The sequence below is a fragment of the Alosa sapidissima genome, chromosome 22 (genome assembly GCF_018492685.1).
Source record: "Alosa sapidissima isolate fAloSap1 chromosome 22, fAloSap1.pri, whole genome shotgun sequence".
NCBI lineage: Eukaryota > Metazoa > Chordata > Actinopteri > Clupeiformes > Clupeidae > Alosa > Alosa sapidissima.
In genome coordinates, this window is record NC_055978.1 from 25,555,133 (window position 1) to 25,681,765 (window position 126,633).

Consider the following 126,633-nt stretch of genomic DNA (forward strand, 5'->3'; position numbering starts at 1 on the left):
GGAGCGGCATGTAATCACATTTATCTTAAATCACTGAATGTGTATGCTAGAGTTAAGAGCAAAATCAAATATCCCCACAGAATGCATATGATTCTACATTAGTTTAATCATAAATACAACCTCAGTATACAGAATAGAAAAAGAATGTCCTTGGCATCCTGATGGAAAAGCTGAATGACAAATAAGAATGGGTGTAATCAACAAAGTGAAATGCCACAGGCACCTCTTGTATAGACATTTTATATGCTAATTTGGTAGCTTCTCAGAAATCTGAAACATATCCTCAGAGTGCATTTGGACATTAATGTAATTAATATGATAATGCTTATATTGCTAACAGATTTGTATGCTGACAAATTCCTCTTATCAGTAATAAAGAGGTCTTCCATTTGGAAACCTACTTGGTTGGAACAGTTAATCTTTTCATTTGACTAATTGGACACTTGACATTACAATAAGAGGGGCTCAAAGATCAGCTCCTGACATCAGATTAGAAATGCATGAAACGAGTCCAATAACAGGCAGGATAATAAGGACTAAAACATCAGTTAGTCAAGAAAATGTACATGTACAACCCCAAAACAGAAAAAGTTGGGACGTTGTGTAAAATGTGAATAAAAACAAAATGTAATGATCTGCAAATTTCTTAAACTCATATTTAGTTGCAAAAAGGACACAGACACCATATAAAATGTTGAAAATGACAAATTTGACTATTTCATGGAAAATATGTTAATTTTGAATTTGATATCAGCAACAGGTTTCAAAAATAAGTTGGGACGGGGGTAACAAAATGCTGGAAAAGTTGCGTAATGACAAAGAAAACAAATGGAGGAATATTTCACAACTAATTAGGGTAACTGGCAACACGATTGGGTATGAAAAAAAGCATCCCAGAGAGGCAGGGTCTCTCAGAAGTAAAGATGTAGGGGTATTCATCACTCTGTATAAACCTGTGTGCACAAATGATGAAACAATGTAATTTTAATTCTTCTCAAGATGAAATTGGAGAGTTAATCATCTACAGTACATACTATTATTAAAACATTCAGTGAATCCAGAGAAATATTTGCAAACAAGGGAAGAAGCTGAAACAAATTGGATGGCCGTGGTCTTTTGAACCTCAGATGGTACTGCATCAATACCAGACCTATTTCCAGACCGGTCATTGTATGGGCTCAGGAAAACCTCTTATAACCATTTTCTATTTGCACAGTTTGATACTCAACTCAAAAACCAGCAGCCATGTTGTAAATTGTATTAAGACATGATACAGGAAATACCACTAAATTCTCTGGGCCTAAGCTTGTTTAAAATGGACTGAGGTAACATGGAAAAAGGTCCCGTGGTAACACCAATCAAAATTTGCCATTCTTTTTGGAAATCATGGACTCATCTGGGCTAAAGAGGAGAGGGCCTATCCAAGTATCCAACCTATCCTTGTTTTAGTGCTCAGTTCAAAACCCAACATCTATGACTGTGTGGCATCTTGCACATTTGGCAAAGCACAATCAATTCTGAATGATGTATACAGGTTTTGAGCAACATATACACTGCCATCCAGGCAATGTCTTTTCCAGGGACGACCTTGAATATTTCAGGAAAACAATGGCAAAATGAATTCTGCAAACAGTATTTCTCCATACATGTGTAGGTGCTAAAACGGCCCATATGCAATCCAGATTTGTCAAATTAGGTGGATAATGGAATGAAAAACATGACTAAGAATACCCCATACTGTTGAGCAACTGAAATATATTGGGCAGGAATGTGTCAGGATTGTGCAGGAGGACCCAAGTGCAAGAAACATAACATAACATAACATAACATAACATAACATAACATAACATAACATAACATAACATAACATAACATAACATAACATAACATAACATAACATAACATACATACATACATACATACAGGACAAACAGCGAGACGATCCGACAAGGAACAGAGAAACAGGAGGGTAGAAATACACATACCAATTAACAGAAAGACAGAGGACTGGACGAAACCAACGAGACACTAACAGGGAACAGGTGAGGAGGCAGAAATGGAGGGAAAACAAACAAGACAGGAAGCACAGACCAAATAAGGAGATGGGGCGGAGACAAAGACAGATGACAGGCAGGTAACACTAAGCACATGGGGAACAGGCAAAAACAAACACAGGACAATACACAAAATGGCCACCAGTGTGGCACAAACTCCAACAGTCCGGGCCAGATCCTGACCGAATGGGACAACATTTAATTCTCAAAACTCTAGTAAATGGTCTCCTCAGTTCCTAAACATTTACAGAACTTTGTTAAATGAAGAGGTGAAGCAGCACAGTGGTACAGTAAACATGCTCTTGTCCCAACATTTTTTGAAACATGCTGCTGCCATCAAATTCAAAATTAACATATATTTTCCATGAAATAGTCCAAATTTTAATTTTCAACATTGTTGTCTATGTCCTTTTTGCTGCTAAATATGGGTTTACGAGACTTGTATATTAGCACATTCTGTTTTCTGTTTTGGGGTTGTATAATCTATACATATACATCTATAATGTTTATTCTATATATATATATATATATTACAGTATATATTATTATATATATAATAATTAACACATTTTAACACTATCAAAACTACATTAATATTTGTGTGTTTTCTGTTTTATCACTGATATTTGTGTGTTGAGCTAAGATAACACTTTTATGTACATCATAGGTGTGTAGGGTGACCAGACGTCCCGAAAAATTCGGGACAGTCCCGATATCCAAGCAGTTGTCCCGAATCCCGAATCCTGCCCTAATTGTCCCGAAAATTATACTCAATCAGAATACTGAGTAGTTATTTTCTGATAAACATTAAAAACTGTCCGTAGAGAGGTTGAGTCGACTGCATGCAGCCCCCGACGGCAACTAAGTGTCTGGATGCAGCCCCGGCTACTTTTCTTGTTTGACGTTCTATAATTAGGCGCGAATATGCACTGATTTTAGCTCGTTTCCATTCATTCCTTGACACGGCTGATGTACCGGAACCCCAACACGCCGCTAAAAAGCAAAAGCGTCTATGCAGGTACCGGGAGGAGTGGGTGGTGGGGTACCCGTGGATTGACAAAGCCTTAAGCGACGAGATGAAAGCATTCTGCAAAGTGTGTAGAAGAGAGTTTGGTGTTTCTCACAGAGGGGAGGCGTCATGTGTGCAAAAAAAAATACGTTCGGCCTAATGTCCGATGTAGTTTTAAAAAAGCGTCCCGAATTTTAGCCAATCTCATCTGGTCACCCTATAGGTGTGTGACCCAGTTCGGAAACAAGTAAATATAATTTCTTTCAGCATGACAGGATCTAGAAGAACATCCTGAATTGCATCCATTATTTCTGACACATTATTCAGACACTAGGGAAATAACTACCACCCACTCAGAAGAGATGGTCCAAAATGCAGGCCATTGTCGTGTGACCTGGTTCTTGTGAATTTCATGAATGAGTCTCCACTGTTTTTGGGACAAATGCCGGAAGCGACAGATGAACAGCAAACAGCTTTTCCCCACATGTTTTTCTTTGGAAGTGAGGTGGATGAGTCAGCTCTCTGCTGGAGGTGGAGGTCTCATAGACGAGTCCTGCACACTATGAGTACAATGTACAGACGAGTCCTGCATATTATGTACACTGTAGATGGTCTGTTGCCAAAAACTCTAAAATACAGTAACATTTGGAGAATTATAGAATCAATCAGACCTGTGGCAGCAGCACAGTTCGATTGCAACAGATGGACCAAGATGACTTATTGGCAAAGGCAGGTAAAATCACCTTTTATTATGATGTTATAATGTTTGTAGTTTGCTTTTGTGATCACCTGTAAGACGTCACTCGTCAGGACCAATGAGGGAACTGGGAGTGGTCGAAGGAAATCGTGAAGCTGTCCGCGCGCTGTTGGAAATAACAATTGATTATAGAACCCCTGTTAACCTAATGATTCTGACCCCGCTAGATATGGAGAAGTTTCGGTCAACGTAATATTACTATCCATAGTAGGCCGATGTGGGCCTACCCACAATGCTGTTACAAGAATGCCTTCTAGCTATTTAATTAGACGCATCTTCCCCAAGAATAGTGTGCGAGGCCCTCCTCGGCCGATTAATTCGGGAGGCGCCTTCACTTGAGTAATGATCCTAGTGTGAAAGTCGGTCAGAGGCTATAGTGCTGGCCTGGACCACTATATGCTCATCTGGACAGAACACCTTACCGAAGCTACAGAGGGTTCAGGGTGTGCTAAGGTTAGCTGTCTAATTCCAGACTACTAATAAAATCAGTGACCCACCACAGTACAATACGATGGCCAGTTCTCCTGGTAGCATGCCTACACTTTCACTGATTTAGCCCCCACGGCCCTGGAGACTAATCCTAGCCGTTCCTCCTGGCCCATCTTCAACTTGAGGGATATCTAAAGAAACTCTAGAAAACTATGCGGGTCAAAGCATAACAATTTATTTGTCAGACACAAGCTATTCATCCAATACATTATAGAAGGTACATCTAAATGAATAATGTGAAAGTCACGAAAACAGGTTAAAGGAACATTTAGGAAACCATATGAAGCAATCAGAGAATGAACATACCAGCTCAGAGGATGATGACTACACACCTTAGTGGTGCGGGAGATTCTGACTACAGAATGGCTCCTAGAATGCTCTGTGAACCTCACTTAAATACGGTAGGCTACCTAGTTTGTGGTTGGTTACATTGATTTGGGATCACATGGTTGGAGGTCATCTGATTTGAGAGTACTTTGATGAGACTTGAGACCATTGTTGTAGTGAGAGTGAATCAATCAAGACATGACAAGGTATACATTTGATTACATTTCCTGTCCCTATAGTTAACTGCTCCTGTGGACATGTGACAGTAGGCCCACAATAGGCCCACACTTAGTAGTTGATCAAGAGTCAATATATGACTGAAAAGATTATCATCAGCCTGGTAATTAGGATCCTTACAAACTTATGATCAGTTTAACTCTGCTACACTACTGCACTTTCATGTCATCATATGAAGTGGTCTAATGACAAAGGTAACACAAATTGCGGGCATTAATTCAGTCGCAATTTGTGTCTCAGACATGTTAATGGTCAAACCATGTAATGGTTGTCCGCTGTAATTGGTCTATTTCAGCATCAATAGCAGAGGATGAGGTGGGTGCTGGGATGTGTTGTTGAGAGTGATGGCCTTATGGGTCAAACTGTTCGGCTGTCTGGTGCTCCTGAGCTTGATGGAGCAGAACCTGTGGTTGGATGGAAGTTTTTTGACTGTTCATTTCTACAGATATTAAAAAGCAATCTGATTCAACAGAGTGTGACTCAGAAGATTTGTTGTTGGAACAATATGTTGTGACATTATGATTAGCATTTCACAGTGTAAAAGCATTAAGCCTTTCCTGACATAAATTGCGACTTACAAAAATCTCTGTCAATGTGTGCCTCTGGGCCTGTAGTTACCCTACTTCCATATTCTGGCCTCGTTGTGAGGATCCAGTGAATAATGTCTGTCTACTCATCTTTTGTCATTTCCTTCTTCAGACAACAATTGCATTCTCCATTAGGTCTGTGAATCTGCCAGCAGTTGGAGATCTGCAGAGAGAGAGAGACGGGATATTTTCTGTCCTCATTAGCTCAGAGACACAAATGAGCCTCCTGGAGAGGCCTGCCAAAGACTCTCTGCAGGCACTGGCAAAACTTCATGTCAGTGAGCTCGCACAAAAATAGATCTCAATTAGAGGGTATAATGGCATGCATTTATAACAAAGGTTTTTTTAAAAATAGTTTTTTACATATTTTCTGTGCTAAAGGAACAGGGGTTTAATGCCATCTTGGAGGGGAAGTATGGGGATAATTTAACACTGTATGTATAAGGAACCAAACTTAGAATCTGAGAAACGAAACCTAGAATCTGTAACCAAGAAATCAAACTCTCTAAACAAGAGCACTGTCATCTATGTTAAAAAGAAACTGTTTAGCAAATATCAAATGTGTAAAGTTCTATTACATTTATGCCATGTAATATTTATGTTTTTCCCCCAAAAGATTTAAAAGGCATCAACAGCTAGCAACATGAGACACAGTGACCTGGATACAAATAAATGTAATATTTTGGTCAGACGGAGGATTTTCTGTACATCATCACACTTAGTGTCTCTTTTGATGTGCCCATCTAAAGCCCATGTCTGTGGCATCCTGACGAGACTTGGCTGTCCTCTGTGTTCTCGGCCACAGATTGCCCTTGCCCACCAGATGTTGGCAGTGGAAGCCAGAGTCCTGTCTCACACTGAGCTGCTGAGAGCCGTTTGATTGGATACCTAAAATATCATTTAGTGACCTTAATTATTATAACCTGGGGAATGGGCACATCATGAGATTTTCATGTCAGTATCACATCAATAGCTCAATAACTCAACCATTCAACCAATTTTATATTTTTTCTAATACTACTCAAGCCTATGCTGAGGTTTGGCTTGTTATGATAACTGCAATGCGTGCATATAGTGTGCATGCATTACTGAAAGTACAACACAAAGTTACCTCCACAGTTGCTGACTGAGAATAAACAGCCATTAATGTGTACAGGCACTGCTTCACCCAAGGCCATTTAATTCATTTCAAATCAATTCAAAACCCTTATTTATCCCCCAGGTGGCAAGTCCCTCATGCAGTCATTACAGCGCAGACGCCGGCCAGAGGGCAACCATTCAAAACTCTATGTAGGACATGGTCGTGGTTTAGCTTTTATTGTGTGATGACCTGTACAGAAGACATAAAGCCCATAAATTAGCTTACACTAGAGAATGTGCAGAACGAGCACCTGGCTGTGTATGCAAGTGTGTGTGCAAATGTGTCTGTCAGTGTTGGTAAACTCTCAGCAGCATCACCACTCTCAGTAGTTGATGCAGCCACTGTACTGTACAGCTAAAGGTTAATTAGTTTCCCACCCTAATATGTCACACTGGCACACAGGAGCCGCACTTCAACATTTTATGTCTACCCTTCCTGTGTCCATTGTCTCTGAGCTGAAAGGGATATCATGTTGTTTACTTTGTGTGCACTGTGTACTTTTGCAGATCCCATGTGAATTCCTCCGAGGTTAAAATTAGTTGCATCTGTCTCCTCTGGAATGACACTACAAGACTGTTGGGCAATATGCCCATAGGTGTGACAAGTATCCTCAATTTGAAGACATTGTCATAATCCCCACTTAGGTTGCTGGAGAAAAAAGATATTAAAAAGTATTCACAATCTCTGCAGGATGCTTCTCAGACTCCTGAAGGAAAAAGTGCTTCATAACAGAACTGGGCGTGCTTCCATTCCAATAGCTCTCCCAATATTGGCTGTATGGGTCCCCTGTGGGCTCTGCTGCTTGTGTTTGTGCTCACCTCCTGTCCTTCATTTCTATGGTGTGTTTGTCGTCCCACTGAGAAATTCATTCACTTACGATTCACCTTGCTGCAAAGCAGGTGGTCTATGGTCTAAGATCTATGGTACCAGCAGTGTGGGGTCTATTTCAATCAATCCACAAGTCTCATGTCTCAAGTAAACGGCTTTCTGTTTGAATAACTGTCCGGGAGGGGTCGCAAAGGTCAAGTGTGCTGCATCACAGAGACACTGCTCAATGGTCACTTTGGGAGATTTGCAATAGATCAGATCGGCACTGGCAATCCAGCCACAATTTTAGTCAGACAAGAGGAATATACACGACGTAGGAACACTGAGGAAAGAGTCGTGAGATAAGGTCCCAGTGGTTTGGAGGCCATTGAGACTAAGACAAAAGCCTGACAGAGTCAAAGACTGGATAGACGTGTAGAGACCGGCACAAAAAAGATGTGAATCTCCATTGTGGGAGAGGAGAAGAAAAAAGGGAAAGAGAACTGACAAGGAAGAGAGACACTGGGCAAATCGATTTCTCGGTCTGTAACAGCAGGATGGTGCATCATGCCTTATGTAACTGGCCTGTCACGAGCATGCAGCACAGCAGGAATAAACATGCCGCAACAACAGCCACTCTGATATCGACAGTGACAGGGGTCGTGTTGGGGGGGTGGTGGTGACATGGAAACGCAGACAAAATGTCACACCAAGAATCTCTTTATGGCCTTCTTGCCCCCACCTGATGTCTGTGTAAAAGACCAGAAGCAGAAAAACAAAGCAACAACAACAACTCAAAACTGCAGGGATTATAAGGGTTAGAGTCCCCATATGTCCTTGTCCCAGATAAGATGTACTGTACCAGCACATAACATAATACTACTGCAGTGTCTTGAGCTAAAAACCAGCCCACATTCTTTCTGCTGAATAAGGTTTTTGAAGGTTCATCACTGACCCTTTCCAACAATCATGATACCTGGGCTATGCATTTGAGACTGAAGAGTTTGCTCTTAGCAATGACTAGACACAATATGATGAAATGCCTTCATCGGGGACAAAAGAATAATATGTTCCCCAAAAAACAATTACCCCTTATCACACCACTGTGGAATACTCTGTTATTATGTTTGGGAAAAGTGGTGTTCAACGGCACAGTGTTTTTCAAGGTCAACCATACAATCATAACAGTCCTCACAACTAGTATTATCATATTGTAAGGTTTGAAGTCCATAATGAAAAGTAGAGAACCTGTTTGAATGTGATTGTGTCTTATTGAATGGATGACTATCAAAGTATACGTAAGCAACTCCAAGACCCTCTCAGCCTTCAAGGAATGCATGCACAGGTGTCCTTTAAGGACAGAAAAATTACCCATAGCCTCTTTTCTGGTACAAATGGGTCTTAAATGTCTTAAAGTACCTACTTTACTCCAGATATATTTAACAAAATATAATAAACAATACATTTCAAATTGTGAGTCTTCAAAATGGCCTTTACATCATGTGTTTGTACAGAAAGACCTTCAGATGGAAAGCATCTCAAATCTCAGAAGAGTCTTGACATGGGATTTGAGGGGTGGACTGTGCCCCAGGCACTCAGGCCACTTAAACCCAACCAGGCGAAAGGGCCCTCCAGGCCACTGACAGCTAATAATTATCCAAGGTGGAGTTTGTGTTTGGGGAGCGATGGGGGCTCCTCTTGCCTGTGCTTACCGGAGAGCTCTATTTAGATGCTGTCATTCTGCTTGATGGAAAACATATACACCTAGTAGGTGACATTTTACATCACCATCATCATCATTTGCCTCATGTGAAGGTCAAGACAGAATGTGATCAGTAAAGCCAAATGTTTATGTAAGAAGGGTATGCATTGCAGATATTGAGCATTTTATATGCAGCAGAATTAAAACAATTTCAGTGCAGCAAAATGACAGCTTGGAATCAGACGAGGCACACATTAAAACTTTCTTTCTCATAGTGTTACACTGTGTGGTATTTTAACCGCCTTTCAAGAGTTGGAGTGGCAATCTGACGGCAACATCTGTGTGGTATTTCAGTCTTCCTTACGCAATTTCTTTTCAAGGCCTTCCTTTTGTGGCCAAAACACACCTAGAGTATTCACTCAGAACACTCCAATAGCTAGAAGCCTATTCAAATCTTAGTAAAGTACACTGATATCAACTGTCTCTGGAACAAATCCACCCACTGAAGAAATACATTCCATTCATTTCAATCAATTGCATTGTCTGATCCCAAATTAAGCTCAATTGTGTCTCCCTTTTTATCCTCTGGATTGGGTGTCTAGTAAATGTACCTAAAGGATTGTAACTAAAACCCACATACTCATGCCCACCATTCACTGCCAAGTGGACTGAGAGACCTGTCAGTGTAATTGCACAGAAACAGCAACCAGCCTGCATACAAACACCCTCTCTTTCTTTTTCATTAACCTTTAGTGCACCCCAAATCCTCCCGACACACCAGGGCGTACAGTAAAGGCAGCGAGTGCCATTTCCCGGCACCCCCCCTGTGATTGGCCGCCTCACCCGTGTCTGGTCGTGGTCGGGTGACAGACACCTCTCCAAATGTCAGGCTAATGAGGGCGTCTGCATGGCATGTGCTGCTCTGTCGTCGAGGGCCGTGATGGAAAACATCCCATAATCGCCCGAGGCTAATGTTGTGTCTCACTTGGCCATGGACTGAACTCTTCAGCAGATGTAGTGATCAGCTGATTTGTGAAAGGGAAAATATAATGTCCAGTCATGTTATAAATTATATAAGTGGAAATGTTGCAGTGGGCTAATCTCCACATGGAGATATCGTATGAATGGATTTGTCATTGTGTCATTTGACATCTGTGAACAGAATAGTCAGTGATTATCTTTCTACATTCACATTCCGAAACAGCAGAGTTGATATTTTGTCAGAATAAATGCTCAAATCAATTACTTCTACAAAACTCTTATACAACTTCATATGAAAAGCTAATTGTGGGGGATTAGCACAGTTCTTTCTCCATCTCTCCATCTCCAACCATTTCCCCATGTAAATTTCCTAATCTCTTAACTGTTGATTTAGCCACATTGTTGTCAGCGCACAGCCCCATGGAAAAATCCCATTTTGATTGAGTTCAGAGGTTAATCGCACAATCAGTCCACACATGTGACTGTCTGGAAATCCATTCCAGTCATCCAGATTTACATGAACATGTCAGTGTGTATGAAACATGGTAATGGAGAGATAAGAGGTTAATGAGGCACCAGGGAAGCAATGGAGGAGAAATGGTGCTTGATGCGCTGCACAAGTGGAACAACCATTTTTTATTCAGGAATGTGGGCAGAGGAGACACACACACACATATAAATAAACCCACACTACTGCCAACAAATCTTATTTCAAACATCGCTCTCAAGGGAGGTGACGTGAGCAGACAACCACATGCTTTTCAAATGGAACCACCCCAGACACACATTCTTTATTGGATTATGTAAAGGTGTAATCGAATACATTCTGTTTTCACACCAAGCCCACAAAAATAATGAAAAAGTGTTTCAGACAAGAGCATGCTTATATTATAAATGCCTTTGCTCCCTAAAGCAATTATACATGAATATGTATTTCATGTGAGGCTGTATGAAGCCAGCTGTGATCTGTGTGAGTAGTGCAGTAAAGAATAGATTGAGCAGAGTGTTGTTTAGCCATCACCTGGGAAACATTGCCATGCAAGAGATAGGAGACAGACAGCCCCCTCCAGCAATGAATGAAAGGACTCATACATACATACATACATACATACATACATACATACATACATACTGTATATACATACATACAGAGCAATTAGTGCTTACACTGTGGAAGTTCTGTACAAAAGCAACCATTCATGGCCGTGGTTCTTGGAACCTTGCCTTCCTAGTGTGCCATTGTTTGACGATATCTGCTGTAATGCTTCAGTGGATAATACCATCCTCAGTATATTATATGACACTATACAACAGAGATATAGTGTGAAGTGTATTGCTGTATGCAGTATATGGCACTCCAAGGTAAAATCATGGTCTATTCAGGTGCTGCTAAAACAATAAATCGTACTCATACAATTCCACCTCAAACTGCAGTATTCCACCCCTTGTGTTCATACACCACTCAAAATGCAAATACCCAGTGGGTCAGAAATGGCTGGCCATTTCGAGTAGTGGGCAATCATTCTGTAAACACTGAGGAAATTCTGTCATCTCAACAAGTGCCAAAAGTGCCCTCTCGTCCTATCACTGGATGCGCTTGCAAACACTATTTTTCTCGATTGTCCAACAGTGGGCAAGTTTAAATCACATAGCAGGCTTGGCAATGGCAACTTTTCATCAGACTGAAAAACCCTATGTAGCTCGGCAAGTGTAGCATATTGGTTGCTTATAAGACAGTGCAGGGCTTTCCGTTATGGATCTGCCATGTTTAGCATTGCGATCTCCAGTTAGACTCATTCATTCTCACATAGGTTTGCCTCCCCATATGTCTCTGTGCCGACCACATTCATTCTGAAGTCCATGTCCTATGCTTCCCAGCCTGTGGCAGCCCCTGGTCCATCAGCTGCATGCAGTTCAAAGCCTGTTCCCATCCTCCTCTCCACCATGTCTGCTCTGTGTGTGTGTGTGTGGACCTCCTGCCTGACACTCTCCCTCCCAAAAGGTCGTCTCTGCTTCTTATCCTCCCCTGAAGCTGTGGAGAAGTACATCAAAGGCGTCCTTGAGTCCCGTTTCATCTGTCCCGCCACTTTACTGACACATGGCTTTTTGATGAGAAGAAAGACCGAGCAGTCTGACCTTGTATTGATTACCATGGCTCACCCAAAATCCAGCGCCCCTAGTCTAACTGTCTGGGCAAAAACGTACCAAATTTAACTTCTCATTCCTTGTGAATACATTATATTGTCACCAACAGAGTTAATACAACTAATTTGACGGCACATTAAAATATAAATTGAATATGTAGCAGAAATGACATGTCGGTGGTAGTAATTTTGAGACGATTCGACGTTGCATTGTCTGGTCTTGCTTAAACTTCCTCGCGTATATTATTATTAATACCTCAGGGGAATGGACTATGCCCTGATGAAACTAGTTGTAAAAAATAAAATGATTGCAACAGTGATTGAAGTAATGAGGAAGGTAAGATGGGCATTAAGGCAGAAACGCGTTGTCTTCAGTGAATCACAGGGTTCCTCTAGCCCAAAAAGCATGTTGATTCACAGCTGTAAATCCAGCCATTTAAGGTCTCTGTGTTTGAAGGCCAGCTGTGATGGTTGGAGGGGAAAGTGTGACAGTGACAGTGACAGAAGGGAGGTGAAAGGCCTGAATTACTTGTGCAACTTCATAAAATGACAGGAACATCATTATTTTGTTGCCTAGTTTTAAATTATTAACACATTGGGAACCAAAATCATGTCTGATTCAAAGCTCTATCCAGAGAATAATGAGGTTTTTTTTACAGAAATGGGATGAAAAGGCCAAACATTAAAGCTCAGATGAGAGGTTTCATTTATTATTGGCAAACATAAAAACATGTAAAGCAGCCTTTTTGTACTATGTTGACAGAGAAGCAAAAGCAGACCAAATACGGAATGGCTTATTAAGCTCCAATTCATTGTATTTTTAACCTCACAGTCTGCCACTGTTTGGAAGTTAAATAGGTTGGCAGGAAGATGAAAGAAACATTCTTTTCATGCACTGTCAGAATGAGTCAGCTGAGAGGAACATGCACCTGGGTTCTAATAAGCAAAACCAGCCTTTCTGCTTTTTGATATAATTTTGCAATACACATGGGCGTAGATTTGCGTGGGGTCCGAAGGACGTGTCCACACCAATATCAAATAATGACTGAAATGTCCCCACCAATATTCAGGTTGAAACGGGGAAAAAAGCGCCTCCCAAAATACGTCTTTGAGACAGATCTGTTTTTTGATTGGCTTAGCTCCCTGTAGACTATAATGCTGTCGATTAGAAGTTTTTGGCACACTTGGCTGCAAAAATCTTAGCTCTATAACAGGGGTTCTCAAAGTTTTGATTGGTGAGGGCCAATCCAGGAACCCAACGTTGAACTGAGGGCCGCCAAAGGGGCGGGGGTGGGGGGGGGGAGAAAAAACAAACCTGGAAAAAAAATCCCATTTGTAATCATTTTAATGACCAGATTGAATCTCTACAGTTTATATTTATTGCATTAAACACATTTTAAACCTAAACCTGGCAAAACTTGTGAAAATCTTAAGAAAAATTGCAATGCACACACAATCCCTGGCGTTCTCTACCCTCAACAGACAAATTTGGGATATAACAGTTCTGGTTGCAGTCCATTTCAAGTACAAACTTATTTAGAACAAACAGTCTCAGCGTGCCTTGCTTCTTATCAGCATTGGCCTTATTCAGGGCCAATTCCAGCTACCAAAGCACCACAGGAAAACCTGACGGCCACTAAACACCACTAAACGGAGATTTATTCTTTTCAAAGCACACAGTACAGTTGTACAGTTTTACAGATGTTGTCGCGGGCCGCCAGAAATGTTTCCGCGGGCCGCCATTGGCCCCCGGGCCGCACTTTGAGAACCTATGCTCTATAATCTTTGCTTGGCTGTCGATTCGAGGATGTCTGGCATGAAAAGAAAGGTGGAGGACATCAGAAGTTATTTCAAGAAACAAAGTGTAGCCCTAAGTCATAATATTATGCACTAGTTATGAATGCCAGAAAATTCGTTTTTTGGTAGGCTACACATTTAGTTGACAGTGCTATATGTGTATAGCCTATTAAATGGACGTTGGAATCAACCAAATACCAGCTAGTTCAGCTATATTGCGCTAGCAGATTTGTGGTTACTAAGGATAGGACATGAGTTTAACCAGCAATGCAATGTTTGCTAAAATGAATGAAAATGGCACGAGGATGTCAGTGAAAACAAATGCATTTAAATATGGGCTTGACGTGCTGGAGATAGAACATGAATGCAAAACAGATGACAGAAAAAGCAACCCAGCCGCTCCCTTTATCAGACAGCGTTGGTGTGGCAGGGTCACAGCAGCAGGTGAACTTGAATAAGGACATGGTGTTTTTTTAGTGTTAGCTAGTTATAGGCTATAGACCTAGTGAATACTACAGGTCTTCTTCGAGATTTGAGTCGTGCTATGTCACTGCTCATGACATCAATATTTTATTTATAAAGTGACAGAGGAACCCCAGCCAGGTTGTGGCTCAGATAGGGGAGATTCAGGGCTACAGGTACATTTGACATGGTGTTGGTGTTTTGACTCAATGTTTTACTGCATATGCATCAGTAGGTAATGCATCATACAAAGTTAAAGTCAGGCACGCATCATATATTATTATTATTATTTTATTTTTTTGGGGGGGGGGTGGGGTAGTCCCCACCAAAGCTCAGACCAAGCCTACGCCCTTGGCAATACCTTTCTGACTCAGTGAGCAAATCGCCAGACAGCACTGACTTATGGTCATGAAAGAGCAGTGTGTGGCTGTCTGTGTGTGTGTGTGTGTGTGTTTTACGATGTGTTTCTGTATTAACCTTTTTGTTCAGCACCAGAGACAAACAGTCCGTTCGCCCACCTGACGGCAAAGCAGAGGTGTCGCTGGCCAGATGGGACTAATGTGGCGGATAATGGGTGACCAAGGGACAGGAAGAGAGGCTCCGAGGTGTGGATGTGGAGGTTAGGAGGGTATGGTGTGCTCCCCGGAACCTTCTCAACTTCAAACCAGCACATCGGATTCCTGCTATCAGAGGACGAGATGGGGGCTGGTATTGGAAAGTGCTTGGACATCAAGTTCAAGGGTGTGCATGTGTGTGTGTGTGTGTGTGTATCTGTACAACTTTGTCAATGCTTCTAAGTGTGTGTGTGTTTGTGTGTGCGTGTGAGTGTGCATGTGCGTGTGCGTGCGTTTATGTGAATGTGTGTAGGTTTGTGTGCGTGTGGGTGTATGTGTGTGTGCCTGTGAGTGTATGTAGGTTTCTATGTGTGTGTGTGTGTGTGTGCATCAGTGTGTGGGCAGGGAAGCAGCTCCAGCAGTGGCACTGAGGAGTTTCTAAATGGGATGGCAGAGTCTCAGGTGGCCGAGAGGTGGACTATTGAACCGGCTCTGTTTGTGGTGCAAGTCCAGACGCCCGTACCACCCTGCCATCCCAGCACCGCCCCCATGCCCCCTTCCATCCACCCCACATACTACTTTTAAAGAGTGTCCTCTAATAGCCTATTAGAACTCACAGTCCGTGCTGTGCGGCCAGCTCCCTGTAGTGCCACTTTTTTTATGATCACAAAATGCTGTGTTCAGTACAAGTAAAGAAGTCTCTGGTGTTTAGCAGTTAACAAGTCTTCTGGTGTTTATGCTTTTATCCAAGCCAATGCCACCTGGCAATAGTGGTCTCAGGAATCAGTGGGTCATCTATTTGTCAGGCAATAACGTTATCACGGCTCCTCCAGACCCACAGTACTCACAATGCCCATAAGATAACAAGACAAAAAACATAGAAACAGTATAAGCATATATACTTTTGATCCTGTGAGGGAACACCCATTGGTGGGTGTACCCAGTTATGGTCTGTCATATACGTTTCTAAAGTGTGTTGTTATTTAACACAAGGATGGTTGTGTTTTCTTCATATTCAGTCACATTTGAGCAGCACCACAACAGAGGACTCACTAGGCCTCCACAAACCCATCAGGCTGCCTTTCTCCAGTGTCCACTCCCACAACACTGTCAACATCTTATAACCCGATGTGCAAAAAACATCCAGATGACCGTTTTGCATGCGTAGGTTGTGTCCTCATTCTCCACTGACCCATTTAGTCAGTGAATTATGTAGATGAACATAATCCAAATTAAATAAATAAATTGAAAATAAACCTCTCTATTCAAGTTCAGCTTCCACAAGAAGTACCATCCATATTCTTATACCAGGTAAAAGATAAACCAAATAAGACATTGTTTCCCAACCTTGGGGTCGCCTAAAATTCAAATGGGGTCTGCTGAGATATTGGGTATCTTTGACCAGTACATTACATACAAATACATACGTTACATAAACAAATATGAAAACCCTCATGATATCCAAGTTAAAGGAACATGCCACCCAATGTCAGTAGTAATATATGTTCTTACCTTGACTTTCATGAGTTGAGTCCTACCTCTCCCGTGTCGGTATGTGCACTCAAACGCTCTGGTGCGTGGCGCGAATGTGGTAGCATGTTGCTATGCTAGCGGGCTCAGACGTAGCCAGACGTAGAAGTAATCAAATACATCCACGTTTTCCCGACTTAAATACAGTTGCACGAGTAGTTGATAAAAATGTGTACGGTCACACAACATGAAACATGGCGATTTTCCAAGCGAATAAACAGGAGAACTACAATGTGTGGCGCAATACCACTTGGGAGTACTTCGACCTAGCGTAGTAATATTAATTAACACCTAATTGTAGATCCTATCCACCACAGTGTTTAGAATTCATGCTTGATCGACCCCTCAGCCTCCCCCTCCTCTCTGAGCGAGAGAGAGAGGCACACACACTAGAGATGCGCTGATGATGGACGATGGACGATGGACGATAGAGATGGACGATATATTGGCACAAGCTGGCAGAATAGGCAACAGGCCGATGTGCGTTTTATTTGGAGACTGTTTTACGAGACAGAGACTGAGTTTGCTGCTGATATTCTGGGTATAGGCTACAACATAGCCAATGTAGGACTTTAGCCTTTTAATATATTTGCTGCATTGGATCAGTCTTTCTAGAACAGGCAAGAGCTTTCTAGCCTCACGTCAGCAGCGCCGCATCACCCACATTAAACCAATCAGCGGATGGCGGGCGGGTGCAGTTTTTAAAATTGGTCAAAAAACTTTGGTGCGGATGGATGATAAGTTTTGCTATGCAGTTATGGTTGAAACTAGATGTACCGCATAGCGGTACAAAATATGACCGCCGCTCAGTCCTGTACATCCGTTCCGCGAAAATAAATCACACTTCAATTTGTCTCCATATTTTACTCCATCCCCCACTCTTGAAACTTTTGTGTATGCTTGTTTGGCATGCCTGAGTGTGTGTGTGTGGCTGCACAGAAAGTAGCCTACTGGTGCTGAAAAGGTGAATAGATTGTAGAATAGCCAAAGAAGATGTAGCATTGTTATAAAACCTTTAAAATCTCTAAACAATCACAAGTAGGGCAGTTCATCACAGTTCATCCATTGCAACTGGATTGATGAAAGGTCACTTACACCTGTAGGCTACATTGTATTTGGGAAAAGCAAAAGGTATCAGCATAATGTTATTTATTTATTTATAAACAAAAACATATCTGTCAGTTCCATGCCATTGAGCGTGACAGTCACTCATTTCAGTCTTTTGTCACGCTCTCCCGCCACACATTGTTTTTATCACGCAGAAAAACTATTTATATATTTAATATGTTGCGGCAGCGCCCAAAATGTCTCTGGCCGCGCCGCTCTCACTATGGAACCGGCAGGAATCTAGCGCGTCTCCCCTGGAGTTGAGCCTGCCACTTATCAGCCAATCAAAAATAACGAGAGGTGCTACACAATAGCCAATCAGAAAATAACTGTATTGTATATGGGTAAGATTTAACGCAACAACCAATGAAAAACGCGTATCCTGGAATTGTTGAACGTGAATTACTGAACGTGAACCTGTTACCTACTTCTTCCAAGTTTCGTTCATCTTGGAGCTTCGAGCATCAGTTCATGGTTTCAGCACAGAGTAAGTCATCTTTTAATGTTACAACAAATCCACAACTTGTTTGACACAAACAATGACAACGTGACTGCTGCTATAGAGAATGTTTCCCAGATAATTGGCATCAGTTGTTCATGACTGTCTGTAACTTAGCCAACAGTTTCACAGCCTGTTCATTGACAACACTTGCTCAGAACAAGTAGCCTATGCCTAGTCATACTTTCGTTCACACGATGACTGACATATTGTCACATTCTAAACATCTGTCTCTCCAAATAGGCTTAATCATTTTATTAGCACTAAACAAATTAAAGTGTATTGTATAGACTATTGTTATAGGTCACTTTTAAAATCACTTCATATTATATAATTATATCCTGGCCGTGGATGCATTAATCATTGCATCTGTATTCAAAAATGTCGGGTAAAAAACAATTAAGCATCCTCTCATTCAGAGGAAAGCCCCCTGAAAGGTCCAGGTTAGTGGATGCTCAGAGGTGGTGAAAAGGCCCATTATTGAATTGTCAGTGCCATTTGTCAAATCATTTCTTTTGCAGATCTGAGCAATTATAAATTATACTTTTGCCCCATTTTGACTTAGGAGGGCATTGCTCCTACATACTTTAGCCAATAATCAAACGTCTGCTCTCTTTTGGAAAGCTGAGACACTGTTGGAAAACAATTCGAATAAGTGTGATGTACTGTCACAAAGTTACAAAGGCTAGATTATTCTTTTATTTTTCTACTGGATAACAAGCATCTTTGAACTGACCACATTTCAGCCCTCTATAGGTCTCGACTTGATATGACTTAAGTCCTAGCATTAGGTCTTGTCATGCTGTGCAAAAGTAGATCAATATAGAATGACAACATGAGTACTTTAGACTATTATTTGTCAAGGTATGCTCATGCATTTTGTAAAATGCCCTATGAAAACTCCCCATAGGACTTTGGGTTATCCAAAATGCATACTGGCAATCAAATGCTTACTGCATATGAACCCCACATAAGCATAATCTTGGCCTCAAATGAAAGGTAATACTCTGAAGTTTCATGCTTGCATTTGGATTTTAGGCTACTTCAGGTTCTGATATGACTACAGTAAATATGGAATAATTACAAAAAATACAAATCTGCCTGAAATCCTCAAAACTTGAGAGCCCTGTACCCTTATTAGACGTTCTCTGCGGTAAACTACACTCCTTGAAGCGTCCATTGTTTTTCCAACCCACTTTTAACTTCCAACAAAATTACGTCTCACTGCAATGACGCGCCATCTAGTGGACAAACGACTACTTATCGCCAATACTGGAAATGCAGCCATGATGATGATGATGAATATTTATTTTGGCTTTCTTTTAATCCTACTGAATTTGTAATTATGTATCGACCGTTCTAATACCGATAGTATGTGGGTGCCTGTGTGTGTGTGCATGTGTATATGTGTGAACCGCCATCTACAGGCCAATGAGTGTACAGTCACTAAATGTACACATAACCTAATTTTTTTTAGACCCCCTAATGGATGAAATTCTACGAAACTTGGCATATCCCCAGAGAATGCCAGGTCAATCATACACATACAATTTGGTGCAGTTCTGAACATCTTAACTGAAGATAGGGGCGATTAAAGCAGAATAATATTGCATTTTAATTTTTTACCGGGGGGGGGGGGGGGGGTGCAAATCACAAATGAGTGATTATGGGCCAGATTGATGTGGGCCCTTGAGACCAACATACCATAAAAGATTCTTCATCCTCAGTGCCACGGTCCAGGTAGTTATTTAGGAAAAACTGCTTTTTTTGGCCCAGCACGGGGGGGGGGGGGGGGGGGGGGGAGTGGCCCCCGGGGACGAAACGAAAATTTTCCGTAAAAGTCTAGTAGGGCTACATACCCACCAAATTTCATGTGCCCCGGTGGTTCGGTGTCCCGGGTATCGTTGACCATAAATTCAGGAAGTAGATGACGAAAAAAAAAAAAAAAAAAAAAAAACTTTGACAATCCCTATTTGACCGCTGCGGCGGTCATAATAAGAGCAGCAAAATTTGAGTTGAAAATGTGCAATTGTGCATACAGTAGACAGTCAATATAAGATCAACGTTCCAAACAAAGTAGCAAAACAACCAGGCGAGTTAGTCAAACAAACAAAAATATACCGCTCTCAACTGGATGTTACAGCAGAGATGAGATGCGCTCTCTCTCTATGTTGTGAATGATTGGGTCACCAACGGTTTGAGACATCAAATAGGGTCACCTGCCAAAAAAGGCTGGGAACCTCTGCATTAGGAATTGTGGATATAGAATAGTAAGTGCCAATATTCTGCAAAGTGCTACAGTTAAAATAAACTTTCAAATCTTTTCTAAATAATAAAATACTTTATGTATGCCTTCCCATCTGAAATGAGAGTTGTTATAAGTTAAAATTGGAATTTAAATGATGTAGACTCAATTTATTTTTCCGTGGAAAAGATAGTAAAATCATTTTTCTGCCAAACATATCTTTTTGGCTGATTGAAACAGCATTATTGTTTCCCTGGCAGTACACAATCAAACTCTTAAAAAAACTTAAAGTGGATACATTTAAATAATGAGCTTATGAACATGATTTGACACAGGCATAGAAAAGATTGCCAATTACATGTGGAGCACCTACTCAGAAAATCAACCCAGAAAGAAGTCCAAAATAGCATACAACCACTGCATAAGTTCTTGATCCACCCAAGACACCGCTAAGTGAGACCAGGCAACAAATAACATGCAGAAAATACAATCAAGGACAATGTTCCAAGTTGTGTTCTCTCTCTCACTCTCTCTCTCTCTCTCTCTCTCTCTCTCTCTCTCTCTCTCTCTCTCACTGCATTCATTGCATTCATTACAGGCAGCTTGTGCCACCTAACATGGCATGATAACAATCTGTGTGTATGTCTCTATGATGTGTAGGCAGTGTGTGTGCGTGCATGTGTGTGTGTGTGTGTGTGTGTGTGTGTGTGTGTGTGTGTGTGTGAGAGAGAGAGAGAGAGAGAGAGAGAGAGAGAGAGAGAGAGAGAAATAGTGACATACCCCAGTGAGTCACATACACTGTCCCACCTGTGGATCATGCGTCTTGTGCCCAGCATGTGTCGTGTGCGTGTGGCGGCCCTAAGCTGTGAACATAACTATTCCCAGCACATCTTTTACATAACGGCAAAGCTACATGCCCCTGTGGTGGGTACTGGAGACATTACAGCAGGATATTTACAACACTCCAGTGTTGTGTTACTAGGTTACTGCTTTAAAAAGACATACCGGTAACACAGTATCAACATGGCTCAACACAACTATAAAGAGACTAAAAGGATTTCCTTTTTTAATGAATGCCCTTCAAGTGTGTCACAAATGAATGGTTTAATTGTCTGTATAGACATGTGTTTGTGCCAGAAAGAGAAAATGAAAGATTCTTTTCATAACATTTATGTTTAAGAACACTAAACAGTAACAAGACTGGATTGGCTGGCATTGTTATACTTGTCTTTTATTAACTGGGTTCCACCATAAGTCATATTTACCCTCAGGGACACATAGCATTTTATGACAGAGATGTTCTGTCTAGATGTCAGTGTGTCTTTATCAAAGTCATGCTTTTTTAAGATATTGGCTGCCTGTAATAACTTCTTGCCTTGAAGAGATTATTCATTGAAAAGTCTTCTTCATTTAAAAGTCATAACTGAAAATTAAAAAATGTTCTGTGCATATTAATGGTGCATCAGGTTTGAAAAAAAAAAAAATAGTAAGGCAGAGGTAGACGCTCTGACCTTTGGGAACTCACTTCATGCAGGTTTAAGAGGCTTTACATGTGAATTATCATCATCGAAGAGGAACTGTGGTGTAGATTGCCCTTTTCAAGTCAAACAAAACAATGTTGTCACATGTGCTATACTTATTTGTGAATTAAAGTGTCAGTGCATCAGAACAGATTACTGAAATAGATGGCCTGTGTACTCTTTTGAAGGGTAAAACCTTCTCACAGTGTTGAAGTCACTGTTGTCACCTGCACAAAGCACTATGCAACCATGTGAACAGAAAATGTGAATAGAAAACTGTTTGGTGGAACCTTTACAGGTCTACAGCAGGCTGTTCTTTGCATCTGTAAATAATGTTTTATGTCAAGTCATATTCAGAAATACATAGCACCTATTGGAAATGAATTATTATTTTCAGCCTACTGGATCAACTCATGATGCCACATTCTCATTTTAATATATTTGGTGTCATTTAGGGTTATTATTTCCCAGCTATGCAGACAACGTTGTACTGAGGAGCTCTGAAATCTTCAACCAGAGGCAGGTAAAAAATGTAAGTCCTAACAAATCACCTCAACTCTGTCCAAATCAATAAAGCTTTAGTGTTTGTTGTTTGGCTTGGTTTTAAGAGATCACTGGCAAACACTACACCAAATCCTCTCTGTCTGCAGCAGATGAAGACACTCTACCCTTGGTGGGTTTCTCTGGCAACAGAGCACCATTCTGTGTTGCCTCCTGACATGTTTGGAGAGAGACAGTCCTCTGGCCCGTCTGGGCTTATTCTGAGACTGTGGAATCGGAATCTGACAGCATGCCAAATACTGCCAAGGTAACATTATTGTGCCATAAAGCCAGAGTCAGCTTTACACTGGAGTTTCAGTGTTAGAAAGGCCTCCATCTGGATGTGAAAAGCACTATGATCATAGAGCGCTATGTGACTGTGCAATAATACCATTTAAATACATTAAGGGTCTACTTATGTTGTTGATGCAGTCCCCACAACAGACATTCCTTCCATGGGATTATTCACTCTGTTTCAGTACATTCAATTCAAGGGTTTATGTGATGTATTTACCAGTAGGCAAAGAGAATTTAACACGTAATTGCAGGGGCGATAGTTTTCATTCATTTCAACCTCATTCGCACAAGTAATCATTAGTTGTTGATGTCATGAGCTCCGCTTGTTTTAACACATTTTTCTTATGGTTACTAAGAACTAATTTCCGAAGAGCCAAGTCATTAACAAGGTAATATTACATGATTTATTACAAACGGTAGGCTATTGCACAATTGCCATTAAGCAATTTGTGATTCTCCAGGATGGCAGGCAAGTTGCAAGGCTGGTTCTCTGTAGCCAGCTATAGGCAATGGCTGTAGAGGGTGTTCAGTGTTCCCTATTACAATTTTGTTTACCATCCAAATGTCATGACGAGGTGATATGAAGGTAAACACTTGCATAGGATGCCTTTACCGTCTCCACCGACTGCTCTCACATGAGTGTCACTGGGACAGAATATCGAAAAGCGCTAAAGGAGCTGGCCAAGAGGCAAAAGAGTTATGGCAGTTATGGCACGTCAGTGCCTGGTGGTCACCAGCTGATGGATCAGAGGTCCTACAGAGGCATAAGCTCTGGCTCCCGAAAAGTAGAGGCCACATGGTTCACCAAGGTGGAGCAATGCCCAGTAGACTGACCATCAACCTGTGTTGCAAGCTTCTGTTTTGGTTGCAGATGAGCAATACCACATTAGCTATACAGTATACATATGCTGTGATCATGTTATGGACCCTTTCAGGAGAGTTCCATTATCAGCATCATAGTTGGCCCCACAAGACTTCCTTTTTAACATTCCATATGTTATCTTAATGCAGAGGAAGTAGATTGGGGCCCAAATAGAATGTTCAAGCATTGTTTTTGTTTTTATTGTTGAAAGGGTCTATAAACAAGACTGTATATCATAGGATATCTCACTCACACATTAAGTCTTGACTCATGAAGGGGACACATCTGTGCTTTAGAGTTCCCAAACTTCCAGATGAATAGTAATTGTGCTTAAAATAATCTGTTCTGGCCTAGAGAACATTGCTATAATAAATGGGTGATATGATCCTGGGCAGCTGGTCTAATATGGAGTCTAATATAGCGATAATCTCATTTGACAAAAAACACGTCATGTCCCATAACTGCGGCTAAGACAGAATGCGAGCTGATTCATTTTGGCCTCTCTCTTCAGAGCGAATGGGGAATATCGAATCCCTCGTTAATGTAATTTGGAGTTCAGTTAATTAAATATGGCCGACGAGATCTGGCTGAGAAGAAGCACAGTTTATTCTAACATACTTTACTTTTGGGGAATAGCATTTTCTTTCACAGCTTTCCAAGTGTCCATTTAGTTTACCAACAGAGCAATTGAAATACCCAAGACTGAGAGCATTTGGGAAGATTATTTACCTTGCAAGCATTCTTGTCATTTATGAGACAAGAAAGGGATTGCTTAAATGCATGTCAATTGCTTTGTAAGTCCTCTGAAGACTTGTGTTTATGTTATTCTAAAGCATAGGTTCTCAAAGTGCGGCCCGGGGGCCAATGGCGGCTCGCGGAAACATTTCTGGCGGCCCGCGACAACATCTGTAAAACTGTACAACTGTACTGTGTGCTTTGAAAAGAATAAATCTCCGTTTAGTGGTGTTTAGTGGCCGTCAGGTTTTCCTGTGGTGCTTGGTAGCTAGAATTGACCCTGAATAAGGCCTATGCTGATAAGAAGCAAGGCACACTGAGACTGTTTGTTCTAAATAAGTTTGTACTTGAAATGGACTGCAACCAGAACTGTTATATCCCAAATTTGTCTGTTGAGGGTAGAGAACCCCAGGGATTGTGTGTGCATTGCAAAGATTTTCACAAGTTTTGCCAGGTTTAGGTTTAAAATGTGTTTAATGCAATAAATATAAACTGTAGAGATGCAACCTGGTCATTAAAATGATTACAAATGGGATTTAATGCAATAAATATAAACTGTAGAGATTCAACCTGGTCATTTTTTTTTCCAGGTTTGTTTTTTCTCTCCCCCCCCCCCCCCCCCCCCCCCCCCGCCCCTATGGCGGCCCCCAGTTCAACGTTGGGTTCCTGTATTGGCCCTCACCAGTCAAACAAAACTTTGAGAACCCCTGTTCTAAAGTATATTTAGCAACAAGAAGTATGGATATTGCTGGGGGTGAGGGCATGATTCACTGGAAAGCAATTATTAGATTATGAACAAGATCTGCCGCTTTAAAGTGTCAATTTTAGTGGGTGGTCACAGTCCCTCCATATGTTAATGTTGGACCAGCATGGGAATTGAAATTACTGTCTGATTACCACATTCAAGTTATTCAGACATGATCAGTCTCTCATGGCTTTAGGCTCCTCTTTATTCAGCATTGAGAGTTCACAAGTGGGCGCTCACTCGATTTCATCTGATGATGAATTGATTAAGCTACAGATAGAGATGAGTAATCTCACATCAAGGGACTCAATAGAGCATAAGTTACTCTCTAAATTCATTTAGTATGATAATTATAGTAGTAAAATCCAGTTATAGAGGGATATTCAAAATATGCGCAAGAAAATCCTTCCCAAATCTGCCCCAAATGCATTGCAGACGCTTTAAATGCATTGTAAACCATCACAAGAAACACTACAACCAACAGACAACATGAATCACACATTTCAAGCAATTCTGAAGATGTGAGTGTTGAGCAGTGAGTTGACCACATGGACAAAACCATTCCAGAGGGAGGGAGGGGGCAGCTGGGGAGAGAGCTCCGTCAGCACAGGTCAGGTGTGTGGAATCAGAGAAGTGGAGGCTGCAGGAAGGAGTGTGGTGTTGGAGCAGTTTGGTGAGGGAAGAGGGGGCCTCTACGTCTGGTGATGAAGCACCAGTGAAGTAGAGCCAACTATTCATTGGAGCTTTGGTTTCTCCCAGTTTCCCACAATACTTCACAGATCGGCATTCATTTTTCTCACCACAGCGAATTAATAACAATGATTTGATATGTTGAATTAGTTTAGTTATCTCACAAAGCCATTTGCAATATTCATTTCAGTCAGGGCACTTGGCCAATTAATGTTTCAAGTAACTTTGTTAAAATGGTTCATCATAATTATTTTCACGATGTGTTTAATAATCTAATTCTTTCCATGCCAAGAATTCCCCACTTGAACCGAAATGAAATATCTTGACTGCATTTAGCTACAGTTTTACTGCTTGCATTTCATATTGGTGTTTGGTTCTAATCAGGTATTTTATTCATATTAACTGCCAATCAGCATATAATAGTCAAGGGTATATTCTGAGGGCCTGTTGGCCTTATGTAAATTACATTTCACCCTGAGTTTGTATCGGTACTAGAAGTCAACTCTACATTTATATAAAAGAAAAACATGTTCATATCAGACAAATGAGGTCTGCATACCAGGTTTGCATCACAACGCAAGAGTCGCCAACCACTAATGAGCTCCACAAAGGAGGTTCCAGTGTCTCAAAGAATTTGATTTAGACATGTACGCTGAATGGAAGTGCAAGTTAAAGAGGGCAAATATTACAATCAAAAGACCAGACTTGGTGCAAACATGCATTCTTGCAACAGGCAATATCCTTACAATAAAGCAGTGTAGATGCAATCAACTGATCTCAGTCATGGAAGGAAGCATTTAAAATGCATAGTAAATCTAATTGAGGTGTTGTGGAAACCCCAAAATGTGACAGACAGACAGACATATCATTACCTCCATTACATCTACAGTATCAATCTCTCACCTTGCCCTATAGGACACATACTGTATCTGCTCCCTGCTATTGCTATAATCCAGCTTTATATTCCTAACTGCCCACTGCAGTTTTCTATAGGTCAAATTCAACACTCTTTTCCTCAGTGGTTCCTGAGTTGCTCAGTGCTCTCCATTCCTGTGATGTTTTGGGGTCTTACAAGAGGGGTCTAAAGACATATCTGTTCAGCATACACTTAAGTATAAGTGGTCCTTATGAGTTATGGCTTGTATATGATATTGTTTATTTTCATTACGCTATTCATTGACATTGCATTGACATTATTGATTATTATTGCTATTTTCCTTAATGTAGTCAACATTTTAACATTTTGACCAACATTTTAAAACTGTCCACTGTTCATTTTTAACTATTGTATTTTTTTGTCACTTAAGTCACTTTGGACAAAAGCGTCTGCTAAATCATATAACCACAACAAGACATTAATTTACAGTTATGTGGGGGAAATAAAATTGAAACCCTTTGACTAGCTTATCAATTTAAAAGACTGATTCCACCACCAGCTGTCACAATGGCTGCTTCTGTCAAGTCTGAAGTGAAGTTGACATTACAGTACATCTATACCATGGATGTGACATTTAATTGACATGAATAACATGTTGTTCTATGGGGGAGGGGGTTTGGAGGAAGGCTGTAGGTTGCCTTTATGAAAGTGACAAACATATGAATGACATATAGGAAGTTCCTGGGGCCGAATAACATGTTGTTCTATGGGGGAGGGGGTTTGGAGGAAGGCTGTAGGTTGCCTTTATGAAAGTGACAAACATATGAATGACATATAGGAAGTTCCTGGGGCCATTAGAAAAATCGAAGAAGGGCTTTCATAAGTTTCTTACCTATATATTTGAACTTTCTGTTCACCTTCCCTAAAATGTTAAATTGCCTCAAGTGACAAATCACATGACATGACATCAGCAGCCTCATTGCAAATGGCCATTTGTTACCAGAAGTACCCTGCAGCTATTTAAGTATTCTGATCCTCTGCATCCTATTTCCCAGTGATTGCATTACAGTGGTTGGTCAATCAGTGGTAACTGGGCACAATCACCTGTGTGTTCACACCTATAGAGGTATGAATAACAAGTATAGTGAATAGCAGAGGTCCCAGTTCCGCCTACTCTGGGTTTATAGTTAAGCTCTACTGGCAGGCCTATTCTTGGGATTGTTCTACAGGCGCAGTATTATTCAGTCTCCCTCTCAACTACAGCAACAGAATTGATCTGGTTTTAGTCAGGCAAACTTTCCGAGAAATTTGCCTACAAAACTGTTTATTATTGGTCTTCCATCTATATTCATATTCATAAGGTTTGCTATTTATTTTATCATGCAGAGAGATTTTCATTGTACAACTGTTTTCTGACGAATAAGTTTCCATTGGACTTTCCTCTGGTATGACATAAGAGTAATCAACATTTAAATGGGACTTTTTCATCATAAGAGGATTGGACTGTCTTACAACGCAATTTCCGCCCTGCCAGACATAAAAGGTGGGCAGCTTATATGAATATGCAATTTGCATATCTCCTTAGAAAGTAATTAAGTTTGAAAGAGAGTTTAACTCATAGTAAAACATCAATGGAATGTTTCCCATGCAACAGAAGAGCAGTGATAAATCCTCTGAGGATACACAAATGCATTTTTTGCACACCACCTCCTCCGACTAATGTAATGTCAGTCTGCGCTGGCGTTCCATAATAATTCATTCAGTGATGTGAGGTTAATGTTTGTGAGATGAATCTATGATGACAAGGAATGGCAGCCCAGTTGGCTGGTTTTGTGATGTGTTGCTGCAGTGATACCGTGTTTCTTGGGGGCTGAATTCCACATACAGATCCCTGTCTGACTTTCGCTAGCCGTTCGCTAGCTGTCTTCCACAGCTTCGCTTTGCCTGAGACCCATCGTCGATCAGTGACTTCCACATTTCAGGAGCAGCCCTGGATCCTGTTTTGTCTTACCCTGGATAATCACTCCCAATGTGTGGATTCTACTGTTCTAGTGCTGTGTGATTAATGCTCAATTCACAAGCAAGTTATATGTGTACTATGAACTATATAGATGCTGGCCTACAATTAATGAACAGCTGGAAAACAGGATCAAGGGGAGACAATCCAAGACACGCCACAGCCAGACAAGTTGTGTGTGTTGCTTAATCTCCCATCAGCTTAGAAAAAATGTGCCGGGCCGACATGGCTTCAGAGGCTGGATTAGGTAGAAAGCATGTCTCTCCTTTTTTAATGAGGTGAAGTGACCCTACTGTTCTTAAACAAAAAGTTCTCGCTCACAAATGCTGAATGCCAAATCTGCGTATCATCAGGTCGATAAGCTTAAATCCAGCAATTTACCTGGCTGGTGTGCATTTTGCACTGACTGTCTTCATTCACAAAGGTTTGGGGATTTTAGGAAATGTATGAGTCTTCCTACCCAACCTTTCAGACTTGCTTCCCAGCACATTCAGAGAAAGAGACTGACATTGAAGTTCTGCCTGATGTCCTTGAAAGGGTCCTTCTTGAATTACACAGAGTGAGTCGGGAAATTATTTCCAGTCGACTTCTTATCCCTCTCCTTTATAATGGTGGGCTATTTTTCAAAAAAAGCTTTTGTTCAGACAGCTCGCACATGTCCAGTGGTCAGACATGATTTAAGCACTTTCAGCTGGCTGCAGAGGAATCCACTGCAAGGACAAGTACTGGTGCGTGTCTGTATCTCAAGGTGGAGCTGTTCAGGAACCTTACCTTTAAATGAGAACAGATGTCATCAATGGAAGTCATCAGTGTCCAGTCTTTCCAACTTCATTTGTAGGAGCCCCTTAAAATAATAATTGATATTTCACCAACATCTATGTGTACAAGAAGTACAAAGTGAACAGTACAAAGACATATTTTTAAATCATGTTGGTTGTTTACTAGCTGCTACCAGATGGTCAGATGGCTGCAGGACACAGCACACACATTTTTGCACACACAGCTCTGATTGATGAGGCCCTCTCGTGATGTATAGTGCATATGAAGTGCTAGTTTAATGTCCACTTGATGCATACAGACACTGTACAGTATATCCTTCTTTAGCCCTGCTCTTTCCTGCAGAGTCAAGGGGTCCTTCTTACCAAGGAAACTATTTGCAACATGTTTGTCACTTTGACCCCCCCTCCCCTGCTGTCCCCAGTCTCTGCTGAGGCAAAGCCAATCCTGTCACATTTGTGTGTGTGTGTGTGTGTGTGTGTGTCTACATATGTATGCATATATGCAAGGTGTATGCATCAAATTTCCTCCAGTAAAATATAACAAGACTTTTAGAAGACAAACTGGAAGTTTGCCTGGAAATATACACTTTTACTCAGAATCATCTTCTCAAAACAAGAAGAGTTGGCAAAGTGTCAGCCTACCTATTAAAAATAATGTGTTCTGTTTGTGGAGTTCATAAATAATGCCACTTGTATGATTTATCATTGTAAAGCCAGTGCTACCCAAATGCAATAACAGAATTTCTATTTAGAACAATCTAAAGATGACACAACTCCATTCATCTATATCATTAATAATAATCCTTCTGTTTGCCCCTATGCCTTGTAAGATAGAGCTCATGCATTATGACTAGAATATTAACTAACCGCTCCCTGCATAAAATATACCACTGACCCTCTACACTGTAATTTAGAATATATGCAGGATATGTACATGTACGAAGGCCAGTCTGCAAAGCTAACAGCACTGGGCGTCACCCAGAAGAGCAAAGACACATTGATATTATGCTATAAGGGATTAGAAATAGCATGTGGATTTGTGTCTTACATCATTGAGTTTCACAGCACATACTTGGCTCGCCGTGGCCTTAAGGTGTCAGAGGTGAACATATCATTTGCTAATAGCGCAAGGACGGCTGGTGCTGCGGCAACCGTTCAGCAAGGTGACCCAGCGAGGGGCCGCCTGTCCAGGATCCCCCACGCTGGCCTCCTCGCTCAGGTAATTAGCTGTCAGCTTCGTTGCGCAACAGCAGCCGCACACAAACGAGGTAACCCCTCTGCCCAACACACCCCTGGGAAGAACATGATGAAATATTAAATGGCTGTGCCACCCAAAAAAGCCGAGGTAGTCAAACAGAGCGGCTCTGGCTCAGTGAGAGGAGAGAGAGAGAGGAGTCGGCGTTTGAAGGGGCCGTCTCTGTTCTGAGGCCATTTGTTATGCATTTCATGGCTGGGGAGCATAAAGCGGGGATTACTACCTGCTTATCGACTGTGTGACTCGCTATACCTGCTGTGAAATGAAATGAAATGAGATTTTGTTTTTACTGAAGCTGGATGAAAACACAGCTTGATTTGCCTATAGACAAAGAATATGAGAAACGGTAAATATTGTTCCACCATAGGAGAGCATACACAGCCGGAATCCTGGAGTAAAACTTCTCTCCTGGGTTCTGAAGATGGGGTTCTATGCTTTACCCAAAGCAGCTCTTCAAATCGTTCATGTCAGTGTTACAGTAAAGCTGTCCTCTTCTTTCAAAGCTCCCACTGTTTGAATGCTTTTTAAACATGACTCCCATCAGCCGGGAGTCATATAATGTTGCAATCGCATATCCCATTTTTGTTCTTTCTGTTTGCCCACTGGGCAAATACAGTGCATCAGATGGTTGCAGCACATGCCGCTCTCATGCCCCTCCCTGATGTATTGAATGCGCATCTGGTCAGGGCAAGAGCCTCCTCAAGTCATTTGCTCTCGGGTGTTAAATAGAATGGTGTCATACATGGTTCTGTCGACTCTGGGCTCAAATAGAGGACACTAATCTGCCCAGCTGACTAAAGGGACTGTGAGCCTCTCTGTTAATTGTTAATATGTCCTCAGGTATTACATTTGAAGACACTTTGCTAAGTTATATAAAATTGTCCATGTTGCTGAGACATTTTGATGAACAGTGAAAATGGACCTTGTGTCTTTTTCAGTGACAGGAATTTTTCAACCTAGACATTTGATTCTAACAAAATATGATGCATGACGCATAGTCATCAGTAAATTGACGAAAAGACGTTTGCCATTTCTGTAATGTTATTTCGACAAAATCCTTACACGACTTCAGGAGGACCAGTTTAGGTAACTCATTTAATGTTACTGTATGTTGGCTTTGGGTACTTCAGAAAAGGTGTTACAGAAAAACAGAAAAAATGTGTAACAGAAAAAATGAGAGGTCATGTTCAAATTGGATTGCCCTCACAGGTTCTTCACAATTCTTCAGCTGCATGCAAGACAGACAGGGTCAAACTCAACAGTCTATTCTCAGATGATGAGGGGAACCAAGGAGGTGTACGGTGAAGTATATACTGTAAGAATAAACACACACACACACACACACACACACATACACACACACACACACACACACACACACACACACACACACACACACACACACGCAGACTGTCTTTTACATTAAAGGTGACAAGTGTGTGTGTGAGAGAAAGGGAGAGTGAGTGTGTTAGTTTTAATGAATTTATGGCACCACACACACACACACACGCACAGACACACACACACGCACACACACACACACACACAGAGAGAGAGAGAGAGAGAGAGAGAGAGAGAGAGAGAAGAGCACTGGAGGAAGATTGAAGTGTAAAGAAGAGTGGACTTGATGCCATTGCAAGGGCAACTTCAGAGTCAAGAATATCTGCCTTGGCTTGATAATAACAAATGCCTTGCTGAGAGCCAGGGGCTCCAAAGCAGCTTGAATCATATGTGTGGAACGTCCCTCTGTCCCACCACACTGAACAGCCAACTGCTAAAGCAAAGCCTGGATTCCCAGTCATCTTCATGGGGATGGTGGTGATGCAATGGTTCTTACTATAAAGATAATCACATTGTATTTTTATAAATGATGCTGAGTGTGTACCTAATAGTTAACATATTTTTGTCAGTCAGGAAATTCTGACTAAAAAGGCATAGAGAAGTCACCATCCACAAGGCTCACAGTATAGACCTCAGTAAGATGGCACCTGTGCCAAACATCCTGAAAATCCACGGTGAGTGCACAACACCTAGATTACATCATCTTGTGCATTCACTTACAATACTACATAAAGCGGGACCTTTCAAAGAAGGAGCCACAAATGCCATTAGGTCTGAAAGGCTTTTCTTTTACGATTCAGTAATTAGAATGTTGCAGAGGGTCAGACGGCAATATCTCGTTTAAAAAAAAAAGAAAATGTACGGAAAGAGACACTTGGCTTTGGTAGTCCCTGATTTAATGATTAGGTGATTATTGATTTTCAGAGAAAAGAACATACATACGAGATATACATATACGAAAAAACACGTCTCTCACATATTCTCTGTTTTCATAATGTACTAATGCATTCAGTGCACGGTTAGGTGCTAGAGTGCTTGCTAAAGTATTCGGAACCTTTAACAGGTTTAACAATGTTCACTTGCTATGTTATGATTTCACAGAGCACGTCTCATAACACTTCAATCAACAAAACAACTGGCATTTATCAATGAAGATCAATCGAACTTTGGCATTTATAATAAAAGGATTCTTTACATGCAAATATTCACGCATGTACAGGCATAGCGTCTCAAACTCTTGTTCTTTACACCATTTACGACAATTAAAACTTAAACCCACACTGCGCAAAAATGGTGTTTTGACAGATAATGGGATGAAGGGAGAAAATAATATAAGTGCTTTAAAAGTCACAAATCATAGCTTTGGGGAGTGATGCTTTTAAAGTAATTCGCCATAATTTCTTGAAAATTAGAGTAATCTAAAATAAATAAATTGTAAGTGACAATGTGGTCCTCAGGAATGGGAAAAGGATATCTAAGAACTACTGGAGAGAGAACCTTTATGTGTAAATGTTATCTGAATGAAGAATGTTATCTGAGAATGCATGTGTGTGTGAGTGAGTGTGCGTGGGTGCGTGTGTGTGTGAGAGCGTATACATGTGCCTATAAAAACTATTCAAAGGTTACAAGGTAAAAAGTATTTAAAGGTTACATTTAGTAATACTACATTACCCATAACGCAGTGTGGGTTATGTTTTAATTGTCGTAAATGGTGTAAAGAACAAGAGTTTGAGACGCTATGCCTGTACATGCGTGAATATTTGCATGTAAAGAATCCTTGTTTTGAAGCAGTTCAAGTTTGCCCATTTATTTGCAGGCTAGAAATACAGAATACTTATACACATATTACAACCAATTAAAACACTTGTAATAGTAATAGTAATAGTGCACAATACTTGTGTAAAGCACAGCTATTACATGTATAGGCTGGAAAAATCTTCTTGAAATTTGTTATGTGTGCATCTGTTGATGCCAGCAAGCTCTCCTACTTTTATAACAATTAACAGAAATATCAAAATGGCAAAACAAATGTCTACAGCATGTAAAAATGTCAGATTTTCAGTCATCATAGAAGCTACAGCTTGCAGCCATGTTAAAGAGGGGAGAAAGGACCGGATGCCGAAACACTACTGACTTTGTGATTAGTAGGTGGAGGGTGGCGCATCAGGCCAAAACACGACATGACATGACAAAACACAACATCAACATCAGTTGAGGGCTGCAACTTCACTTTTTAAATGACAATATCCTGGCCGGACTACTGTTGTCAGTGATATAAGTATTTGAAATAAACATGATTTCTTAATGTCTATAGTGACATATCAGGGCTATTTTATGATTAATTGAAATACATTTCTTACAGTACATACGGTTCCTTTAAGTCATAGGTTCTCAAAGTGCGGCCCGGGGGCCAATGGCGGCCCGCGGAAACATTTCTGGCGGCCCGCGATAACATCTGATAACATCTAGCCTGGGTGTTCCCATGCTGCCTTGTGCGCGATTTGATTCACGCTGCTAAGGCAGCCTGGAGACCATGGAGCAAAATTTCGCCTGAGATAGGGAACCAATCACAGAACAGGGGGGAAAGCAAGACGATGATGAGCTATGCACAGACGCATTTGATAGACATCCGTGGCACCCAATAAACGGATCTGGGCATTTTTTTCAAATACGAGAAAATGAACGTTTGGTTCCCAGACCACGTCTCATTGAGAAGTGGTGGCGCTAGCCAGGCTAGATAACATCTGTAAAACTGTTAAAACTGTACAACTGTCCTGTGTGCTTTGAAAAGAATGAATCTCCATTTAGTGGTGTTTCGTGGTCGTCAGGTTTTCCTGTGGTGCTTTGGTAGCTGGAATTGGCCCTGAATAAGGCCTATGCTGATAAGAAGCAAGGCACACTGAGACTATTTGTTCTAAATAAGTTTGTACTTGAAATGGACTACAACCAGAACTGTTATATCCCAAATTTGTCTGTTAGAGGGTAGAGAACCCCAGGGATTGTGTGTGTATTGCAAGATTTCCCCAAGTTTTGCCAGGTTTAGCCTCAGTTAAGAATTAAAATGTGTTTAATGCAATAAATATAAACTGTAGAGATGCAACCTGCTCATTAAAATGATTACAAATGGGATTTTTCCAGGTTTTTTTTTTCTTTTTCTCCCCCCGCCCCTTTGGCGGCCCTCAGTTCAATGTTGGGTTCCTGGATTGGCCCTCACCAATCAAAACTTTGAGAACCCCTGCTTTAAGTCATATAGCCTAAAGGCCTATTCACACCAAAGATTTGCGATGAGATGAGCTGCAACATTCTATAAACCAGCAACATGTTGCAACATTCTAAAACCTTGCAACTGCGACTAAACATGGTGAATGTTTTGCAACGGCTTGCAACCACGTGCAACATCTAATTCACACTGCTGCAACTCCTTTCTGCAATGGCTTTGTCTCGTTGCGAATCTTTGGTGTGAATTGGGCCTAAAAAAAGCAATGTTAGTAATAGACTGAATTTAACAGACTTATAACAATAACCATCAACATATACAAACTGTGACACTGTAAGGATAATTAATGAGTTATACAAGGTAAACAGATTAGTCTTGAAGAGCCCAAAACTATCACTAGAATGAAGAGCAGCAGGTAAATCATTCCACCAACAAGGAATCACAAGCAGGTTGGCCAACAAACAATGTATTGCAATCGTCCAGTCTGGGAAAGAACCATAGTCTGGTGTGTGGAATATTGTGTTAGATAGGGTCTGATCTTCCAAATAGGTTAGGATAAACCAACATGATTTTGTGACTGAGGCAACATGCTCAGAGAAATTCAGTCTGCCATCAATTGTGACACCCAAGTTATGTGCCGTTTTAGCAGGGGTCAGTAAAGATGAGCCAAGCTGGATGCTGATCTGTTGGGAAATAGCTGTATTAGCTGGGTATACTGAGATTGATACTCAGATTGAGCTGAAGGTGTTGATCTTTCATCCAGACTGCAATAATAGCATGGTATGCTGAAATCCAAGCAGAAATAGTAGAGTCATCAGGTGGAAAAGACGGGTAAAGATGAGTATCCATAGTAGTGATCCAAATCTGCGGGAGCAAATGATCTCACCTAAGGAAGTGGTGTCCTTGGAGAACAGACAGAGCCCAAGCACTGATCCCTGAGGTACAACTGTGAGGTTGCGACACTTTGATACCTGACCTTGCCAAGAGAATGCAAACCAATAGCTTTCACAGAAATTCCTTGGTCAGCTAATGTAGAGAGACTGTTATGGTTCACTATGTCAAAGGCTGCAGATAATTCAGGTCAAATTAAAACATTTAGCGTCTCATTTTCCATTATGAATGTAGAGCAAGACAGAATAGATGAAGTGTATTGAATAAAACTACACTTTCATTTCAATATTCATGACCAATTTTCATATCAATAAATGGTCACCACAACCAAATGCTTCAATAAGTGAAATCTCTAAAACATCCCCTTGATAGCACTTGAAGTGACATTACTGGTGACTGGAGGACAAAATTAATTAAAAAGTTTCAGCAGGTGTTCTTAGCTCATATTATCTCAAGCCTTTCATGAAGAAAACTTGAATTGACTTCCTGTAGATTGGAACACCATATCAACTCACAAAGCATTCCCAAAGTATGGTTTTAATATTGCATTACATTAGAGAGGTTGCTATGGCCACAAAACCAGACAACACAGATAGACATGGTGTGATATGGTGAGGAAATAATACATTTACATTATGTTTAGAGCATGATTTGTTTTTATAGATTATATAGGTTTTTATTGTTATTTTTTTTTATATATATAGATTTCATTGTCATTCGTTGTGTATCTGGTGCAATACACAATCAATAGCATTAAATATAACAGGCTAGAGAACAGAGGGTGGGAAAGCAGAAAAGGAGAACATCCTTCGAAGCCACAATTTTCTTGTTTCACGCCAGCCTAAAAGCATCCACAGCAGTTCCACAGAAAATCCATAAATCACGGACTAGCAACAACTTTTGGTTGGAGGCTACTAGTCTCCAAACACATCAGTTCCACCAAGGACGTTTGCAGTCTGTTGTGCCTTTGACTGAGTGGCTAAAGGCATAGTGTTGCTACAGAGCAACAAGTACCCCATATATTCAATTACCGACAAGACTGGAGGGGCAAGGAGGCTGTGGCTACGTGCATGCTTCCTTTTAGTCTGTGACATTTTCAGGTGCAGTGATCTAAGGTTATAATCATGTATTTCACTACAAGAATGCCTTTCACTGTGGCGGTGGTAATATGAAATGTAGGTCCTAATGATATGGTGTCAATGAAAGGGTTTATACACATTTCATATATGTAATTTAATTTACATACATTTCATGTAATATGCCTTAAGGATTTGCACCCTCACACACACCTCCTCCACTGAAGTCCAATGGGAATTATAAATGCTTGCATTTGTCACCATCTAGTGTGTAAAAGGGCTACACCCAAACAATGGTCGAAGTTATCAATGTTGCACAGTCATTTTCTGTCAGATACATTTGCTGATTTTGATTTTGTCAGATACATTTGCACATTTTTACATTTTTAAGCCAAACATAACATTTTGTGTTTGCTTGCATTATATTCCCTCACACAAAACATGTTTTAGCAGAACATTCTCCTCACCAGTATTTGTCTTCACGAGTATATAAGGTCAGACATGGAAAATACATAGAAAATCATCTGTATCACATGCACATTATCTAAATACAGTCACCTCTGCACTTTCGCACGCTTTAATTTAATGAAATACAGTAAGGACGGAAAATGTGAACTTTGACCACAACCTAAGGACTAGGTTTAGTTAAAACATTATGGTGTCTGACAACAGCCCATAGGCTGCTCAAGGTTGTGTGATGTCATTTGTGGTTGAATATAGGCCTTCTGTATAAGTGAAGCCTATTTCATGAGGTTCGGATGGTGGCAGCAGTGATATGTTGGCAGCTCAGACCACAAATCAGACTCAGACTCAAGATGTTAGAATAGAGGATTTGTCAATGGGTGTTATGACACTGTCGACAATATCATGCATTCCAGCTGCATTTTGTAGGGGGAGACACATAGACTGTATATACATAGACTGTATATACAGTCTATGGGAAGACATGAACACAAGATGGAGCCATTGCACATATTTTCCCTATTTAAATCGCAATAGGCGCTGTGTCTGTTTGCGTTAGCCTACGCAGGACAAAATATTTTGCGGTAGTCCTAAAGAAAATTACTGTAGGCTACGTTACAACTTCAAACGTTTGAGAATGAATGAAAACACCTATCACAATAACGTAGATTTAACAAGCAATCTCCAGCAATAGCCGACCCACAAGCTCCTCAAGCAGCCAGAGAAGTGCTTGGCCACTGACAGTAGTTTACACACAAACAGGACCGACTGGTCCTTGAGGAATACAAGTAGCCTACAACACATTAGCCTAAAGGATGCAAAATGAGGAATGGTTGAAGTGCCTCTGCGGTCATTGTGGGCACTGTGACAGACACTTATTATGGTTCTAAAATTATAGCCTAAAAAGATTGTACAAGTTTAATTTCAATCGAAGTCTGTCTAAAGAAACTACATGGTTTGTTATGACTTGTTATGCCAAACTACCTGTAGAATACAGGCTAATTAAATAACACCGCCTACTATGATTGGCTTGCGCCAACGCACGCGCAGAGGAGCCAGTAAAACTACTCAGTCAACCAAAGTTTCAAAGGTGCAACTGCAGTCTGTTTGAGCAGAAGTTGGACTTTTGCTGAAGACATGGGAAAACGCTACGAGAATACTACAGCGACGTTCGTGTCTATGGATAAAGTGTAGATAGTCACAAAATGTAAGTAGGCAATTTGTCTATTTCAAACACTAGTTTCTTTGATCTCTAGAAGATCCCGTAATATTGAAGGATATTGAGAAAATACTCATTCGGCTGACTGGGCAGATTGAGGTAAAGTGAGGTTTTAAAATATGGGTATCTGATTCCTTCTCAACGTATTTTTGAAGCGAGTTTGACACTCGCAGTATTTCGCTTTAGGTGGGATTTGCTTTGGGCAAATGATAGGCTACTTAACAAAAAAAACAGCATTCTACTCTAACAACAATATTTGATCATTTTAAGCATGACCAGTGTAGGCCCACTTTATAGATTATAGCCTACAGGCTATATCATAAGTTCCTTTTACGTCCATTCATTGACAGATCCTGCGTTTGTCCTATGCAACAACCGAAAGGAAATAGACATCCTGCCTTCACTGATGACAGTCCTGTTAACCACCCAGGAGTAGATGTCACAAGCTGTGAGTCAAGCAGAAATCACTTTTGTCTAATTAAGGGTGGGAAACTTACTATGATTCATTCTTTAAGAATCTTTTTTATTTTGAGTGAGTTTGTGTGGTGGTAGGCCTACTGTTATCATCTGCACTCTTTATCAAGTTGTAATGGTGTTGTTATTTACATTACACGCCCACATTCCATTCATATTTTTTTTTGTCTGTCCCTGCAGTCATTTATTTTAGGATGCAGTAGCCTAGTTTGTAATGGGTGTGACCACTTGGAGCAGGAGAAACACTGCTACTGGTGGGAGCAGTTACAATTTTTTGTTACCAAATTGGAAAAACGACCATAGAAAAAAAAACACAATGTGTCTGAGCATTGAGTTATATACATAGACCTGCTTACAGCATATAACATTCACAATGGCATCATCTGTGAGGAACTGGAGGAAGATCGAGGCTGTTGGACATACGTCATTTCCTTAGTGAGGTGATGACCTCGGTGGGAAAAGTCCAGTTGTGACCATGAGGGTAAACAAGCCTGAGGCGGGAAGCAGTGGGTCAGAGGGGGCTGGGTATCCCATTTCCTGTCCATTCTGTTAAAGACCTGTGCTGGAGTCATCAGTCCTGTCATTGTCTACCTCAGCAGATAAAAAATCTTGGAAAACCATCAGCCCAACCCACCCACACTCTATTCTTGGCTATTTTGTGTGATCAGTTTATCTAAATAAAGATTCAAAGTGAAAATCATTATGGAATCAACAACTCGACTCAATGCTTGATAGCAGGTTTCAGAGTCTATGGTTTCTTTTTGTGTCTTTTTTTAACAAAAAGCTATTGAATATATATATATATATATATATATATATATATAATACAAACTGCTATTCTTGACTCCTTTATTCCCTGACTTTGGAACCTCTGAGTTGGTGGTGTATTTTTATAATGCAAGCACTTCACACTGTTATGGTTCCTGTGTACCGTGGTTCTCCCCCTCAAAGTGCCATGCCTTCCATGTGACCATTAGCAGAACAAAGAGTTGCTTGTGTGCTGCGTCTTGTAGCAGTCCGTTCAGAGGTGCTCAACATGGCAGACGCCGTCTCACACAGGCACTAACCTCTGACCCCTCCTTCTCAACGGCCCCTGCAGTGAGTGCTTCACCTGGGGATGCCTTTGTTTTTTATTCAAACAGGACCCATCGTTTGTTTCACCTAGAGCAGACGGGCATTTCAAGGTCAAGCCACTTTTTTTCTAAGTTAGTGACTCATTATCCTGGAAAAGGCTGGATGTAACTTTGAGCGTAGGCACTGATCATTATATTGTAGAATAAGTATACTCTCATTTACTTATTTTGAGTGTGTTTTGTATAGTATGGCTGGGGCTAGTTAGAGTAAGCATAAGACGTTCAAAGCTTTTTTTTTTAGTGTGTTGCAGTTTTAGAATGAAATTCTGAATGAAAATCTTTCACACTTTTGTGAATGTGCACTGCCATTTCAGAGCTTGGGAACAGAGAACAGACTGTTCCTCAGTGCAGACCTGTGTAGCACATATTTGTGTAATATTGTGGAAGTGGCCCTATAGCTCTGGCCATATTCCAGTCCGCTGAATGGGAGGGTAGGAGAGAGAGCTCTGGAGTTCTGTCCGACATATGTGGTCCAGCTGGCTGTGTGTCTGTGTATGCCGCATACGTTCGAAACACTCGCCTAGTCTGTGTCTTTGTTCTTCCGCGCATGCGTGCGTGTGATTCGACGTATAACCTCGTCAAAGGCGATGCAGGCACACGGTTGTTTTTCTTTCAGAACTCCCTTCCCCCCTTTTCCCTATCTCTACATCTGGTAGATGTCAAACTATGTAAATAAACCAAAATAGCTTCTACCTTTGCTCTCTGATGGCAGGCGTGGCTCGGAGCCAAAACGGGGAGTCGTCTGTCTGAGTCTGTATATTAAACCACAAAGTCCTTTCAAACAGGCCTGCCAGTGCCAGTAGAATAGTCTGACCTTATTTTCATTTGGAGAGAGGCGGATTAGGAGAGGAAGTGGATGTTTGAAGAGAAAACCTGGATAGCAATTGTAGGCCAGACACTAATGGGCATAGCTAAGGGGGAAGAGACTGAGTCTGGGACTGCAATGTGTACGTTTGTCTATCTGGAGGAATTTGAAGGAATCCAGTGGGAGGAAGCTGATAGTAGTGGGTCACATGGTTACGGAGGGCCTGGAACCTGGTACTAGACAGAGAGCAGAGCTTAGATGCTCCCATGAATTATCCAGACATGACTCAGGATTCACATTTTTTTTAAAGATAAAAAAGGTGCCACTGAGGCACAATAATTTTAGATTGGAGTTTTTAAAAATGCTACTTTTAAATATCATGTGGCGTGCAGATATGTTATGGGGAGGCTCTACACCACAGCAAGAACAACGCAGAAGTGTGTCAGTGAGCTGGCTTTGTTTGTTTGCGTTTCCTTAACTGGAGCATTTGTAAGATATAATCAGCATAGTTTATGTTGTTTTCCAACTGTGCAATGAGCAGACCGACAGAGAGGGTTGCAGCAGGGCAGTGGAAATATGTGACTGGTCCGTTGCGCACTTTCTTATGAAGGCATGGGTCACCATGACCAGATAAACACATGGGGATAGTCATGAGATTAGTGCATGGCTTTGAAAACTTTAGAGGTGCTGGGTATTATCACTGCGAGAGTGGGCCTCTGAATCTGTGATAATATTACATACCATGAATATGCTCTGGGGAACACTACTCTTGTGCTCAAATACAGAGGATGGGCAGAGAAAGCTTTGGTACAGAGTCTCTGGATTAGCTGCCACCGAGTCGCTGGGAGAGTGTCCAGGCTTCCCTAAAGGATGTGATAGCAGACAGCTGACCAAATAGAGACGCCGTCCCTGCCGGGAGGCAGAGCCGCCTCCCCGGACAGACGGAAATGCCTCCGGCACGTCGGCAAGCCACAAGGAATGATGCGGCAGCAAAACCAAATTTTCATCGCAAGAACTTCAGCAGGTGGTCTGCAGTTACACTTTCTGCAGACTTGGGTGTTTGGAAAGGAAAGCACTCAGAGAAATGAGGGCTCACCCAAGGAATGGAAACCCCACTGGTGAAAATCTACTCAAGAATCTCCACACATAGTCTGAGCTGTTTTTCCAGTGGCATGGCCATATCAAACTCTTCCCTGTAATAGAAGAATGGAGGCCGTCTGTTGTTGGGGTTTTTTTGTGCATTGAAATAATAACCCCCACTATGAGTGGATATGAATGAATGGAGCAATTGAGCTCTGGGCCTATGTTACTGGCACAACCCCTCAGCTCCATTAGTCAGTGGAGCCCAGCATTGCTACGTCTGCAGCAATCATGTTGCCATTGCTGCATAGATTAGTGACTCGATACGGTGGAGTGGCTATACTTGTGGGAACAGAATGAGCCCTGCCACACTCCGTGTATGAGTCTTTGGGGGAATGGCAGCACAACTGGGGCCCTCAGTGAGGTAGTGAATGGGTTAGTTGTATCCTGAAATGCTTTGCGTGTTCATTATATGCCTTTGGCTCAACTTAAGTGATCTCCTCAAGGACAACATATGTGCTCTATTAGGACATTTGACTATAGGCTTGTGAATAGTAGGTATAATGTAAATGTACAATAACTAGACAGAAGCAATATACTATTATCATTATGTTCTATTCATTGTGATACTGCAGTGATATTCTATTCTATCCTTTCCTTTTCTTATTCGACCTTAATGCCAAACTGATGAGGAAATAGAAAGCCCTTCATAGTGGAGGAGAAGGTGAATAACCAATGTAGATTTTTGTATTATGTCTTCATTCCATAATAGTGTTGAGAATGTTAGAATATTAAAGTTTATAGCTGACATTGCCACAAAGCGTAATTGCATATCTATGCATTGCACACACTTAAACTTGTCACTGCTGTTTTCTAGTAACTCAGTGGTCATTCGTGGCTTCTATGGGTATTTATCATACTGTTCCTTGTGCATTTTATAAATTCCTATACTATATGCATAATGAGTTACCAAAAGCCCCAGTGCTCCAGCTGTTTGTGTTTACATTTTTATCACCTGCTGAAAGATAAATGCTGTTCTCCCCCCTGGTGGAGCAAGAAGCATTAGAATTAATGATGGCGAATTGCTCCTTGGGGGGTCAAGAGGTCGAGAATGCCGCCACCAGGCTCGGTTTGGAGGGTTTGGAATTCCGATCATACCAGCACGAGTCAGTGAGTGAACCCAGGGAGAAAGGCACTGTTATTCGTCAGATGGACGTGCGCTAGAATGGTGTTTTTGGCGTGACTGACTGAACAATGGGTTTGGCTCTCATAGCTTAGCAAGTTCACACACAATTGAATTTCAGTTAATCATGTGTTCTGTGTAATTATATTGTCTAATTGATCTCTGGCTGATTGTATTTCTCTGTTTGTCAGATAAGTTGCATCTAATTGAGATTCTCACATGCCATTGTTAGTTACAGTGTGATTAGACTGACTACTGAGCTATAGAAATCAATCAATCAAGTCTAGACTCCACGCTGAGAGCATGCCTCGCGTGTTTACCAAGTACAAGCAGTGAAGACCATGCAAAGTGTTTTGCTCATGTCAAGTCAAGTCAAGTCAAGTCAAGTTTATTTATATAGCACATTTCATACACAGAGGTCATTCAATGTGCTTTACATAAACAAAACCAAACAATAATAACAAATAAAAGCATAGAAGGGCAATATAGTCAAAGAATAGTTAAAAGGTAAAGATCATAATAAAAAGAAAACATAAAACACAAGGTAAAATCATTTAAAAATAAAGAATAATTAGTAAGCAAAAACAAAAGCAAAAGTAGTAAAAAAAAGTAATAAAAGACAAAGTAGAATAATTATCGAGGCAGATTCAGAATTTGTAACTCGGCACAGTTAGCAGAAAGCGTCTGAGAACAGTTTGGTCTTAAGTCTAGATTTAAAACTGGCTACAGTTGGGGCCTTTTTAATGTCATCCGAAAGTTGGTTCCACAGCTGAGCCGCATAGCAGCTAAAAGCTGCTTCACCATGTTTAGTTCTAACTGTAGGTTTTACTAGCAGGTTTTTCACCTGGGACCTGAGAGGACGAGAAGGTGTGTAGGGGAGACCGGGTATGGTTGTAACATGGGGAGAGTTGTAACATCACCAATTCCACCAATCAGGGATAAGATATGAGCCATGTGACAGTTTCTGACTCCTCAGACATCCTTAACGATCACACATGGACATTTTCAAGTTGTTAGTGCCATTTATCCCAGAGTAAGGAGAAAAATTCAACATCTGAGGTAAGAAAGTAACTTTTTTTTTTTAGATTTATTTTTTTCTAGTGCTTTTACCATTGTAGATACAGTTGTATGAGTTACATCAGGTCAAACTATAGTTTCTCTAGTAAAGAATGGTGTAGCTCTCTCTTGCTAATATCAAAGCACCATGCTAATACAGCTAGCTAAACAATGGATGACAGTGGTGGGGTAGGTTGTAACACATTTTTTGAATATGTTACAACCTGTGGAATGGGGCTAGTAGACCCATTTAATGTCTGTTTAATTTCATCTTTGTGTGTGTGACTGTTCAGCCCTCTCTCTCTTTCCATGAGAGACACAAATACATACACACACAAAAGTATAAACGTTGTGGTTTTTATATTTAGTTTAAAACGTTAATATGATCTCCATTCTCTATGTGAAGAACGGATTGTATGGTATACAATATGTTGGTGAATCTATTTTCACACCCTGTGTACCCTGTTTATGCAATAAATCAGTATATCAAATGGAATTCCATTTTTTTTCTGCATTTTTTTTTACCTGTTACAATCTACCCCAATAGGTGTTACAATCTACCCCAGTAGTGGGGTAGGTTGTAACAAAGGTACACACTGTATTTGTCATAATCTCACAAATTCTGTAATATAGTTGAAGAGATTTAAATGGTTGCCACTTGTAGTAGACAAATGTGGGTACTTTGCCAAAAAGTTCCAGAACTGTAGCTTTAAAAGAAATGGTAGTTTTAGGTGCTGAAGAAAAATGTGTTACAACCATACCCGGTCTCCCCTACTGCTGAAGCATGTCTGACAAGTATTTAGGTCCTGCTCCATTTACTGATTTATAAACAAGCAATAGTACTTTAAAGTCAATTCTGTGACTTACTGGAAGCCAGTGCAAGGACTTGGAGTAATGTGGTCAGTTCTTTTAGTTTTTGTTAGAGTCCTAGCTGCTGCATTTTGTATCACCTGAAACTGTTTAATAGTCTTTTTAGTAAGGCCTGTGAACAGTCCATTGCAGTAATCAACCCTGCTGGAGATAAATGCATGAATGAGTTTTTCTAAGTCATGTTTTGACATCAGCCCTCTGAGTTTGACAATATTTTTGAGGTGGTAAAAAGCTGATTTAGTTATCGCTTTCATGTGGCTGTTGAAATTTAGATCACTGTCAATTAATACACCAAGATTTTTAACAGTATCATTTGCCTTCAACCCTTTTGTGTCAAGGAGAGTGGCAACCCTAAGTCTTTCCTCGTTTTTACCAAATATAATTACTTCAGTTTTTTCTTTGTTCAGCTGAAGAAAATTTTGAGACATCCAGGTGTTGATTTGTTCTATACACTGACACATAGATTCAAGAGGACCATAGTTGTTTGGTGATAGAACTAAGTAAATTTGTGTGTCATCTGCATAGCTATGATATGAAATCAAATTATTTTGAATGATTTGTCCAAGTGGGAGCATATAGAGGTTGAATAATAGTGGCCCCAAGATCGACCCCTGGGGAACACCACAGGTCAAGGACGTTGGTGTTGAGGTACAGTTTCCGATGGCAACAAAGAAGCTCCTTTCTTGTAGATATGATTTTAGCCAGCTGATAACTATGCCTGTAAATCCAACCCAGTGTTCTAGTCTGTGTAGTAAAATATTGTGATCAACAGTGTCAAATGCTGCACTAAGGTCCAGTAGCACTAGGACTGATGTTTGAATCTGTGTTGAGGCGTATGTCATTGGAAACTTTAATGAGAGCTGTTTCAGTGCTGTGATTTGCCCGAAAACCAGACTGAAAGTAATCAAAATACCCATTTGATGTTAGGAAGGTGGTTAATTGATTAAAGACTACTTTTGTTTAGCATGGAGGCATCCAGGTTATTCTTCTTGAGAAGTGGCTTTACAACAGCTGTTTTCAGTGACTTAGGAAAAGTGCCAGACAGCAGTGATACATTTACAATTTGAAGGACATCCACCGCTATGAGGTGAAAAACAGTTTTGAAGAAATTGGTAGGCAGAGTGTCTAAGACACATGTGGAAGGGCTGAGATTCTGTACCGTTTTTTCAAGTGTTTCGTAGTCTATCAAGCTGAACTCTGACATGAAGTTTAGTTTCCCTCTGTTTGTTGCTGGAAGTTCAGGTTGTTGAATTTGTAATTGAGCAGATATGTTGAGTCTGATTTTGTCAATTTTACCTTTAAAAAAAGATGACAACTCATTGCATTTATTAGTTGAGAGAAGTTCAGGCGCTAATTGTGAGGGGGGATTTGTTAACTTATCAACAGTTGAAAATAGAATACGAGTGTTATTTGAACTTCTAATGATAATGTTAGAAAAGAAAGACTGTCTTGCTTTGCATATTTCAGAGTTATATGTGCGGAGCATCTCTTTATGGATTTCATAGTGGATCTGAAGTTTGTATTTACGCCATTTTCTTTCAGTCTTCCTACACTCTCTTTTTAGAAGTTTAACTGCTGGATTTTGCCTCCATGGTGCTTTCTGTTTGTCCTTAACTTTCTTGAATTGTAATGGAGCAATGTCATCCATAATGTTTGCCATTTGGTTGGAACCTCGTTATAAATTCTGTTATGCTGTTTACCTCTTTTCTACACTTTAGCCATCTCCGCATTGTAGTTATTCTGTGTCTCTTGTTCTTGTGTTGATAATGCAGTGCATGAAGTACAAATAAATGAGTCAAATAAAGATGGCTAAAAGTTGAGTATTTTCAGCTAAATGAAAAGCAGATTTTTGCTTCAGTCATATTCATTTTGCTCTCAGTAGAAATTTCCAGAAACCTTAGGACTGTGTTGTTTGAATTTATTAAAAAGTTGGGTATTCTGTTACCCATGTGAAGTGCCTTTTTTATTCATGCATTCCAAATGAGATGCTAATCCTATGTAATTATTGCGACATGTCACCCCAAATTTCCACAAACCAGTGATGGAATTGGATTGGATTGGTTATGTATGGGAATATTACAAATCATAATGGTTCTCTCGTTTTTTGTGTACTTTATGTAGTGTTTGCACTTGTCGGGACAGTCGTTTTCACTATTCTTGCTCATCCATCCTTTCATTGAATATGTTTGTTGTTTAAACAGAACCTTTTGTCTCTAACCCCTATTGTCATAACCTCACTATACATTTGAATAAACTGTCATATTTAGTTATGACATCTTGATGAAACTTTCTGCCTCTGAGATCATGTTTGTCTAATTGATCAGAACCTGAGGGGTGCAACCATGATGAATGACGCCAGTGAGATGTTGGCCGCAGCCTTGGAGCAAATGGATGGAATCATAGCAGGTATGGTGTGTGTGTGTGTGTGTCTGTGTGTGTGTCTGTGTGTGTGTGTGTGTGTGTGTGTGTGTGTGTGTGTGTGTGTGTGTTTATTTCATTGATGTTTTATGTGCTTCCTTTCTCTGTCACTTCCCCCTAACATCTATTCACAGTGGACAGGCTTTGTGATTCTCTCAAATAAACTAGACACTTAAAGTTGGGATGGGAAATGTCCATCCTGGATCCTTCGTGCTTTTAGTGGCCTTTAGAGAGGAAGCTCTAGATGGGAGTCTTCTGTCGTGGGGAACGGGGATGACACATTGCAAAGCTTTTTCCATTGTGTCAGCACTTGCTCCATCTAATGCGTATTCAAGGTCTCTCTCGCCCACAACGGCAGCACCGGCGTCCATCTTCAGCAGAATGGCTTAGCCGGAAGACTGGGGCAGTGAGAGATGGATTGAAATGGGGTCTCATTTTCGCCCAGCTCCTTTTCCACTGCCTCCCGTAATTACAGAGGTGAAGCTGCCAGTGGCAAGAGCCTGGCAGGTCAAGTGGTGTCATCTGACCGAATCAACCACTCCAGCGAGGCCACAGTCTCCTTTAGTCTCTGAGTTTTGCGACCAGGCTATTTTGACCGATCATTTTCATTCAATTAGCAATCATAAACATGTTTTGTGAGACGAGCTGTTCTGACCAATTCTTTTCATTTCATTACCCATTAGAAATAATTTGTCGACTCGCTGCATCTCAAAGCATTGTGATCTCTGGCTACAAAATGTGTTTTCCTCCCTGAAAACCACCTTCAAAACACCTTGACTTAATTCCTTGTCTGATTCCTTTTCACTTCTCGCCTCTAATGTAATGCAATTAGCAGACGAGACATTCCTCACATTCACTCCTCTGCCCCTTGTGTTTCCACTTAACCTCGTATAAAATTCCTCGCTCTCCTCCGCAGGTTCCAAGGCCATTGACTACTCCAACGGCCTGTTCGACTGCCAGTCTCCCACCTCTCCCTTCATCAGTAGCCTGCGTGCCCTGCACCTCCTGGAGGACCTGCGCGGCGCCCTGGAGCTGATGGACGCCGACGAGCGGGACAGCCTGCGGTGCCAGGTGTCCGACACCACCGCCGAGGGCCTGACCGAGTGGCTCCAGGGACGCCTGGTGAGTCCAGCATCGGGTTTCGGGTCTTGATTCGGTTAAAAAAAAGTTTGCTCCCTAGTGGCGTCCAGTGAGCTAATTGGGAGATAATCATCCTGTGCGCGAGACTCTCTTGGGTTTGGATGCTCTGAGAGTGCGTGCAGTTTCAAATGAACAACTCTGAATAGACTTGTGGCCGTCAACTGTCTGGTTTGGACTAAAGAGTTGTAAATAAACGAGACCCTGTTGTTTAGTTTACCAAATTCACCCTTAAGGGGTGCTTTGATTGCTGCGTTGGTGGTGGTCAGTTGAAGGCTACAGCTCATTAGAAACTTTACTTGAACATTTAGCTTTCTATGAGCTGAACCCGAGGCCACTACAGGAATGTTCTGTATAGTATAAATGCAAATGGTTCCTGGGGCATAACCCTTAGTAAAAACTGAAGCTCCTTTAGCTTTGGATGTAGACTACTGCCTACAGCTTTAGACATTAATACCTTTGACAGCTATAAGCTGACCATGCGTACAGTATGGTACACTTTGTTCCCACATTGTACGTACGTACATGACAAAGCGTGTTGGCAAAGCACAGCAGGACCGATGCCAAGGTTAGGACTGCGATCCCACATGGGAGAACTTCTATTAGAACAATGAATTCATTCAGTGGCTCTGGATAAAGACATTGGAGAATGCTAAATAGTTGAATGTAAACATCAAAGGGCATCCTGTGACTTTGCTCACATATTCAGCACATGATCCGCACTGCTGGACATCAGTTTGTTATCAGTAGAATGTCATCTCTTCTCCTTTTTTCATTTCAATTGAATTTGTTGTCAAAATGCTTTTGTTCCATGTGACTTGGTGGTTGCCCTTTTCTGTCTCTACACAGTCTGCAGTAGTGCCGTTTGTGCTGTTTCAGAGTCCAACACAGTGGTCACTCATGCATGTACTGCCTTTGCACGTATGCATTCAGTCATCTGACATATTTACAACTGCAACATTAGCCTATTTGACCCTTTTATAGCTACCTACTTTTTGTGACTGGACAATAGATTTTCTAACTGTCTGATTTTCTTTTTGACGTTTTGACATGTTATGTAAGTGTGTGTGCATGTGTGTGTGCACCGACGCACGTGTGTGTGTGTGTGTGTGTGTGTGCACCAACGTGTGTGTGTGTGTGTGCCCCGACGTACGCGTGTGTGTGTGCGGCAGGGGTGTTCTATCCTCTTTTCCAATGATGAATCACTTCAGACTTGCCGTATTACACATTTTCCGTGAGCATTTTTTCCCCACCAATGTAACCTGAGCCGAGCCGGTTTTATGAAATTTCCAGGCCGCACAAAGCACACGTTCACATGCGAAAGCCATCTAGACCCTCACATGTCTCTCCGGTTACACACTTTCACGTGTTGAAGCCCCTTGTGACTTCGCAGACCGATAAATGCACATGATCCCATTATCAGACACTTTGTTAGAGGCTGTCGATTTAGTAGGGGTGATTTACGGGAATTTCTTTTTACCAGACTGTTTTTCACTTTACGGTAATACTGCTCTGATAAATTGTAATTGTGCTCGTCTCCTCATCCTGGCCCTTATGCATAGGAAATAGACTCCATTCAGACAGTACTTGCGTCATGTCTCACCTACATACCAGAGTAGGAGGCTGCCAATTAGTGTCCAGCTCATAAACTATGGACTCTGAAACTGTGCATCCTACACAGCAGTTGGAACTAGATTTGATGTGATGTGTCAGCCTACAGAGGTGAGATTGGTCTAAGAAGTCTTGTAATTCACAAGTGGTGTCATATGAGGCTCAAACTACGTCATCCCTCCCACTGTTAACAAGTTATGTTTTGTTATGACTGTAGTTGGATATCAGATGAACTAATGCTGGCAGGGTTGTGTAGGGGGTGAAAAGATTTATATTGCTGTTGTCATTTCACAATGTTTTGCTTGCTGTTCCAGACCAATGGCCACAGCTCTGTTGGAGGGGATCTTGTCTACCAGGAGCGTCTCAGTCGCCTGGAAAGCGATAAGGAATGCCTTGTGCTCCAGGTGAGTAAATGCTGAGGTCATCCACAAAATGTACACCCGCAATGGACAATATGTTTCCATAGGTCAACTGATAGAGCAGGCTTCTAACAGGACTGAAGACTTTGCACAAAGTTTTGTTGCTAACAAGAACACGGACTCCATTTCTCAGGTGAGCGTTTTGACAGACCAGGTTGAGGTGCAGGGAGAACAAATCAGGGACCTGGAGACGTGTCTAAAGGAACACCGCGAGAAATTGAACTCTACGGAAGAGTTGCTTCAACAGGTATGACCATATTTGAAGTCATAGAAATGTCTGGATCTTGTGCTCTTGATATGTAGTACTTTGTGCGTACTTTGTGTGACGATATGAAGAGATGATTTCATAGTATCATTTGTGTGATTTGATTGTTTGCTTCTATTGGTGTACACACAGTTTTATGCTAGTGTTTCCCTTTTAGCAATTCCATATACAGTATTTTTGTTGGGAAACTATATTTCATGATTAGTTCTGTCTTTATGAGAGCGTATTTGTGTACTCTGCAGGAGCTGGTGGGCCGATCTACTCTGGAGACGCAGAAACTGGAGCTGATGACTGAGGTGTCCAGCCTCAAGCTAAAGCTGACCGCTGTGGAGAGAGACCGCAGAGAAACCGAGGTAATGTGCTGCAGCCTGTTAAAACAAACATACATTTGGGTGTTCAATTTCACACTGAAGCACGTAGGCTACATAAGCTTAATGCAACATTTAGTAAATGAAGCTACTGGGAGGGAAATTGGTACATTTACATCTCTGAGATAAATCAGTTGTCCAGAACACCCTTGTAAATTCCTTTGCTTTGAAATGAGTTTGTGTATGGAAGGAGAGGGTGAAATCCATGAGCCCCAAAAGCACTTTCCTGTAATAAAACCCTTTTGGTTATTGTGAGCTGGGGCTATCCTACAATGTGTCAGGGTTTCCAGATTAAGAGGGGGGTGGGGTTGGGGGATTGTGGAAGAGTAAGGGAATATTCCCTCTGAGGCCAAGTATTTTCAGAGACCGTAAATTCATTCAGGATGGAAAGTTATACCAAGTGGTCTCATATGCATTCAGGGAATTTGAAGCATCAGATTAAAAACCATTGATGCTGTCAGTGCATTTACAAATGACTTTGTATAACATACAAATTGGTTTGTGTTTATTCAACAAAGTGTTTCACAATGAATCAAGCAGCCCAACCAGTGGCTTCCTCTGGCTTGATGAGCGATTCAGTCTGTGTGAAGATTTATGAGTGCTGAATTCCTATGATATGAGTCCTGTTATATGAGTGGCAATATGATTTAATTCACTGTCTGGGTTGATAATAAGGCATGCTTCAAGTGTCATATTTCCCCAGGAATCTGGAATCTCTTAGATGAGCTATTTAATTATCATTTAATTTAACTTTAATGGTTTCTTTGTCACCAGGCTCTGCACCAGGAGGTCAATGACCTTCGAGTTCGTGTCGTTGACATGGAGAATGAGAGGATACAGCAAGATAAGAAGCTGAGGGCCAACAAAGTGAGTGGGCCATATAAACATGATTAGTGTCTTTCTCTGGACCTACTGCTGGGCTCATACTTATCAGGTACTTTACCAAAACTCAGGCGTAGGCTGGGCCGATTCAGATTTGAAAATAAACCAATAACAAAAGCCAAAAAATCTGCACATGGAAAGAAAATAATATAGTTTCAGCGACATAGAGTACAATTGTCTTGCTTTAAAGCCCTGTTGTTGTCTTTGTTTGGTGTCTAGTTCAGGTGCATCCTTTCCTTCATACTCTTCTAGTATCTCTCCTCCTTTCTGATCTTGATCCCCCTCTTCTTCATTTTAGGAGCCAGGTCTGTCTTCCTCTGCTCTCCTGTGCCTTCTTGTGCCATTGCTGTCTCCTGACTAATCACTGGACTCTGTCTTTCTAACTTACCTCACTCTTGGAGTGAAGACCTGGCAGGTGCACAATAGAAAGATCTCTTAATGGAGTGAAAAACCTTTATTTCTCTACTGTAGCTGTACTGCCATCTTGTTTCTGGCTAAATGTATTCTGTTCTTTCCTTTTCCATTTCATCATGTGTGTTTCACTATTATAATTCATTATGCAAGTTGTATCTCTGTTGTAACACCGTTTAAATGAACAGAACATCCCAGTGTTGTCATAGACTACCGCAGGTATAATAGTCATGCAGTGTATGCTAATGGTAATTGTGGGTTTTGCTGCTCAGGAGGAGCTGCTGGACTTGCAGAAACAGCTGGAAGAGAAGGAGGCCGAGTTGAAGAGCCTGCATGACCAGACACAGCAAGACGTTGCAACCCCAAAAGGTGGCCTGAATGTAGACAGAGGTGTGGAGTTGATATTTCTACATAACACTACACCAGTTGTCATTGCCTTGGTTTGGAATGACATTTGTCCCTGTAAAAAAATCTTACATTTTTTGTCAAATTAGGTTTTGCAGATTTGCAATGTGAGTTCATACTTAATCTTGGAAAGTCAAGCAGGCAACGTGTGTAAGTCAAGCAGGCAAACATAATCAAATGTAGATGTCTAAAGTCATATAAGTAAATTATTTTATTAAAGTTGCCTCATCAAATGGAGTGTTTTACACCACAGTCTAGTCTCTGTCTGAGGTTGAAGGGGAGCTCTAGCCAGCGGGAATTTCCCTTCGTTAGTTACATTGGCATTGGCTTTTCATATGACTAGAGTTCTGTGTAAAAACAGAAAAATGAAAAAATAAATGCCTTCAGGTTATGTCTGCCTAATGGGCTTCTGTGTGTTCTCAGACATGTTTTTAAATGGGTTTTGATTAAAAACAGTCGTTTACAGATGACCATTTTTGCAACATTACAATGCAAATTCTTAAGCATAGTGCTTAACAAGCTGCCTATACAGTTCATGTGTGACATACTTATCGGCATTGGGATTGTTATAAACAGGTGCTTGGTTGGTTTCCCTGCATTGCCAGATGCAATGTTGGTTACAGTGAAAAGAATGCTGCCCACAAATACACAATAAAATATACTATGAGTCAGTCATGCTATAATTTACTTGATAGATTGTTATTAATAATGTGTCTGTGTTGATTGAATGTTTGCCTTGACATATGCACAGGGAAATCATGTTAACTCTATTTCTCAGATATGGAAGTGCAAAGAATGAAAAAGGTAATGGAATCGGTGGTGGCAGCAAATGCTGAGAAGGTTCGTATTTTGATTTGTCTTCTTGGTCTGACAGAAGCATAAAAATTATAGCACCTGGGTAGCCATAAAGATTTAGATGTGGAATGTTCATCTGAAGATCTGCTGTCTTGTCGGATTATGTAAGGTGTTAAAGCTGTCTGTGTTCACACAGGAGCGTAAAATTGAAGAGCTTCAGCTGTCCTTGACATGCTTCAAGAAGACTCAGGACATCAGGGTTATGTCAGTGCTGGATAGGAAAGGTGAGACTGGGTCTTTCTGAAGCTAGACCTCACCTCAGACAAATTAATACTGTTAAAGTGCATGATGAGACTGTTGACATCCTATCAAAATCTTTAATTATTTTTAATGACCATAAACACTCTCACAGCCATGTGTTGAGCATGTGTGTGATCTTCACTGGCGAAGCATACATGTGTTTAAGGGTGTGTTGTGGATCTATTTCTGTAACACCCTACAGAGAAACTGAGGGAGGACACTGGAGCGGGGAGCCTTGGCGATATCGCCGCCTCGGTTGCCGTGGAGATGAAGACATCCTCCCCGGGAGGTGTGGAGGAGACGGATGAGGTATGGCCCTCCCTCCTGACACTGCGCTACTTTACACAGGATGCACCTCAGACTCGAGACTTCCTTCAGAAAGCTGCAGTTTGGCCTCCTCTGGAGCTGTCTGTTTTTACTCAGGAAGTGTGTTTGTCTCCCACCCAGCCATTATTTGTTTGAGGAATGCATAATATTGCATGTTATTCTGCTAATTCATTGTGAAATTGCACCAAACTAAAACATGGAAGACAAAACAACATTACAGTCAACAGAAAGATTTTCTTATCTCTCTTGATGAAGCTTAAAGCCTATAATGTAACAAAGTCGTAAATATTGTGGCACTGACAAATCTATTGTTTTGCCTTTTCTTCATTCAGTGTTTGTTTCCTATCAGTTTACATGTCAGAGTATCATTCCTACAGCCCACAGCACTTAATCAGTCTAATATCTGTCTGATATGTGTGTGGCCTGTCCTTTCTGTTTGAACCCTCAGCCCCAGCTGATTCCGTGCACGGAACTCTTGGAGTCGGAGTTAGTTTATATGGCGGCAGCCAAGGCCGCCACCCCAGCTGAGCAGACCAGCGAGCCAAAGGCACAAGGGACCCCAGAGAGGTGCGCTTGCCCTTTCTGAAGCTGCTATAAAAGTAGAGACATTTATGCAGGGAAACCGAATGTGCAATGATAATATTTTCCCCGTTTTATTTTCCTTCAGCTCTTCGGACGGTTCTTTGTCAAGGAGCGCGGATCGTGTTACCAAGGCACAAGAGGTATGTCTGTGGGTGGTCATAGATCAGATTTTATCCAGCCTCAGATTTGTTGACCATGTAAAATGAGAATACTCTTTCACACACACACACACACACACACACACACACATGTCTGTCCTGCTCACAGGTTCAGATGCCTAGCACTTTATCATCTCAGACATCAGAGTTCTCTTTAGATGCAGCTCAGCCTCTCTGTGACCACTGAATATATAAGGCTCACTGAACAGATTGAATGTGCCTTCTGCCTCCTTTTTTATGAGCCTCAAATGAGCCATGACCTTCAGCTTTCACAAGTCTCTAGCCATGAGTTCTCACTGCGGCCAGCAGTTGTGGGCGAGCGCTCAAAGGCACCTCCACATCAACATTCTGGAGCTATACACTGTGTCTCTAGCTCTGAAACTTTTCAACCTTCGACTGTTTGGTTGTCACATTTTGGTCAAATAGGACAACATGGTGACGGTGGCGTACATCGACCGCCAGGGTAGCCTGTGCTCTCCGCGGCTCTGTTACCTGGCCAGGAGACTGTTGTTAGCACGCACACTTCTGTTGTCACTATGTGTCTCCACAGTTGCCAATGAGGCACTGTGGTATACATGTTCCCATTGGTAATGTCAAGCGGACTCGACTGAAACAGAACGTATGGTTATGAATATGGCCTTGGTTCTCTGAAGGACAACACAAGACGTTAATCTTTTCTAGCTTCATTTGGCTCTCTGAACCTGGTCCATTGGATTGCTTCAGAGTGCCTACAGAGGACTATCGGTAGTTTCTCACAGTGCAACCTTATACAGGCATTGGCCCACAAGAGACGGGTGTTTGGAGATTTGGAGTTCAGGTTGATGACCTCATCCGTAAATGACTGAGATCAGAGAACCAAGGTTATACTCAACCATAACATTTTCACTCAATTACATTCAGTGTATTACTTTAAGACATCCTTTGTCTTGGTGAGCTGAAACTTAACTGAAGCTTAACCCAAGTGAATTGTGTTGTTTGAAGCCTATCCAAGAAGCAGAATATTTCTGTCCAGTACGTTTGTTTAGACATCTGAATTTAGCATGGCATTTGTTACTTAGTTGTTATCCTGACTGTTGAAAGTCAAACGCTGAATCACGGCACTGCTGAAAGCATGATCTCTGTATCAAACAGTGATGCGAATAATGAAATTGAGCCATGAAATCACAGTGCAGAGTCTTCAAACAGAACAACTGATTCACAGCTGTCTTCAGCTGGCAATACAGTGGAATAGGGGGGAACTGGCAACCAGACACTGAGTGCCACCTACTGGCAATGTGAAGAACTGCAATTCATAGATGCAACTTTGGTTGTGTAGTTACATTTATACTTACATACATAGAGATATATACACACACACACACACACACACACACAAACTGTATATTTAATTGCCTCTCTTTTGTCCTCCTGGGGGTCAGGAAGAACAGCGGCTAAAGAGCAGCTCAGCAGCCAAAGCTAGCCCCACAGAGGGAGAGGGCTTTGGGTCAAAGAAAGCTCGATCCTCTTTTGGAAGAGGATTCTTCAAAATCCGAGGAGGCAAGAGGACTGCTAGTGCCCCTAACTTAGGTAAGAGAATACTCGTTTGTGTGTGCTGTGTGCTGTTGTGGCCGCTGCAACATATTGAATAATGTCTCAAGCAGTGTGACTGTTGAAATACTTCTTATTTGGCCATTTTCAGCACTATTATGCTGTGTCTTGCATGCATTATTCTGAACATTTGTTTTGTCATTTTTAACAGTGTCTATATAACTAATTGATTCATGTTGTATACTTGTGTATGAGTGTATAAGTGTTAGTTTTGATGTCCCATGAATTCATACATGTCACATAATATTTTGATAAACAGTGACTAATTATTTGTCATCTCACTCTATTCCTCTCAAACAATTGTAAGATCCCTTGAAATATATTCATCACTCTGTGTGTAGGTTAGTGTGTGTGTGTGTGTGTGTGTGTGTGTGTGTGTGTATGTATGCGTGTCCCATTATATGTTGTCACTACATGTGTGTCTTGTCCTTGTGTCCATGTGTGTCCCATGCTCTCCTCTCTGAAGACCGTAGTTGGAGTGCAAGTGCCCCTTCGTTAGGTACAGTACAGCTTAAGCCACTGGCCTGCAGTATGGGCATCCTGGGTGACCATCAGCAGACGCTCCCTCTCACACACCGTTGGGACAAATTTGCATAGTCAAAATCTGACCACAGAGCTCTTGTTGTCCACTGTAGAACTCTGAGCTGCAACTTCAGTGCTTGATCTTGCAGCCAGTGTGTGTGTGTGTGTGTGTGTGTGTGGCGGAACTGTATCCAAATCTGTATCCAAATTATCAAACACTAGATGTTTTAGGTGGGAGCTGATCCAGGGTCAGTGTGTTTGCCTGTAGCGTGTTGTGAGGGAGGGCATCCTGATCTGGTGTGCTGAGTCAGCATGTCCGCTGAGGGGATAACGCAGCTGGATGTGCACAGAGATGGTGCCGGGTTGCCACGTGACCCACAGACTAGACTGCGGTGTGCTCAGAGCTGTGTTTGTGCTCCACCCAGAGTCTACTCGTGCTCAGCCCAGTCTTTGATGTTGGGTCATGTGCCAGGGTCTCATCTCTGTGTGCACTGCACGCCTTTGTTCTCCCCATCCTCTTCTTCCTCTTTCTCTTAGTCACATTTTAAATATATTTGAGAGGCTTAAATGTGTGTGTTTGTCTCTCTGCTGCTGTGTGTGTGTGTGTGTGTGTGAGGGGGGTGGGGGTTGGAAAAATATGTGGTGTTGTGTCTAGCTTCTATTGCGTTTTCTGGCCTTTAGCACATTTTTCTTCCTCCTTTTGCAACACATCTGGCTGTCACTTATCCCATCCCCCAGGGCCATCTGCAATGCCATTTAAACTTTGTAAGTCATGGAGCCCAGTAAATCACAATGGGGCAGATCAGTTTTACTGATTATAGGCACAAAGCCTTCCTTTGACCATCACTGCAATGATTGTTTGAACAAAATTCTCTTGGTTCTGCCTTTTAAGGTTGTTATTCTTCCCAGATACATTGAAGGGTTTAATGGGGAAATCAGCTGTGAACTTGAGGTGGTGGTTTTCTGTAAGTTGAGGAGTTTGTCACGCTGACTCCTGAAGAGGTGTTTTTCAGTGGTGGTGGTGGTGGTGTTGGTTTGTTCATATCTCGTGTGCTGTCACAACACGTGAGCGTTCATTCTGGGAGTTGTGACCCTGTGCTTGTCTAATTGGTTTGCTGATTAATGTTGGCATAGCTGAGACCGAGCGAAAGGGGACTGACCACCTGGACTTGGCAGGAGCACCAACTCACAAGTCACAAGACAGAGAGACCAGACAGGCAGCACCTGCATTCACAGACACCAAGAAGAAGCACAAGGGACTGAGAAAGTTCTTTGGGAGGTAATGTCTTTTTTACTCTTAGGGCTTAAAGTGTTCAGGCCTGAATTCAGGCGTGAGCTGGTATGCTTAAGATTTTGAAAATAGGCAATGAGACTACAGTATATATGATGTCCTCATACATGTCTGATAACTTCAGGCACAGACATTTGCATTGCTTTAAGCCCTGCTTATGTACTATTTTGTGTTTTATTTTACTGTATTATTCCCATACACAGTCATTGAAAAAGTCTACATATGACCTCTTCTATCTTTATATGGCTGATATGTTGCCAGACTCCGGAGAAGTCAGTCCACGTCCTTCAACCTGGATGATGCTGCAGAGGGGGATTTCAGGAGGGGCGGCGTCAGAGCCACTGCAGGTCCTCGCCTGGGTTGGTCACGTGACCTGCAGCGACAGGGCAACAGGTGTGTGTGTGTGTGTGTGTGTGTGTGTGTGTGTGTGTGTGTGTGTGTGTGTGTGTGCGCACGTTCTGTATGCAGTATAGTATAGTAGTAAGCTGGTGGGCCTTTTGACTCTCCCTCTCTCTGTTTTTCTATCTCTCTCTCTCTCTCTCTCTTTCTATCTCTCTGGTCCCTGCAGTGAACTGGACACCCCATTTGCGCGCTGGACCAGGGAGCAGGTGTGTGGCTGGCTGCAGGAGCTGGGTCTGGGCATGTACACGCCTCAGGCCCAGCACTGGGTCCAGTCGGGCCAGACGCTGCTGCAGGCCTCTCAGCACGACCTGGAGAAGGTGAGCCCTGGACGCCAGCCGCACGCAGCCAAGAGCTCAGAGATTCTGGATATCTCTTTGCCTTAAAATAGGATATTGACTGTGTGTACATGCACTTAAGTAATCCAGTTACTGAGAGAAACCTGGCTATGACTGAAACGTTGCCATGCACTCCATAAGCCTAATGGAGACCGCAGTAATATTTGCCTCTTGCTTTACCATTAAAGTTAAGGGATCGATAATAAGTATCCTCCTCCTAGAAACCTGACCCTGGGGTGTATCATCTTAACCCTCTGATTGCAGGAGCTGGGGATCAAGCATCCGCTTCACAGAAAGAAGCTGCAGTTAACTCTTCAAGCTTTGGGCTCAGAGGAAGAGGATGCCAAGGGCAAGCTGGACTACAACTGGGTGACCAGTAAGTTACTTTGAGTTTTTTTTTTTTTTAATTATTATTTTTAATGATGATTGGTATTGTGTGGATTTGAATATAATTTGTTTCTATTTTGCCTGCCAATTTGAGTGTGTCTTCCTTGTCTCTTTCTGCAAGGATGGCTGGATGACATTGGCCTTCCTCAGTACAAGTCCCACTTTGATGAGGGGAGGGTGGACGGCCGTATGCTCCACTACATGACCGTGGTGAGTCGAGTGCACCCCTTACAGTGCCGCCCGCCTCGAGCTATCGCAGATCCACCGTTCAGTAACTAACTCCCCCTACTCCGTCTGATAGGATGACGTGCTGGGTCTGAAGGTGGGCAGTGTCCTCCACCACCTCAGCATCAAACGGGCCGTCCAGGTGCTCCGGCTCAACCGCTACGAGCCCAACTGCCTCCGCCGCCGGCCATCGGACGAGGTGCTCACGCCGCTTCATTCAGTTGATGTCACATAGAGAGAAACTGTTGCTGCATGGAACCTGTCTGCTTATAGTTTGTCAGTATACTATAGCTGTGCAATGTGAAGGGAAATCTTATTGTTACATTGTTTTTTTTATTTGTTCGTTTTTTTTTTTTTTTTTTACATCTGCCATCTGTAGAACAACATCACCCCGGCTGAGATCTGCCAGTGGACCAACCACCGGGTGATGGAGTGGCTGCGCTCAGTGGACCTGGCCGAGTACGCCCCCAACCTGAGGGGCAGCGGCGTCCACGGAGGACTCATGGTGAGAGGACAGAGGCCAGGGAGTCCACTAATTAGGGAATAGAGAGAAGTTTCATTAGAAAGAACAACAGAAAGGGGGAATGCAATAAGAATAGTGAATAGAAAGTCTATTTTGATTGAGGGCAGGTTGAGGTGGTTGATGCACGTGAGATTTATGAACATCAAGGGATGAAATATTGTGATCCCCTATTCACTTTTTACTGTCAATTGCCCTCTGTTGACTTTGCTGACAGGTTCTGGAGCCACGCTTTAACGTAGAGACCCTTGCCCTCCTTCTCAACATCCCACCTAATAAGACTCTGCTTAGGCGTCACCTGGCAACCCACTTCCACCTCCTGATTGGTTCGGAGGCCCAAAGACTCAAGCAGGAGTGTCTGGAAAACCCTGACTACACCTTACTCACTGCCACAGCTAAAGTCAAGGTACGTATATAGCATGGTGGCACCATATCCCACTTCTAGCTTAGCCTAGCGTTTTAAAAGCACCTCTGAAGCATCCCCTTCCTCCTGCAGCCCAGGAGGCTGTCGTTTGGCAGCTTTGGGACACTGCGGCGCAAGAGGCAGGAGGAGAGCGAGGAGTACATCTGCCCCATGGACGTGGAGATGCCCCAGAGCAGCAGCTTCCACAGGGGCCTGAGGATCTACGAAGACGAGCTGGACCACCTGGAGCAGGCAAGGCCCAGAAGCACCAATAACAGTGCAGCAGGAGATTAGAACAGGGGGAGCTAGACTGTCACATACTTGGAGAATTGTTTACCAATGTGCGCTGATGGGATTTTCATTTAGCCAAAACTAAAAATAATACATGCGCTCTTCATTAAAATCAGGGTTCTGGGTGGTCTCTGTTATGGTAAAAATATAACTTTCTTAAAATAAGATTATTTTACCGTTTAGATACAACTGAGTCACTTGAAGAAGTTCTTGTTCAAAGCCTCTCTGTCAGTCAGACAATCATAATTAGCTCAAGGTTCCCGTTTTGTTTGCAGATGGATGACTCAGAGGGAACTGTGAAACAAATCGGGGCTTTTTCAGAAGGCATTAACAACCTCACGGTAAGATTTTAATCTAATTAGATTTGAATTTACTAGCATATTATCACATCGTAATCGGCTTGGTAGAAATCTTACAAAGCACAGGACATGTCTGTTTATATGCATTTGTGCAAGGCAGCTCTGACAGAAGCCAACACAAATAACACTGTCTTTTGGCTTAGTATCGTCAGACAGAGGGACTATTGTGTGTATTGTCTGTTTTATGAACTTTTCTGTTGTGCTCCAGAGTATGCTGAAGGAGGAGGAGTTTTTCAGAGAGGGGTCACCGGACGCCAGTGCCACGGACGACGACATGTGAACAACACAATGGCTGTCCTGAACCCCCACCACTACAGTATACAAATGACTGGCAGTCCCAGCACTTTGACCACTAAGCAAGCCCAGTGAAATCACACACACAAACAAACTTTACTCCGTCTGAATGTGACAGGTTGGGGTTGGGGGTGTTGGGAGGGGGGGGTTGTGAGTAGACTCGTAAAATTCTTTTCCCCTTATGGTAATGTCTCATGGAATATATCTGAATGCAGCTCTTACATCACTAGTGTTGGTATGGCCCCAGCTTAGAACAGTATCTCGGTTAGTTTATTACGTTAATCTAATTTACCTCTGTGCTGTGCTGCTTACCATTCAGTAAGGCACTGGGCAACCCGGGTGTCTTAATCTGATCTTGTTTGGATTCAGTGCCAATGTCATTTGGCCCATTGCTCCCTTGGTGTTTCAAAAAGGCCATTTGTTCATTTCATGTCTTCACAATGTTCAAATGAAAGTAGCTGTGCATGCATATGATATCCTTATGCATATGGACATGTCATGTGTCCCCTACTTTTTGTACCTTACCTTTCTATTTACTACAACAGAAATATATCTCTCATATAATAAAGGACCCAAGGATGTTTTGTTTTCATACAGTTTAGACTGTATAAGATCTCTGAAGTTATTTTACCTAATCTTGAATCCTTTCAAGCTATTTACTTTTGACCAATTGTGCCTTGAGGGTAACAGTGTCTTAACACAAACATGATGTGAAAGTCCTATAAGCCTGTGAAATATTTTTATTTTCACTTTGGATGCATTTCAAGCCAAGGATTTAGCCCAAATTTCAGTCCGGACTGAAGAAAAATGGTATATCATATTGATCCCTTTTTGCTTTTTCCGCTTATTTTTTCTATTACACAGCAATCATGGTCTACGATACAAATTCTTTACTTTGATAGGCAACTTATCAATAGTGATATTGTTAAGCACAAAATTTAACTCTTACCAGTCAAAGCTATGTGTACTGTGTACGAATGTTTTCTAAGTCAATAAAGTACTTTCAAAAGAAAAATCAGGATTTCATGAATGGTATTTTCATGATACCATGTATCTCTTTAAAACATATTTAATATCTGCAATTGATCCAATAGTCACCTTTTTTATTTTAAGTGGTCCAGATTATCAACATCCTGATGGGTAAAGACGCCAGTCAAACTGCAGGTGAATCATAGCTTTTTTATGGACCCTTTCAAGAGAGTTCCATTATCAGCATCATAGTTGGCCCCACAAGACTTCCGTTTTAACATTCCATATGTTATCTTGATGTAGAGGAAGTAGATTGGGGCCCAAATAGAACGTTCAAGCATTGTTTTTGTTTTTATTGATGAAAGGGTGTCATGAATACACTGACAAATACAACTTGCCTTACAGATACATCTGTAGTCTTAACATCTGTGCATGACTTATTTGGTGTATTGCGTGATGACAAATTGTGCATGTAATGGTAGATAGCAGGTGTTTGTTTCACACAACATACTCAACACACAGTGCATAAGGGATATGCATTCAAATAATAGTTTTGATGGCGTGTAAAGCATTTCCACTCAAACATAATTTCAGCGAGTTGTTTCCATAACATCTGCATCATACTGGAAAGGAGAATCTTGAAGAGGATGGTAAGGCACTCATTTTCAGAACAGAAATCAATCGAATATCTGACACTCCTGAAGGCCAGGCAAGACAATGTATTTCACCTATATTCAGATTTGTTCATTTCAATCGTTGCTGAAGTATACATAAATATATGGTTATTGTAAAATTAATGCTATGATTATTGATTACACATAATATTTGAGGCAAAAGGCCAGCTGTGAAGTTGCCAAAGCCATCAGCCAATATTCTTGTGTAATATCCTTAGCTTCGGTGTAAAAACTGAAATAACAGCATAGAACTCAAAAAGATAAAATGACAAGCCAAAACATTCAGAACCAAACATTTTGTGAAACAAGGGGACAAGTAACTGTAAAACTAAATAATACAATGGGTCCATTATTTTCTGTTGCTGACAAAATTCAGAGCCGTATCATCACAAAAATGGCAAACACTCCCCCTAGTGGCCAAGCACATGAGCCTTGGCCAAGTACCTGGCTGCAGGTTCCCACTGTTAAGGAGCAGTAAAACATGGGCCTGAACAGATCCTTCGTTTAGTCACACTCAGCCATAAATTTTTTAAGTGCAAACTGAGTAGTGAGCTTGGTTGGACCACGGATGTTTCTGTTCAATGTTTACAGAAACTGAAGGAATTTAGTCAGTAGGATTAGGAAGGAGGCAAAATAAAGTCAACACGGCACAATTTGCTACCCGTCAGAGCATCCTGATTTTGGTCTCAGTTCAACATGTGTATATTAATGCATACTTCCTCATCAAACAGCAATCATGCAAAATTCATTTGCTTACTTGCTAAAAATATTCAGATACATCAAACAAAATGACATTTTTGTTGTTTCTGTTGTCTACAGCATAACGCCGAGAGCAAACTTCTCATATTGTGTCCAGACTTGACAAGACACAGTTTTTCCCCTCTACATAACTTAATCTTTACAGCCTTAGAGATGCATATGCACTGTTGTGACAGTTTTGGCACTGTTGCTAAAGGAACAAGAATTTTCTTAAGTCGCTCAGGCATAAATACAGGTTGAATTTCGCATGATACCGTTACAATTACCAGGTTTCAAAAAGCAGCGTGTGCAGCCCATCTACGCTGCTTGACCACACATACACTTTGATCAAGCGCGAGGGTCAGACTCCCAGTCTGACTGGCCTCCTGACCCCTCCCTCTTTGTGTACATCTAGAAGGTGAAGCGGCGAGTGTCCGAGTGGCCCACCTTGTTCAGGTTGGGGATGCAGGCGAACTCGATCATGGGAGGCGGGCCACACATCAGGATGAGCGTGTCGTCGCCCGGAGGCGGCAGATGATTCCGCACCATCTCCTCACTGATGAAGCCTTGGCTGTACGTCCAGTCTGATGACCCCCGAGAGACAATGAGAAAGAGAGAGAGAAAGAGAGAGAGAGAGAGAGAGAGAGAGAATGAGAGTGAGAGAGAAAGACAGAGTTGAGTTACGTAACTTACAAAAATCTCTCATTGCTTCACAGTGGAGGAAATACTTTCATTCCGAGACAATGTTGAGTAATTTTTTAATATAATACAGCCCTTTCATCACTGATGGGCAATATACTGATGGGCCACAGTTCATGATGAAGAAACTAAGATGTTACCCTCATTAGCTTTATCCACAGTGAACCACAGGTTGAATCGGGATGGGTGGTTGGCCAATACCTCCTCAAGCTCAGGTCGAAGGAGAATGTCTTTTTCAGTCTGAGGAAAAACAGGCAAAGGACCACGTGTATTAGTGTGAAACATGAACTAAAATTATGATCAATACTTTTCCACACATAAACTGGGATTTATGAAAAGCCGGGGGAAATGCATACGTCCGTGTGTGATCTGGAGGTGAGGTATGCATAGCATTGGCAATTTGCAGTTTTTTCTCCACATCCATACACAAATTGTGTGATTTTCTAGGCAGCTTACACAAAGATTGATACATTTGGACAAAAGGTTGTGTCAACAGAAATTACCAACAAAAAGGTCTAAGCAATATGATCGCTTTAAATACCTACCCAAGAGCCTTATCCAAACATTTGTATTAAATCTTTGAGGATGTAGCTTTACCTGGTTGGCAAAAAGCAAATGACAAACTGTCTGGTCCTTGGGGTCTTTCATCACAGCTCGGATGATCTGCAACATCGGCGTGATGCCTGAAACAAATGAACATCAGCTTCTCCAACCAACCATCCAACTACACTCAACCTGTGGCCACAGTCTCATCAAATGGAGTTCACTAGCTCACCTGTTCCACCAGCAATCATGCCCACATGTTTTGCCTTCTTTATTTCAGCCTGGGCCTTCTTGTCAGGTTTGATAGCAAATTCTCCTGAGGATAAGATAAGTGACTTTGTTCACTTCTTTGTTGTGTCTCTCTTTCTGTTTAATTTATGCATATTTACAATCATTTCTGAGGATATAATACTGAAAAGTAAAAAAAAAAAAAAGATTCATACATTCAAAGACATAAGATGTCAACCTGCAATTTTCAACATTATACTGATATGCAGTGTTATACAAATCCTTTCCCAGCACCGTTAACAGACCTTTTCCCTGGTAGATTAATAGCCCGCTGGGCCCTCTGAAATCAATAGTCTCGCCAATGCGCAAACTCTCCAAGTACTGACTCATCTTGCCTCCCTCAGGGAACTTCGGGTGCACATTCTTGTAGTAGATCTAGAAGTGGAGCACGACAACATTGAAGAGAAAAAAACAATGCACACAAAAATAAAAGATACAAAGATCGAAAGACACACGAGTTTCATTTCAGATGTACTCATTACTCTAAGTGAGAATTTACTTCCTCCTTTCTTGGTGTCAAATGAAGTGCTAAAACTTGATCACACAGATCATATCTATGCCGCCTGCATGTATCCACCAAAGCCATCCAGTTTGAACCATGTTTTACCTTGACCACCAGGTCCACAAATCCTTTGTCATCGTCACTGGATACAGGAGTGTAAGGCCTCACCACCAGTTTGTCATCGATCCTAGCTGACAGATAGATATGTTGTCCTGGAAACGAGACAAACATTGCATTGATCAATCGGGCAACATGATCAATACATACCAGTACAGCTGTAGAGCTAACTGCAAAATATGACTGCAAGCAATTCCATCATCTATTGGATTGTTTTGTTAGCATTCCTCTTGAGAATGAACGTTTCGCATAATAAAAATGAGAGAGAGAATGGTCTTGGAAAAAGTACTGTACATTTCAGTCTGTCACATAAAGCCTTTAATAAGGAATGACCAGAAATACATTGACGTTACATCATGAGGCACCTGCAAGTTAGAGAGTTGACACTGGATAAGTCTTACCTGGTCAATTTTAGCTTACCAGTTCAGCAAGAAAGAATATTTCTGGTCATCTGTAACTGACACATTAGCATGCATTGTAATCATCAGAAAATATTTGAGACTTTGACCGAACTCACCAATGGGCAGACCCAAGACTTCATCTGGGGAGGTAAGGGCAAAGCGGAACTTTCGAGTGTCATGGCTGATAATCTAAAATACATAAACAAATAAAGAAGAACTCTGCTGATGTCAACAGTTTACAAATAACATGCTAATTTGGTTAGACATGAATACAAAAACTTCGAACACAGACAAACATCAAAAGTATCCTCATGTTTCATACAACATAAAAAAACACACTAAAATAAGAATATTTTAAGGCCAACATACACAAGTCTACATCGATAGAGAGTTACATGTAGGCCACTCAGTAGCCTATATGACACTTGGCATATCGGCAGCACTGTAACATTACTGGACAAGCTCTCACCTCTTTATCTATTAATCTCAAGGGGTATTTGATGGTTGGATCTTTTAGAGTAATTGCAGGCTTTCTCTTGCCGCACAGAAGGTTGAAGATCAAGTTGCGGATTCTGTCAAGGAATCCGCATATGAACTGAAAATTGAAAACATGTCACTAGCACTAATACACATTAATAGCTAATCCACAATAGAGTTGTTCTCAAAAATGTCAGGTCATGTCTAACATCTTTCTGACATCACGTTATCAAAACACGTTCCAACACAAAATAAAAAAACCCATCAAAATATTTCCACAAACAACACAATTTGTAGCGGAATAACAGGCTATATTTCATTCAACAATGCCCGGCTATCAAGTCTTTAATTTGCTCTAATCCCGTGCCATTAGTTAATACTTTGTTACAGTATGCAAGTTATCCGTGAATACATGTTCTCATTTGGTTTACAGAAGCTATCTGGTTTAGAAACTTGGGGCAGTTCATTTTTAAGTTTTGCTACGACAGACAAGCATGCTAGCTAAGATAAGTTAGCTAAGTAACGTCAATGGCTTGACAGTTAGCCTACTAAAGCACACGGGCTTTGTGGAAAACACTTCACATTGTAGCAACAACTAGCTATAGATGAATATCAGATGCAAGGTTTAAAACTTCTTCTTAGCATTCACAGGTACAACTCACGCCACAAATTTGAGAGAGCATCTTGGCTTCGTTCGATGCACTAACGACTTCTGTCTTCCTGAAGTCTGTTTCAGCCACGCCTTCAGAAATGGATAACTCTACAACCAGTAGATTCTAAAGGAAGCGAAGCACCGCCTCCTCTTTTCGAGACTAACCCAATGAAAGACTGGTTTGTTTAATTCAGGGCGGGCGTTGGGTAATCACAAATAAGTAATGGTTTATTATGGGAGAGGGTGTTTTTTGACGGACAGTTCCTCTATAATTGTAAACCGTGTCAATTTTATGCGGCTGTAAACTTGGCTACGTCTTTGAGGAAGTGAGAACTAAACCGTAATAATGGCGTATAGGTGAGATTTTCTCTAGATTGCTTTTTGTCATTTGTGACATTATCGTTTTGGGTTACGTTACATACGAGTAATGTTAAGTGAAGTATGGAGAATCTGTTGGAAGTTTTCTTAAGACTTCATGGAATAAGTCAAAATTTCCGAGAGGTTGTTTGGTATTGCAAGTTATAGGTCTCTGTCGTTTATTTGGATATTACTGAGTTAAAATAACTTATGATAGTATTCTGGTATTATTTGTGAATGTGGTGTTCTTATCCGTCTTTTACAACCTGTAGGCGATTGTTCATAGGCCAGCACGCATGAAACGCAGTTTGTGCCCGTGTTTACACACACACACACACACCACGCGCTATCACAGAATTAGGCCTAGTTGTCTTGGAATCACATTGAAGCTGAGTAGGCCTATGTATGGGAATTGTTCTCCCAAACATTTAAGATGCGCTACCAACATGGGTGATCCGTTGTGTTTTCTTCCATTGATTATTTATAATGTATCATTTAATGGAGAAGTAGAAATTGCATATATTTCCTGTGCAGTTGAGTCATGGTGTCATGAGTAGCCTTAGACATTTTTCCTGTTCCCTAGATACAGTATTTTGATAACACAAGACTTGGTGATGGCTCTGCAGTTTGAAACCCTTCTGCCTGTGGTCTGACACCAAAGTTATAAAACAGGGAGCAGCATAAAAGATCTGTGCATGGTTTAGCAATATAGAACAAAAAGGGTCTATGCCATAGCCATCACTAGTTCTGCCATCATTGTGAAATTGTTGCAACACTCATTATCAGAATTTTACTGCATCTATTTGTTTAGCTACTTTTTGTGTTTACCTTATATATTATTCTTACTACTATAATGGTACTGCCACTATATTTGTATATGTTGTTCATACATTTTTCATATTGCATAGCCACATTTATTCTGCTCTTATTAGGTAACTGCTAATACACTGCACATATTTATATTTAATTTATATTACTTTAAACCACCTTCTGTAAACCAACTGTATACTACCGTCTACATTGAACTATTTTTGCACTTGTGGTTAGACACAAACTTTGTTGTCGTTGTACTTGTACTCTGCACAATGACAATAAAGTTGAATCTAATCTAATTTAATCTAATCTAATAATGTACAGTAATAGCCTATACTGTTGATGACATCCATTACATAATCAGCAACACTTGTGTTGATCCAATCACATTCCTGTTTGTTGTTATCTTAATATTCACTCGGTCTGATTGTTGTGTTTATATTGTGCCGATGTAGTCAAAGTGTGAATGAAGAGATATCTGCTGTCTTGAATGAGCTGTGGAAGCTGGATACTAACCGTCTTAAGCCTGGGAAGGATTACGCCATCTCAACACAGGTAGGCATTGATTGGTAGAATTGCTAATTTCATGGGGGAAGAATAAATGCTCTCCTTTATTTTCTACAATTTGAATAGATTTTAAAGTTCAACAGTTTGAATAGATGTTATATCATGTAACATTTGCATAGATATTCCACAGCCTTTCATAGTGCATATGAGTCCAATCATATCTGCAGCCTCATGTAAGAATCCAAAATTGAACATTTGAATGGTTCACCTTGACTGCACTATTATAAATTATGCCTGCACGAAAGCAGTGTCATGTGTTTTGGCATTTTATCTGTCGGATAAAAGTTCAGATATATATAACAGATATTTCCTTAATTTTTGTAACATGATGCTGCAACAACCCATGGGTTTTGAATGAATCACTTTGATACTAAGACTACCATTTGATCTCAGGGGGCTCTATAAATGAAGACATGGCACTTCAGTGATTGTTGTTGTGTGCTTAGGGAAGAGCAGGCTATGTGGCACACAGGAGTAACCAGGCCAGGGACAGTGCAAGGGATCCACTGTTCTCATACGTAGATGAGGACAAGCTGAGGACCATTGAGACTTATGCTCGTAAGTACAGCAAATTCATGCCCGAGGAGATATTTTTCATTAAAAGACAAATTTGTTGTCCTAAAGCCATGCATTTATTTATGGGCATTAATGTTAATGCAGTGTTATAAATACATACTAATGGCTACAGACTTCATCAATCTCCTCGACAACTATGAGATGTCCACGGGTGTATCAGAGACTGTCACATCACAGGAAATGATGGAGAACCATCTCTTTCTGGATGCTGTCCTTCAAACTGAGGTCATGAAGGTACAAGTGTCTTGCTTTTTTCTTATATCCAGTAACACTGCATGGATTCAGCCAAATAGCGTGCTCAGTGACTGACTCCAGTGTTTTGTGTTTACAGTCTGCCCACAGATACTTGGTCAAGAAGGGACAAGCTTCTTCAGATGCAGTGCAGTTCAAGAAACAGCTGTTTGACATTTGGTTTCGCCTCTACCATCGAGACAGAAGTGGCGGGTGGGTCCCTTGCATAGTCTCTTAGATCCTTTGCGTTTGCAAGTGCTTTGCTGTTATAGTCTCCCTCATTGTTTGAAAATTCACAATGCTGTGGTGTCTTAGCGGCAGAACTAGTCATTCTATCTCTTAAATTGTACATCAGATTGTGCACTAAACTTAGTAAACACTTAGCACACTTAGTTTTTAGTAAACAGGAAACCATCTGGCAATTAGTCCTAGAAATAAAACTGCTATATACATACTTGTCACTAGGTTGCACTGTACCGTTACTTTTGCAAGTTTAAAGTCAGGACATGGCATTAAGCATATCCATAGGACTTATAGACCTGTTTCCATGTTCTTTTTTCGAGCTTTCTTATGTGTAATAGAAGAGGTATAAAGCACAAAGACATACTTTATGCTTCATAAATGCTGAATTTGAAGGAGCGCGTGTTGTTTCAAACTCACTTTCACACACAATCTCTCTCTTAATTTGCTCTGTACACAGGCAGGATTCCTGCGGTTTTGAGCATGTGTTTGTCGGAGAGACCAAGCACGGGAAGGAGATCATGGGTCTGCATAACTGGGTCCAGTTTTACTTGCAGGAAAAACACGGCCATGTTGATTACAGGGGCTACAAAGCCAGGGGCAATAAGGACACAGTAAGTACACATAGGGCCAGGTGTGGTATGCAGCAGCAGTGTCTGTAATCTTAGATGATATATAGCTGTTCCGCTCTGCAGGCTCAGTGTGTGTGTGTGTGTGTGTGTGTGTGTGTGTGTGTGTGTGTGTGTGTGTGTGTGTGTATCTACTGGCTATGTGTCTTAGTAGTCAGACAACTGGGATCACTTATGTGCCATACTATCATTGATGTACTGTATGTATGTTCCACACATGGAGAGCATGTCTTGCTGAATGTCTCTGCTAGAGTCTGTTATGTTTTTGAACAGTGTGTTTACTTGTGCTTCCTCCTCACTCAGCCTGATGAGGACGATCATGTCCTGAACCTGCAGTTCAGCTGGAAGGGCCTGGTCAAGCCAGTGGGCAGCTCCTTCATTGGGGTCAGTCCTGAATTTGAGGTGGCTCTCTACACGTTGGTCTTCCTCATGTCCAATGAGAGGGTCACCAAAGTGGTGGTGAAGGTGGATGAGTACCTACTAGAGGTGGTCGTGTGCAGATATGGGTACTCTATTGGGACATCCTATCCCAAGATGCTTAGCAGCAATGACAGGGATTAGCATCCCTCAGCTAAGGGCCCATCCACAAATATTGTTTTCGAAACATTTCATTTTCTTGTGGATTCACCCTACAAGTTTTCAAGTACACTGTTTTCAAGTACAAGTGAAAACAACTACATCATTTGCAGATGTAATAATAAGTAACATAGGGCAACTGAGCTTGATACTGAGTGTAGAAATGCACAGGAGAATTATTATTATGTGGCAGATATTTTGTTCGTTTGTTTAAAATTGCATTTTATGCCTGAATTTACAGGCTCTCTAAAATACATGAAATACACATTATTATAACCACCTCTGAAGAGCAGAACAGTGTCTCAGCTAAAATCAAGGGGCATTTTCAGTACTGATATGCAAACATTTGGCTTGGAAATTTGAATCGGGCTTGGGAGGCTTTATTATCTTAGCCTAGTAAGTGGAAACACTATGCAGTGGTCATAATATGTGCCACTCTATGTAAGGGATAATGGATGACACAGTGTTTAGATACCCAAATCCCTTGGCATGGTATAAAAGAATTGCACCTTACCAGCTTGTTACCTTATGTAAGAAATTACCAGATTAGTTGATAATTTTGTACTGTTGATACAACTGTACCTTTTGTACTTAAAGTATTACATTTATACCATTACAATGTTATTTATCTTTCTTAGTCAACATTTAATTAGCATCTACATTATTTGATAAGTGACTTTGTTTATGGTTTTGTTTTTGAAGTTTATAATTTGTTTGTCTTAATGCATGTTCATAAAACTGGAAACATCTTATTGACAAGATTATCCCTCAAACGAGATGAAGTCTAAAAGGAAAAATGTGCCATAATCTTTGCAGTGAAATAGCCTCCTGGCTTAAATATCTCCTCTTATTTTGATGTGTTCAAATGGTGTTCAATAAAGTGTTAATGTACAATATGTCCTACTAATTATCAACAGACGTTATGAAAGAAAGCTTCACACAATCCAGTACTCTGTTCACACTGCTAAATTGAGTACAGTATGTTCTACACTCAATACAGTTCAAAATGCACTCTGCTCGTCATAGCAATTCACTTTTATAAACACACCATTACTTAACTCACTGGAGGTCATTACAAATGTAAATAGTAGCACAAGGTTCTGACTGCATGACCACACATTTAGGAACAGCATCTCTGCTGGCTTTCGACCCCTTCACCTTGCCTCTGAGCTTAACTGAGCCACATTCCTTCTTGAACTCAGCTGTCACAAACTAAACAGCCAGGCAGATGGACATGCATGCCACAGTTGCTCTAATGGGTGTCCACTGGACGATATGATTCAGAAGAACAGCTTCCGTGGGGAGTGAGCGTAGGGGTACCTCATTGACTGATAAAATAAGGGGTTGACAGGAAGACTAAGGTCCTTTTATGGTTTGACGTCTGAAGTTCCAACAGTTTCTATAAATATGGCCCAGGGAAACTAATTGGAATAGGAGTCAATCAGATGTCTATTTGTTTCAATACACAACAATTGATCAACTGATATCAATTTATATTTAATAATTGAAATATCTTTGAAAACTGAAAGAATGTTTGTCTTCTTTCTCAACAAGACTAATTAGTGTGTTTCCTCTGTCAAAACTTAAGGATAAACTTCCATCACATCACAACAAACAATAGTGTTCATTTTTATTTTTCTTTATTGTTAAACATCTGTGTTCAAACAGTGATAATAATTGTCTCTCATATGTTCCTGGAGTGAAACAGTGACATAATATACCCTGGAAGGCCAACATTTGCTGGATTTTAATAATACTGATGTGCTGAGCATTGTGATTCCACATCAGATTACTTTTTAAAATATATATATCAGTGGTATCTTGGTGGAAGTTAAAATTGTGCAAATTTTACAATTTTCAACAACAAAGGCCTGTAACAGAGTCTGTGGTCTTACAGCATGTTTGTTTCACCATCCATAATGACTTGTTAGGCTTACAAATGAAACTGGTCATGAGTCCAATGGAAATGAGCCAAAACATGCAACAATGACAAACCTTTAAGCTACTCCCCAACACAAAAGCCACCCAAAGGAGGCATTCACTTCCTTGAGCCTGTCTTGCCCTTGGCGGCCCTGGTGGTCTTGGCTGCCTTGGAGCCCCTCTGGTGGTCACTGACCCGGTTGCGCAGCACGCTGACCTCGTACTTCTGCTTCTTGTGCTGCTCGGTTAGGTCGAACTTCTCGGAGTGCAGCTGATACAGCCACTCCCACAGGTCGCGGGCCTTCTCGGCCAGCTTGTCCTGGTTCAGGTGGTCGATGTTGAGCGGCTTCCGGCGCTCCGTCAGCACTTTGGTCTTCTTCTCGCGCTCGGTCATCTTCTTGCCCCTCTTCTGGTCCACCCTCTGCAGGTAGCTGCCGAAGCCCTTGTTGGAAATGATCTTCTTCTTCTTGGCCTCCTCGTCGGCACGGAGCTTGGCAGCCTCCTCCTCTCGTCGGGCGCGCTCCTCGGCGAGGCGCGCCTGCCGCTCACGCTCACGTTCGGCGCGCTCGCGCAGCTGCTCGGCGCGGTCGGCACGGCGGCGCTCAATGCGGCTGCGGAGGGACACCAGGTCGTCCTCCTCCTTCTGCCGGGTGTTGAAGTGCAGCTCGATCAGGCTCTGCAGCTCGTTGAAGTCCTTCTCCACGCGCTTGCGGTGAAGGTCATCAAAGTCCACTTTCTCGCCGTCGGGCAGCTTGGGTGGTGCGATGTTAGGGACGTACATCTTAGCTTTGGGCTTGGAATCCTCCTCTTCATTCTGCTCTCCCTCTTCCTCTTCCTCCTGTTCTTTCTCAGGCTCCTCTTCTGGTTCCTCCTCTACCTGCTCCTGTTCTTCAGCCTCCTCCTGCTCTTCCTCCTCCTTCACTTCCTCCTCAGCCTCCATCTCTTCTTCGTACTCCTCCACGATTTCCTCAGTGTCAGACATGATCTGAATCTGAACTCTGAAACAAGGACAAAAAGCTGTGCTGCTTCCAGTCAGCTCTCAAACCCTGCAGCTTCGTCTAAAAAGAGGGGGAGAGTCCAACAGCCCCGCAGCCACAAGACTTTATAGGGTGCCGCCACCCATGTGACCTCAAACAGACCCAACTTTGAGCTGCAGTGTTTGAACTGGGGGGGTTAGAGTTAGGGGGATGGTGTTCAAACAGATGGAGGCATATCTATTTTCTCCTTTGCTCGAGACTTGCCCCATTCTCTCCCAGGACCACTGGCCCTTCCTACCCCCCTCAGCTCTCATTCCTTTGTCAGAGCAAGAGGGGAGACTATTTCAGACGCGGAGACAGATGCACTCACACTTGTGCTCTCCCCAACCTCCTGACAGTGGAGATGACAGGACACACATTCTGCTTTGTTTCATATTCACATTCATCTTTACAACGGGCTGGAGTATTACAGTTCCTGTGTAGGCTACTTTTGGTGTTGCTTTGAATGTGCCAGTAAAAGTATACATTCTAAACTTTTCTGAAGGAAGTGCTAAAGACTATTATTATGCTTGTTGTATGAAATGTTGTAAGAACATTTGAACACTACATTTTCTTTGTTGCCCTAGCTAGAAAATCGGGCAATTCTTCACTTGGGGGTTGAGTGATATGCTGAAGCAGCTGTGTTCCATACAATACAATTTAATTGGCCTTGAAATAGTTGTTCTATCTATGGATAGTTAATATTGTCCGTGTTTGTGGAGGAAGTGAAGTCATCCAGTTACCCACTGTTTTTCATTTACATCATTGCCTCTTAAGAATGCAGTTAAAATATTTGTCTTGAACATTGTGACCTTGTCCGTTTTGTTTACATTGACACTGTTTGGATTTCCAGACAGACAGCCACACTAGAAGACCAATGAAAGGAGCTATAAATATTTTAATGCATGTTGCTCGTAAGAAAATGCCACAATGTTTAATGTCCAAGGAATAACTGACATACACAGACAGGTGTTTTGAAGGGTTTCAATGGCATCATTCCCTGGTATACTTTAGTCCCAGTTTATTGGGAATAACTGTTATACCAGTAGGACATCATGACTTAAAATCACATTGCAAACATCTAGGTATATTATGACTTATGATTGCATGATATATTCTCTCTCTTATGAGATCATTTGCTGACTATACTTTAGTATGGATTCTACATTCAGTTATTATGAGATGTGAGTATTCTCTGCCATGAATATGAAGATAGTGGAAATATTGCAGACAAAGCCAGATGTATTACATGGGCACGAGTTCACATACCCAAAACCCTACACTAGATCAAGTCGGTGATGTTATGGCAAAGCCTATATGACACACCATTGTGTCATATAGGTGATGACACACCATTATCTCAAGTGGGGACAGCCAAATGGACAATGCTCTGAAGACCCTGATAGAGGAATGCATGTGTCTGGGGTCATTACATATATAGCACTCCATGACCATGGGAATTTCATTTTCTAGAGGAAGTGACAAAATTCAGGCCTTGTTGTTTTGTGGCTTACAGGTGGTAATCTTATTTAAATCAAGGCTCTGATTGGAAGATGGTGGTGAGAGACAGCTGTGTCTGTCAGTAAGGCTGCAGGGAGGCAAAGACTGATAGGCACTAAAAATAACGCCATCCTCCCTCTCTGTTATAATGCAATATATTACAAAAGACTAAATAAAATGATAATGCTTTACCCAGTAAACTATTATGCATGTTAACCTAATACTGCACTGCATGGGTAAACAAAGTCAGTTTCATGGCTACTGATTTTCTTACCAAGACTGTACCTGAAAGTTTACATACCTCACATCTCATGGCAGCAGAAAGATTGGTAGACTACTTCAGTGGTCCTGAGAGGAAAATGTACATAATGTGAAATTAGTAGCAAAATGAAAATGTATACTTTATAGAAGACCTAAAGTAAAAATATGGTACTATACTCAAATCACCCAAATCAAACAAGGTGGCCATCTTCATAAGTCTAACATATGGCAGTGGTTCTCAAACTTTTTACAATGATCAGAGAACAGGGCTCTCCAAATATGACCAACATTGAAATACAGTATAGCGTAGGAAGAAGGATTTATTTATTATATATATTTTGCTATAATTTGTGATGTGATTATTTCATCTTTATAAAAAAAAAATCTCAGGATTCCCAGGGGTACCACTAGACTGAGTCCGCGTACCACAGTTTGAGGACCACTGACATGACATTACAAGACATTACATTTTATTTTAGAGTACACACACTTTCTGCTTGAAGGGCACACAATGTTAAACGATCTTCACCTTGTAAATTAAGTATGTAAGTAAAATATATTTATAGAATTTTTTTTACAGGAGTCACAAAGTGCTTTACAAGACACACAATATATAAAAGACGAAACAGACACACAGAGAGATGACAGATAAAAACAAGAAATAACACAAGATTCAAGAGGGGACACATGTTATGATATACTGTATGCTGAAATGGCAGCCTCATATATGACTGCCTGACTACTGTAGCACTCCTGAGGACAGAGAGAGAGAGAGAGAGAGAGAGAGAGAGAGAGATATAGTACATTACAGGTCAGGTCAGTGAAGAATGGCACAATCCTGGGATGATGATTTGGTACAGCCTTCTCTCCAAATCCAAGACAACTGATAATGAATGTAAAATGTAGAATGTAAAATGTATAGATTCATACATAGTTATTTTTGTATATTCCTAGACTATGTAATAATATGTTTATACATTGCATGCATTGTTGCAATGCAATTGTTTATTGAAAAGGATATTGCAAAATGTTCATGTTTGTTGTGTTCTATACATTCGCCAGTAGGTGGCGAGAACGAATAATTCTGTGATTATCATGTACGTGATTTGATCATAGATTTGATATATGATGAGAAGAATACTTAATGACACGTTACTGTTGTATCTCGTCTTACTCATCACTTACATATTACTTTGCATACCTATTATCCCAATTCTTACTAGGCCTATTACAACCTAACAGTTGTTGTTAAAATTGTTCATTCCATTCCTCCATCAATGCCAAAAAAGTACGCTTCTCGTATAAAAAAAATATGCTCTTTCCCCTACGTATTCGGCCCGAGCGATTCGATTGGTCAAGGCCCAATGTTGTGAGTTACGCAAGTACGTTTGGTTGCATATGCTATGTCAACGTAGATCAAGCTGAGAATAGCGTTTACATAAGGTACGCAGACTACGCACATCCTATAGGCTACAAGCCATTGTGCGCACCGATGGACCACTGCTGCTGGCGCCGGGGAGAGTATTGTTTCACTCTGGTCTAAAACAGTATTCTAATGTCAATTTTGTGTGAACAAAAACACCAGTTCAAACTGCTTTTGTAAGTGGAATAACAACAGTCACGCTACCTACGTGGAGAGAAAGGCACGCCTGGACGCTGACTTTGGTGAGCTTTCCTCTTTACTCCCTGTTTAACCTAAACAATAGCGTTTAGTTGTATTGTGATTTTCCGCTGAATTGCATGTGTTGCTTGTTTGCAAGCCTACATATAAAGTTGTCCATTTGTGTTGTCGTTGACATCAAATGCAATCTGCCAAGTTTACTTGTGCATATACAGAACATGTTCTTCCCAGTGTTTTTTTTTTTTTTTTTTGCATAGTCATGTGTTGTCTAATCAGCGCTTACAGGGGTGTTGGTGTTCTGTCCCTAAAGCGGGAACAAGGTGTGCCCATGACATGAGGCATGCTATGCCAAATTTCACCACCTGACTCCTCCTGACTCTTATTTAGTTGTGGTAGTGTTGACAGAACATCAGAGTAACGCACCCTTGTATGGCAAGATTGGGCCTCATATAATTTTAATAATATACATCCTCACTTAAAGCTCTCCAAAACCATATGTACCGTATGCTATAACAACAAGGTAATAGTGATAACAATATAATAATATTATATTATTATTTGTATATTATATGTAACATTATAACTAGTGCTGTCAAACGATTACAATTTTTAATCACGATTAATCGCTGAATTCCTATAGTTAATCACGATTAATCACATATTTTATCATATGATTAAAATTCTATTATTTTGCATTTCTGAACTTTCCAGGAGTCCATATTAACAATAAAGCAATAGTTGTGTATCTTGACTGGGATTGAAATGAAAGCAAAGCAAGTTTTAACTGAACTTTAAGACGTAGGTCTATTTGATTATTTCAAATCAAATTTCAAAAGATGTGCAGCAGACCTGAGGCAACACAATATATTCTTCAGAAATATAGCTGATATAAACTGAAATAAATGCTACTGCAGAAGTGCATGCACAAAATGTAGGCCTACACACATTATAAAGGGCATAACAGACAATAGTTCAGTTGAAAATAAGGAACTTTTCAACATGAGTGCATTGCAATTTTATAGGCCTACAGTCTATAGTGCACTGTCACTTGTCACACACATCAATGCAGAAGTTTTTAACAGGCAAACACTGGATGAACAATAGATTTTATGGAGTCGACCAAATAATATACTGTAACTGAATCGTGATTTACACGGCGGCAAAGTGCGATGCTGGTGTGCGGAATTGTATGGAAAAGAATGGAATCTAATGTAAATCAATGTCGAAAGCAGAGTGCATCGCAAATAGTAGCAGCCAAAGAGGAATGTTGATAACAGAACAAGTGACGGTGGAAAAATCTTTGGCGGCACACAACTAATGCGTCAGCCTAGGCTACTACTCTTTGGCCGGCTCGTAGGCCCAACCAAGTGTGTGCAGCATGCCTTTACGTAGCCTACTAACGGCGCATCAACGGCGCATCATCATAAAGACAAAGATTGTTAAGGCTCCGCCTTAACAATCTTTGATAAAGATACATTCTGCATCACGCCCCATTTTAGCGGAAAACATGTTAACATATCATTGATTCCAATGGCAAAGACAGATAGTAATCACACGTTGACGTTACATCTAGTTATTAAACAGGACATTCAATCATTTTACTAACACGGCAGTTATGAAGAATTATGTTTATGTAACTTACTCATGTCGAAACTATGTACATTATCAACCTAATTCGTTTGCAATACCCCATGTATTGTACAAATGTTGCATGTAGCTAGCAGCTACACTTACCATAATATCCCATGCAAAACGGTTGGCTTGCTAGCTAGCTAACTGTGGAACTTCAGTATAACATAGCCAATTATCTCACCTAGTTGTAGGAAATAGGCTACGTTCATATTACAAGCGATAGAATGAATGTATGACTTATGTTTAGTTGAACTTAATTATAGTCAGCCGTTTGAATGTGCCTATCCATACATTTGTGACACTCCTGTTAGTAAACTGGAAAGAGCAAAACATAGGAACATGGTCACGTTAATCTCAAACACACAGATAACTCTTACGCCAACCTTATTTTGTGCCTTTTATTCACGTTTGTTCCAAGATGTAGTAAGTATACTATAAGCCCTTTTCGCTCCCCACTTTGATGCAGCATAGGTTTACATTATCATCTTTCCCTTTAAAGGGGGCGTGTACATTCCATTACATTCGTCAGTGCAGTATTGTTTAGTTTCCGGTCTAGCTAGATCCTGTGTGGTGTTGTAGTTGTTAACGTTACTAGTTGTTGCAACAGCATGTGAAGAAACTACAAAGTTTGTTACACCAAAAATAAGTTAATCTCGCGATAAAAAAATGACGCCGTTAAAATAGGTTAACGTTAACGCCGTTAATAACGCGTTTAACTGACAGCACTAATTATAACACATATTAATAGTAGATAGTGGTAGTAGTAGTAGTACTACAACAGGTATTAACAGATCTTTATATAATGTATGGTCTTGTTGTGTTGACAGGTTGTGTCCTGAGTTTGCCACATCTGCCATCATGTTTCGTGCCACCACTGCCTCCCTGTGTGCCTACTGCCATCGACTACGCCTGCTGCCCTCCACTGGTGCCTACCCCAGCAGCACACTGGTCAGCAGTCTGGCAGAGAACCAGCACACGGTCAGTACTCTCTACGACCTGTCAGTGGACATCCGCAAGGTGCGCAAGTTCAAGAGCTGGGTGCTCTTCGAGAGCCCCACGTACGTGCGCGAGACAGCCAGCCTTCTGCACGACATGGGCGCCGACACGGCCTGCGTGGCCCGCGTGCTGGAGACCCACCCCGAGGCCATCCTCTGCCGGCCGGAGGACGTGGCCGCCCAGCGTGACCTGTGGGCCTCGGTGTGCCCCAACCAGCGCGAGCTGGTGGGCATCATCGAGAAGTTCCCCGCCTCCTTCTTCGCCGTGACCCACCACGCCAACCAGCGCGCCAACATCCGCTACCTGCAGAGCATGCGCCTGAGCAAGCGCATCATCGGGAAGCTGATGGCCAGCGCGCCGCAGAGCTTCAGCCGGCCCGTGGAGCGCAACCAGGAGGTCATCCACACGCTGCGCGAGACCTACCTGGACCTGGGCGGCGACGAGGGCAACCTGCGCGTCTGGCTCCAGAAGCTGCTCAGTCAGAACCCCTTCATCATGCTGCGTCCGGCCGAGGCCTGGCGCGACAGCCTGGGCTTCCTGCACGACCGCGGCTTCACCACCGAGCAGCTGCTGCAGCTGGTGTCCAGCCTGCGGGCGTGCATCTCCGAGATGGACCCCACCACCATGCGGCAGGCCATGGACTACACGCAGGCGGCGCTGGACTGCTCCGACGGCGAGCTGCACGACATCGTGCTGCGCTGCCCGGCGCTGCTCTACTACTCCGTGCCCGTGCTGGCCGGACGCTTCAGCGGACTCATGGACGCGGGGCTGACCGCTGAGCAGGTGCGCGAGACACCCAACGTGCTGGAGCTCACCATGCAGATCGTGACGTATCGCATCAGCAAGCTGGGGTCGTACGGCTACGATGTTCGCTCCGGGAGCCTGGACGTCATCGTCGGGACCAAGAAGGACTTTGAGGCGAGCTACGGCCGGCTAAAGTTACGCACAGAGAGGCCACTCTTCAACCCGGTGGCCCCACTGAGGTGTTCAGAAGAATGATTCAGATTGTTTTTGTTGAGTCACACTGCTGTTATGCCCTTTGCATAATAAACTGTGGGGAAATTGAAATGCAATAAAACCAGACTGGAGGGAATGACTACTCTTTAAACGTGAAACATGATCACTACATGTTTATAGATCTCAACATTTGTGAAATGCAAAAACTTTTTTCATACTGTTAAGAGGTTAAGTTGGGGAGATAAGTAATGTAATGTTGTAATAAGTAAGTTGACAAGATATAATGACGTGGTTCATACATTGGTTCAGATCAGCAGAAGAAACAAAACTTTCCCATTGGAACAAAAATGCAGTAACAAAATTGTAGGAATTATTTAAGTTCCAATTATAAGTCTGAAAGGCTGAAGTATTTCAGACTGATGAGTGTCTTGCACTAAGGCTATGCACAAACATTGCAAAGCAATGAAAAATAATAAAATAAATGTTGGTTTGTTTATGTCAACCTGCTTATCCTTTTTACAAAGACCTTAAATGAATAAATCAAGGTTAAAATGTTTGTTATTATTTGTAAATATTCACAGTTGTACAGTAATGCTGAATCATCATGATACCCATGCAGGGGATGAACAGCTAGAACAAGCTCAGTATCTCTCAAGAGGAGTGCTCATCACATTTTGAAGCACAACATAACGATTTCAGTGTCTTATATCCTGATTCAGAACCACCAAATAATTGCTACATTTTCACAATACTAGTGTTAGGACCTGATTCAGAACCACCAAATAATTGCTACATTTTCACAATACTAGTGTTAGGACCTGATTCAGAACCACCAAATAATTGCTACATTTTCACAATACTAGTGTTAGGACCTGATTCAGAACCACCAAATAATTGCTACATTTTCACAATACTAGTGTTAGGACCTGTACTCATAACTGTATTTTTCATTCAGGTTGTCACTTGTACTCTGCTCCACTCGGGGCCTTCATACACACTCCATTCTAATAACATCCTGTAATGAGAGTTACCATCCATCTTCAACTTCAAGAGGAGTAAACAAGACTGAAGTGGGTATTTCATGAGGTGCTGCCAAATTCAGGTTGATAAGCCAGGGTTGCAAGACAACCACAATTATTATTTAACATTCAGCATAATAGTAATATTAATAGTTTGAAAGCACAGCTCTGTTAGTCCTCAGAAAACAAATTAGAAGACCAAGAGCCCTGGCTGCTTATGACAATGTTCTTAGGTCTAAGGAAAAAAACTGCAGTCAAAAAGAAGAAACAAATAAACAAAAACACCTTCAGTGGTTACACAAGTTGCAAAATATATACAAACATAGCCAAAGAAGGTGACATTGTAGTATGTTCATACTAATGGTTTTGTATAAAAATATACTATATATTAGCAATTAGTTATATATTAGCAATTATACTTTGCAACATGCCTAATCTTCAAAGCATTTGCTTTGTCTGAATCCATTTCATTTCAATAATAATAAAATGACAACTATTATAGTTCACATTTATCATTTTATTTAATAAACAAGCACAACATTAAGGGACGAAGAAGCACTAAGTGATGTGTTACACTCAAATAGTACACACTCAAATAGTACACAAAGATAATCACAGAAGGGGAAGTTATTAACCGGCGAGGGGTGGAACAAGATTGCTTGTCACGTCAGGCCAGAGTGGACCTCTGATCATGGGTGCAATCAGGATGGAAAATACTGTGAGGAGCTAGTGCGGAACTTAACCACAGAGAGGGCAGAAGAAGTGAATGTTTGAAAGTGAAGACAAAAAGACAGCGTAGAGGCTGGGGTCCATTGGTGGGTGGCAGGGTGGTGGAGGCAGAAGGGAAAGAGAAGGAATCAGAGAAGTAATGGAGTTGGAGTTGAACAGGAGGAAGAAAAAACGTGCCAGCAAGACCCAGGCACCCAGCTGACCTTCTAAGGGGGGGGGGGGGTGTCAAAAAAGTTTTTTTATTTTTACTTTTCCATAAAGAACAGAGTAAAATCTCAATCTCACAAGGATTCTTTATATCAAAAATATATCAATGGGCCTATGACTAGACGAAAGAGAGAGAGAACACATACAATATCAAATATGTACAGGTTGTATGCGAGTTGAACTCATCAAATCCTTATATACACAAAGGTCTGCCACCCAAGTCTATCCGAGCGCTGAGGCAACTTCAGGTGGACAGTGGCAGGATGAAACCACAGGGCAGTAGAATTCGCTGCTGGGTTGTGAAAACATTGCCACCTGCTTGGGTGTAGTCCAAGTGACTATATTACAGTTTTAGACTTCAAAACGTGGATGTGCTTACAGGAAAAAAAAAAAAAAAAAAAACAGACCAACATGTGTTTGGTCGAGTAAATGTCGTCTTCGACCTTTCTCTTCACGGACATGTAACAGGTTGAAAATGTAAGAACAGCGTTTTTGGTCTCCGGGTTCTCTGGCCGTCATGTATGAACGACATCATCTGGTTTTGGCTGTGTATATCTGTACACATGTATGTTTTTGAGAAGTTGTTGCAAGTGTTTGTGATGCTGCCCTGAAGTCATCCAAATTCCTGAGAAAGCACAAAACACACAAATAAAAAGGGATTAAAATGGGCGGAAATCTGATTGGTACTTCAAGCAGTTCATGACTCAGAAGGCCCTGTCAAACGGTGATGCTTACCTGACTAAGTGCTGCTCTGCCGCTGCACCTTGGAGCCCATGCTGGGAGTCGAGTCCTCACTGTGGCGTTTCCCAGGGGGGAGGGTGCTGGTTGGATGGAGCCCACAGCCTGAGGAAGTGCAGGAAGAATGAAGGAGGAATATTAACAAGGATGGAAAAGCATTTAAAAAGTGGATGGTTGGATAACACCACTTTAGAACATAAACATGTCATAAATAACAAGAGCTGTCATATGAGACCAGAGCAGAGATATTAACCAAACTGAAACAATTTGTTACAAACTCCAGCATCGGTAGCATTAGCCACATTTACATGGACACTTTTAATCCAATTAGAAACGGAATAACGGCTCAATCGGAATACAAATTCTCATATAAAACATCTCAATCGGAATAAAAATGCCTGATCCGATCAGAATTTTAATCAGCATGAAAGAGGTGGTGTGGTTCGGTCCTATTCCGATTGAACAGCCTTATATACAGTCAATCGGATTGCCTGCTGTATCTTCTTAAGGAAAAGTAGGCAACAATGGCTATTCCGATCAAAGATTCTAAAGCGCTTGAGAGCACCTGTTCGGAATAGAACAGACCCCATGTAAACAAGCGGCACACATTTTTCAATCGGAATAGTTTAATCGGAATGACCATGTAAACGTGGCTATTGTCTGTGACGTAATACATCAACCTGAACAGGCTCAATACTTACAAGCTATAGCTATAGCTCGACTTAACTGTGCATGTTTACATACGGACAGACACACGGATGGACAGATAGCTGCACTTGATTACATAAATTACAAAATTTTGCCATACTGATATCTACAGCAAAATCTTTTCTCTGAAACCGTCTAAGTACAACCTTTTGACATAATTCTGTTCAATTAACATTCAAAATATCTGACCAATTATTGTAGACTAGAAATTGATTAACACAAATGTATGGTTTAATATAAACTACATTGTACTTTATTGACATGCTTTGACATGACTGGGCACGCCTACTGTACCTTGCTGTACTGAGGGACCTGGCATCTGCTGAGCCTCCTGCCTGTAACAAGCCATACTGCTGCTGTTGCCAACATAACCTGCCAGAGAACACCACAAAAACACAGATTAGTCAACAGTACACACAGGCTCGAGGCTTTATTGTTTTCATGGTCTGTATGAGAATTGGGTGTGGCTGCGTGTTTAGTAGTTGCTCCTAACCTGATCGCTGTGCTTTGGGGTCGGTCTGTGGGTATGCCATCACCCCACTGTGCCACTCTCCCTGGGATGCCATGGGCATCTGATACCCTGCAAACACCCCCAGAAATGTCACTTTAACTGGCTTACAACTACAACCAGGCTTATTTGGATGGAGAGGAATGTGTAATGTCACACACACACACACACACACACACACACACACACACACACACACACACACAATCTCCACAGGTAAAACAGTCATTACACATACCTGAAGAGGTGGCGGCCAGAGATTCCTGTGTATTCTCTGCAGTGGGGAATCCCATCATGCCGCTAGAGGCCTCACCATTTCCATTGGGGTTGGACGGCACCGTGGCTAGCAGGCCTACACAAGGATCACAAAGGAAAACGGTCACCCTCTGAAGTACCCAACCCAGCCAACAGGATAAAATGACAAAATGACAGAAAACAATCTGATCAAAGGAAAATAATTTCCATCACAGTAATTTCATATTGTTTTTCCCCAAAGTGGATGTGATTAAAATAAAACATGTGCTTCGATTCTAAGAGCAGGAGAAAAACAAGATTCTTCTTGACTGACCTAATCCTCTGTAACAGGAGAGCTGCTGGTAGATCTGCTTCATGCGTTCGATGTTGAGTCGGCTGGCTTCGGCGTGGTTCACCATGGGCTTGGGGTAGTGGACCCCAATGATGCACTTGGCTGCCTTCTGCACGCTCTCCGGGGCATTCCAGGGGTCGTAAATGTACTTGGCTGGAAAACCCCTCAGGATGGGCAGGTAACGCCTGAGGACAGAAGAGGGACACAGTCCAGGTAAGAACAGGACTGACCACTGAGAGGGAGTTATGCTAAACAAACGTAGCCAAAACAAAACGCACACTTGAGTAATTGGTGGTCTGAGCCTCCACATTCACTCAGCTATGGGGATGTTCTTTCTATAGGAGTCCGTTTTCACCCCAAGTAATCTCAGATGATTTTTATTCAACTTGCTTGCCCTTTTCTCCCTGAGCCGCCACCTGCCCTGTTTAATTACTGTTCACACACACTTGATTAAAACTCTGCGGGGGAAAAGCTTCCTTCATGCAAATATTGGTTTAAAGTTGCTCAAGGTCGGGATCAATGTGTTTTAAGACATGACACACAAACACAGAGATGTACAAACAGCTGTGTGAGCCAAGAATGACCACAAATGACCACGGTGTGCACAGAAGCGGCAGGCCCACCTGATGTAGTCTCCGTTGGGGTCGGTGCGGCGGCCGAAGCCCACGGGGCAGTAGCAGTGGAAGAACTGCTGGAAGAAGGAGCTGCAGGAGAGCCACATCCAGCTGCCCGCGTTCACACTCCAGTCGGCGTCCAGCAGCAGCTCCTCAAACACCTGCCAATCACACACGCCACCACGGAAACGAACAAGGTTTGTGATGTGCACATAAACAGTCTTCACAGAAGGCATCAATGTGCACAAATAGTTTTAAAATGAAAACATCATGAGTGTCAGCTTATGAAAAACAAACACCATTATCTTAGAACCTTGTTCAGCTCCTTTTGCTTTTAAATGAGCTAAAGGCCTAATACGAGTGGCTTCTCATGACTTGTTAACATGGAACCATGTTCTGTACATTTAAAGCTCAGTAAATCTAATTAATGAGGTCTTCATTTGTGCATTTTCCATTTGAAACTAGCGTTTCAAGTGGGGCAGCCGTGGCCCACTGGTTAGCACTCTGGACTTGTAACCGGAGGGTTGCCGGTTCGAGCCCCGACCAGTGGGCTGCGGCTGAAGTGCCCTTGAGCAAGGCTAACCCCTCACTGATCCCCGAACGCCGCCATTGTAGCAGGCAGCTCACTGCGCCGGGATTAGTGTGTGCTTCACCTCACTGTGTGTACACTGTGTGCTGTTTGTGTTTCACTAATTCACCGATTGGGTTAAATGCAGGGACCAAATTTCCCTCACGGGATCAAAAAAGTATATATACTTATACTATACTTCAGTAGCTAAATTGGAGACTGAGCGGGCCATTCCAATAGCCCACATCCTCTCCATATAGGTCACTCGTTCTACCTAGTGCCCCAAACTACCTTCATGCCCTCCTCCCAGCTGATCCACAGGTCTCCTCTGGTCAGGAAGCAGGCCACAGCGTGCCGGGCCAGGTGATGGATCCAGCCCTCTTGTCGTAGCTGGGTCATGATGGCGTCGATCCAAGGGAAACCGGTGCGGCCCTCGGCCCACTTGGCCAGCGCCTCGGCGTTGCGGTCCCACGGGATCTGCACGCAGATGGGGTTGCCCTCCATCTTGTCGAAGCGCGGGTTGTTTGTGGCGGCCGTGTAGAAGAACTCGCGCCACAGTAGCTGGCCGTAGAGGGAGAGGGGCGGAGAGCTGTTCTTCTTCACCTGCACGGGGAACAAGACCAAACACAACAGGAAGTATGAGTGTCTTGCTCAGATCCATGCAGCGCTCATCCATTAGGTTGATCCATTATAGTCATCTAGGATTTATCATCTAGGACACTAATGGGGTTTTCAAGGGCTCTTTCATGGACCTCACTCCAACCCATTATGGTAAAGATCCTCATATGATCAGAGAGCACTTCAGTCTTTAATAACATGTTGGGATGACACAGCGACATCCCATCCACTCGGTGTGAGGGGACACAATTTGGGTGAAGAGAGTACTAATGATGAACATAATTGTCAAATAGCTAAATGGGGGGGTCGCTAGAACACCACACACACACAAACACACATTGCACAATGGCTGACGTAAAAGCAGGACTCTCAACACAGGCCAGGAACACCACTAAAAGGCCGTTACATAAGTATAGGACTATTTAAGCTTCATTCCGTCCCATTATGTCAGGATGTTTGTTTTTGGGGGATGTTTTTTTACGTTAAAATATTTTTTTCCCAGATTATAAAAAGGGGACTTTGGGATGTTTATCTGCAAAGACTCACCTTCCGGAACAGGTCAGTGAGTTTGAAGTAGAACAGGCGGCAGGAGAGACATCCGAAGCGCAGATACGGGCTGAGGCCTGTCGGACTGGCCAGCAGCGAGTTGGCGTTCATCCTGGGACGCTCAAAGTTGGCCACCCATGCCTGCAGGACAAAGAACACAGGTCAATGACCGGCGCCTCGAAATTATAGCTTGAGGTAAAAATAAGTGGACAAAAGTGCTACTGTGGGGATGAGGGTGTCCAAATGTGCATGCTAGGAGGTGGGCTGACCATACCTTCCTCTCCAAGTGTCTCTCCAGACGAGTGAGAGCTTCAGTCTCGCCTCCTGGCCATACGGCTGAGGAGAGGCCCTCTGTGTCGAAACCTGGAGGACACAGAACACAGAACAGGATGAGAATCACTTGTCAACGCTGCCCACATAGACCATCGTATAAAAAACCATCAGTGATCCCATCAGGACGAGACTGTAGGAAATACCAGACGCCTACAGGAAAAATGACACCTGCAGAAAATAGACACAGCTGAAGCTAAAAATAGCACATTATGAAAGAGGTTGGGGGGGGGGTTGGGGGGTGGGGGGGGAGAAAGAGAAGGAGAAGGAGAAGGAGAAGGAGAGAGAGAGAGAGAGAGAGAGAGAGAGAGAGAGAGAGAGAGAGAGAGAGAGAGAGAGAGAGAGAGAGAGTAAGAGTTTCCACATGAATAGTTCTACTCTTAATCATGACTTGTACAGTTTAACCAATGTTCTTTCCCTTAAAACCACAGAGGAAGGCAATTTTCCAACATTCCTGCATACAAAGTAAGTCGTTTTCCCAGTTGCTAATTCACAGGACTTCAGATATGCTGAGTGAACTGGACGTGGGAATTGAATGTGTTCATATCCGAAAGGGGGAAAAGAGAGTGAGATGAAAGGGGGCGATGCCTACCCAGCTCCTCCAGAGAAGGCACCCCAAACTTGTCATCGTGGTCGTCTGCTATGGGCGTGGTACAGCTCCCCATTACGTCGGCCGTGATGACCTCTGCGGGCATCTCCACCGGCTCCATGCGGCTGATCAGCGTCTGGAAGCGCTTGTAGGTCAGCGGGGACTGACCGCCATTTAGCTCTATGATCCTGAACGAGGGAAGGGTAGAGGGAAGACAACCAGAGAGAATGAGAGATTGAAAAACACATACAAAACAATTAAGAGGAATGCAAAAAAAACCCAAACAACCAGAAAACGAATATCACAACTGTACTTAAAAAAGATCTGGGGTCAGCCAGGGTCGCTTACTTGTCCAGGTCATAGAGCGTGTGGGAGATTCTCACGATCACCTCCACGCCGGCCTCACTGGCCAGCTTCTTAATGGCAGCATCGCGCTCCTTCCCGAATGGCTCGGAGTCATATTCATAGGACAGGCGAGAGATGTTCCACTCCTGAGGACAACAGTCGTGCGAGAGACACACACACACACACACAGAGATCAGATCATATGACCATATAAAAGCCACTTGGGTTTCGGAATACAAAGCGCCACAAATATGTAAGTATGACAATCACCGATGAGAGTGTTTGTTTTAAAGATCTAGAATGATAAAAGACTTGCTTGTAATGTTGGTTATTCAATTACTGGAGGATCTAACTATTAACATTTAATTCAGTTTTAGACATGAGATGCCTGCTTGTCCAGTACCTTGAAGAGCCTGGGGAAGACATCGGTGGGCTGGCCCCGGATCACAAACAGCCGAGAGTTGAGTTTGCGGAGGCTGGCATCCAGGTCCTCAAGACACTGAAGCAAGAACCTGTGGAGCAGAGATCACAGACATAAGATTTCCAGAAGACAATACTCTTTAACCAAACGCTCCACTTCATTTCAGAAATGTCTTTGGTCTGCTAGAGAACAAAAATAGATCCAACAGGTGCTTAAAACAAACTTCTCAATGGTAAGGAACCGCCTAGGCTAGATCACCAAAAAAAAAGAAAATATCATCTACCCTCAGCGATCAAAACAAGAAATCAGCCTATAAACAACAGTGTAGTGTTCAGAAATAACACAAGGGGCTGACTGGAGCTGCAGACACACAGTGGGCGGTCTTCTGATCACAAGACTTGACTGAAGGTCAATCCCTTAAATAGATAAAAGGCTACAGAGCTGCCATCCTACTTGGTTTGAACAATTAAAAGTAATCTTTTAAAAGAAGGGGTCTTCTGTAAGGACATGACCTGAGGATGCCGATTGAGGACATCAACAGTGAAGTGGACAAGACGTTACAATGAAACACAGATGTTGAATATAAGTCTTTGATCCAATCTTGCTGGATTTAGGACACGTAAGAACTTGGGAATTTAGTTCTACACTATTAAGCGTAGCTGTTTCTCTCCTGCTGCATCACAGCTGAGATTAATGAGAGTACAGAACACAATGTTCCTGAGTAGAGACAGTACAGGGAGGGAAAGACCAGTGAAGATATCAGAACAGTGAGCACTATTCTCTCCACTAGGTGGCAATAGGGCGTTGAGTTAGACACTGCAGTGCTAACAGACCAAGTGGAGCTGGTTGCACTACATAAACAGTCGGTTTCCCATCAACAAACCAAACTATGACTTCATCTGGGCTGCCTGTGCAGGGATATAATTATTGGCATAAGACTTAGCAGTGATGATTTGAGCAGGACAAATTTGTCTGCAGTCATGGTGGCAACTCGGGCCAAAAACCACTGCAGTGACGTTCCAGTCAGTCACACGGCCCGTTTGTTCTAAGGTCTGTTGTGCATAAAAGGCGCAGTTAAAAAATACCCGGGAACTGGAATGGAGAGAGGAGGGCCGTGCCCCTGACGTCATGAGAGTGTGACCCAGAAACCCACTTCCCGCCTTGGGGTCGTGCCAGGGTTATTACATAACTAGCCCTCTCCCGGCAGCAGAGGAGATCACGCAGGGCCCGCCGGCCGGCCGGCAGCACGTCGACCGCGAAGTCACCGCTGTGCAGCCCGCTCTGCTTGTAATGTGTGTGGTGATCTGCTCTGGAGCTCTCTCTGGGCTGAGAGGAAACCTCGGCTGGCTTGAAGCACTGAACTTTCCCCAGAACTAACTTTATGGAGTTTTAATATGCTCAAGGTTACAAATGTTAACATAGAGAACATATGATGCACTTATGACAAAGATCTGAACACAAAGTAAACTGGTCAATGTAATGCTTTATGTAAGAACTGTAGGCATGGTTTTCCTGATTATTACAGCATTCGATGACAATTTCAGATTCACACAATAACATTTACACAGATTAGCCTAGCCTAGTTCATGGCAAGTGAGTTTTCAGGTTTCCATGACAATAAATCAGCACAACAGCAGAAAGCATAAGAGCCCATCGTGAGTAACCGGTGCAAGTCAAACTGTGGACACAAGCAATATGAAAATGGAACCCAAGGTAAAAGCACAGGCTAGTCCAGGTTGATTGGGTATGCTAATTATTTAAAAACAGCACCATGCAAGGCATCACTGCATTACTCATTGCCAAATGAGCCTTTTGATGGAGAGGTTAAAACAGGTCAGGCTGTTTGTTGATGTATGGGATGAGCCTAATGCAATAGACAATGCCTGTGACTAGGCTTAAATATTCAACAGCCAAATGCATTCTACAGTGCATCTCATCAACAGAGTTGAATATTCTAGCAGGGTCTGTTTGCCAAAGCATGTGTCCTTGGCTTCGCTGCTAATGTGAAGGCCTATAAAGGGAAAAATGCTATAAAATGTAAAACAGTAGCCTAACCAGTTCTGATGCTCACTAGCGGAGCAGGAGTGGCAGCTGAGCAAGACTGGCATTTCATGGGCGATTTGCGTCATGAGTCTTGCTTGCATCCCGCCCCTCGGACTGAGCACTGCGAACGGTGAGTGCCCAGACCCTACATTTTAATGTGGGTCTGGCTCGTCAGGCTAGCTGCGCTCATGCCTGGAGGCAAAAAATTCCTTTCAGTGAAAAACTTATTTTGTTATTAGTACGGACAAGCTACCAGGCCCGCAAATGACGTTCAGACAAACCGCAGCAGAGGCCTATGGGTGTAGGCCAATACATAATACCAGATGGAAGACGCCAGTCATTTCAAACAGACTGCCAGGCTTCTGTTGATCCAGCAATGTCCTATGAAGGTGTGGGTCACATGAACAAACCTGACAGTTACAAATTTATATATATTCTCCCCTATGAGTGAAGTACTTGAATAAAACAGCCACTTCGATGCTGCCATTTACCTTCAAGTCATAGTGAGTGACAGGAAAAGCAGCTTGGGACTGAAATGAAAAGCTAGTCATGCATTTTAACCTGTCCCTTTCTACAAACACAAGGTGCTTGAAATAGGGAGTGGGAAGTCCACCTCATTTGGCATGCTGTGGATCACCAAGGACATTATAAGTGCTGTGCGTATGCGTCTTCATGAGTCACGCAGGACACACTGGAGGAGGGCACGGGGCAAGCCCGGCCTCAAAAGGCGCGCAAGATAACCAACCAATCAAGCTCCACAGGCTAGCAAACATCAACAACAGAATTCAATTCCACGTGTGGCGGGGTGATCAGGCTTACGGTGAGTGACGACTGTCAGGGCAATCATTCCTCCCCCCCCCCCCCCCCCCCTTGTCCTTTCGCACTCACATCAAGCAGAGACAGACCGACGTCACACGGGCCCATTAAACCCGCTGACTGGAGCAACACGAGTAGTCACAGGCAACAGTTCACGTGGGAGAGACTGGTGAAGATTCACACTGGCCGGAATCCCTACTTAACGCCAAGGGACATCAGAGCAAAATGACATGGCGCTGCGGATGATATCAAAGACTGGTGCGAAGTTGTTACCGACTTGTGAATGGTCGGTTACAGCACTGGCTGAGAACACTGGCAGGCAGATACACAACCTGACAGTCCCCTGTGTGAGGTTAATTATATCAATCAAGGTGGTTTGCATATGACCAACATGGGAAATTGCTACAGCCATATGTCTGAGGACTGTGGCTACAATCCTGCATCTCCCTGACCAACCCCTCTGATATCACAGCAGGCCAGTGGAATTAGGTGGGGGGTTGCCACATCGGCATGTTACAACTGTAGAACTACTCTGTCTGTGGTAGAGTAGTGCTAACAGGCAGCATGCCAAGCTAAAACGTTACTCATTACGACACTGGAGGAGATGGCCTACACTTTCAAGCTGGTGCCGATCCCTCTGTGTAATAAAGTAAGCTTCTCATTCAGCACTGTTCAGAACATATTTATTAGTGCTGATCCACACCTACAAAAGAAAAAAAACTTGGATAGAGTTACTACTATGTCATGTCACTAGGCCCTACATGCTATACAACAGTATCTCTGTATGTGGCAAATAGAGCCCTTGAATTCATGTTGTGCTGCTGCTGAACACCAGACACCTGGCTGATGACCAGAAATTCACTCGTTACAGAATACAAAACAACATCCTCTGACTAGCACACGTGCACAATTTGTGCTTTTGTCATTTAATTAGTGAAAAGGAACTCATGACATTTTCACCACCAATACTGGGGGGGGGGGGGGGGGGGGTGGGGGGGGGGGGGTTTGACTATTTTTCCAACCAATTAGACCTCATGAATACGCTACCTTGGGATGTACAAAGTGGAACAATGACAGCATTCTCTGTCTGAATGAAACAAACCGGGAGAGTAGGGAAATATTGTGTAATCTACACGCCCAAAGCTCCTCTGTGATGTTGAGGCGTATCGTCATGGTTACCAAATCCATCACAAGAATGAAAATACTTCACCTGCACTCAGCAATGATCATAGATGGCCAATAATCATCACACACACGCACAGAAAAAGTCTCCAAAACGCAGATGAAGAAAACAATCGTCTGAGGAACATCCTCTCCTCACTGCAGTGAAAGCCAGCCGTACCAACTGCCAAACATGATCTAACACCCTTAGCCTTAAAATGAGACCAGTTGACAACTTTAGAACTGGCTATTTGGATGTAAAATTTAAAATATTGTGCAGTGATTGTGTCAAGGGGTGTGAATGTGAATCTCTTTAGAATGTGTTCTACACCCTACAGAGGCCACCGAGGTGACTGTCAAAAACCTTTATCAGGGTTCCTACACATTTTGCATTTCAAAATTCCATACTTTTTCCATACTCAAATTTCCAAACTTCGGTAGATTTTTCTGACCATATTCTCGACATTGCGGCCACTTCTGGTTTGGGATAACTCGGTGAAAACAAAGGTATGGACAACTGAAGTGAATTAAAAAATGACACTTAATATTCGTCCATTTAGCTGGGTCATTTTTAGTTGTATCTTAGTTGTATCTTGACTATGGGGACTGACAGTTAAGCTACACAACAGTAGGAATGGTTCATTATGACCTGAGTGAAGTGATTAGTACTGCAAATGCAATAGTCTGGAAAGAAATATTTCTCCATACCCTTGTTTCTTTTTTCCATACTTATCCAGACCTGGAAATTACTAAAATCAAATTCCATACTTTTCCATACTGCGTAGGAACCCTGATTTATTGACATGGACAGGCACCAGGCAAGACAAAACACACACCAATAACACAGCCACAGGTCCTCCAACCTCATCACTTCCTCCAACCTCATCACTTCCATAGTGATCAAAATGCTCCCTGCTAGTCTGACCAGTTAAGGAAATTTCCGAATAGGCTTGTCTGTGTGAGGGTGGCAGAAAGAGTGAGGAGGGTGGAGTGATCATCTTCGGATGGAAACTGCCTCCAGTTGCCAAGCAGACAACAGTGGCCTGCACTGGCCAGGGACAGAGACGGAAACATCCTGATCATTTCCAGACCCTGGCCTGAGAACAGGCTCTGCTAGCTTAGAGAACTTGCTGTCAAGGCCCTTGATTGAAATATCAGGCACAGCTGAGAATGACATGTACCACCGTTGTTCAGTACTATGCCGTGCTTCTGAACTCAATGAAACATCAACATGTGGAAGGCCCTCTCTCACTGACCAAGTGTGGAAGGCCCTCTCTCACCGACCAAGTGTGGAAGGCCCTCTCTCACTGACCAAGTGATGACATCTGAAGCAACGTCACACTTTTTGTGGGTATAATTTTTTTTATAAACAACTTCTTTTGACATCATCTAATTGGCTTTGATGGGACAGGGCTATGTGAAGGACACGTTAACACACATCATTCCCACTAACCGCCAGGCTAATGCGCTATGTTCTGTGGTTCCGGGCTGGAATGGGCAGCAGAAGACAGCACAGAACGACTCCACCAACAACACCAAAGATTCTAGAGCGGAGCTCTGTTCTAGAATCTTTGACAATACGGTCAAAAGATGCCAGTTAGCCTACCATCAAGCTCTTATCAGTGCCAACTGGGCTGCTGCTGGTGGCTGTAGGGTAAGCTTTTTGCATTCTTTTAGGTAGGTGCCTGTCTAGCTTTAAACCAAAACTCCATAATCAGGCCCTCCTGGAATTTTGTGATCATGCATTTTCACAATTCAAGAATTTGCTGGCACTGCAGTTGCAGGCTGCAAATTTTATCTTACAATATTTCAACAAAAACACATGGAAAATCATGTAATTTCTCTTCTGCAACAGATTTTATTCAACTGAAAAACCACCACAATTCCTGCAGCAAGTTAATGTACTTTTGATTACAGCAAATTCAGTCACACATGAGCAAAGTTCAAGGCCAAGCACCGCTCTGAGTACAAGTGCTTCCTCCCTTCTGACACACTAACCTATTTGTGGCCCATACGTACACCACAGGAGTGGGTTGTGTGGGCCTTGTTCTATGTCCCCTTTCTGGGATGAGGCCCACCGCAGAGCTGGGGACACAAATGCTCTCAACCAAGCAGAGGACACGTGGCTACTCTGCTCACTGAGGACCGCTTGGACTAAACGACACTAACGTGGGGATATTCCACATCTAACTCTCAGACAGGTTCTTTGGCACATTTCCGACAAATAAACTTTCAAGAAAGTATTTAGTTCACCAAATACAATATCCCAAAATGCACTTTTGGATATTATTTATGTTCTGTGTAGGACAGAATATTACTCATGTTCCATGCCATCAGGTGGAAGGGTGATGGTATTCCATGTATAAAATGTCTCTCTCTCTCTCGCTCTCTCGCTCTCTCTCTAAATAGCTTGTGTGTGAACCAAAGGCAGTAGTCCAGATGGGAGGGGGGGCACAGCCATGCATAACGGTGAGAATAGATAATGTCTCTCCAGGCACCACATTACATAAGCTCAGGAGTGAGACAGTGACACACGGCATGCAATTTGGGGAAATTATGCTCAAGCCATCAAAACAACAACAATAATCTTTTCCTTCTCTTGCTCACAATCCTCTAATATTTTAATTGCTGACCTTTCAAGATAGTGACTGAAGGCATGGCCTGTCTTTGGCGGGACACATTAGCTGTTCACTGTATTATTTAATGCAGATGACTCATGAGCATTAATGCAGTCAGATCTTTGTGGTAAGAGGCAGCAGACGTGACAATGAATCACAATCGCATAGAAACGGTCCTATGTCCTCAAATGTTCTTTTGCTGCCTAGGCCTTGAAAACAATTAATGTATTAATGAGAACAGAGCTAGGGCCTTCTTATGAGATGGACTTAACTGTGCTAAACTGGCAAGTTTATTCAGATGCACTGTAAATCTGAAATAATTCTAATGCTTATCAAACAGTCTGTGAAGCATGTCTACCGCCCACATTACCAGTTAAGTGGGAGCGTTTCCGGTCACCTCAGACACTTTAAAAAGCAGGGCTAAGGCAGGGACAAATCAAGTTCTAGCTTAAAGAAGGAAAGACATTGTGATTTCAAAAGCATTCTTGTGCGTCACACGATCACATGATTTTTGCTATATTTGTACAATGAGCTGTATTGCTAGTGATGGTTTTAACTGGCTACGATTTCAAAGTGAATTATGCAATTATGACAAAGTTATAATAGCCATACTCTGGTGCCTGTTCTAATGCTCTAAAGTGTGCCCCAACACTGGAAAGGTTACTAAAGACTCAGTAGTTTAGTCATTACTTGAAACCCCTATTCTAAAGTTCCTAGTAATTACATTGGGTGTATGGGGTGCTGTTGTTTGGATAAAACGGCGTAGGCTGCAAATTGATAGTCACAGCTATATAATTTCACGTAGCTATAACTACTACCCTCATTATTACATAACAAAACATCCGTCATTTTCGATAAATGAGGACTGACTGAGGTGTCAGAAAATAACATTTTTACTTTCTTTTTCACCCACTCAACAGGTTACAGGCAATCAGGGACAGTGTGACATCTTAAAAACAGAGCAGAAGCGAAGACAAGATCTTATCACATTAACAATAAGCAACGGATTCCTGCACCTGAGTGCGTGAGGGGTCGTTGGATTCCACCCTTAGCTGCATGCCTTACAGATGAACTCCAGTGCAAAAAGGTGTTGAAAATCCCCGTTGGCGACACGAGTATGACTGCTTTGCCAGGCACTTGCAGTGGTTTGGTACTGACCATGGCCGACATTCTTTGGACTACAGTGTCGCACATATGGGGTGGGGAGCACACTCCGTTCAGGTGAGATCTACCCACTTAAAGGTTAGATTTTCACCAATCTTACGTCCAGCTACTTAGTTCCATCCCACTTGTTCCTTTCCCTTCTCTTATGTACCTTCCTGAATTCAGTACACACACACACACACACACTACAGGCTGGTGTGCAGTGATGACAACCACTCTTTATGATAGGCTATTCATTAAAATGCTGGCGTGTGGTACTGAAAAAAAGAAAGAAGTCCCCTAAATATCAGCATTTATCAGACGTCTCAATACTGTAAACTATCCATATTAAGTGTTGGCTGGTCTACATGTGTTAGATGTAGTTAGTCAGATGTAGTCCATCTGGAGACTGGGATTTTTTCAATGCAAAGTGGTATCTTTTGACCTTTGTCCTGACTAGACTTTAAAGGTGACATAATAATTTCATGGTGGTTTCATTAGTAAACTTAGCATGATGATTAAATACAGAGATTCAATAATGACACGGCCATCAGGCATAGTAAGGTTAGGTAGTAAGGACCACAACTTAAGTCATTCAGCCACCTTGTGCCTTGTCTTAAGAGACGTACTTGACTAACGTGTGTGCAAAGGAACATCATCAGTATTACTGTTAAGATTACTTTTACTTCAAATTAAATAGCTTCTTCTTATCCAAACATTGCATGAACAACATATTAAAAACAGATGAGAATATGAAATATAATTTAAAGTATATATATATATATATATATATATATATATATATATATATATATATATGTGTGTGTGTGTGTGTGTGTGTGTGTGTGTGTGTGTAAGCCCAAAATCAAACCATGATAAGGTTACATACCTCCACCTGCTGATGCCAACGTTGGATGATCCCGCAAACCAGGGGTCGAGAATATACACACAGCGGACGGAGTCCGCTCCTTGAATTGATTCCCTGAGCGAAGGATTATCGTGGAGCCGCAAGCCCTTCCTGAACCAGTGGATCGTATTTACGACCATTACTCCACTGAACCAGTCCCTTAGGATGTAATGTTTTAAATGTCTCTTTCGCCCTGAAATACCGCTCTGAAGTGGCTATGACCCAGTGATCTAAAATGACAATCCCCTTATTTAGGGAGCGCGTTTGGCAAACTAACTAGCTATCGACTTCGTAAGACTTATAATATGCGTTGTTGTAAATATGGTTCAGCGATGTGAATTAACCTTGCTCCAATAAAACCTTTTCCATTATGTCAAAGAATCTGGACAGTGACCGCAATTGAACCATTTGGCCAAGAGTAAGCTACAAGCGCTTTAGGCAATAATCTGACTGGCGTTAAGACCACGCTTGCTACTCAGTCAGCGCTTCCCTGTTGTATAACATGTTTTTCTGAATGGAAAGAATATGATAACAGAAACCCTATTTAAACCCTATTTATACAGATGATTGCAAAAACTGAGAACTTATATCACCCTAACCTAAAAATGTATCGTTTTAGCTCCCTGAGACTAAAGTATTAAGTGGTTCTTCTGCCAAACACGGCAGTAACGTCAGCCTTCGAAAGTATGCCAACCGCGGTGACAAGGTTATGTAAATATTAACCAACGCTAGAACATTTCTTTATAGGCCTTATGCGTTTTGAATTGATTGAAAACTACCGTTGCGTTAAGTGTATCCATTCAATAATAATCCACATGAAACGATAGATCCAAACTTTCCGTAAAATCCCGTCGAAACTCAGTTTAGTCAACGGCACTCCAGAATACAGGCAGCCATGCACTTCAGTCGTTATCTGTGCTGCTCCAGCTCCGCCCATTCTCATACGCATTGCCAATAATTCATCTGGATTGGACGATTGTTCCACATACGTACCTAGCCTTTGGTCACGTTCTTCAAATGTGGTTATCTGAACTTTGTTATTTTCTTTGTGAGAAGGTTCTATAAAATTATTAAGTGTCTGATGTTCACCTGAATTGTTGCCTTGTTGTAGGTAACTCTTTTCAAAACCTTACAACCCCAAGGGACGGGAAAAATAAATTAAATACATGGAATGACTGCAGATACCCGCTCATTTCCATCTCTAGATTGTGATTGGAGGATGGAAAAAGTCCCGGATCGGCACATGTATTAGGGTATGATAATCCACCATTTTGGACACGTGTACTCAGCACAGGCTAGCCTACTTCATGGCGCAGCGCGTATCGTCACAGGAATACTGTCATTACTACTAGGCTACTTCCCAGAACTAATGGAGGCGCTGTAACAAATTGCACACACATTCTGTTCATTTAGTCTATAATAATAATAATAATAATAATAATAATAATATAAATGTTAAATGTTTCCTTATAGCAATTCTGTAGACCTATCCTGTATCCTGATAATGATGATGATTATAATAATAATAATAATATTCATAATAATATTCCTTTATTGTTATGATTATGATTATTATTATTATTATTATTATTATTAATGTTGATAATAATAATAATTATTATTATTATTATTAGGTTATTATTATTTAACAACAGCAACAACATGCCTAGAGGTTATGCTTGTATTATGAAAGGAGGATGGTATTACTCATCAACAATGACTCATCAACAATAATCAATATTACAGGTTCAAGTTGGCCCTGATATCTTGTGGAGATTTACAATCTAGTAAATAATGTTCCTATTATGATTGTGACATGGTTATGACATGTCATGGAGGGGGTCTGGGATATGCCACTGGGCCTAATTCAGGGGTCTCCAACAGGTAGCCTCCCCACCTGTTTCTATGTACAGTAGGTCTTCAGTAGGTTTGAGGAAGATGTTTATAAATCTGATAACCCAGTCACTTGGGAAACATGCAATCCCTATGAAATCATATTCAGTCTACAAAGAGAGAAGGTAAATGAGTTTAAAGGAGCGCTTAAAAAGCATACAAACCCGGTTTTGGGTGGAGGTCAGCTATGTGAATACATAGCATTCTTTTATTACAGTATGCTCTCAGTGTTTTCCATGCAAAAAAGGTCAGAACTCGGTGACACTACCTGAAAATGCTCAAGACAGCTATACACTTGTACGGCCATTTGAAAACTACAGTTACAAATTGCTGTAGTTAGGGGAGTGAGTACAAGACACTGAAGGTACGTTTCACAGTTTTACTGTACTTTGCAATTCTACAGCATTGTGACAGAGTTTGATAACTAGTTCACCAATTTTGTATGTAATGACTCAAGCAATGAAATGAAGACTATAGTTTTATTGGGAAAGACTATTCAGCATCCATAAGTATAGTTCATTTTGACTGACATGACAAAGCAACTGATACATGTCCAAAAGCATTTGCAATTTGTTCAGAGGAAGGAGAAATTGCTATGATGTGCACAAATGACTAAATGTTGTGGAGGTTGAACTAATAGATGATCATTTTCATTCTGATCTGAAAAAAGCACCAAAGCGACTGAGAAAAACTGTAACATAAAGGTCTCGGCCATGTCCATTTTGTCAAAGTAGCTCTCGAAACAAAAAAGGTGGCCTAATTCAACTACACAGTAAACGTTGAAGTAAGATGGCTGCTTTAAACCCCCAGTAAATGCTCAGAAAAGGCTGCTTTATCGGAGCTGTTGTTTCTCGCTGCTTAATTTCTTTGGTTGGGCAATCAGGTTACTGTGCAGTTGTTGGCTATACTGGCAAATTTGGTACCATGAAGATAGATAGAGATAGATAGATAGATAGATAGATAGATAGATACTTTATTCCTCCCGAGGGAAATTTTAGGCATCCACCTTAGACAGCCATAACACAACAAACACACATAAGCACATATATCTCACATGCATAAACATGAAGGAGAGCCTTTAGGGTACAACTAGCGCGTATTGTGGCTGCAGTTGTTTATAGTTGTATATCTTGCGATATGACTGGTAGGAGTGCCTTTGCTGATGCAGGTGCAGCCTGCGGCATGTCTTGCTGCTGTCTCAAGTTGACCGTAAATTGCTTTGCACCCTGCATGTTGTATCATGATCTTTCAGTGCCATGGCCCGTGAACGTTCTAACAACATCATGACTGCATCAACAACAACACCTCTTTCAAGACACAGCTGACAACACATCTTTTCACTACTCCTCCACTACTCCTGCTCAACGCACCTTCCCTTCCTCTGCCAACTGTTACTTTCACTGTGTTGTATGGTTGTCTGTTATGCTGTCAGTGTCCTGGCAATTACGTGTCATTTTGTCCCTTTCTGTTGCTGTGCTGTTATGCTGTCATTGTCAATTATGTTTTGTATGCATTGTTGTCAAATTTGCTCCTCGGTAAAGCGACCTATAACAAAGGTATTATACAAATACAAATGATTCTAATTTGTATCATTATGCTAATAAGCCTTGGTTTAATTGGTCACTGTGGGAGGTCCCCAACCGATATAGACCCTTTCAACAATAAAAACAAAAACAATGCTTGAACGTTCTATTTGGTTCCCAATCTACTTCCTCTGCATTAAGGAATGTTAAAACGGAAGCCTTGTGGGGCCATATGATGCTGATAATGGAACTCTCTTGAAAGGGTCTATAAGGAATTGAAGCCTGTTCTCCTCATGCTGACCATTCTCGGCTTTTGGGCTTTTGTTTTCCGTTTTACATGACAAACCCCTAGACACTGATTTACACTACACTTTTGTTTAAGCTTTCACTATACTGACCTTAGCAACGTTGACTGGGAGATGTTCAAGACGAACTCTGCTGACATCAATGAGTTTACGGAAGTATCATTGAGTTACATCAATATGCTAACTGATTCCATCATCCCAACTGTAAAGATCCGAAGCTTCCCTAACCAGAAGCCATGGGTGGATAGAGAAGTGAGAACGGCATTAAAGACACACACCATGACTTATAATGCTGGGCTTATTTCAGGGGATATGATGGATTACAAAGCAGCATCTTATAGTTTACGTAGTGCTATTAAAGATGCTAAGCGGCGCTATAGAGACAGATTTGAAGCTGATTTCTTGGAGGGTGATCCAGCACGAGTGTGGAAAGGACTCCGAACCATCACTGGCTTTGAAAGAAAGTCCCCTCCTATGATGAATGTGAGTAAAGCCCTCCCTGATGAACTTAATGCTTTTTATGCTCGCTTTGACATGAAAAACACAGACTATCTTGCACTAGCTGCAACATGTGAAGCAAATGAGGATGCACCTTTCTGTGTCTCTGAGGTCGATGTGAGCAATGCCTTTAGGAGGGTTAATTGTAGAAAAGCTGCTGGACCGGATGGAATTTCTAACAGGGTTTTGAAATCCTGAGCTGCTCAGTTAGCTCCTGTGTTCACTTATATCTTTAACACATCATTGGCTCAAGAGACAGTTCCTACTTGCCTCAAGCAGTCTGTTATTGTTCCAGTACCGAAAAAGTCCATCATGTATGAATGACTACCGCCCAGTAGCCCTGACGTCTACAGTGATGAAGTGTTTTGAGAAGCTTGTGAAAAACATTATCTGCTCATCCCTCCCTGCCTCCTTCGACCCCCTCCAATTTGCTTACAGAGCCAACAGGTCTACAGAGGATGCCATCTCAAACCTCATGCACACCACCTTAACTCACCTGGAGGAGGGGAATGGGAATAATGTGAGGATGCTGTTCATTGACTTTAGTTCAGCATTCAACACGATAGTACCTCTCACCTTGGTCACAAAGATGAAGGCCTTAGGACTGAACACCACCCTGTGTCACTGGATATTTGACTTCCTCACCAACCGTTCACAAGTGGTTAGAGTGGGGGGTCTGACATCTGACTCATTAACCATCAGCACTGGTGCTCCCCAAGGCTGTGTTTTGAGTCCACTGCTGTACAACATCTACACACTGCAAAGCCAACAGTAGTCATACCTCCATCATCAAGTTTGCAGATGACACAGTGATCTTGGGCCTGATTAGTAACAACAATGAACAGCTCTACTTGGATCAGGTTGATGAGGTGGCACAGTGGTGTCAATCTAACAGCTTGACACTGAATATCAATAAAACCAAGGAAATGGTAGTGGACTACTTAACATGACTTAACATGGACTGTTAACACTCATTATGTTCTGAAGAAGTCCAGACAACGACTCTACTTCCTTCGTCAGCTAAGGAAATTCAAAGTTTCTACATCCATCATGAAGGCCTTCTACACTTCAGCGGTTGAGAGTGTTCTAACTGGTAGCATCATCACCTGGTATGGGAACTCCACAGTTAGAGATTGTAGTACTCTGCAGAGAGTAGTGCGCTCAGCTGAACGTACTATAAGAACTCAACTCCCTGCTCTACAAGATATCTATTCCAGAAGAGTACTCCTAAGAGCCCAAAAGATTCTGAAGGACTCCTGTCATCCTAACAATGGATTATTCCTACCGCTGAAATCAAGAAGACGCCTATGTAGTCACAAAGCCAGAACTGAGAGACTCAGGAGAAGTTTTTATCCCCAGGCCATCCGAACTCTGAACTCACACTATACTGACTTTGCACTCATTCACTCCCCAGCACTCATGACCCCCCCCCCCCCCATACACACACCTACAAGACTTTTAGCTGTTTTACATCCCTCTCCCTATGCTACAGACCTTTTATTTATGTTCTTATTTCATCACACATCAAAACACACACACACACACACACACACACACACACACACACACACACACACACACACACACACATATCTGACTTTCTCCAACTTTTGCACATCTCCATAGAACTTTTTATTTATTATTTTTGATTTCTCCTCCATCTACCCATGTCCTTGATTGCCTAGCCTTTCTGCCCCCCCACCCCCATCCCCAACACACACACAAAAAACACACACTTACATCATCACTGTCATCACCTCACATACATACAGCACACTGCTTGCTACAGTAAGCCTCCTCTACATACTTGCTGCACACTGCCCCCCCCCTCCCCACATACACAGCACATTATTTCATCAGGAAGCTTCTCCAACACACATCCCCAACATACTTACAGCACACTGCCCCCCCCCCCCCCCAATACACAGCACATTGTCTCATGAGGAAGCTTCTCCAACACACATGTTGCACACTGCCCTCTCCCCACATACACAGCACACTATCCCATCTCCCCTGTCATCCCCCCAACACACATCTGCCCAAGGTTTCTTCAAGGGAGTTTTTCCTTGCCCCTGTTGCTCTTGGGTGCTCCTTGTTGGTGCCCCCCCCCCCGATCCCAATCCTCCCCCACCTTTCTTATGCAGCCCTTGCCACTTATACTAAACCCCTCAAATAGGCTGACACCAGACATAATTTCACTGCATTTCTTACTTCCAGTAACTATATGCATATGACAATAAACTTCCTTGTATCCTTGTATCCTTTATGTTCCATGCTAGAGGCGGCATGTTACACTGTACTTGCGTGTTCCATTGAGTCTTTGTCCTACTGACAGTGTGTAGCCTAAAAGTCATGGGCCATCAAAAAATACCAACTTCACCAGTCTAAATACAACACTGTTTTCATAAAAGTTGGGACGCTGTGTGAAATGTATAAAACAGAATGTGATAATCTGTAAATCTCATAAACTCATATTTAGTTAACCTGCAAAAAGGACTTGAATGTTAAATGTTGAAATTACTTTATCAGATGTTGAAATTTGATGCTACAACATGTCTCAAAAAAGTTGTGACAGGGGCAACATATGCTGGAGGCTTGTATGCAATTTTGATTTCTTTTATTTAACCAGGGGGGTCATATTGAGACTAGTCTCTTTTTCAAATGGTCCCTGGCCAAGAAAGGCAACACTGTAAAAATGGAGAAACCTCATCTACAAAAAGACAAACAATCGACCAAGAACAAAACAGAACCATGCACACATAAACAGCAGCAAACACCAGTTAGTGCAGACAAAGACAGAGCACACCACAATTACATAACATTATTACACCACCACACAAATCACACATTATACAACATAACAAAGCACAACACAACACCTAACAAGGACAAAAATTAAACACAGCAACAAAAAAAAAATGAAACATGGAGGAGAATTTTACATGATGGGGTACAAAAGAGCATGCAGAGTTTCTCAAAAGTAACAATGAGAGGATTCATCACAAAACATGTGTGGGCAAATAATGCAACAAAATATAATATACTTCTCAACATGAAGTTGCGAAGAATTTGATTATTTCATCATCTCCATTTAGATATTCAGAGAATCCAACGAAATTTTGGTAAACAATTGTGACAGGTCTGAAAAACAATATTGAATGGTCATGATATTTGAGCCCTCAGGTGGCACTAAAAAACACTGGATTTTGATCAACATCCATACAATGTCTTTCAGGGAAGACCTTGATTTATTTTATGGGAAACAATGGCAAATTGCATTCTACACATATAACAGTATGGCTCCATACCATGTCTGCAGTCTGTTGAGCAGCTGAAATACTATCGGGACAATATCAATGCTCAATATCAAGACAATATTTAATTTAACTGGTCTCCTCAGTTCCAAAACATTTACAGATTGTCGGAATAGAAAGGTGAAACAGCACAGTGAAAATATGCCCGTCACAACTTTTGAGACATGTTGCATGGCTTCAAATTCAAAATGAACATAGTCTGTAAAAACAGTCAAATTTCTCCCTTCACACGCCTGATTTGTTGTCATTGCACTAGTCTCAATTAAATATTATGCAAAAGTGTTAGGCACCCATTAGATTTGTTGTTTTAGCAATGTTATGATGACCATATGTTTATTTCTCATTGTCTTTATTAGAATTCAACCAGAAGAGAAGGAATAAAAAAATTGCATTTCTGGTTCAGGTTCTAGTATTTTGCATCCATTTGATTGGTTGTTTTTGCAGTGTTATAATGACCAATCTCGCAAGAGGGAAGCTGAAGCTGGTACTGGCACTGGTTCTGGCTCTGACGCATTGGTATCAGAAGTGGGAAGGAGACAATACTTTGACAGATCGAAGATCTCTTTCAAAAAGCTACAGCTGCAGAGTTCATTGCTCACCTAAAGTGAAAAAATGTGTGGCCAAAGGTTTCTACTCAAAGAACCTTGATTAGGCTGACACTGTGTTAGCTTCTGGGAATATACAAGCAAAAGGGTCACCGGAGATGTACAGTACTTTTTATTTAGGTCGCTCCTCCACTTTGCACCCTGCCAAAAGGCTCTTGACACCACAGCGTCAGTTTAAGGGTGAGCCAAGTCAGCAGCTGGTCATGTCAGCAGCTGATCTCAAGACCCCATATCAGCCTCATGGTTGGCCCCACAAGGCTTCCGTTTTAACATTCCATATGTTATCTTAATGCAGAGGAAGTAGATTGGGAACCAAATAGAACGTTCAAGCAAAGATTCTATAGTAAGCTTTATCAACCGTCTATGGTTCAAGCATTGTTTTTGTTTTTATTGTTGAAAGGGTCTATATTATGCAGTTTCTGGCAGGCCAGGCATGCCCATCAGTGGCCTGGGTGGGGAACAACATCTCCATCAAGTGCTTCCCCCTTGGGTGATTGGTCATTAACAGTGCAACAAATCAAATGGTAGACTGAAATTGGACTGGTATCAGAACAAACTACATTTCAATTCCTCTGCATGTCTATGTGAAGAAATTGACAATAAAGCTGACTTTGACTTTTTTTTTTACTTTTGTATTTAAATGGCCTATGTACATATTTCCTGTGTTCTCTGATCATATTCTAATTAAGAAAGTGAGAAATAAACAATATGGTATATGTAAATAAAAATTTACATTTTACACAGCATCTCAACTTCTGTATGCAGGGCGCGTAATTTCCAGCCTTAACTCCTGCTAAACCTACAGCCAATCCTTGTTCTTGACCTACAGGCAATCCCTCGGCTGTTGTATTTCTTGTGTTGTATTGTTTGGCTGTCTTTACTGTACCTTTTAACACACATAATGGCAGAGGAGGGATATGCATACAGGAGCATGAAGTGTTTGTGTGAGTAATCGCCACTAGGTGGCAAAAAAGGACAACACATTTTCCATTTGTCATTGTGAGCACATCCAACCGCAAGTTTAGAAAGTTCAGAAATGTATTTATTTATTGTCACTGCTTTTTGAATGTTGCAATATTCATGTTGTATTCATGATGTATGCTATGGTATGGAAATTGACCATTTTATTTTGAATGAGCATAATACTTATGTAGCCATACCTTTTGGTGGATTATAACTCAGATCACTATTAAGTAAGTAAGTATATATACTCTTTTGATCCTGTGAGGGAAATTTGGTCTCTGCATTTATCCCAGTTTGTGAATTAGTGAAACACACTCAGCACATAGTGAACACACAGTGAGGTGAAGCACACACTAATCCCGACGCAGTGAGCTGCCTGTTACAGCGGCGCTCTGGGAGCAGCCGTTCCTACTGGTCGGGGTTCGAACCAGCAACCCTCCGGTTACAAGTCCAAAGCACTAACCAGTAGGCTACGGCTGCCCCAATATATTAAAATAATATATTGATGCAGATTATTTAAAATCAAGGTTGGCACACAATGGGCCATTTATTTTGTCCTCTTCTTATTGTCCCTTTCTTATTTTCTCTCTTTTGAGTTTACATATGCACAATACAATGCAAAATAAATAATGGCAGCATATAAACTGGCCATCACCTAAGCTGAAGCTAAGAGAACATGGTTATAGCAATTATTTAATGGAAGTGTGCCATAAATTTAGAGGAACTCATGTGCCTCAACACAATTACTATTTCAAGCATAAACAACAACTGGCAGATGATCAGACAGGGCATATTAATCAGCTTTGCAGGCAGTTACACCCTGATTTTATTCAGATACATCTCTGTCTACTCCTCATACAGACTCACATTCCTGTTGGTTACATACACCATGTAGCTAATGAATAAATTGGTTATATTGCAACAGTAATGTCAGTATCAGTAAACTTTGACATGAATGGTGTGTTAATTCATCATTATCTCACATGAAAAGTAATAGTCCTGATGTTAGTCCTAAACATTTTTCTACAACATTTTCTTGAGAAGTTTCTATACCAATTTTAGGATTATTGTTTTCTGAGTTTGTCTCCAGTCCCATCTATGAGAATGTACAGTATAGGTCTATGTTCATTTTCCTTCTTATTCGAAAGCGGTCTGTGTGACTAAAAACACACTTTTATGCTCCTGTTTGTCATAGCAAGCTGTACATTTTAACTTCTATATATACCACTCTTTGTGAAAGGTTTCATAAGGTGGTTGCATTTGTGGTGAATTGTACTGAGATATACAAGTAAACTACTTTGTTCAAATGTAATACTGTGCAGATATCTCTGGTGGACTTAATGCATTTTGATATTTTTGGAATAGTGATTTCAGCAAATGCATTAATGAGCACAAAGTAATAACCTATGATAGTTATTCCAGACACACATCAAAGACTGGTCTCTGGCTACTTCTCAAGCGGTTTCCAGGCAACCAGCTGCTGGAGAAAGCAGGTTGGAGACCAAGCATGGAACGTTTCTTCAATTTTTACTTCTGCAAACACACGCTCTTTCGCATACACGATGCGTGGTGACACCTAATTGGTGGAGAAGACAGATGGAAGGCAATTGGAGGTGTGAGGCTTTTTTTTTTCTCTCCTTGGGCTCTTGTAATTACCAGAGCAGTCTAAGTTTTAGGATGAATAACTGTACATGTACAAATCATATCACACCTTTTCCTCTTTGAGAGTCATAGCCTATAGTGATAAACACAGGAGGGTGAACTGTTACTGATGTGTTTGAGGAAGGGAATAGCAAACAGATTGAGCAGAATGTATGCCCAGGGGTTTTGAAGTATATGGCATCAGGTGCTCATAGCATTCTTAGCATCTGATCCATCCTTTCATGGACCATTTCTGTCAATTGTATTACTGCAGCGCTTAGTGCCCTGTCAAATGGCCTTGCAAGTCCACGTGCATGCAGCTATGCTTGCCTCTCTTCAGAGAAGAGCTGTTGATCCATCTGCCAATCGTTTCAGAAGGTTAGCCTCATGGTTGAATTCACTGAAACCTTGGCAGAAAGTCGCATCAGAGGCCTAACTTGAGTGAAAATATGTCACTCCGCTCTCTTTGCTGAGGTTGGCAAAAGCTCAGTTTGTTGGATGCTGACTACTCTTAGCAAGGTACTTTCACCTTCTTGCAAGTCTTGCAAGCTCAGTTTTTGTTATGCAAGGGATGATTCAGTCATTTTCAGTTTTTGTCAAAACCTATTGAACACCCGGAAACATGGAAAACATGATTTTAGATGTTTTAGATTTTTCACTTGAGTTTACTGAATGGCTGAGGAAAGGAACAGGGTACATTAAAAACTAACAAAGGCATAAAAAGTATAAATACACTATTTCAAGTAGTTTTTAGGTAGGACACAAAAGGCACTGCACCACAACCTTCTTTTTAAGAAGGCAGAAATGTTTTTCTCATGTCTAAGGAGAAACTTACAACTTTTGATCATTCTGGCCCTAAAAATCTATAGTAATAGGCTACTTCCCTGTTGCAACCCAATTCACATAATTTAGATAAAAGATAGAAAAACCCCTCATCCATCCCTGTAACACAGTTGATTCATGATTTCGTGTAGACATCTAATTATTTGTCTGGAAATTGATGCAGGTAGTCTGCCCTTTAACGGCTTGGGGAATAATAGCTTCAATTTCAGAGCTAGATTGGCTCGGATGGATAAAAGGAACTGGACATAAAGGCATGTGAACCAAATTGCTTTGATCCTGACTCAGCCATCATAAATGAACTTTGCATGCTGTGGATCACCTACCAATATTACGACTTTTGAACTCTAATGTTTAGCAAAATATTGATGTATTTGCCTTCACGCACAGGGCCGAATCTTAAACTAGCAAATGTATTAAACAAGCTCAGGGTCAAAATATAGGCCTATGACGTTTAAGATATTAAGGTTAAAGAGCGGTTGATGTCAGGATGTGGAAAAATCAAAACACTGGGAATAATGTCGGTGTGAAAAGAGAATAGGCCTACTTGGGGGAAAACGCCAACAGCATCCACAGCCCACGCGTTGAATAAACGAATGTGAAAAATTGAGTCATGTTTGTCTCCAGGTTGAACAGATACGCACAGTCACTGTTCGAAATCTACAGCTGTCAGGTTCGCCCTGTCATAGCGGACTTATTGACATCTCTGATTGGATATCTTCTCCCATTCTGCATATAACCCCTCCCACTCGTGAGAGATGCTTTGCAGAGAGCATTGCAGTGGTTAGTCGGGAATCCACGAGCTCTCAAGTTACGCACACGAAGTTAAGCGCAACAGCGACTTGATGCTACAATTTCGTTGAAGTAGGAAAACGGATATTTTAAGAAGAGTCTCGGTTTCTCTTGGAGATCAAAGGAAACACTTATCGGAACGAACGGAGCAAACTGCAACACTGGCGGCAGTGAAGTGCAGAAACGGGTTTTTGGAATTTCTTTAAAAATCAGGTATACATTATGAGGTGCAGCCATGGCAGGCAAGGGTAAGACTGCTGTGAAGACGCTGGAGGATTTAACGTTAGATTCCGGTTATGGTGGAGCGGCGGACTCCTTCAGGTCGTCCAGCGTGTCTCTGTGCTGCTCGGACACGCATCTCTCGTACGCGCATGGGGGTAACTGCTGGCATCTAACCGAATCCATGCACAGCAGACATAACAGTTTGGACACAGTAAACACAGTCCTGGCGGAAGACACAGAAATCCTGGAGTGCTCTGGTCAGTGCGCGAAATTGCCCGAGCTGGAGGACGTGCCATGGAACCTCGGAGATGTGGAGAGCGCGCTCAGAAAAGAGGAAGAACTGCGAGTAGGGTGCCCGCCGAAGGAGATCCTGGCCAAGCTTTCTGCTCTGGTGAGCCGCGCGCTGGTGAGAATTGCCCGGGAGGCGCAACGTCTGAGCTTACGCTACGCTAAATGCACCAAGCATGAAATTCAGAGCGCAATTAAGGTGGTCCTTTCATGGACCATTTCTGTCAATTGTATTACTGCAGCGCTTAGTGCCCTGTCACTGTATAACATGAGCACCGGTGACAAGTTCAGTCGGGGCAAGTCAGCACGCTGTGGACTGGTCTTTTCAGTCGGGAAGTTCTTCAAGTGGATGGTCGACAGCCGGGTGGCTTTGCGAGTCCACGAGCATGCAGCTATATATCTTACTGCTTGCATGGAGAGTCTCTTCAGAGAAGTCTTCAGCCGTGTTCAACGTAGTGCACTGATCGAGAAGGACAACGGAATCCCTAAGTTTACCTTGGAGACTTTGGAGCAGGCTATCAACAACGACTCGGAATTATGGGGTCTCCTGCAGCCTTACCAGCATCTCATTTGTGGAAAGAATGCGACCGGTAAGAGCTCAGGCCTTAATTCTGTTGTGTAGTAGTTTATGTGTATTTTACAATTTCCTTTGGTTTTGCCTGTTGGTTTGCAGCGGAAACGGTGAGATTACGTATTAGGTATTCAGCATCTTTTTTCCCGACCCGTTCCTCCTGCCTAGTGTGTTATCAATGGCTCGTGCCGGCGTCCCAATTTAATTATACAGTTCAACTCAAGTGCACTCTCAGTGTTGGATTGATTTGAGGTGTGTCGACTGCTGGCTGAAAGATAGTGGCCAAGGCAAATGCGCGGGCATTTTCCATATCACACAAAAAGAAAAGCTCCAGTAACTCTTCATGTAAATATGTCTTTTTTCTCTATTCTTACATTGACCTATAGACCTCTCTGGCGAAGACAATGGACATGGCAAAAAAGAGCCATATCACTTCATTAGTAGGGTTTACTAAAGACACATTACCCATAGTGAGTATTATCCTAGAATGGCCTTCTGTTCCCCACATTTATTTAGGCACACATTCATGCCAGCATCCCTGGGAGAGGAAATGCTTGGAACAGATATTTACCGCCATAGCAAATGCTCCAACATGTCCTATCTTGAATCTGTGTGGAAGAAACACTTTCTTGCTTATCAGCTGAAACAGCCTTGACTCATTGACCCAGTGTTAAAAGCATACAAATATGGGAATGATAAGGAGCCACTGAAGGCCTGTGAATACCCAGAGGAGCAGGGTTGTATTTGGGACAGGACCTAGATAGAAATGCAACCCCTCACCAGGCCTCACTGGCACTGTGCAGGTGCTCCGGATAGCAGCTGAGACTGGTCCAGATCTGGCACGGGTCAGGCGCAAGACAACTGCTCTCTGATTTTCACAACCATTTGAGTTGGCACACAGTAAACACTCGAGTAGTATAGAATTCTCTCCAGTGTGTTGCCTTTGGCTTCAGGACATACATTGTGTCTTCTTGGCTCTTTTTGGAAAAACATTTTGTTCCCCTTTTCAGAATGACCCAGCAAACAAGAGTTGGTGTCTTGTGTGAGGTGTGTAGCACTGGCTGCTTGTCCAAAGTAACACCAGATTGTGCACTGAATAAATGTGGCATTTGAAGAGCTGATGGCATATTTTTTTCTCTCCTTATGCCTGTACTTCATCTAAAAAAATATTTTACTTTTTGATTATTTAATATATGTGAAGGGAAATGTTGAAGCCTGATTAAGAGTAAGGGCTGAATAAACACCAAAAAAAAAAAATCATAAGACTTCTCTAATCATACATGTAAATGAGTTTGAAATACTTTATATCTATTTATTCAAATGGCACTGTTAGTTAACTCATCACTGGCCCTCATTCCGTGGTATGACAGGGGCCGTGAAACCTTTTACAGCTCATTAGTTTCTGAAATGATGATTGGAAGACACAATTATTACATTATCATTTGATAGCAGCGTGCATACTGGCAAAGCCCCTCGGGAGACAACATTGACACGAGTAGAAGAAGGCCAGTTCGTAGATGGCTAGATTTAAACTGGCATGTTAAATCGCTTGATTACATCTGATTGTATCTATAATTTACTATGACCTTACAGCTGTGGCCCAAGTTGTCTTGTGCCACAGGGCATAACAGATTACAATGATGATCTGTTATAAACTATGACCCGTGTTGTAAAGCTGATTTCAAGGCATGAGCTCAAGTCAGTACAGCATTTCATTCTGATTGGACTCCTTTGACTTGGAGTGGCCTACTGGCCTTTATATATTAGATTTTATTTTCCGATTTATATGCATATTCTCAGCCTTGGTTTCAGACCTATAATTTTCCAGGTAATGACTAGCTTTTTATGTCTATGTTGTGAAAGGAACAGTTCAACAGCCACTTATTGCTGGCATCCTTGACGACGCCATTTTTAAGGTCATTTTCCCCTCCTGTAGCCCCCTGTGAATTCACAGATGAGGCGACAGATTGCCACTTTTCCAGCATGGCACTGCAGGCATTGACCTATGCCAAGTCAGGGAAGTTTGATCGCACTAAAGCTATTGACTGTGCTTCATCTTTTCTTCACTTTTACATTTTATTTTCCTTTTGTCACCAGCTGTGAAATTTTGTCACCAGCATTCTGCTTGCTCTTTCCCATTCTACTTAGTGCAGAGACCTGGGTCTTTCTTCAGGACCTTTGGAAAACTGACCCAATGGAAAGCACTACCATGCTGTTGGTGTAGCTATGCTCTTATCTGCTTTTATGCGCGTCTGCCTTCATTTATACAATGGTGGCAAGGGCTGCTGCTCTTAAACACCAGGTGACTCTGTCATTGGCAGGGTTTTGTCCCTCTGTTGTTCTGTTTATATAAATCATATTAGTAAGGAGTATGTTGATTATGAAAACTCCTCTGTGAGCTTTTGTGATAAAATCAAAGAGGCCTCCAGAGAAAGAGAATGAAAAATGCACCTTCAGTGAAAGAAAAAGGGTGACTTGAGGTCTGAGGATAACTGAGCATGTTATTGGAAATTAATTGAGAGTGAAGAGAACATGGAGGAGACTGATTGGCCGTGGATGTGTTCAAGGTTCGAGTTCAGAACAGTAAACAGTTATATGAACTTGTCAAATCCAAAAACAGCAGGAAACTAAAATTTCCAATACAAGGCTGTATGCCTCCATGAACCAGTTCAGTTTCAGTCTACATAAAACCCTGTATCCAATAAAGAATGGACACTGTGTAAAATGTAAATAAAAACAGAATGTGATAATGTGCAAAAAGGTTAGTTTCAAAAAGGACATAGACAACATATAAAATATTTAACTTGACTATTTCATGGAACATATAAGCACATATAGTGAATGCCAATAGCTAGCACAAATTTCAGGAGTGCAGAAGTGATGGGAGTAAATTGCTCACATGTTCATGGAGACTGAATGAATGACAGACAGATAGTGTTGTTGCATGGCAAGGTAAGACAAGAGATTCCTTGTGAGAGAGCGAGGTTTGAGACTCCTGGTTTAAAACCAGTTGTGCTTCAGCCTTTTCATTTCCCTCATCACCATGGACATTCGTATAGAAATATATTCCATTCCATTCCAGGCTTTTATTTGTCGATCAATAGCCTTGCTAGATAACATGATTTTCAATGAAGGGCGTTTTGCAGCCACTATAGCTGCCATCACTGTATTGAATATCCGCCACTGTTCTTTTATAGGGTGCCTGTAATCTCCCATACAGTAAGGCCTCAGTAAAACAAGATCCCCTCATAAGATCCTACCACAGTATCCATGATGTCTGAAACCCTGGCAGGGTATCTGAAACCCTGAAAGATAAATCCTTTTGTTTACTGAGTCAACACACTTCTACAAGCATGGCACAACATGGCGCTAGTGCTTATGGAACAGGTGGCCATACCAGGAGGAGGGTAGGCATGGATGAGTCAGTGCAGTACCTACAGTAAACTCTGACAGGAGATAGATGGTCAGGGGCAAAGAGAGGTCAGCTGATTAGTCCAAAAAGTCTCTCATCACTCTCATCACCAGCCAAAGACATGTGGTGGTGAATTGAATATCAATGTTCCTTATGATTTAAAATGGAAATAGATGTCTGTTGTCTTGTTGCTTAGGAGATTGAAGTACTGTCTTGTTACACAGGATAAACCGTGTTATGTATAACATACTGCGGCATTGAACTCTGATCAACTTGGAATAGAAGCAAGTTTATATTTGCCTGAAGGATGTGAACACATTGACAGGGTTAATCCCATCATATCAATTTTCGTGATATATGATTTTTTGTTTTGTTTTTCTGTAAGATGAGATTTATTGCTGTAGTTCAGTTTTAGAATGTGACGTCTTATTTCTGTCATCCCTTGAAGTTAGCCAATAGGCATGTGTGTTTGGTGTATGGAAGGCTTCCGTGTTGCTGGGTAATCTTTCGCACACACAGGGCATGTAAGATTAGTCACCACCACTTGTGTCCTCCTCACCAGAGCACACAGCTCAAGTAATTCTCCCAAAACACTTGAAATCATGTCAATAAGCTCACAGGCAATTTAACAAGAACACCAATTTGCTGCTGTCTGGCTGCCATGCTCTTCAGTTGAACCCTGTCATATCCGTGATGTTATTAGGTACCCTGCTGACCCTTAGATGGACCATATCTCCTTCAAGCCATAATGTTATGTATGTTAGCCTATGTATACTGCCATACATACAAATAGTGTCATTCACTGTCAGTATGCAGTTACAGTGGTGATAAAGGGACAAAGGGGTTGCGATTTTAGCAAGGACTGGTGCTGGCACAAAGCCTGTCTCTTGCACCAACATCGTTATGAAACCCTAAGATGATTGTGAGCCATCTTGACCTGGTATTATGGAGAAAACAAGGTAATCTTTTGCAAACAACACCATTTGCCCTTTCTGCAAGGGGGTGGGGGCAGGGCGGATAAAGAAAGATAGAGACAGAAAGGGAGAGAGAGTGGGGGGGTGGGGGCTTGATTTTAAACAATTATTGATTATTGTTATAATAAACTGTATTACCAGTGAAATAATGATCAGATTATGATTTATGATTTAACAGTCATTATGCAATATCTCGCCAGAGTAGGGCTTTGACTTTTGCCCAAAAATCATATTCGAAGTTCGTTTGTTTATTAATATTAAAATTCGAATATGTGTTAATAATATTTTAACCATTAAATGTCTTCAGTAAGACCGATATTGGTATCAAACTTAAGTTCTATATGTTCTGTCCACCAGAGGGCAGTGTATCAGTCAATGTCAATAGACTACGTGCACTAAAGGCTGAGTATTTATGCGTGTGTTAAAATTGTTAATTATTGAGCACAGGGCTGGGCGATAAAACGATAGCGATATGTATCGCAATAGACATCTAATCGATATCAATAAAAAATAAGTTTGATAGAACATTCATAATTAAAAGCAACACACACCTCCTGCCTTACGTTGTCCATAAATAAATAGGCTATATATATTGCATTGTAGTATGTCAAACTCTACCAGATTAGGCGATAGAAGTAGGCCTACCTCAACACAGACTCTCCTTGCCCCGTGCACTCTCTCTCTCTCCCTCTCAACAGGCGCATCCCTCCTCAGCATGCACATGTAATCCAAACATTAATCGTGGAAGATGACTGGCTAAATTGCTGTTAAATCCGGTTAGCATCATTAGCACGCTGGACGAATTTGTTCAAAACTGTTGCATTCAAATTGACTGCTAAGTTCTAATCATCTCAATCCCGATGCAAATGGAAAAGTATTTTCCAAGACTCAAACGGGCCTGTCCCAAGGAGAAAAAGTATTCATTTGAAACTTAAAGGTGAATTCCGGTGTGATATTGACCTAAAGTGTATTGAAACATGATACTGAGTGTGAACGTATGTCTCATAGCCCATCTCGGCTTGTCCCCTGCACTCCAAAATCTGGCGCTAGTTAGCCGATGCTACCAACAGCTTTTTCAATAGCTACTGGAAGAAACTGGAATCCATGCATTTCCACTGAATTATTTTTGGAATCTGATCCCTTATCATACCTGTTCATTCTTACTCGTTGCTCGACTTATCGTGACTAAATTCAAGATGGCTGCAAACGCTAAACTTCGTGAAGATACTGTCTGTATAAATCGTCTTGTAAGTAAACTACCAGTGCTTTTTCAAAGTTTTCAATATCTTGTTTTAAATGTCAGGGCCCTCGGAAGTCTACCAATGAAGTGTGGAGATACACTGAGCCTCGTAAATGGGTGTAAAACAGTGATTTATTTGCATGGCTAGCCCGATGCCGAAGCACTACTATTGAAAAAGCTGTTGGTAGCATCGGCTAACTAGCGCCAGATTTTGGAGTGCAGGGGACAAGCCGAGATGGGTGTCTATTGGGTGTCTATTATGCCGAGATGGGTGTCGATAAATTGTCTATTATGTCTATGTGGGAGCTCACTAAGCGCGAACCAGCAAGGATGCTAACGTCACCTACAGGAGCCCAGATGACCAATAATAGCCTTGCTATTGAAAACAACGTTTACAACCAAATACATTTACAAAAAATTATTTCCATAGGCTACAGGTTCGAATATTAAGAGATCCCTAAAATTCGTTCGAATATCTTTAATTTTTAAAATAATCGAATTATATTTGAATAACGAAGTTCGGAGTCAAAGCCCTACGCCATAGTAACCTTTTACCAATCAAGTCACACCCAAGCTTCAATTCAGCTATGTTTCAAATGAACATGGTCTCGTAGAGAGAATTTAAGCATAATAGGATGTGGTGTATGTGAATGTAACATGGTCACAGGTGTTATTTGAACAACCACATCATATCAAAGAGGTATCCAAAATTTCTTGTTTAACATTTCTATTTCAGAGCATGCCTTCAGTTCCACTGACATTTATGTTTCGCCAGGACCGTGTCTTTGCGAGGTGACTCTTTTTCTGAGTAGCCTACGGTCTTGCACAGTGTAGACCTACATAATATGTTCATGCTAGTGTGTGTGTTCTGTTGACTTACACAATATGTTCATGCCCGTGTGTGTGTGTGTTCTGTTCACATGTGTGTATAACGCTCATCACAATCTCAATCTCTGCTCTTTGACACCAGTTGTGTCATACTTGTACTGTAGGCGTACTAGTACATTATTCTGTGTGTGTGTGTGTACGCATAATTTATGGCTGTCATTATCAGTATGTCACCTGATGCTTAAGAAGTTGTGTGTGTGCAGCTAGATGTATGAGGGTATCAGTGCATGCATGCTTGTGTTTGTTTAGCTCTGCAGTGAGGATATGGGGACGTTCTACTCCATTAAGTCTTCTGGTCCACATTAAGTCTTCTCCTGGACCTATATTCCTGCCTGTCAGTTTATCCTCCACATGGACTGCTTGGCAAGAAGTAGTTTAATACTCTGAGCTGTGACAAGAAAACTGGCACAACATCAACCTAATTATATTTGTGAGTGTCTGCAGAACTGCTTTCCTTTGTTTTTGCTTCCCGTTGTTTGTCTTGTGTGGTTCAGACACAGACGATGTCCCTTGTTACTTTGCTGCTTGTGGGGACCCACAGCGATCCCTCTGATGCACTCTGCCCAAATTAGAGAAGGTGAATCCAAGTGCTGTGTCTTTCCACGTGCCTAGGATGAGATCATGATGAGTTGGTGTTAGCCGCCACACTCATGTCCCTCTATGTTGAAAATTTAATATTGTGAACTTAGTGTTTCAGACATTACATGATTATTTGGCTTGATCTGGTCTATGTCCCATGTCCAAGAGGAAGAGATTAAAGGCTACAGGTTTTTCTTTTAGTTAGTTTCCAGCGATTTGTCTGTAAAGAATTTGGAGTGGTGTCTGAAAGCATGAGATTTCCATTTCTACATGCCCTAAAAAAGGGTACATTGATCAGTAGAGAGCTTTTCCACCAGGATTTCCACTGGAAATCCAATTTTGTTTCAAGAGAAACACACTTCCCCATACTTCAGGGATTGCTGCAATTTGAAGCTCAGCTCAGTTGCCATACTGATACTTTGAAAAAGTACAAAGCTAGCTGAAATACTAAAATAAATGTACTTTTAATTTCAACACATATTTACCGATAATTGTTTTGCTTTTTTGGAGAAGTATTATTCAGTCAGACTCTTCACAAAACTCTTCTGCAAAACATCTTTTCCACAGTTTATGACATCTAGACACAGGATTATGTCAAGATTCATATGAATATTTGTGCAGGGACCTTCTTTTCCATCTTTTCAGTTAGAATTTCAAGTGGTCATGAATGTCACAAAAGCTTTGAAGCTTTACAAATTGAAAATAACTGTTTCAGAGAAGGCAGAAGGTGTTGAGGTGCATAGGGACATCTTTTCAAACCCTAAGTGAGGAGGCACGCACATCCAAAAACTGGCAGGTGCTGAAATTCCAAAAGTTTAGAACATAAAATAACAAAATTGAAACCTCACACTGAGACACTCAGTGTGCGGATTCAATTTTGTTCTTTTACATCTTTTCAAACCACCATTCAATTTGTTGCCATGGATGAGGTTATCGACTCCAAGATGAAACCAGAAAAGAGTCTCCAAAAGAGCGGGAGGAACTGCCCTCCATTTTTGTCAAGGTCTGTTGTAACACCGTGGTGCCGGCTCTTCTCACTCTACCTCCCCCTCCTGCTGTCCTACTTGCTTCCATCTTTCAAGTCCCCAGCTGCATATAACAGGTGACTGCACTACTGTTTCTCAAGGTTTGCCACTGTGCACCAGGGAAGATTCCAGAAACACCCACAGCAGTCATGCCAGCAGACAGACACACAGTCGAGGCTGGGGGGCTATGAATATCTATAACCCAAGTGGCTGCTGTTTCCAGTGCGAGTGGTCTTGTCTTTCTCTTCTGTTTTGCTTCAGTCGTGGCCATTCAGTGCCCTAAGGGCTGTCATTTGTGGGCACTGGGAAGAATATTTGATTCTACACAAAATGGTTGCCTTCACTTCTATTGGATTTTTGAGTCTTCCTTGAAAGTTTCGGTCGAATTAGTCCAGCTCCAATGACCAATAAAATACTGCATTTACGGTAATAAGAAAAATGTGGGAGCTAAAAAGCATTGCACTCTCCCTTTGTTGGCCAGTTTTTTCATGACTCAGGCAGTGAAATAGTCCAGGCAATGTACTTATGTCTTCTTGATAAAGATTTAGTCAGTGTGATTCATCTCAGCTAGACCTGAACATACAGAGCCATCTGCAGTCTTGACTCTCAGTGTCCATTTCCCAAAGGACACCAGGAAGAGCTTGAAGACTTTTTGAGTTGCATTATTCAAGGAACAGGTGCTGTTTGTTTACATGGCTAAATGTATTTTCTACCTGAAGGTCAAGCATGTTCTTTTGGACATCTGATCTTCTGGCGGTGGCTCGGATGTATTAATCAACCTTTCATTAGTTGGGAGACGAGGTTCACGTCTTGTCCCCGTGTTTGATTTGAGACATTTGCTGAGGGCCAGAGCCCTTTGGCTTCTACTGCCCTCCCCCGCCTTTGCTCTCGATGAGTTTTAATTAACAGTTTTCAAAGGACCTTCCCGCTCCTATTTTTGGACGGCATGCTAATTACTGTTTTGCTCACAATCTCCGGAGGGAAGAGAGGGGAAGAGGAGCAACGATGAGCAAATTGAACGGGTGTCGTTCGCCCAGCAGACGCACGAGCAAAACAAACAAATTTCAATTACGAGCATCAAGGTGGAGGCCAGAGGTCTAAACCAACGCATCACTTAGCAATTTAGCAATCAACGAGGATTCAAGCCACGTTAGCACAGAGAGGACGAGGTGCCCGTCAGCCTAGAGCAGCAGCACTGTTCTTCCCCCTCTCCTGCACAGCGAGTTGGGTTATGATTGACCGAACATGGCCGACACTCCCTGTCCCAGGCCCTTAGGGCTGTCTCTGAAGATTGCTAAAGTCTACAACTCGATAAAAAAAAATGTTTCAGCCAGTCCACAGCCCGAGTAAGGGTCAAGTGTGTGTGTCTGCTATTGGTGTGGATGTGGTGATGGATATTGTTACTAAACACTTGTGCTGTGCTTGAGTATATGACTGACTTTTGAAAAAGGCTCCTGTTGTAAGAACACTCTTCCACTAGTCTCTTTAAGGTGACTTTGTAAACGTTCAGTAATTACACGCCTAGTGAAGTGGTTGTGTCCTAGCATTAGTAAATGTCTTTCCCATGAGAGCAGTCTGGTATAACCTGCCCGCCTTTGCCTCGGGGCATCTGATATTTTGTTAGAGACCTGCCGTTTTGCCTGTGGGCTGTGGACAAGTGCAGACCTGTGGATACCACACTGGCAGTAACAAGGGAATAGAGTTACCTAATTTCTAATGACTTTAGGTCACCACTTCCCCCAAACCATCATATATTACCTGCATTATGTAAATGCACACATAGTAATTTAATCCTCAAATTATCTTTCACCTACTTTGATCTTTGCATCAGTAATATCAGGGACATTTTTTGCTATCTGTATCTCAGTTTCTCTCTCTCTCTCTCTCTCTCTCTCAGTTTTAGCTTCTATCATGCATAAACATTATATTTATTTATGAGAATGCAAACAACACTATAAGCAGTATTGTTTTGTGTGTAAGAATATTGTCACACTTAGACTCCATGAAAACATCCCCACCCTGGGAAGTAATCCTCATCCCAGCCATTATTCCCTGTCAGGAGCCTCTCTCTCCCTCTCATCCACACCTACAATCCATCTTAATTTCCCAGAGGCACCACGGTGGGGCTGCCCAGTGGCAGTTCATTTTTCAGCCGTTTCAGAAATATAAATGTGAGATCAGAGTGAGCTTGTCCCTCGCCACTGCATGGCAAACCTGAAATGTGTCCACCTCACAGCGCACTGGGGGAACTAACCCCTCGTGTCATATTGTAACAGCACCCTCCGCAATGCAATTTACGGCATCAGCTGCCTCTCAGTGAGTCCGGCCCGACGTAAGCCCAGGAGGAGACTCATTCCCTCTTTTGGCAGATAAACTTGCTCAACGGTTGTACATAGGGAGTGTCAAAAGCTGTGTATGTGAAGACATTTAAATGCATTGCAGACAGCAAAGATGCTAAACCAATCTGGACCCTGACAGTGTGTGCTAAATGCTATGTTAAAGCGCTAATGAAGAGAGATTACTGCATGAAAAGCATGGGGTGACAGTGCTGTCCACATTTTCTGATTAAAGGCTAGCAGTGTGTCCTCTGCGCTCTCTCATGCATCCGCTCACTGTTGCTGGGGGAAACTCCACACTACATGAAGTATTTCTAGAACCATCCATCAGCGGATTTCTCTCTCTCTCTCTCCTGCTTTCATTCTCACTTATGTTTTTGCTTCATAATCTTGGGTCCTCCCTCCTGTTGCTGAGGTAACCCCCTAAGGAACCAAAGTGTGCCAGAAACAACTCTTACTTCCTCTTCAAATTCTCTCCCTTGCTCTCTCCTGCTGGAATTCATAGCTGCTTTTTTTGCTCACTCTGTTATCAAGTGATAGGGTTCACAGCAAAGCCCACTTGCTGTCTAGTACCAGGTTCCCTGCAGAGAAAGCAGAGGTTTCTTCCACACGGCATAGGCTATTGTTATGCTCACTGCAGTGTTGTTGGCAAAGTGCCTCATAAACCACTGTCTGTCTTGAAAGTGAAATTTGGACGGTACAGCATCCTACATGCATGAGCCAGACTCAGATTCACTAACAGTGAATGTATTACTGGTGTAATGAATAAGCCCACACACATCAAACGATCCTCAATAAATGTATTCAGAAATTCACAGGAATAACATAACACAGGAATATTAGCTTGCAAAATAAAGTAAAATGCATCCCTGAATGAATGTGCAATCACAGTCTGCCTTTTTTTGTTATGTGCATTCAACATCTCAGTTGCACTAATTCCTCATCTGTTTCACGCTGATTCCACTTTGATTGGCCAACTGGGATGACTTAACAAATAGATGAAAGCATTTGTGTTTCAGTTGGGAGAAACACAAGGAACTCACAGCTTGGAAGATTGGGTTCCTGTATTTGGCAGGGAACTCACTCATTTTCAGTAAAAATGAATTCTGTATTTTACACAATTCTCAGTGCTCAAGACTGAGGTCTCCGTGTGTGTGTGAGATCATTCATATGTGTGATTACACATGCTTGTGACCTTCTCTCTCTTGATGCTCGCTCGCTCTCGCTCTCTCTGTGTGTGTGTGTGTGTGTGGTAATGGAGTTGTCAGGACAGATGCGAAAGCCTCTAGTGGGACTGGAGTTTTTGCCTGAGTTGGCAGACAATGTCACGGAAGACATTTGCTCACTACTGACTGTGTGTGTGTGCGTGTGTGTGCGTGTGTGTGCGTGTGTGTGTGTGTGTGTGTGTGTGTGTGTGTGTGTGCGTGCGTGCGTGCGTGCGTGCGTGCGTGTGTGTGTGCGTGCGTGTGTGTGTTGTTTTTGGAAAACACTGCATATGTAGTGAACGAAATGGGATATGCTCACACTAACACTGGGATGTGCACAGGTTATGGGCGTGCTATTACCATGAAACTGCCGTTATTAATTACAGTAGCATTTCAATTTCAAGTCACTTGATTAGACACATGCCATCTTAAGTGTTTTTAAGTGGCTGATCAGGTAACTAGATAGCAGTTAATGGGTTTAAATGGAAAGATATGGGGGAGGGTACGTGCAGTGGGCTTTAGCACTGCTCATCACTACTTTATTACAGACATTAAACTCCTCATTCCTCCTTTTGGAAGTCGCTTTGGATGAAAGCATCTGCTTAATGAATAAATGTAAATATAAGCTTAAATGATTTGAAATATGTTACTCAGAATTATTAAAATGAAGTAATTAAGTATAATGAATAACAAAATAAAGTCATTTGAGTGAGTAAAAACTGGTTGATAACACTGAAAGTAGTTCCTTATTAGGCATGATGTTGCTGTGTGTGGCTTTGACTGATATTTGAGGTTGTTTATCTTAGTCAAGTTTTGTTTTATTCATTTAGTTTGTTCCCTTTCTTTTTTAATTACTTACTTAGTTACTTAGACCTTTGGAGTGATTTCTCAGATGCAATGCTGTCTCTGGGTTATATTGGGTTATATTTTGTAGGATAAGTGCGCCATGGAAACACAAGCTATTGACAATTATCACATGATTTATTCTGATATGTCAATTTAGGCATTTAAGGTATGTTATCTCTGAATAGCAGACTGTGTATCTGTATAGCAGGGCATTCCTTCTAACAATTGGTATTGTTAAACTGCCAACTATTTGGTCCTAATGATCTTTAGCCTGTCCTTGGTTCTCCAGGGGCCATCCTTTGAAGTTCTGTTCTGTGATAATGGCCGGCTCTCTGTGATAATGGCTGAATCTGAAATGTCCCTGCATATGCAGAATTATAAAATTATACAATGACACCCTCTTGCAGAGACAATCATTTAACATATTGATTTTCATTTGTATTATCACACAATAATTACTGCAGACTAGATTCAGCCGTAGGCAAGCCTTTAAAACATAGTGATGAACCTGCTTCATGGAGCATTACAAAATGGTGTAGTTAGTTCTCTACTTTTAACGCTTTCCATGAGGTTATATTAGGTTCTGCATTAGTATAGCATCATCAACTGTGACCCATAGCATTGAGCTGGTAGGTGAGCAGACAGCATTGAAAGAGTGTTTACTTTCACGGGTATTGCAAGTGATCACTGACCAGCATATATCAATGCTTAGACATGTTTAGATGTTTACCGTGTTATCATCAGTTTAACAAATGAAGTGAAAGGATTGTTTGCTCCAAATTAGCTTGTTCAAAATATGCAAGCCCCATTTGTCATCCTGTAAACTAACCTTGAGGGAATTGAACATCTTACCATTGGACGTGGTCGTTGTTTAAAGTATATTCCATTACCTTAATGGCCAACCACATCCCCGTTTGGATAACTAATACCTGAATTCTAGACAGAGAGATAGGCATCACAGCTTGTTACAGTGTAATTTTAATGGAGATCATATGGCCTTTTCGGTTGGTGTGTCTTCCCTATAAATCTTACACAACATTCTTTAATAAAAATCAAATACAATTTACAAGTTATAAAAACTTGGCATGAGGCAATCTACCATTTCCCAGCCTTGAAAAGAATATCAGAATTTTTACAATGGAAAGATGGGAGGCGTAAAAACATTTGACAGCTTAAGGGCAGGAATTGAATTCTGCTCTCGAGGTCTGCTCTGAAGCCACCCCCACCTCCCGCCTCTTCCTGCCCTCCACCCCACCCCCA

At 41.8% G+C, this 126,633-nt stretch overlaps 7 protein-coding genes across 12 annotated transcripts in view; 4 read left to right on the plus strand and 3 right to left on the minus strand.

The window, feature by feature from the left end:
- Positions 1 to 38,807: 38,807 nt before the first annotated feature.
- Positions 38,808 to 63,262, plus strand: ppfibp1a (PPFIA binding protein 1a). Of its 4 annotated transcripts, XM_042078078.1 has the most exons (27): positions 38,808 to 38,940; positions 39,303 to 39,400; positions 47,878 to 47,959; positions 48,888 to 49,093; positions 51,034 to 51,123; positions 51,272 to 51,385; positions 51,646 to 51,756; positions 52,546 to 52,638; positions 53,337 to 53,454; positions 54,248 to 54,309; positions 54,461 to 54,548; positions 54,767 to 54,873; positions 55,340 to 55,458; positions 55,559 to 55,613; positions 57,050 to 57,197; positions 57,685 to 57,717; positions 58,875 to 59,019; positions 59,293 to 59,424; positions 59,600 to 59,750; positions 60,033 to 60,144; positions 60,277 to 60,365; positions 60,457 to 60,579; positions 60,760 to 60,885; positions 61,118 to 61,306; positions 61,397 to 61,555; positions 61,870 to 61,935; positions 62,162 to 63,262. In XM_042078078.1, exons 2-27 carry the CDS (start codon positions 39,389 to 39,391, stop codon positions 62,231 to 62,233), a joined length of 2,802 nt encoding a protein of 933 aa, XP_041934012.1. In that variant the 5' UTR covers positions 38,808 to 38,940; positions 39,303 to 39,388; the 3' UTR covers positions 62,234 to 63,262. The 4 variants fall into 4 exon arrangements, with proteins under 4 accessions (XP_041934012.1, XP_041934014.1, XP_041934013.1 ...); XM_042078080.1 differs by lacking the exon at positions 39,303 to 39,400 and having other exon boundaries at positions 38,815 to 38,940; XM_042078079.1 differs by lacking the exon at positions 38,808 to 38,940 and having other exon boundaries at positions 53,337 to 53,433.
- Positions 63,263 to 63,543: 281 nt separating this feature from the next.
- On the minus strand, positions 63,544 to 68,465 carry LOC121696933 (NADH-cytochrome b5 reductase 3). The gene is made up of 9 exons (XM_042078082.1): positions 68,318 to 68,465; positions 67,648 to 67,773; positions 67,295 to 67,367; positions 66,766 to 66,872; positions 66,404 to 66,533; positions 66,103 to 66,186; positions 65,925 to 66,010; positions 65,468 to 65,567; positions 63,544 to 65,212 (listed from the first exon to the last, which is right to left on the minus strand). Exons 1-9 carry the CDS (start codon positions 68,336 to 68,338, stop codon positions 65,040 to 65,042), a joined length of 900 nt encoding a protein of 299 aa, XP_041934016.1. The 5' UTR covers positions 68,339 to 68,465; the 3' UTR covers positions 63,544 to 65,039.
- Positions 68,466 to 68,531: 66 nt separating this feature from the next.
- On the plus strand, positions 68,532 to 73,190 carry si:dkey-222f8.3 (uncharacterized protein LOC561722 homolog). Its single transcript, XM_042078083.1, has 7 exons — positions 68,532 to 68,664; positions 69,933 to 70,032; positions 70,491 to 70,602; positions 70,733 to 70,854; positions 70,952 to 71,064; positions 71,552 to 71,705; positions 72,024 to 73,190. The coding sequence occupies exons 1-7, from the start codon at positions 68,654 to 68,656 to the stop codon at positions 72,279 to 72,281; spliced, it is 870 nt and encodes a 289-aa protein (XP_041934017.1). The 5' UTR covers positions 68,532 to 68,653; the 3' UTR covers positions 72,282 to 73,190.
- A 711-nt stretch (positions 73,191 to 73,901) lies between these two features.
- tnnt2c (troponin T2c, cardiac) lies at positions 73,902 to 77,891 on the minus strand. Its single transcript, XM_042078084.1, has 3 exons — positions 77,803 to 77,891; positions 77,034 to 77,080; positions 73,902 to 75,214 (listed from the first exon to the last, which is right to left on the minus strand). Exon 3 carries the CDS (start codon positions 75,196 to 75,198, stop codon positions 74,335 to 74,337), a length of 864 nt encoding a protein of 287 aa, XP_041934018.1. The 5' UTR covers positions 75,199 to 75,214; positions 77,034 to 77,080; positions 77,803 to 77,891; the 3' UTR covers positions 73,902 to 74,334.
- Positions 77,892 to 78,390: 499 nt separating this feature from the next.
- On the plus strand, positions 78,391 to 82,755 carry LOC121697070 (transcription termination factor 2, mitochondrial-like). The gene is made up of 2 exons (XM_042078348.1): positions 78,391 to 78,658; positions 81,074 to 82,755. Exon 2 carries the CDS (start codon positions 81,105 to 81,107, stop codon positions 82,239 to 82,241), a length of 1,137 nt encoding a protein of 378 aa, XP_041934282.1. The 5' UTR covers positions 78,391 to 78,658; positions 81,074 to 81,104; the 3' UTR covers positions 82,242 to 82,755.
- A 959-nt stretch (positions 82,756 to 83,714) lies between these two features.
- cry1a (cryptochrome circadian regulator 1a) lies at positions 83,715 to 100,338 on the minus strand. The gene is made up of 14 exons (XM_042078347.1): positions 99,396 to 100,338; positions 90,708 to 90,816; positions 90,308 to 90,450; positions 89,963 to 90,147; positions 89,315 to 89,403; positions 89,041 to 89,181; positions 88,168 to 88,479; positions 87,318 to 87,469; positions 86,677 to 86,879; positions 86,347 to 86,460; positions 86,094 to 86,180; positions 85,895 to 85,972; positions 84,890 to 84,997; positions 83,715 to 84,779 (listed from the first exon to the last, which is right to left on the minus strand). Exons 1-13 carry the CDS (start codon positions 99,551 to 99,553, stop codon positions 84,894 to 84,896), a joined length of 1,875 nt encoding a protein of 624 aa, XP_041934281.1. The 5' UTR covers positions 99,554 to 100,338; the 3' UTR covers positions 83,715 to 84,779; positions 84,890 to 84,893.
- Positions 100,339 to 111,790: 11,452 nt separating this feature from the next.
- Positions 111,791 to 126,633, plus strand: part of btbd11a (BTB (POZ) domain containing 11a) — a 120,191-nt gene continuing 105,348 nt past the window's right edge. For all 3 annotated transcript variants that reach the window (XM_042078731.1, XM_042078732.1, XM_042078733.1), the window contains exon 1: positions 111,791 to 112,887. In XM_042078731.1, coding sequence (XP_041934665.1) covers positions 112,023 to 112,887 — 865 coding nt within the window. In that variant the 5' untranslated portion in view covers positions 111,791 to 112,022. The remainder of the gene's footprint in view (positions 112,888 to 126,633) is intronic.

What these genes read in the sequence shown, in the direction of transcription:
- si:dkey-222f8.3 (XM_042078083.1), top strand. An exon ending in TTCAAACTGAGGTCATGAAG is followed by an intron (nt 70,855 to 70,951) that starts GTACAAGTGTCT and finishes TTGTGTTTACAG; the next exon opens with TCTGCCCACAGATACTTGGT. An exon ending in CCAGGGGCAATAAGGACACA is followed by an intron (nt 71,706 to 72,023) that starts GTAAGTACACAT and finishes CTCCTCACTCAG; the next exon opens with CCTGATGAGGACGATCATGT.
- cry1a (XM_042078347.1), bottom strand. Translation starts at nt 99,553, where the DNA reads ATGGTCGTAAATACGATCCACTGGTTCAGGAAGGGCTTGCGGCTCCAC. An exon ending in AGAGACACTTGGAGAGGAAG is followed by an intron (nt 89,182 to 89,314) that starts GTATGGTCAGCC and finishes TTTGTCCTGCAG; the next exon opens with GCATGGGTGGCCAACTTTGA. An exon ending in CCCAACGGAGACTACATCAG is followed by an intron (nt 86,880 to 87,317) that starts GTGGGCCTGCCG and finishes TTCTGTCCTCAG; the next exon opens with GCGTTACCTGCCCATCCTGA.
- LOC121696933 (XM_042078082.1), bottom strand. Translation starts at nt 68,338, where the DNA reads ATGCTCTCTCAAATTTGTGGC. An exon ending in TGCTCTCTCAAATTTGTGGC is followed by an intron (nt 67,774 to 68,317) that starts GTGAGTTGTACC and finishes TTCAATTTTCAG; the next exon opens with TTCATATGCGGATTCCTTGA. An exon ending in AGTCTTGGGTCTGCCCATTG is followed by an intron (nt 66,873 to 67,294) that starts GTGAGTTCGGTC and finishes TCTCGTTTCCAG; the next exon opens with GACAACATATCTATCTGTCA.
- LOC121697070 (XM_042078348.1), top strand. Translation starts at nt 81,105, where the DNA reads ATGTTTCGTGCCACCACTGCCTCCCTGTGTGCCTACTGCCATCGACTA.
- tnnt2c (XM_042078084.1), bottom strand. Translation starts at nt 75,198, where the DNA reads ATGTCTGACACTGAGGAAATCGTGGAGGAGTACGAAGAAGAGATGGAG.
- ppfibp1a (XM_042078078.1), top strand. An exon ending in GAGACCGCAGAGAAACCGAG is followed by an intron (nt 51,757 to 52,545) that starts GTAATGTGCTGC and finishes CTTTGTCACCAG; the next exon opens with GCTCTGCACCAGGAGGTCAA. An exon ending in GCCGCCGGCCATCGGACGAG is followed by an intron (nt 60,580 to 60,759) that starts GTGCTCACGCCG and finishes TGCCATCTGTAG; the next exon opens with AACAACATCACCCCGGCTGA.